This window comes from Talpa europaea (genome assembly GCF_964194135.1).
Source record: "Talpa europaea genome assembly, chromosome: 15".
NCBI classification, from domain to species: Eukaryota; Metazoa; Chordata; class Mammalia; order Eulipotyphla; family Talpidae; genus Talpa; species Talpa europaea.
Window position 1 is genome coordinate 81,002,324 of NC_140083.1, and position 125,892 is coordinate 81,128,215.

At 35.0% G+C, this 125,892-nt stretch overlaps 15 protein-coding genes across 15 annotated transcripts; 14 read left to right on the forward strand and 1 right to left on the reverse strand.

Annotated features, from left to right (window-relative positions):
- Positions 1–7,325: 7,325 nt before the first annotated feature.
- On the forward strand, positions 7,326–8,264 carry LOC311184957 (olfactory receptor 6C74-like; the record flags this gene model as incomplete). The annotated part of the gene is made up of 1 exon (XM_084255292.1): positions 7,326–8,264. The coding sequence occupies one exon, from the start codon at positions 7,326–7,328 to the stop codon at positions 8,262–8,264; it is 939 nt and encodes a 312-aa protein (XP_084111418.1).
- Positions 8,265–12,869: 4,605 nt separating this feature from the next.
- Positions 12,870–13,808, forward strand: LOC311185529 (olfactory receptor 6C74-like; the record flags this gene model as incomplete). The annotated part of the gene is made up of 1 exon (XM_084256154.1): positions 12,870–13,808. One exon carries the CDS (start codon positions 12,870–12,872, stop codon positions 13,806–13,808), a length of 939 nt encoding a protein of 312 aa, XP_084112280.1.
- Positions 13,809–20,096: 6,288 nt separating this feature from the next.
- Positions 20,097–21,023, forward strand: LOC311184983 (olfactory receptor 6C74-like; the record flags this gene model as incomplete). The annotated part of the gene is made up of 1 exon (XM_084255318.1): positions 20,097–21,023. One exon carries the CDS (start codon positions 20,097–20,099, stop codon positions 21,021–21,023), a length of 927 nt encoding a protein of 308 aa, XP_084111444.1.
- Positions 21,024–31,948: 10,925 nt separating this feature from the next.
- Positions 31,949–32,938, forward strand: LOC311184967 (olfactory receptor 6C74-like; the record flags this gene model as incomplete). Its single annotated transcript, XM_084255302.1, has 1 exon — positions 31,949–32,938. Exon 1 carries the CDS (start codon positions 32,000–32,002, stop codon positions 32,936–32,938), a length of 939 nt encoding a protein of 312 aa, XP_084111428.1. The 5' UTR covers positions 31,949–31,999.
- Positions 32,939–38,962: 6,024 nt separating this feature from the next.
- LOC311184939 (olfactory receptor 6C6-like) lies at positions 38,963–39,922 on the forward strand (the record flags this gene model as incomplete). Its single annotated transcript, XM_084255269.1, has 1 exon — positions 38,963–39,922. The coding sequence occupies one exon, from the start codon at positions 38,963–38,965 to the stop codon at positions 39,920–39,922; it is 960 nt and encodes a 319-aa protein (XP_084111395.1).
- Positions 39,923–46,086: 6,164 nt separating this feature from the next.
- LOC311185530 (olfactory receptor 6C6) lies at positions 46,087–66,376 on the reverse strand (the record flags this gene model as incomplete). The annotated part of the gene is made up of 3 exons (XM_084256155.1): positions 46,087–46,479; positions 62,844–63,420; positions 66,312–66,376. The coding sequence occupies 3 exons, from the start codon at positions 66,374–66,376 to the stop codon at positions 46,087–46,089; spliced, it is 1,035 nt and encodes a 344-aa protein (XP_084112281.1).
- LOC311184963 (olfactory receptor 6C74-like) lies at positions 49,893–50,908 on the forward strand (the record flags this gene model as incomplete). The annotated part of the gene is made up of 1 exon (XM_084255298.1): positions 49,893–50,908. The coding sequence occupies exon 1, from the start codon at positions 49,970–49,972 to the stop codon at positions 50,906–50,908; it is 939 nt and encodes a 312-aa protein (XP_084111424.1). The 5' UTR covers positions 49,893–49,969.
- LOC311184938 (olfactory receptor 6C6-like) lies at positions 55,722–56,703 on the forward strand (the record flags this gene model as incomplete). Its single annotated transcript, XM_084255268.1, has 1 exon — positions 55,722–56,703. The coding sequence occupies exon 1, from the start codon at positions 55,744–55,746 to the stop codon at positions 56,701–56,703; it is 960 nt and encodes a 319-aa protein (XP_084111394.1). The 5' UTR covers positions 55,722–55,743.
- Positions 66,377–68,345: 1,969 nt separating the features above from the next.
- On the forward strand, positions 68,346–69,671 carry LOC311184937 (olfactory receptor 6C6-like; the record flags this gene model as incomplete). The annotated part of the gene is made up of 1 exon (XM_084255267.1): positions 68,346–69,671. Exon 1 carries the CDS (start codon positions 68,622–68,624, stop codon positions 69,669–69,671), a length of 1,050 nt encoding a protein of 349 aa, XP_084111393.1. The 5' UTR covers positions 68,346–68,621.
- Positions 69,672–77,494: 7,823 nt separating this feature from the next.
- On the forward strand, positions 77,495–78,433 carry LOC311184962 (olfactory receptor 6C3-like; the record flags this gene model as incomplete). The annotated part of the gene is made up of 1 exon (XM_084255297.1): positions 77,495–78,433. The coding sequence occupies one exon, from the start codon at positions 77,495–77,497 to the stop codon at positions 78,431–78,433; it is 939 nt and encodes a 312-aa protein (XP_084111423.1).
- A 7,510-nt stretch (positions 78,434–85,943) lies between these two features.
- Positions 85,944–86,885, forward strand: LOC311184956 (olfactory receptor 6C1; the record flags this gene model as incomplete). The annotated part of the gene is made up of 1 exon (XM_084255291.1): positions 85,944–86,885. One exon carries the CDS (start codon positions 85,944–85,946, stop codon positions 86,883–86,885), a length of 942 nt encoding a protein of 313 aa, XP_084111417.1.
- An 8,698-nt stretch (positions 86,886–95,583) lies between these two features.
- On the forward strand, positions 95,584–96,519 carry LOC311184973 (olfactory receptor 6C3; the record flags this gene model as incomplete). Its single annotated transcript, XM_084255308.1, has 1 exon — positions 95,584–96,519. One exon carries the CDS (start codon positions 95,584–95,586, stop codon positions 96,517–96,519), a length of 936 nt encoding a protein of 311 aa, XP_084111434.1.
- Positions 96,520–101,985: 5,466 nt separating this feature from the next.
- LOC311184958 (olfactory receptor 6C75) lies at positions 101,986–102,924 on the forward strand (the record flags this gene model as incomplete). Its single annotated transcript, XM_084255293.1, has 1 exon — positions 101,986–102,924. The coding sequence occupies one exon, from the start codon at positions 101,986–101,988 to the stop codon at positions 102,922–102,924; it is 939 nt and encodes a 312-aa protein (XP_084111419.1).
- Positions 102,925–107,755: 4,831 nt separating this feature from the next.
- Positions 107,756–108,691, forward strand: LOC311184976 (olfactory receptor 6C76-like; the record flags this gene model as incomplete). Its single annotated transcript, XM_084255311.1, has 1 exon — positions 107,756–108,691. One exon carries the CDS (start codon positions 107,756–107,758, stop codon positions 108,689–108,691), a length of 936 nt encoding a protein of 311 aa, XP_084111437.1.
- Positions 108,692–118,383: 9,692 nt separating this feature from the next.
- LOC311184974 (olfactory receptor 6C76-like) lies at positions 118,384–119,319 on the forward strand (the record flags this gene model as incomplete). The annotated part of the gene is made up of 1 exon (XM_084255309.1): positions 118,384–119,319. One exon carries the CDS (start codon positions 118,384–118,386, stop codon positions 119,317–119,319), a length of 936 nt encoding a protein of 311 aa, XP_084111435.1.
- Between the last annotated feature and the right edge of the window lie 6,573 nt (positions 119,320–125,892).

A 125,892-nucleotide genomic window follows, 5' to 3' on the forward strand; every position in this document is an offset into this window, starting at 1 on the left:
CTATATATGTTCATCTTAATATTGATGAGAAATATTTATTGAATTATGCACAGATTAGAGTCTTTCAGTGAATCCTTAAATGAGGTAAAGAGGTTATTTAAGTTTAATATTATTTAGAACTATAATATTAACATTTTTATAAATATTTCATTATAGCGAATTTCATGCAATTTAATATTGTGCCTAGTCATTGATTTCATTTTTATTTCTAAGGATATGTAATACAACTGTCTTGATTCTATCCATGGTGTTTTTATTTTTTTCTTAATTTCATATGCTTAGACCATGTTCATTGTAGGTTTCATACCAAATTTAAAATGTTTATAATTTGTTATCACTTCTACATGGGTCTCCATCACAGATAAAAGTTACATTTTCTGAATAGTTCTTGTCCACATTCATTTGTAGATTAAATGGACTAAATTCAAGGCATGGGTAATTTTAAATTTTAAATAATATTTCTGCTCCAATATCTTAAATATACTGATAAACTTTTACTGAAATATATAATTAATTAGTGTTAATCCTGCATTCTTGAATTATTTACTCCTCCACTGACTGATAATATAGTACCTACTAGGTAGCAGAGATATTCAGTGTTCTAAGAAACCATGGAGAAAAAAGAGGATTGAAAAATAGAATTTGCCAGTTTCTACATAGCAACCCATAATTTCAATAAAAATTACATAAGCACCTAATGCATAATTTTATGTTAACAAGTGAGCTGATTTATTTCCTTGTTTTTTAGAGTTCCAGGTAATTGATTCAATAGTCCACTTATTTGTTTATTTTAAAAATCATCAATACATTAATCATAATCATCCAAAACATTATCTCACTGTATGCTGCTTGTTCAATTTCATGTGTTAGATTACAGAATGAAAGAAATTTAGAGATTATATTGATAATTTCTGTTAAACACAAACACACAAAATTTTATTTTATTTTTTTCATCTCATCTGAATTTCATTTTATTTTATTTTATTTTTATTTAAATTTTATTTTTATTCCACATATAATTACAACCCCCTTATTTCTCTGGTTCATAGTTGTTTGTTGATTTTGATATTTTCTTTCCTATAGTTATTCTTTTTTCTGGTCCCTTATTTAAGTTTTCTAGATTCCTGCTGTGACTGAGACCATCTGGTATTTTTCTTTTTTCTTTTTGGCTTATTTCGCTGAGCATGATCCCTTCCAGCTCCATTCATGTTGCTGCAAATTGCATGTGTTTATCTTTTTTGAATGCTGAGTAATATTCCACGGTGTATATGTACCACATATTCTTAATCCAGTCATCTATTTTTGGGCATTTGGGTTAAACACACAAAATTTTAAAAGCCAATTCAAAGTAGTAGTCTATTGAAACAGGCCGGATGTTTATCTGCAAGAAAACTGGCAGCTAATAAAAATTGCAGAAAAAGATGAATTAACATATACTCTATCAACTGAAATCCCCATTAACCAGAGATACTTTGAGTCACCAAAACATTGACAAATGATATTCAAAATTATACACGTTTCTTTTCAAATTCCAAATTATTCAGGAAAAGTTTTTTTAAAGTTGATTACAGATTTAATAATAGGGCCTCCCCGGTGGCGCAGCAGTTGAGCGCTGGGCTGCAAAGCTGCCCACAGCCTCTGCAGCGCTGGTTCGATCCCAGCCAACGGCAAGCATCCCACATGTCACGCTGCACCCACTGCTCCCCTCAGCAGTGTATACCCGTCCTTCTGCCTGTTCTGCTCCCCACTCTGGTTCTGGTGAATTCTCTAACCCTCCTGCGCTTCTGACTATACCCAGTACTTGTATAAATAAATTAATAAATCTTTAAAAAAAAGATTTACTAATAAGTTATTTCACTTTGGAGTCTTTGAAAACCAGTAATTTAGTATGAAGAGTCTAACCTTATTACTTGGAAGTTTGAATGACTAGTACTCTCCATTATGAGAATCTTCTCAGAGTTAATAATGATTTCAGTTTCCATTAATGTTTTTAACTTTGGTAATATCTTGCAATTTCACATACAAATCCTTCCTATTGGTACTCTGACATTGCTGTACATTCTGCACAAGTCCTTTCTGTTCTGTTGGGTTTGTAAGGTGTTAACTGCTACACCAAGGAGGTGGGTGTCTTAAACCATAGGGAGTGAAGGCTTCAAATAAGTCAAGGGGAGATTGGAATGTAAACAGTTGACAGTGGGACTGAACCTCCTAAGGTGTCAATATTTGTGTCGTTAAAAATTCACATGGGGCCTCCCTTGTGGCTAAGGGGTTAAGCACCGCACTATGAAGCAATTCGCAGCCTCTGACGCATGAGTTCCATCCCTCCTGGTCAGGAAAAAGCCCACATGGTACAGCAGACCTCTCCTGTGTCACCCGCTGCTCCCTTCAGCAGTGTATGTCAGTCAGTCTGCCTGTTCTGTTCTGCACTCTGTCTGGTGAATCTCTCATTCCCCCTTATCTCTGGCCTGTACCCCAGCTCTTGTATGCATAAATAAATCTTTAAAAATAAATAAAAATGATGCTATCTGCTCAAAGCTACGAAGACTATAAGGAGGTGGCAATATTACACCACTGAGCTTTTGTAGATTTGCTGCACTTGATAATAAAACTCTCCTGCTTAATCTAAAACATTAATTTATAAACATAATCTATTTCTCAACAGTAGAAAGTATTCTATTTTAAATTCTTAAATTCATATTTATTCAATTCCTATTTAGTGTCAGGAATAATCCACACACTAAGTTATAGGGAAGAATGACAAATAACATGTCTCTGCTCTGTGGCAGCTTAGAATTTTGTAGACTCCAGAGAGAAAACAAACAAACAAAAAAACATGTCCTGTAGATCCCACCTTTTGTGGAATATAAGTAACCCAAAACCTATACTGGTAAAACACAACAAAAATATCTTTACATTTAGTGAAAGACATGCTGGTTACCAGAGGGAAGGGGGAGGGACTCTGGGGATGGGGGTGGAAGGAACCGGGAGGCCTTGCGGGAAATGAATGAAGCCTTTGCACATATGGAGAATTAAAATTGTACCCTTAAAGTTACATAGAGCCGAAACGACTGGCATTTTAAAAAGAAAAAGAAAGAAAGAAAAACAAGTAAAAATATAACCATTGGTGTTCTTATAGAGAACAGGAGGCTCCTCCTAGAGGCGCCCTCTCAAAATGAATTACTCGAGGAGATGGTGCTTTATACAAAACTTGGAATTTTGATATAGAGAGTGCAAGATAGAGAGAGACATTAAAAAGGGCTTGAGAGGTGGAAAGAGAGTCAATGTTCCACGGGTAAAAACAAAATAAAGAGTTTGAGGAGCTGAGGTTGGGGAGAGTGGCGTGGATCTGGGTCCCGGACGCGTCCCTGTTCCTCATAAACTGCCATTCATTTTGGTCTCGTGATGTCATTTTAGTGGAATAATAACATGCTCAGAATTAGGTTTTAGAAAACATCATTTCATCTTCTCTATAGATACTGGATTGAATAGGAGAAGGAGGCAAGGCGTGTAAAGAAGTCTACAGCTACTCATCAGGGAGACCAGTGGGAGGCAGAGGGGGGACTGACCTAAAATGGAGGCCGTGGAGGACTGACCTAAGATGGCGGCTCTGAGAGCAGCCACCAGTCTCCTAATCAGAAAACATTTCCTGTTGAAGCACACCTAGAGAGCCCCAGCATTTTCACATGCTGCTGTGTCTCTACACTGTTCCTATCAATAAATTAAGAATAAAAGTGAAAATCCAGACCTAGCAGTGTAAAAACTCCCCTGTGATCCACTACTCTCCCCCTCCCTTCAGCTGCTGGCGGAGTGTGGGCTCAAGTGGAAGACTGAAGATCCTTCCTTAGTTCGAACGATTTGAAAAAAAATCATTTGATTTTTGAAGGCTTTGAAAAGCCCCTGAATGACTTCATACAGGGGACCAGCCCCATCGCACGCTCCAAACACACCTACAGATAGAAACAACGCCAGCCTTTGGGGCTGCATATTTTAACAGTAACTTTTAAGAAAATAACTATCTCTATTGTGCAAATAGGCAAACCTGATCTATTGGAATTAAGGGCAATAGTTAGCCCTGAAAGGGATAGTGAGCAGAAGGGAAAGGAGTGATGGTCAGGAGGACGGGGAACTGTTAGTCCATGTGGTGCTGCTCACCTGGGGAGCGCAGGTCTGGGAGGGGGAGGGAAGAATAGAAGAGAATATGGTGATGGTTCCTGGGTGATATGGTGGCAGGAGAGATATGGGGACTACAAGGACATAAAAATTAATTAATTAATTAATTAAAAGAGGGGAAAAAAAGATGACCAAGCTCTATAAATGTGATCTCTGTTCTGTATTTTATACTTCAATAATTTCTTTAAACTGTCTGCTGTGTAATGCCTCAATGATTATAACGCTTATCTGTAAGAGCAGATACTTGTCATTTAAGTACCTAGAATGGCAAGTGGATTTGAAATGCAACTTTATGTAAAATCAATCAAATTTTCCTATAGATTGGTTCTGGGAATTTAGACAGCAGGTACAAACATTTGATTCTCAATTGTCTGTCTGGAGGAACTCATTCCGCTTCACTTCAGAGCTCTCTAAATCTGATCTTAAATGGATGAGATACCGATTAACATTTTTTTAATCAGTGATGACATGAACTTTGACTCTAATTTTGTTACTCAAAAAGGATGAACCTCAGAGGCTTAAAAAATGCATGTTTAATTACTGAATACATGTGAATTCAACATTTTAGCAATTAACCTTAAGATTTTATCAGAACGTAGATTAGTGAATTGTATTTTTGTGATGTATCTTTTGTCACAGACATAGAAAATGACTTCGTTTTTCTTAAAAGTCATTATGGTTATCAACAAATTGCTGCCTCAATAAGGTCTTATCTTTTTAAACTTGAGTTTACGGAATACAGATTTTTCCACTGTGACTAGTTAGTTCATCCTGTATAGTGTTCTCTAGGGTAAAGTTTACTTGTTTTTCAAAAATATTAAATCAATCCTCTTGAGACTAGTGGCAGAACATATAAAAAGGAATTATTTTGCTACTTGTAATCATAAAAACTAAAAGCCAAGCAATTGGGTTTCTCAAGGAGGACAGAAACATCTTAAAAAACAGAATGACCTTGAAAACTTACTATTTTACTCCTTTTTAAAAAAATGTTTAAAAAAGATGTATATTTTATACATAATAAAATATGCTTTGATTAAACAAAATATAAATTGGAGAACATTGTTTTAGAAATTGAGAAGAAAGAAAACTAGATAAATATCTTGTCATGATAAAAATCTTTGAGCTTACATCCTTAGTGTGTTTTATTAGAACTAATGTACTTTTAAATGTGAACCCAAGATAAAGTAGGGATTAAAGAAAAAAAAAGTTGGATAAACTACCCTCAGAAATTGCTTCTCTTCTAGGATTCATATCAAAAGCAGAGTTGGAAATGAAATTAGTGCAAGAGACAGTAAAGTTTGAAAAATTTATGTTTTTATTTTAATCACAATAATTTATTTCATGAAGCTTGAATAATTGATTCCAGTAGAGTCTATTGGCAGAGTTTGGCATGAAATTCAAAACTTTTTGTTTTGCAAAGCAATTAAAAAAATTTTTTGTGAAGCAATTACTATTTTAAAAGTAATAATGAATTGATTGTTATCTTAGTAGGAAATCTTCATTTGGTAAGTGTCTAATTTTGAATAAATACCTGTTATAATAGCCAACAGAATTACAGCAATTTTTCTTTGTGAAATAAATGTGCTGTTTCCTCCACATAATTATACATAATAGCATATGATTTTACTCTACATTGTCCTTGTGAATTATGAAACTAGAACAATGAAATCATCCTGACCTTGGGAAATTATTGTTTTATATTTGTCAGTCATATTGAATTCAATAGAAATTAAATGGACTTTTCAACTAAAGAAATATCTTACTCTTTTCAAAGCCATAAATTGGCAAAGCAATTACAGAAGCCCTTGGGACTCTAAGAGTGGTTGGAAACAATAACTATTTTATTAACATTCAGTAAAATAATTACTGGAAAATTAGAAAGAAAAAATAATGTTGTCAAGTAGCTTGTTATATGTTTTTTATTTTCAGTAATTTTAAAATTTAAATTCTGGCTAAAGTCTACCCACATTGAGTCTACCTCTGATTTTGTGTTTAGACTCTATGTAACTCATTCTGTTGAATGAGGTTTTCCTTTTGTCATCTTAAATTTTTAAAATTTTTAAATATTTAAAATTTCTCTGATGAGTATTTTACTATATATGTCCAGAATATAGACAATTCTGAAAAATTATTAATTGATGACATAAGAAAGAAAAAAAATGTAGAAAGAAGCAAAAGAGGTAAGAAAAAAGAATTTTATTCTACTGAAATAATTTCTAATCACTAGAAATATTTGTCTAATGTTTTACCACCAGATCTGGGCTATATGAATTGTAATAAGTTAAAATACAACTTAACCTGGGACAATGTTTTTCTTAAAGAAAAGATCATAGTTTAGAAAAACTTGGTGATGTTTTGGGTGATCAATATGAGGACCGAGGCATGGTTGGAAAGAAGATTCTAAAAAATGGGAAACATGAAAACGTTAATATGAATTTAATTGTTGTGTGCGACCAAAAAGAAAAAAATATGGATATGATTAAGAGAGAGGAGCTTACTCTGGCAATAAGGACAGCCATACAGAGGGTGACACCAATACAAACCAACAGGCTTATCCAGTTGAAAGTTATTTTTTTAAATAGCTTGTTTTCTAGAAACTGCCAAAATCCCTAAAATACTCAAACATGCTACACACAATACAAATGTTGTGTGACAATATCCTTGTAATCTGCTTTGGTATCTATCTGAGAAAAGATACCATCCAGATGAGAGAGGAGTATATTTACGTGCTCAGGGAAAGCACAACTAAGTGTTCTGAGCATTTAAATATTGACGTCTTCTGAGTGTTGGTAAAGTGTTACATTTCCACTGGCTATGGTGGCAGATCTTTGGGCAAAGTTTATTATGATTTTAAAAGGTCCAGAGTCCGCAATGAAATTTGACTGAGAGAACTGAAAAATCTACTCTTAAGATTAATAAACCCAAAGATGTGTTTGACTCTTATCCCTCTGTAAAATTAAGATGATGAAATCTTCACAAACACTTTTCCAAAAAGTTATTGAAGCTCTGTAGTTTTAAGATCTATGACCAAGGAGATAGTTACATTAAAAATACATATTAACCATAAAGAATTTCAGATGAGTATCTCTTACCAACTTTCCTTCTGGATTCTCACTACACACTACTTTCTTTTTTGTTTCAAGTAACAGCCAACTATGAGAAACCACACCACAGTGACAACCTTTATTCTTCTTGGGCTGACAGATGATCCTCAATTACAGCTCGTCATTTTCCTTCTACTTCTCTTCACCTATGTGTTGAGTGCCACTGGGAACCTCACCATCATTGCACTCACCCTACTGGACTCACACCTCAAGACACCCATGTATTTCTTCCTCCGAAATTTCTCATTTTTAGAAATCTCATTCACGACTGTCTGCATCCCCAAATTTCTGGTCAGCATGGCCACAGGAGACAGGACCATTTCTTACAATGGCTGTGCGGCACAGCTGTTTTTTACTATTCTTTTGGGGGCAACTGAATTTTTTCTTCTGGCCGCCATGTCCTATGACCGCTACGTGGCCATCTGCAAGCCCCTGCACTACACCACCATCATGAGCAGCAGAGTCTGCAACTTGCTCATCTTTGCTTCTTGGTTGTCTGGCTTCATGATCATTTTCCCAGGAGTCATTATGGGTCTCCAAATTGACTTCTGTGCTGACAATGCTGTAGATCATTTCTTCTGTGATGTTTCTCCTATACTGCAACTGTCTTGCACAGATACAAAACCAATAGAGTTAATAGAGCTTCTGTCAGCCATTTTGACTCTCCTGGTTACCCTGGTGTTAGTGATTCTCTCTTACACAAACATCATCAGAACTATTCTCAAGATACCGTCTTCTCAACAGAGAAAGAAAGCCTTTTCTACTTGTTCTTCTCACATGGTGGTCGTGTCCATTTCTTATGGCAGTTGCATCTTCATGTATGTGAAACCTTCTACTAAGGAGAAAGTGTCTTTAAATAAAGGGATATCTCTGCTCATCACTTCTGTGGCTCCCATGTTGAATCCCTTCATTTATACCTTGAGGAACAAACAAGTGAAAGACGCTTTGAAGCACATGATCAAAAAGATGGAGATGTTGTCCATGAAATGAATCAATATGGTGGTATCACTAAGGGTATGAATAAAATCAAAATAAAATAAACAAGAAGGGTGGAGACTGTTGCAGAATTCTTCAATATTTATATTCAAATAATATGTCAATCTTTTTGAGTTGTAATTCTCATTGTGATCAGTCTAATCTCTAAAATTTTACCCTCATTGCTATTTTTCCCTTTAGCTGAGAACATGTATAAAATGTATTTCTTCTTTATGGTCCAATTCATTTAAATTTTTGTTGTTACCTAAAGATATGCTTTCAAAATTATCTGAGTGATTCAAAGTTAGATTTCTTTTTTTTATGTTCTTTTCCATTTTTCTAGAATTCTGATTTGTATTTGGTATACTGTACATCGTTTAATACACCACTTAGATTTGATCAGCTATGCAGCCTTTATTGGTTGATGAGGAATTTGAAGTCTGATTTCTGAGTGTGCTTAATGGAACTTTAATTGATGTAGCATATTTGTTTAATAGCATTTCTTAAAATACGTATTTTGATAATTTCAAATTTTTACTAGGTTTACAGTTGGAGTTTACCTTTACAAACAGATGAAAGGAACTCCAGAGAAGTTGAAACATTATTGCCCTTGCAGGACTCACAATGAAATTTTCACTAATGCTACTGATTATTTATAATGTCCAAGTTTTAGGAAATATATTAATTTCCATTGTCAAACCTAGATAAGACAGTTATTACTATGTTCAATTGATTAAAAATTTGAGGCATATTGAGAGCATGAAAGGCTTCCTGATGGGAAAAGTCATTGATGATAAAGTTCTTTAATGTGTGTTTTATACATATATTTTACATAATAGGGTTCTTAGCATACTTTAGACCTTGTTATCAAAATAAGTAGAAATCCTTCTTTCCATGTTATTTCAAAAGGAAATAAATAGAAATCTATTTATAGAACTCCATAGAATTTATGGAATGGCATCATTATACTATGAATTATAAAATCTAGTAAGAATTTATTTTCCAAATTTAGAGAACTGAGCATTAGAAATTAGATTTAATGACTGATGATGTGCAAAGCAAAACATTTTAGCTTTTTTTCTTTCAATTGCATCATCTCTCAATGTGACAAAGAGAAAATAATTTTTCCTAAGAAGACTAATTTTCTTTAAAAATTAATTTCTTTTGTGTATATTTAACTATCACCTAATTTTCATATATGATTAGTGATAGTATGGTTTCTTTTAAATGTTTCTCAGAGAAATAGAATTGAGGATTTTACCCTCAGCATATACACCTTCCAAGAAGTGTCTTAAAAAGTTGAGGACAAAAAAATAATGCAGGTCAAAAAAATCAGAGATTAGATAAAATTTGCATGCAAATGTATATAGATTTATACAGAATTGCCAAAAATGTAAACAATTCACAAGTGAGTCAAAAAACAAATGGGCATTGGGATACATCCATATGGGAGAGTACTCGAACTATGCAAAGATACAGATGAATATTAAGTGAACAGTGCTAAAAGTCAGCAGACTGTGTGTATGGGTTCACTTATGTGGCGTTTTGAACAAGCAAAATATTCGAGTTATACAAACTAGGGTTGCCAGACAGGTCACTGGGAGAGAGAGGGTAGAATCCTTGAAATACAGCTGACTTCACTCAAGGTAGTAAAACTATTCTAGATGACATTATAAAGTTGGGTATATAACACAAGAATTACTAAAACCAATTGAACATTGCAATACAAAGGCTATTCTAATGTGCAAATTAAAAACAACTTAAATCCAGGATGTTTGATGGGATGTAGGACAATTTAACTATATTACAAATATATGAAACAACCTTATAATGAGAGCAGGTGGAATAGGAGCTGACCAAAATAAGCACGTTGCTATGATCTTATTTTTAAAATATGTATTGCCTTGGGAAAACTGTTGCCTCACATAAATTTGTGATCCTTTGGGAATGGTGTTCTTGGATCTCATATCCCCCTGAGAACTCTTCATAAACTTGAGAGATTTTTCTTCGGGGCACAGAAAACCTAAATAGTCCATGGGTCAAGGATTGATTTCTTTTATATGTGATTGTGGCTAATCTCTACAACATACATTCAATACAAAAAGTATAACTTGTAGGAAGGGAAAATTTAAAGTACAACCTTAAAAAATATATGAAAAATAACTAAAACCATTTACAACATTGTCATTTATAGGTTTAAAAATAATCATCAATTTTTGGATAGGGTGAGATCTATTCAGAAAGAAATGACATTGCTATCCTCTTACTAGATGATGATAAAAGAGTTAAATTTGAACAGAGAAGATTATATGAAATACGGTGTGACTATAGCTTCTTAAGAAAATGTATATTTTTGTAAGTATTTTGATACATTAATTAGGATTCAAGAAAGTGAAAAGAACTATGAATGTCTAAAATTTAATGACTATACTTCCTGTTAGATATATTTTAATTCGCTTTTGTTCTATTTTCACCATTAATATATTAACTGTAATATATGTTATTTCATCTATAGGTCCGACTTCTCATCTTTTTATAATGCAAATTAAAAAAAACTGTGATGTGTTTTGGTGATAGTTAGCTCATGTTACTGTTGATATTGGGTAAAGATGTTATTTGACAAGGTAAAATCTGAGGTACGTGTTTTATGTATAAGCATTTCTGTCATTATGCCATTGCAATAACATGCAAATGAAGAAAAAATTATATAAATATTGTTTCACAATTATGTTAATCTGAAAGGAATACTGAGGTACTTAGAATAAAATTGTCCTTAGAGATAGCATTAATCTTTTGTTTTTAGAAATACACTATAATGGGGCCTCCCCTGGTGGCGCAGCGGTTGATCCCCGTGCAGTCCAGGAGGGTCCCACATGGAGCGATAGACCTCTCCTGCCGTGCCCACTGCTCCCCTCAGCAGTGTATTTCTTCGTCAGTCTGCCTGTTCTGTTCCCCACTCTGGCTCTGGTGAATTCTCTCACCCTCCTGTGCTTCTGACTGTACCCAGTGCTTGTATAAATAAATAAATAAATCTTTAAAAAGAAAAAAAAAAGAAATACACTATAATGTGTTCTATAATTATTAGTAGAGAAAGTTGTAGTTTAATGAGGAAAACTTTGGAAAAATCACTCCTTTAGGCTTAATCCTGCCATCTAATTTGCTAACTGTGCAAATCTGATCAACTATCTGATTTGATATAAGCCTGGTGTTGAGACAGTTATCTACCATTAATGTTTGTTTATTTAATTGCCTGTTAGCTGAATGTTTGAATATTCTGATGCTTGCAAAATACATGTCTCTGACAATTTTATGAACACTATCTGTGATTTATTATAAGTTGAAATTTACCAAACACTCCTCATCTGTTTTAAGCCATGCTGATATCAAAATTGTTCATCTTTTCAGTCTGTGTTTTAGACAAAGAATGAAATGGTAAATGTAAAGAATAGAAGTTGATGGAGAGAAATTTCATTATTTTCTTATAGTTTTTATTCTCTAAATTTTATTTACTATATTATACATTTTACCTTCACAACCCAGTGCTCAACCGCTGTGCCACCGGGGAGGCCCAATTTATATATTTTGATTTTTACATTTCACTTAATAATTTATATATTCTGAATTTTAATTTTTACTAATCAACATACTTTTCATATTTTTTAACTTTCCCCCCTCAAACTCACTATCTTATATCTAAAAATCCCTTCTTACTTCTCTAGTATTCCATAAAACCTTGACTTTCTCTCTTCTTTATATTTCTGTATTCATAAGATGTCATTAATCCATATTTATATATTCAGATATGCTTCTGTACTCTTTTATCTCAAGCTTTCATTTTCATTTTCATTTTTCAGAAAACTCATCTGCATGGAAAGCTGTGGTTTCTTTGTTATACGAATGGAAATTACCATGCTGTCCTTGTGGATTATGAATTAAGATACACTGCATGAAGAACAGAGGTGATAACAGAGCTTGAATGGATGGCACTACTTATAAGGAAAGAAAATACAATTATTTCTGATGCCTCCTATTTATTAGGAATTGGATCTCATTAGCCATGAAAGACCTTAACACCAGTGTCAAGCATTTGAGTTTGATTATTTGAGTAAAATGGTAAAGTTTAAGTAGACTGCTTATTGATCATGGCTACTTTTATGTGTGGGTGGGATTCATATTTATTTTAAAAATGGCCTGATGTGCTTGGTATGACAACTATAATTTAGATACTGGAATGCCAATTTACTTTATTAGATAGGAAATGGTATACCATCTCAACTCTACATTTAATCAAGAGGAAAAAGTATGTTTCCATGATTTAAATATCTCTATATTCCCTTTAATTGTTATATAATAACAATATCATTTATAGGCTATTCTGTTGTAGAATTGTTAAAAAGAAAAACAAGATAGAATTCTCTGTTCTGTTAGCTCGAAAATGCAAACTATGGTTCTTCCTATCATAATCATCTTTAAACTATGAATGAACATGATTACTCATCTTATTACTATATCTGAAATGTCAACTTGATAACTTTACCTTAAACACTATTTATCACTGCTCTTTTCCCATTGGGATCATTTAGTTTTTCTATTTAGACCTGGAAAAAGTAAAATACAATAATGGGAAACAATACAAGAGTGACAGTGTTTATCCTAGCAGGTCTGACTGATGACCCACAAATGAAAGTTATATTATTCATCTTCCTACTTCTCACCTACTTGCTAAGCGTCACTGGCAATCTCGTCATCATCACACTCACCCTGGTGGACATTCACCTCAAGACACCCATGTACTTTTTCCTTCGGAATTTTTCCTTCTTAGAAGTTTCCTATACTACTGCCTGCATCCCCAAGTTGCTAGTTACTATGGCAACTGGGGACAAAACCATTTCCTATAATTGTTGTGTAACTCAAGTGTTTTTTGTCTTTCTCCTTGGAGCATCTGAATTTTACTTGCTGGCTGCCATGTCATATGACCGCTACGTGGCCATCTGTAAGCCCCTGCACTATACCACCATCATGAGCAATAAAATCTGCACAATGCTTGTGTTCTGTTCTTGGCTGTCTGGGTTCTTCACCATCTTTGTACCTCTACTTTTAGGCTTACAACTTGATTTCTGTGCCACTAACATTATCGATCATTTCTACTGTGACACAACTCCTCTCATGCAGATTTCCTGCTCGGACACACATCTGATAGAGACAGTGGGGTTTATTTCTGCTGCAGTGACACTCTTGGTCACGTTGGTCATGGTGATAATATCATATACCTATATTGCATTAACAATTCTAAAGTTTCCTTCCGCTAGTCAAAAGAAAAAAGCTTTTTCAACATGTTCTTCTCACATGATTGTTATATCTCTCTCATATGGCAGCTGCATCTTCATGTATGTGAAACCATCAGTCAAACAAAGAATATCTTTTTCCAAGGGAGTTGCAGTGCTCAATACCTCTGTTGCTCCACTTTTGAATCCTTTCATCTACACCTTACGGAACCAACAAGTGAAAACAGCCTTTGTGAATATGATACAGAAGTTGGGCTCTTTCTCAAAAAGATGATATCATCACATTGTGTAGGAATAAAACTAGTGTATCCTGTACTGGCCATTTTGCTTCATAGAAGTGAATTTTCTTTACAGTCTTCAAAAGAGATTTTTTTTTCTCATCTCACATCCTTTTGCTCTGATTATATGAATGAAATTAAGCTAAGTTTTTCAATTTGTCTCTTTTGTCTTCAATTCTACTAAGTTAAGAATGTATGATTTTTTTCTTGGAAATCATATTTAAAACACATGTAATGTAAAAGTTATTACCATCCTTTTGTACCAATTTAGAAACTACTTAAAACTAATAATTACTATATTGTTGTTATACTACTAATTTACTAGTGAATATGTTATGTAATAAAATGGAAGGAAATTTCAGCAGAGATTAACCATTTGTTCAAATTATAAAATATTTACATATCAATAAAATGATGTTAAAGCATAATCTATGGAAACTGGTTGGTAATAGTGATACATATTTCATTTGCAGATAAACAATGTATTGCTTAATGTTTCTTTTAAAAATTAGTAGTGAAACAAAATAATTATATGGTTTTCCATACTCCAATGTCCTTCAATAACTAAGACATACTTTAGTTAGATAGATAGATAGATAGATAGATAGATAGATAGATAGATAGATAGATAGATAGAGATGGTTTTCAAATGATTTGAAATGTACATCATTATCTGGAATGTCAGGACTCAAATCACTTTCTCTTTCATGACAAAAACTGAAAAATATTACAAGTAATGAAAATGTTTTTAAAGATACTTATATTTCATGATTTCTTTTCCAGAAATGTGAATGCATTATTTTAACTGAGACTTCATTTGATGAAAATGCATTTGAAAAATACTAAAAGCAGAATAAAATATAACCAGGGAGAAAAATACCTCTAGTATATAATTGGCTGGACTTATTACAAGGTGTTTTTTTTTGCTATATTTCTTTATTATATGTTACTAAACAGGATCTTAAAAGATATTTGAGTGATGAATAAGATACCAGGTATAGTGTTTATTTAAATGATTGATTTCAGGGCCTCCCCGGTGGCGCTGCAGTTGAGCGCTGGGTTGCGAAGCTGCCCGCAGCCTCTGCAGTGCCGGTTCGATCCCCGGCTGCTCCCCGGCCACCGGAGGAGGGTCCCACATGGCGCACAGACCTCTCCTGCCGCCCGCTGCTCCCCTCAGCAGTGTACTTCGTCCTTCTGCCTGCTCTGCTCCCTGCCCTGGCTCTGGTGAATTCTCTCACCCTCCCGCGCTTCTGACTGTGCCCAGTGCTTGTATAAATAAATAAATCAATCTAAAAAAAATGCTAATAAAAATAAATAAATGATTGATTTCATTTTCCTTTGACCATTTATATATATACATGTATACAGTATATGTGTACACATATATGCATATACATATGCTTTCATATATAGTACATGTAAATTATATATCTTATGCTTCTATATAAATTGTTTATATATATATAAATTATATGTATGTAGATAAATATTCATTTTTTCCATTCTTGACCCTTCATTCTTGACACTTCACTGACCCTCATAAACTGCTATTCATTTAGGTCTCATGATATTATTTTAGTGAAATAGTGACATGATCAGAATTAGGTTTTAGGAGACATAATTTTATCTTCTCTACAGAAAATGCATTGAATAGGTGAAGGAGGCAGAGTGAGTTGAAAAGTATACAGCTGCTAATATGGAGACCAGGTGGAAGGCCGTAGGGGATTGACCTAAAATGGTGGCAATGACAGCAGACGCCAGTCTCCTAATCAGAAAACATTTCCTGCCAACGCGCATCTAGAGAGCCCCAGCATTTTCACATGCTTCTGTGTCTCTATATTATTCTTATCAATGGATTATGAATAGAAGTTGTGAAAATCCCCTGCACGCCCAGCAGTGAAAAACTCCCCTGTGATCCACTACTCTCCCCCTTCTTCAGCTGTTGCCTGAGTGTGGCCTAAAGTAGAAAATCCTTCCCCAGCTTGAATGATTTCAGAAAAATCACTTGATTTTTGAAGGTTTTGAAAACCCCCTGAATGACTTCATCCCACTCTCCAAATACACATACAAATAAACAACACTGACCTTTGGGGCTACATATTTTACCATAAACTTTTAAGAAAATAACCATTTCTATTGTGCAAATAGGCAGACCTGATCTATTGGAATTAAGGGCAATAGTTAGCCTTGAAGGGATAGTGAGCAGAGGGGAAAGGAGTGATGATTTTGGAGGATGGGGAACTGTGTCCTTGTCTGAGTGCTGCTGCTCACTTGGGGATGCACAGCTATCAAAAGTGGCCAAGCTCTAGACACGTGGTGATGTCTGTTCAGTGTATGCTTTATGCTTCAATAAAATATTTTTAAATGTCTCTTGTGTAATGACTATAAAGCTTATGTGTAATACCATCTACTCTTAATTTAAGTGCTTAGCAATGAAATGTAGAATTGCAAGTGGATACGAAATGCAATTTTATGTAGAATCAAATTTTCCTACAGATTGGATCTGGAAAATTAGAGAGCAGGTACAAATATTTGATTCTCATTTGTTATATTGAAGAACTCACTTTACTTCAAATCAAAACTCTATAAATCTGATCTGACATGTATGACTTATCAATTAACATTTTCTTTATCAATGATGACATATTTCTTTGAGACTCTAACTTTGCAACTCAAGATGGACCTCAGAGGCTTAAAAATGCATATGCAATATGCACCCCTTATTGAATCAATCTGCATTCAGAATTTTAGCAATTAGCTTAAGAAGTTAGGCTAAGATGATTAATTTTACTTTTCAAAAATGTATGTTTATTATGGAGATGTAAGTTGACTTACATTTCCTTAACAGGCCCTATGGCTGACAACATATAGCTGTCTCAGGAGTTTTTTTGTCTTGCTTTTAAACATGAACTTATGGAATACAGTTTTTTTCATTTATAAAATTTTCATATATTTATGGCATCTTGAACAATGGTCTCCAAGGTAAAGCATCTTCCTTTTTAAATTTTTAATCAGTTAATTCTCTTGAGAGAAGGTACAGAGTATATAAAAGGGATTATGTTTCTACTTGTAATCATAAAACTAAACACCAGGCAAGTGGGCTTCTCACAAAGAACAGAAACATCTCAAAATAGAGAATGAGTCTGAAATCTTAGCTTTTTGCCTCTCCTTTCTTAACTTAAAAAAAAGACATATTTATTTTATACATAATCCAGAAAATGACTTAATTTAAATATAACAAGTTGGAGAGCATTGTTTTAAAAAGATGAGAAGGAATGGAAACTAGGTAAGTTTCTCATCATGATAAAAATCTTTGAGTTTACATCCTGAATGTTTTACTAGAATTCATGTATTCATGCATGAGAATGCAATAAAAAATAAGGGCTAAAGCAAAATTTTTAAATGTTGGAGAAGCAACCTTCAGAAGTAGCTTCTGTTTTGGGATTCACATCAAAAGCAGAGTTAGAAATAAAATTGCTGCTAAAAACATTAAAGTCTGGAAAAAATGTTTTTATTTTAATCACAATATCTCTATTAAAACTGATTTTTATGTTACGCCATTGATATGACATGAGGTTGGAATTTTTTTTAACAAAGGCAATACTAAGCTGACCATTTTGAAAGTTATACTGAAGGAACTGATTGTATCTTACAAAAAAAAAAATCTTTGAACGCTTCATTTAGTAGGAACCAAGTTTTGAATAATTCTCCTTCCTTCATATCTCAAGCAGAATCTCAGGAATGCCCTTTATAAAATGAATGGCTTGTGTTCTTCAGATAATCATATATATAGTAGCGTGTGACTTTAACATATATGAACATTGTCAGTATTGGGAATAATCACACTGCAACAGCAAATTATTCCTGAACTGGGAACATTGTTCTTTATCTTTATCAAGCATTCATACTGAATTCAGTAGAATTTAAACCTGTCATGAAGTAGTCGACTACCATATCCTAAAGGAATCTCTTATCTCTTACCTAAGCTCTAAATTGCAAAAGCAGTTACAGAAACTCTTGGGACTCTAGGGCTGGCTGGAAACAATGATTGTTTTTCTTTCATTCAGCAAGGAATTTATTGTGAAATTACAAAGAAAAATAATGTTATCAAGTTGTTTGCAATAGTTTTTTTTATTTCTGTGTTATGATTTCAAAAGCTAATTTTAGACCAGAAACTACCCATCTATTAATCAATCTGCCTCTGGCTTTATTCTCAGGCACGCTATATAGCTCATTTTGTTGGCTGATATTTTCCTGTGCTTTCACCTTTAAAACAGACTAAATTTGAATCTAAAAGCTCTTCCTAATGAGTATTCATTTTACTTAAATGTCCAAAATATAGATTTTTTTTTAAATGGTCAACTGAAGAGATAAGAGAAAAAATAAATGTATGGACAAAATGAAATAAAACAGGAAGGAGATTTTTGTTGTATTGAAATTATTTACAGTCATTGAAAATATTTGTACATTATTTTAACAGCAGAACTGGGGTATATGAAGTGCAGTAAGTTAAAATACATTTAACCTGCAACAATATTCTTCTTAAGGAAAATATTGTACTGTAAAAATTTTGGTGATAGATTTTTGAGGTCACCAATGTGAGGACATAGGCATGGTCTGAAAGAAGACAGAAAAAAATGACAATGTTAGCAGAGTTTTGAACTGGTATTTGTGTGCACCAAAAAGAAAAAAGGTTGGATATGAAGACTCTACTGTGTCAAGAGGGGCAAATATGCAGAGAAAAGACCTACTGCAAACTATTTTTAAAATAGCTTGTTTTCTAGAATCATCTGTCACTGCAATTATCAGGAAAACATGCTACATAATAATACAAATGTCACACCTGTTATATCTGCTTGGGTGTATATCAGAGAAAAGACATCAAAGAGGATCAGAGAAGGAAGTAAAATTGTCATCATGATAAGTGGAGTAAGCAAAACTAAGCATCAGGAGGATTTAAATGTCAAAATTTACAGAATTTGGGGGAATGTTTAATTCCCCTTACAATATAGGCAAGAGATGTTGATATCAAGTTTATCATAATTTTTAAAAGTTGAGAGTTTGTGGGCCTCCCTGGTGGCATAGAGGTTGAGCACTGGGTTGCGAAGCTGCCCGCAGCCTCTGCAGCGCAGATTTGATCCCTGGCTGCTCCCCGGCCACCAGAGGAGGATCCCACATGGCGCACAGACCTCTCCTGCCACCTGCTGCTCCCCTTAGCAGTGTACTTCGGTCCTACTGCCTGCTCAGCTTCCCGCTCTGGCTCTGGTGAATTCTCTCACCCTCCCGCGCTTCTGACTGTACCCAGTGCTTGTATAAACAAACAAACAAACAAAAAAAAACAAACAAATAAATAAATCTTTAATAAAAAAAGTTGAGAGTTTGTAAAATTTTAATTAGAAATTTATAAAGCCTACTATAAAGAGTATTCAAAAGCAGAGGAAAAGAATATTGCCTCCCAAAAAAGAATCATTCACACATCTCTGTAAAATGCTGGTTACGAATTTTCAATTCACCCAAAGCAAGTGGCTTTTCTGAAGATCTTTTGAAGCTGTGTAGCTTTAAGATCTATGACTAAGATGACAGTTTCATTACTTTGCATTTTTATCAGTAAAAATATGATTATTTTAATTCAAAAAGAAGTCTGCAGGTGACTATATAGTATAAAAAATTTTAATGTAAACTAAAAAGATTGGCAAAAAATTGCCAATAGGAAGATTTAAGCTAGTTTTGTTTCTTTGCTACCATTTCATGACATTATCAAAACAGTAAAACTTTAAAAAATCTGAATTTATGACACTTGGGAAAAAGACTGAACTTGAGTAAAATTTATATGAGTGAGTTTTTATAGACTTACTCCTACATCAGAATAAAGAAGGAGGTTCAGGGCCTCTTTGGGGGGCACAGGAGTTAAAGTGTCAGCACTGCTATCAAGTAATTGCCCGCCTCTATGGCATGAGTTCAATACCAGTCCAGGGAGCTACCCACATGGCACTACAGACCTCTCCTGTCTTGCCTACTGCTCCCCTCAGCAGTATACTTTGGTCAGTCTGCCAGTTCTGCTCCCCACTCTGTCTCTGGTGAATCCTCTCACCCCTACATCTCTGGCCTACACCTCAGTTCTTGTATGCATAAATAAATAAAATAAAATTTAAATAAAAGGAAGTTCAGACTGCGCAACGATGAGTTTATGGAGAATCCCAGATAATGAGTATCTCTTACAGATTTCCCCACTGGATTTTCATTTCATACCTTTTTTTCTTTCAAATAACAGCCAACAGCCAACTATGAGAAACCACACCACAGTGACAACCTTTATTCTTCTTGGACTGACAGATGATCCTCAATTACAGCTCGTCATTTTCTTTCTACTTCTCTTCACCTACGTGTTGAGTGCCACTGGGAACCTCACCATCATTGCACTCACCCTGCTGGACTCACACCTCAAGACGCCCATGTATTTCTTCCTCCGAAATTTCTCATATTTAGAAATCTCATTCACAACTGTTTGCATCCCCAAATTTCTGGTCAGCATGGCCACAGGAGACAGGACCATTTCTTACAATGGCTGTGTAGCACAGCTGTTTTTTACTATTCTTTTGGGGGCAACTGAATTTTTTCTTCTGGCCGCCATGTCCTATGACCGCTACGTGGCCATCTGCAAGCCCCTGCACTACACCACCATCATGAGCAGCAGAGTCTGCAACTTGCTCATCTTTGCTTCTTGGTTGTCTGGCTTCATGATCATTTTCCCAGGAGTCATTATGGGTCTCCAGCTCGACTTCTGTGCTGACAATGCTGTAGATCATTTCTTCTGTGATGTTTCTCCTCTGCTGCAACTGTCTTGCACAGACACAAAACCAATAGAGTTAATAGAACTTCTGTCAGCCATTTTGACTCTCCTGGTTACCCTGGTGTTAGTGATTCTCTCTTACACGAACATCATCAGAACTATTCTCAAGATACCGTCTTCTCAACAGAGAAAGAAAGCCTTTTCTACTTGTTCTTCTCACATGGTGGTCGTGTCCATTTCTTATGGCAGTTGCATCTTCATGTATGTGAAACCTTCTACTAAGGAGAAAGTGTCTTTAAATAAAGGCATATCTCTGCTCATCACTTCTGTGGCTCCCATGTTGAATCCCTTCATTTACACCTTGAGGAACAAACAAGTGAAAGGCGCTTTGAAGCACATGATCAAAAAGGTGAAGGTGTAGCCAATGAAATGACCAGTGTAGTGGTATCACTGAGGTTGGAAATACAGTGAAACAAGAAGGATGGAGTGTGTCACAGAGTTCAATGTTTGTATTCAAATGACTATACCTTCTCTTGACTTATAATTCTCACTGTAACCTGCCTAATCCCTAAACTTTAGTCCTTATTAAACTTTTCCCCTCCTGCTGAGAGCATGTATAAAATACACTTTGATTTTGGTACAATTCACTTAAGTTTTAATTGGTACAGCTGTTAATGTCCTCTCAAATTTCTCTCAGAGTGATTCTCTCAGAGTCCATAAAATGAATATGCACTTCATTTTATCCATATTTCTTTCCAGTGTTCTAGAATTCAGAGATTGAATTTGCTATATACTCTCTGTATAGTTTAATACACTCCCTAGATTTGGTCACCTAACCAGCTCTTATTGGTGAATTCAGAATTTCAAGTCTAATTTCTTATTGTCCTTAATAGAACCTTATTTGATGGAATAAATTAAAGGCATTTCATTTTTTAGTAATATTTATCATAGTAACATTGGATTTCAGCATTATATAAGTTTCATATGTGCTCTACAGCAATATCTGCATATATTACATTAAATCCATCGCTAAAAAATAATTTTAACACTTCACTATATAATTTACCTTTTTTATCCAATTTACCCACACCTTTTCCCCCTATTCTTTTGGCAACCACTAATTTGTAGTTATAGTATAAAAGTTTATGTTTGTTTTATTTATTTCATTCATTTGCCTTTTTTTTTTCAGGTGCCAGATGTTACTCAATTGGCACTTCTTAATTGCACATCTTAATAGTCAAACATTTTTATTTGTGCTTAGGGTATTAGTGCTTTTACAGAAACTCCAGAGAGAATAAATCATTGTCTTTGCAGTATTCAATTAAAAATATTTGAAAATGATTATTAATTGCCTTGTAATGGCAAGGTTTTGCAATGGTTCCCATTTTCAAAACTGTATAAGTATCATGATGTTCATTTGTAAATAAAAATCTAAGACATACTTAGAGCTTAAACATATTTGTTGATGACAGAAGTAATCCTCACTGATGACAAAATGTCCACCTATCTTTTATACCTTGTTATCTAAATAAAGTGTAAACCCTCTGAATATGTCACTTAGATTATAAACAGTAGTATCTTTACAGAGTACTTGCCATAGTTTTTAAAAATGGCATAGACAAGATTAATATCTTATGAAGTATAGAAGTAATTGTTTTTCAATGATAACATACTGAGAAAAAAATTTTGACCCCTTTTCCTTCAATTAAATCATATGTCATTGTGACAAAACAAAAAATTTTCCCAAGAAAGATTAATCTAAATTTCCTTGATGGGTATTTATCCATCATTAGTTTCCACACACTGTAGTTGGTGTCCTTATGGGTAATTTCTGATGGTAAAATTATCACATTTTTGACCTTTCAAATTATTCATACAAATTATTCCAATATTTTTAGAAGGAAATATAACATTGCTATAGCTTCAGTTTAGAAATTTAATTTTAGGGACCTCCCTGGTGGCTCAGGCAGTTGAGAGCAGCACTGTGAAGCTGTCCACAGCCTCTGCAGTGTGGGTTCCATCCCCTGCCGGCCAGGGAGATACCCACATGGAGAGGCAGACCTCTCCTATATTGCCCGCTGCTCCCCTCAGCAGTGATTTCGGTCAGTCTTCCTATTCTGCTCCCCACTCTGTCTCTGGTGAATCCTCTCACCCTCTGCACATCTGGCCTATACTCTGGTTCTTGTATAAATAAACAAATCTTTTTTAAAAGGAGAAATTTAATTTTATATTAAATTTATGTGAATGCTTTAAATATATATCTAAATAAATATTAAATGGAGATAATCAGAAGAAACAAAGATTCAAATGTACATTTTAGGTAGGCACCATGTTAGTGTAAGTGGATTCCATAAAAGGATAATATTTTTATAATAATTTATTTGACAACAGAAGCATCCAACTTTTCTTTTCTGGTTTCATTTTACAGATGAATCTCTTTTTAAAAACATCATAACTTCAATCTAGGTGCATAAAATTTTCTTCCTTATGGATAACAACTGCACTCAAGAAAAGTCATCTCAAAATGCTTGGCATCTGGCATAAACCAGAATTTCTCAGATTTCCTTATAAACATTTATCTAAGTCTCAAGTTGTTATCAAATGCAATTGTGGGAAATATTTAATTTTGTATTTCTCAATATGATTTTGTGTATTATTAAACTTATTATCTAGATTGAAATGTTAAGCTTATTTAGCTTTTGTTAAAGTCCAATATATCAGTAAATCCATAAATAATTTAAAATAAATCTAATACTGAAACTTCCCTTCTTCCTTAATTTGATATTCAAAATAATTACGAATAACTGTGAAATTTAGAAATATACTAGGCTTACCTCATTAGAATGAATAGCACCCCCCCCATGTGTTGCTAGGCTACATGAAGGGGATAATGGAAAACACAAAAGAAATGAAGTCCCAGGCCTAAGACATGATGGGAAATTATTAGTGTTTTTTCAAGAATTTGTTTTTAATGATGAGTTTATAAACAAATATTTAGTTTTTGAAAAAACAAAATATGAGAGTGTATTATATCACCTTAACCCATTTGGCCTCTTGCAGATGGAAAGTCTGCTCAAAAGGCCCCAGTTTGTAAGATTGCTGATACCTGGGGTTCTAAACAGAAAGTGGAAGGTAGAGTTTCATGATGGACTGAAAGGAGGCTATAGTGTGAATTAAAACATTCCAAAATAAGCCTATTGCAAGGATTCCCAGGAATGACTAGATGCTGTTGTATCTCCATCCCGAATGATGACCTTAGTGCAAAACCACAGCAGGAGGCTCTCCAGAGATGAGACACTGAGCGCTTCTACTGGAACAAAGGTTGTCCGAATGTTTTCACTGAATTAGAGACCAAGTTATTATCTGCCCTGGCTTTGGACACCCCCAAATGGGAAAACCTTTTGAACTTATGTACATGATAAAACAGGTAAAGATCTGAATTGGGGAGTGATGACATCACAGGAGGCGTCACTGTGAAGGAGGGAGGAGCGTCGCCATGGCCACAAGAATGGCACCCTTTTCCTCTGTGTCTTCCTGGGTTCTTCTGACACCTGGGTTCTTGACTATGGTGTTAGAAGAATTCACTGCCATGTCTTTAGCACCTGTGGGGCCCTGGGGGTGGGGAGTGGGGGCTGGAGATACGGGCAGGCAAAACCAGAGTGTGTTTTCTACCCCATCCATGCGCTGCTTGGGCCTTTTACAGTCTTGTCCTTCCCCTGGTCTTGTTCTGGACTGTCTCTCAGCTCCACCCCTTCCCATGGGAGGGAGAGTGTTCGGTGGAAGTTGTCATGGTGTCCCCCTGCGCAGGGGAGAAGAGGTGCTTTGGGTGGTTTCAAGGAATGACTGTTTCTCCCAGAGAGTGGCCAATTTCAATTTCACTCCCCTGGGTGCTTCTTGCCTTTTCCCAGGTCCTCCCAGCCTTTTGTCAGTTCATAGGGGTGGGTTTTTGTGGTGCCTTCTATTGGGGCATGGGGTGTTTTCTTCTTTCTACAAGTTTTTATCAGAACAGAATTTCTATAAGCCTCTGGTGCCTGAGGGGGGAGACCAGGTACCATTTGATCCATTCCAGGCATCTCGACTTGCTTCTAACTGCCTAACACTTGTGTCCCTGCTGCCAACATCTCAGATGCCTTAGACTACAACTCAGGGTCTGGAAAGGGGGACACCTGGGAAGGAGCAAGGTGGACATTTACATATGAAGGTGGAACAAAAGACAATGGAGAGACATGTAGAGAGGCTGCTCCTGGGACTTTAACACTTTGACAGGCAGCATGGTGATGGAAGCTGCCATCTTGATCTCCTGGTGGTTTACATGACAGGGTGTGGATTTTGGGTCTCTCCTTCTGTCCCAGCTCTGTGGTTTCCTGCTGGAAGATGCCTTGGACTCCTGGCAAGTTTTGGGGCCTCAGCCACCCCACTCTGCCCAGGCTGTTTGGTTGGGCATTTGCTCACAAGGGGTTGGGTAATTTTTGGAGTTTGATTAGGAATGTGCTATTTGAAATCCTTTCTTCTCTCTATGTCCATTGAGCCTCTCACCAATTAAAGGACTTTGAGGACAGAGTCTGCTTTATTTTCCCTTGAGTGAAGAAATGGCTAAATCCTTTTAGATTGGACAAAATGCGTTTTTCCCCTTACCAGTTTGGAGCCCCTGGGTAACCTTCTGTTTTGCCTGGTTTCATTTAGGTAAAAAAAAAAAAGATTAAATGATATCTACTAGAATAAAACACCTAATCTTGTGAAAGTGGACGGAGAAAAAAACCTGGTATTTCTGGGGAAAATGGACTCAGGAGGCATGAAGTTTGTTTCTTTAGCATTATGAATTATCCCTGGAAGTGCCCGGCAGAAGTTAATCACTCCAGTGAAGATCTTCTGAGTCCTAAAGATCCTTAAGTTTACCAGATTGCTGGGTTGGCCACCCTTCACTAGATGGCTCTGTGAGGATGAGAGACCTTGGCAGCATGCCAGCACCTTCCAGTCACCTACCCTCCCACCCTTACCCTTAGGCGAGATGTCTCTCATTTTCCCCACCCCTGTTCTCAGTCTTTGAGTGGAGCAGGCAAGTGTCAAGGACTGATGGCTGTAACAAATAATTACCCTACTTACCCTTGTGATGGCTGTAACAAATAATTACCTTTGTGTCCTTCCAGACACAAGTCAACAAGTTGGGAGTTCCAAGACTTACCAGTGGCTGGAACACTATGTTGGCAGTATAGAGAAAGTAAGTATGCTGCCTCAATGTGGCTTGCCTCTCCACCTGCATGCCACCAAAGAGAGTGGTAAGGAGGAAGAAGGTAAACTTCTGATCAAAGGAGAGTTCTTGGACAATCCATTACACAAATGATCTCATTTATAGTCTTTGGACAGAATTTAATCACAGGACCACAGCAAGTGCAAGAAAGACTAACTATAGACATAGATAAACATTCTATTAATACAGAAGGAGTGGAGAATGCCCAGTTGTTATGAAATATCAGTTTAAGATCCAGTAGATAATATCACAATGACTACTTGGAGGAATGATTGTTTTCAGAATAGAAATGGAATGGCAAATAGGATATGAAAATTTAATTGTATCTGGAGAATTTATAACAATGCACTTAACCTGGGTTATAATTCCTTTTCTATGCCAAGTTATCCAACTTATATTATCATTTTTTATTACCATTTAACATCATCTTTTTTTTTTTACTCCAAATCCTTGTCTATGTATCTGATATTTCACGCCATGAGTGTGTAGGAGGGCAAAAATTACATATATCTATACTGAATTCCCTGAAGATATCATTAAAATATTTTTTTAATCTATAGTTTTAATTTTTTTCAAATACTGAGTGCCTGAAGAGAATTCATGTCTACCAAAATTTGTGATCCTTTGGGAATGGTGTTCCAGGATCTCATATCCTCCTGAGAATTTTTAATAATCTTGAGATGTTTCCTTCAGGGCACAGAAAACATAAATACTCCATGGGATCAAGTGTTGCTTTATTTTATTTGGTCTTGTGGGTTATACTTACAGAAACATGCAAAATGTGAGAAAGTAAATAGTAGAACTATGGACATTTAATACACCAGCTTAAAAATCTGTAAAAAGTAGCTTGTCAGATAATTTGCAAAACTGGCATTTATACACGAAAAAAATCACAGAAGTATAGAATGAGGTTAATTCTATTTTCAAATATAATTTGTGACAATGTTAAGATTGCTGTGCTCTATTCAGCATGATGATAGAAGAGCTAAATATTGAAGCAGAGAAAATTTTGTCTAAATAAATCTGTGCATATCATATTTTTAAAGAACGTATTTGAGTTTGTAAGTGTTTCTGGAAAACTGTTTGAAGACTCAAAGAGATGAAACAACTGGTAAGTTTAAAGATGTTGTTTCTTATTAAATATATTTTACACCTACTTTCCCCCCTACTTTTACCATTCGAGTATTAGCCTTAGTCTTTCTAACCTTGTCAGTTTAGGTTTAGGGAAAATGGTTTAAGTAGCCAAGTAAATTGAAACTAATGAAAATATTGTATTAAAGAACTTTTTCTTTTAAAATTTATCTCATATTCACAGTAACTAAAAAAGCTATCCATGAGGTATTCACACAACAGACTTATAATGTTTTACAATGTGCATTTTGTTAATTACGGTGTTTTGGGGATAAGGGAAACATGTAATTGTTGAAGTTATACAAAGCATCTTCATCATAATTTCACAAAAACTTCACCATCTGTGAGAAATTTTATAAAATTCTAATGTGTTTGCTATAGATATATGCATTCCCTATAATTGTTGCCATTATTGTAATTTGTGTAAATTACACTAATTTGTGTTAAAAAAAGAAAAATTACATAAAGATTGCTTTACAGTTACTAAGTCTGAAAGAATTTCTAGGAAAAGCCATTTTTTCCATCCACGCATGTCTACATTTTTGACATGATTTTAACAGCAGCTCATTCTTTTTCTTAGAATCCTCCTGAAAACTCCCTTAGATATTATTGGAAACTAAATTACATATTTTTACTCTTCTATGTACACATTTTAAAATTGTAAGTATTGAAATTATTGATTTACATATTTAAATTCTCCTTTAATTTTTAATTACTAATTTACATGTTTATCTTATTTTATTTTTTCATTAAAGTAATTATCTTGTATCTAAAAATTCTTCTTTTTTTTTTTATTTTTTTTTTTAAATAAATTTTATTGTTATATTCCCCATACAATTGCAGCCCCCCCATTCTGACCCCAATCCCTCCCCTCCCACCCCCGCCCCCCTAAAAGTGTCTCTGGTTCATAGTTTTTTGTTGATTTTGATTTTCACTTTCTTATAGTTATTCATTTTCCTGGTCCCTTATTTAAGTTTTCTAGATTCCTGCTATGAGTGAGACCATCCGGTATTTTTCTTTTTCTTTTTGGCTTATTTCGCTGAGCATGATCCCTTCCAGCGCCATCCATGTTGCTGCAAATTGCATGTGTTTATCTTTTTTGAATGCTGAGTAATATTCCATGGTATATATGTACCACATCTTCTTGATCCAGTCATCTATTTTTGGGCATTTGGGTTGTTTCCAAAGCTTAGCTATTGTAAACAATGCTGCTATAAACATAGGGGTGCAGGTGTTCTTTGGAATTGATGTTTCTGTGTCCTTTGGGTAAATACCTAGGAGTGGAATTGCTGGATCATATGGAAGCTCTATGTTTAGTAGGTCCAGAAATCTCCACACAGCTTTCCACAGTGGTTGGACCAGTTTGCACTCCCACCAACAGTGCAGAAGAGTTCCTTTTTCTCCACACCCTCGCCAACATTTGTTGTTGCTAGTTTTTTTAATATGTGCCATTCTCACTGGTGTAAGATGGTATCTCATGGTAGTTTTGATTTGCATTTCCTTGATGACAAGTGATGTTGAACATTTTTTCATATGCCTGTTGGCCATTTGCATTTCCTCTTCAGAGAAGTTTCTTTTTAGCTCTTCTGCCCATTTTTTGACTGGATTATTTTCTTTGTTGTTGTTGAGTCTCATCAGCTCTTTGCAGATTTTTGTGATCAGTCCTTTATCATTAGTGTTGGGTGCAAAAATGTTCTCCCAGTTGGTGGGGTTTCTCTTTGTTTTTGTTATTGTCTCTTTTGCTGTGCAGAAGCTCTTTAATTTGATGTAGTCCCAGCTGTTGATCTTTGCCTTCACTATCACTGCTTTGGGTGATGTGTCTGTAAAGATGTCTTTGATGTGCAAATCACGTAGTGTTTCGCCTATATTTCCTTCTATATATTTTATGGTTTCAGGTCTTATGTCTAGTTCTTTAATCCATTTTGAGTTGATTTTTGTGTATGGTGTGAGGTGGTGGTCAAGCTTCATTCTTTTGCATGTAGCGACCCAGTTTTCCCAGCACCATTTATTGAACAAACTTTCTTTGCTCCAATGCATAGTCTTTGCTCCTTTGTCAAAGATTAGTTGACCATAAATCTGTGGGTTTATTTCTGGATTTTCTATTCGATTCCATTGGTCTGTATGTCTGTTCTTGTTCCAATACCATGCAGTTTTGATGATTATGGCTTTGTAGTATAGTTTGAAGTCTGGGAGTGTGATGCCTCCATTCCCTTCTTTTTTTTTCAGGAGAGCTTTGGCTATTCGGGGTTTTTTGTGATTCCATATGAATTTCATCAATAATTGTTCTATTTCTTTGAAGAATGACATTGAAATTTTGATTGGAATAGCATTGAATCTGTATATTGCTTTTGGAAGGATGGGCATTTTAATAATGTTTATTCTTCCAATCCATGAGCAGGGGATGTCTCTCCATTTCTTTGTGTCTTCTTCTATTTCTTTTAACAGTGTTTTATAGTTTTCTTTGTATAGGTCCTTTACCTCTTTTGTTAGATTTATTCCCAAATATTTGATTTTTTTTGTTTCAATAACAAAAGGGATGGTCTTTTTGATTTCTTCTTCTTCAGATTTATTGTTTGTGTATAGGAAGGCTACTGACTTTTGCGTGTTGATTTTGTATCCTGCCACTTTACTGAACTGATTGATGAGTTGAATTAGCTTTTCTGTGGAGTTTTTGGGGTTCTCTATGTATAATATCATATCGTCTGCAAATAGTGATAGTTTGACTTCTTCTTTTCCTATTTGGATTCCTTGGATGTCTTTCTCTTGTCTTATTGCCCTGGCTAGGACTTCCAGTATTATATTGAAAAGCAGTGGTGAGAGTGGACATCCTTGTCTTGTTCCAGATCTTAATGGAATTGCTTTCAGCTTTTCACCATTGAGAATGATACTGGCTGTTGGCTTGTCATAGATGGCCTTTATGATGTTGAGGTATGTTCCTTGTATCCCAAGAATTTCAAGGGCTTTTATCATGAATGGGTGTTGCACTTTGTCGAAAGCTTTCTCAGCATCTATTGATATTATCATATGGTTTTTATATTTCTTTTTGTTGATGTGTTGGATAACGTTGATTGATTTTCGGATGTTAAACCATCCTTGTGCCCCTGGAATGAATCCAACTTGGTCGTGGTGAATTATCTTATGGATACATTGTTGGATTCTGATAGCTAAAATTTTATTGAGGATTTTTGCATCAGTGTTCATTAGGAAGATTGGCCTGTAGTTTTCCTTTTTTGTGTTGTCCTTGTTCAGTTTTGGTATTAGTGTAATGTTGGCTTCATAAAACGTGTTTGGTATTGTCCCTTCCTTCTCAATTTTTTGGAAGAGTTTGTGAAGGATAGGCACTAATTCGTCTCTGAATGTTTGGTAGAATTCATTTGTAAATCCATCAGGTCCTGGGCTTTTGTTTTTGGGGAGGTTTTTGATTACCATTTCAATTTCGCTAATTGTAATTGGTCTGTTTAGGTGTTCTATTTCTTCTTTATCTAGCTTTGGGTGATTGTAGAGTTGTAGGAATTTGTCCATCTCCTCTAGATTGTTAAACTTGTTTCCATATAACTGTTCATAGTAGTTACTGATTATTCTTTTGATTTCTGCTGTGTCCGTTGTGATTTCTCCTCTTTCATTGATGATCCTGTTTATTTGTGCTTTCTCCCTTTTTTCCTTTGTGAGCCTGGCTAGGGGTTTGTCTATTTTATTGATTTTTTCAAAGAACCAGCTCTTGGTTTCATTGATCTTTTGGATTGTTTTTTTAGTTTCAATTTCATTTATTTCTGCTTTGGTTTTTATTATTTCTTTTCTTCTACTGGTTTTGGGGTTTTTTTGTTGTTCTTTTTCTAGATCTTTGAGCTTCGAGATTAGGTTGTTTCTTTGCTCTAAAACTTCTTCTTAAGGCTCTTTACCATATCTATTCTCAACACTATAATCAACGGAGGAAAACTTCAGTTTCTTATTACACACATGAATTATCAGATTATTCCTGCTGATTTTGTTTTGAACTTAAAACCTGGGAAGAATGAGTGATAGTGAATAAAGGAATGAAAGTACTATAAAATTATTCTTGATGACTCATTTTCACTTATCTGAAATTGGATTTCATTAGCCATGAAAGTACATGACATGGAAATCAGCAATTTGGGTTTAAGTAAACTGGTGGTTATATTAGCCCTATTCATTGAGGGGTGTGTGTTAAAGGAAAAACAATAGCTGTAATGACACATATCACTTTGGTTCTAGTCTGCCGTCTTCAACTGAGCAGGAAAGGTCATTGCATACCAACTCTTGCATTTTATTAAGAGAGTAAAAGCATTTTCTATTCTTTAAAAATCCCTCTAATGCCCCTCTAATTTATTCACATAAAAATTATCAACAATGCTCCATCCATGTTGCTGCAAATGACATGAGTTTATCTTTTTTGATTGCTGAGTAATATTCCATTGTTTATATGGACCACACATCTTCTTGATCCAGTCATCTATTTTGGGGCATTTGGGTTGTTTCCATAGCTTACTTATTGTGAATAGTGCTGCAAAAAACATTGGGGTGCAGGTGTCCTTTTGAATTAATGTTTTTATCTCCTTTGTGTAGATACTTAGGAGTGGATCATATGGAAGCTCCATTTTTAGCAGATTGAGGAAACTCTACACAGTTTTCCATAGTGGTTGTATCAGTTTGTACTCCCACCAGTAGTGTAGTAGAGTTTCTTTAGCTCCATAATTAAAAATAAGTAAATAAGCAATCAATAATTGCTACAATTATAGAGGTTATTCTTTGGTAGAATTTCAAAGTAAAGATCAAATTCCCTGCCCAGATGCTCTGGAAATTCAAACTGTTGTTCTTCCTGGAGCAACCATCTTTCAAACTTGATTGAACATTGAATTACTCTCTCTGAAATGTCATTTTGCTAATTTGACCATAACCACAAGATATCACTGCTATTTTTCCACTGGAGTCATCATTTTCTTTTTCTTTCTTTCTTTTTTTTTCTTCCTGTGTAGACCTGGATAAATTAGAAGGTAGTAATGGGAAACCATACAAAAGTGACAGTGTTTATCCTAGCAGGTTTGACTGATAACCCACAATTGAATGTTGTATTATTCATCTTCCTGCTTCTCACCTACTTGCTGAGCATCACTGGCAACCTGGTCATCATCACACTCACCCTGGTGGACATTCACCTCAAGACACCCATGTACTTTTTCCTTCGGAATTTTTCCTTCTTAGAAATTTCCTATACTACTACCTGCATCCCTAAATTGCTTGCTACTATAGCAACTGGAGACAGAACAATATCTTATAATTGTTGTTACACTCAAGGGTTTTTTGCCTTTCTTCTTGGAGTATCTGAATTTTTCTTGCTGACCGCCATGTCCTATGACCGTTACGTGGCCATCTGCAAGCCCCTGCACTACACCACCATCATGAGCAGTAAAATCTGCATAATGCTTGTCTTCTGTTCTTGGTTAGCTGGCTTTTTGGTCATTTTTCCACCACTCACCATGGCACTAAGCCTTGACTTCTGTGCTTCCAACATTATCGATCATTTTTACTGTGATACAACCCCAGTCTTGCAGCTCTCCTGCTCAGACACAAGTCTCCTTGAGACCATGGGGTTCATCTCAGCTTTGGTAACACTTGTGTTCACATTGGTATTGGTGATCATATCATATGGCTGCATTGCTTTGACCATTATAAGAATCCCTTCAACTAGTCAGAGGAAGAAAGCTTTCTCGACATGTTCTTCCCACATGATTGTATTATCCATTTCTTATGGCAGCTGCATCTTCATGTATGTGAAACCATCAGTCAAACAAAGAGTATCTATTTCCAAGGGAATTTCAGTGCTCAATACTTCTGTTGCTCCACTTTTAAACCCTTTCATCTACACCTTACGGAACCAACAAGTGAAAACAGCGTTCACACATATGATACAGAGGATTGCTTCTTTCTCAAAAAAATGAATATCCTTTGAACAAAGGAACTGAACAAAGAAGTCCCTGATTATACCAATGTATTCAATAGTGGCTTCCAATAAATAATTTCTTCCATGTTCCCCTTTCATATCTATGATAATCATCTTTATTCAAGATTTATTCACAAAAATCTTTCTACAAAATTAATTTTCTCTAAATTATTCTCTAGAAAGTTTCTTTTTCTTTCATCTGATGTTCTTTTCCTCTGGATATATGTTTGAAATTGTGTGAAGTATTTCAACACATCCTTTTGTCTTTGATTTCTAATTAGTGAAGACTTTAAATCATTTAATTTGATTTGAATTTAATGTAGCATACAATTTGGTTCATGTTGTCTTTAGTTATAATCAGTCACAACCCACTTAAAACTAATAATCAGTTAATGTTTTGTAATACTACCAATTTATTGTTATAAATTCTATTTACAGTCATTGAATGAAAATTGTAGATTAGCCATTACTGTGATAGTTGTAATTGAAAATGTTCGTTAAAAGTGTGATTGGTTTGGTAAAATAATTTCAGTTTTCTGACCCTGCCTTTGATTTTGTTAATGTGCCAAGTACAATGAGTTTGGTTAAATCATATAGTCCAGGTAAAACCACTATTTTATCACTGAGCTATCGTGAAAAGCTTCACTTACATATTTACAAATGTCTGATATCTATTAGTAATTAACTATGTTCTGTAACACTTAAGAGAGTCCAGCATTTCTAAACTAAGACTTCCCCATTCTCACTTCTTCCCACTCCCAAGCTGATTAAAGTCACATCACCTGCCTTTTCTGTTATTTCAGTTAGTCTGTGACATATCACTTTATATTATATATACTAGAACTGTTGATCTCTGAATATTGAGTATCCAGACAGTCTACTACTGTGCTCTTGTTTTTAATTGACTCTTTAATGAGTAACACAACTTTTTAAATGCAGGTGGCACTCATTCCTTATAAGAACATCAACCTAAGTGCTGAAATGCTTTTACTGGAAGCGCCCTCAGCTTTTCTGCTATAATGAAGTAGTTTTCATTGTTATAGTTGAAGATCATTGTATCTTTTAAACATTTATCTGAAGCCTTCAAATTCCTGAGTTGTCTAGTAAAGGACATTTAATTGATTTCTTTACATTTTTAGTGCTCAAAGACTAAGAGAATTTATTGTATCACAATATTGTATCACAAATTTCTTTTTGAGGTACAATTAGTTACTCAATTATCTGGGTAACTTCATCTTTAATACATTCTTTTTGAGTAACTCAGTGGATTTCAATGCTACCGTCATTCTAACTTGTTAGTTGATATGTTCATAAAATTAACTGTTTTGAATTATTTTCAAAATGAATTCTAATAGATGTGTAATTCTCCATCTGACTTCTTTGGCTTTTTCATTAAATTAATCTTCAGAAATTTAAATAGCAACCCTTGATTAATAAAAGAAACTTATGAAAAATTCCATGCTATGTCCCAAATTTTGTTCACTTCAATAGTAACATAAAATTCCTTCTACTCAAATAAAAAATTTATTTGTATACTTTTGTTGTAAATATGCCACCAACATTTTCATTAACTTGAAAAATAAATTAAAGTTAAAACATCTTGCCATTACCTATGATTACAGTCTCATAGAAAATAAGTGTTAGACAGAAACCTCATCTGTTTCTGAAAATCTCAAATGTAAAATAGATGATATATTCAATGAAAACTGCAAGGCATTGCTAACAGAAGTAGAAGACACAACGAATTAGAAAGATAGTCCTTGCTAATAGATCTGAAAAATTAATATGTCCAAATATCTATCTTACCAAAAACAATTTATAGATTTGATGCAATCACTATCAAAGTTCAGTGGAATTCTTAAATGAAAAAGAACAAACATCACTGAAACATACATGGAATCACAAAAGAACCCCAATAATCAAAGGGGTTTTTGACAAAAAATGGAGTGGAGGTATCGTGCTCCCAGGCCTCAAAATGTACTATTTATATGGTAATCACAACAGTATTGCAGTGGCATAAAAATAGACACACAGACCAAGGAAATAGAATTGAGAGCTCAGAAAAAAAGCCACATTTCTATGCAGAATTAACGTGTGACAAGGGAGACAAGCTTATACAATGAAGAAAGGAAAGTACCTTCAACATGTGGTATTGAGGTGACTGAACAGCAAATTGTGGAAAAGTGGGAGAAAAAGAACACATTTGCCAATAGTTTTAATCTATTAAAACGATAAAATAAAATGTATAGTAGTATAAATGCATAGAGAGTATATGCACACACATATATGAAATACACATACATTATATACTGTGTGTACATATGTGTACTTACAGGAAGAACCTATACAGAACCCGAAAAATTTCTAGTGTTTCCCAAGACATGGATTACAGTTAGTTCTTCTCTTTTTCACATTTTTCTGTTTGTCTTTGTGAACACATGTATCATTTTTAAGATTAAAATAATTTAAAAAATCTCAAACAATATTCCAGTTACATACAATCAAAACCCTATTTTTTTCTTTAAAGATTTATTTATTTATTTATTTTTTGGGGAAGGAGACTTGGGTTTTTATTTTTATTTTTATTTTTTTAAATAAATTTTATTTTTATATTCCCCATACGATTGCAACCCCCTTATTTTGACCCCAATCCCTCCCCTCCCCACCCCCCAACCCCCATAGAGTGTCTGTGGTTCATAGTTGTTTGTTGATTTTGATTTTCACTTTCTTATAGTTATTCTTTTTCATGGTCCCTTATTTAAGTTTTCTAGATTCCTGCTATGAGTGAGACCATCAGGGATTTTTCTTTTTCTTTCTGGCTTATTTCGCTGAGCATGATCCCTTCCAGCGCCATCCATGTTGCTGCAAATGGCATGTGTTTATCTTTTTTGAATGCTGAGTAATATTCCATGGTGTATATGTACCACATCTTCTTGATCCAGTCATCTATTTTTGGGCATTTGGGTTGTTCCCAAATCTTAGCTATTGTAAACAGTGCTGCACCATACACAAAAATCAACTCAAAATGGATTAAAGAACTAGACATAAGACCTGAAACCATAAAATATATAGAAGGAAATATAGGCAAAACACTACGTGATTTGCACATCAAAGGCATCTTTACAGACACATCACCCAAAGCAGTGATAGTGAAGGCAAAGATAAACAGCTGGGACTACATCAAATTAAAGAGCTTCTGCCCAGCAAAAGAGACAATAACAAAAACAAAGAGAAACCCCACCGACTGGGAGAACATTTTTGCACCCAACACTAATGATAAAGGACTGATCACAAAAATCTGCAAAGAGCTGATGAGACTCAACAACAAAGAAAATAATCCTGTCAAAAAATGGGCAGAGGAGCTAAAAAGAAACTTCTCTGAAGAGGAAATGCAAATGGCCAACAGGCATATGAAAAAATGTTCAACATCAATTGTAATTAAGATTTATTTGTTTACACAAGCACTGGGTACAGTCAGAAGCGTGGGAGGGTGAGAGAATATACCAGAGCCAGAGCGGGGAGCAGAGCAGGCAGAAGGACGAAGTACACTGCTGAGGGGAGCAGCGGGCGGCAGGAGAGGTCTGCGCGCCATGTGGGACCCTCCTCCCATGGCCGGGGAGCAGCCGGGGATCGAACCGGTGCTGCAGAGGCTGCGGGCAGCTTCGCAACCCAACGATCAACAACTGCGCCACCAGGGAAGCCCAAAACCCTATTTTTTAAGATAGAATTTGTTTGCCACATTTAAGGCTTTTATGAATCTGTTTTATGTGATTATGATTTTTTCCTTATTAACGAGAAATTTTCTTATTGGAGAAAACTGGGCCAGCAATTTTTTTTTTGAGGACTATGGAAAAATTGATGCTTTTGTTGCAAATTTCCCAGATTTAAAAACAAAAACTGAATGAACATTATTTTGCACATAAATAATACTTTCTGAATACCAGTCTCTAAGGAAATATTTTGCCTACTTTTTCTGTTTCCCAATTTCAACAAAATCCCTTGTGTCTTTATTGAGCAAATAAATAAAGACCTTAGCCTAGTTAGGGCCATGGGATATATTAATTTACTGCACTTAAAACTGGTTCTTCTTCCACGATTCTCATCTTTGATATAAAACTTCCAGGTAAAGACTAAGGCAAACATTCTGAAAATGTAAACAAACTGGAAAGGATGATAAAAACACATGTGTTCTGTAGTATCTGATTGCTGAGAGGTATAGTAAATGTGAACTTAAGTGAAAAATAGAAAATGCTTTGAAAAATAGTACTCACTTTTTACCTTTTATTTACATTCCAATGAGAAAAGCATTGCGTTTTATATTCCTTTAATAATTGAATAACATTCAAAAGGATTGTCAGCCTTAGTTTAGGTGGTCTATACATTCTACTACATAGCACAACAAAAATAGAATCCTTATATATAAGGTACGTCAAATTTGATCTTGTCTATTTTTGATTCAGAACTTAGGGAAAAAATTAGAAGTACAATTAAGAACCTTCAATTTGTCTTCAAATTGTCTTATTAGGCCTATTTCTTTTGATTGAGAAGTAAAAGTGCCTATATAATTTACTATGAACATATAATTTACTATGTGTATCTATATAATATAAAATGTAACTTTTCAAATGCAAATGAATCTTCATTCATTTTCTTAATTTAATTTTATGGACTTGCAGTTGCATTGGATGAATCAACGAGGAAAAAAGGTAGCTATTCTGCACATCTTGAGGAAATCTAACAAACATATTTACATTCAGTTTAAAACTTGTTTATCAAAACTTGGAAGCATATGGAAATAGAAAATAATGAAGACATAATGTCTTAATTATGTTTAGTATACCACGTTATAAAAATTTCATAGATAATGAATAGAAAGCCAGATTCATATTTTAATATAATAAAAGGAAATCTTAAGGACAATCAAATATTTTTATGTTGGAATAAGACTTGCATATAGTTCATGGACAAAGCTGATGTCAAGCATTCAGGTATGTTGTAGACAAAAATCCTAGGAATTAAGTAGCTTTAAAAATTATATATGAATAAAAGAATAATATTGATTTACTAAGAAAAGTAGATAATTATATTTTAAATATTTTATTGGATATAAAAGGGAAATACTTGTGTGGCCTTGGTTTTTTTTCCGTTACACCTTATGTTTTTAAAAGGGGGAAAAACTTTTAGATTATTGCCTGGCAATTATGAAAATTGGTTAAGACAAATGTTTGTTACTCTGCCATAAAGAATATAATAATATAATTAGCATAAAACTGATTACAATTATTATAATGACAAGCAATATGATTGCTTGAAATAACTTTACATTGAAAAAAAGATACAGCTTCCTAGTGTAATCTGCATAACGACAAAGAAAGTAATATGAGATTATTATACATCGAATTAAGTTAAGGAAAGGTTAAGACATAGGAAGACTAATTTTTGCTCTTCTGCTTTATTTTTCTAAGTCATACAGAATTGAGGCATTGTTAATGATTCACTGGAAATTTTCGAAGTGTTGAATCTAAGGCCCTCTGATAAAGTATATGAATAGACAAACAGATGGAATTAAAAGCAAATTAAAAGGAAAGAACACTTCAATCAAGTAAGAAAGGAAAGATGAAATGGAACTTGAAAATGAATAAATGGAATAAATATTAGAGTTAGATTACCTAAATGCAGACGATAAGAAATATGAACTTAATAGTGTATTAGGGCAAAATCTTTGAAAGATGGGTAATAGATTAACACTGAGTTGTGGAGCTAAATTTCAAATTACTGATGAGCCATCTATACAGTGATAATTGGGACTTAACTTCTTGTCAAAAGAAAAATCTCCATTTCATGAAAAGGACTGACATAACAAGACACTGTTCACTTTGATGAACTCAAAGTAGATTTTTGAAATTATTTGAATGTAATAATAGGTTTCTGTATATAGAACATTCTATTGCTGAGAATGAAGAAAACTATTCTCTTTGGAGATAATTTTTGTTTTCTGTAACTTTGATAGGGAAGAAAAGAAATGAAGAACAAATCAACAGAAATAGAGTTTATTCTGCTTGGACTGACAGATGACCCTCTGTTGCAAATTGTGATTTTCCTTTTTCTATTTTTCAACTATGTCTTGAGCCTGATGGGCAACTTAGTCATCATTCTCCTTACCCTACTGGATCCTCATCTCAAGACTCCAATGTATTTCTTCCTACGTAACTTCTCCTTCTTAGAGATTTCATTCACAACTGTTTGCATTCCTCGATTTCTGATAAGCATTCTGACCGGAGACAAAACAATTTCCTACAATGATTGTGCAGCACAGTTATTCTTTTTTCTTTTATTAGGAGTTACAGAGTTCTACCTTCTGGCGGCCATGTCCTATGACCGCTATGTTGCCATCTGCAAACCCCTGCATTATCCAATCATTATGAACAGCAAAGTGTGCAATCAGCTTGTAGTCAGCTCTTGGGTGACTGGGTTCCTCATCATATTTCCCCCTTTGGCCTTAGGACTTAAACTGGATTTCTGTGCTTCCAAAACTATCGATCACTTCCTCTGTGACAGTTCTCCTATCCTGCAGATCTCTTGTGCAGACACACATCTCATAGAATTGATGGCCTTTGTCTTAGCGGTGGTGACACTTGTAGTCACTTTGCTCTTAGTGGTTCTCTCCTACATATACATCATCAAAACCGTTCTAAAATTCCCTTCTGTTCAACAGCGAACAAAGGCCTTTTCCACTTGTTCATCGCACATGGTTGTTGTCTCTATTACTTACGGGGGTTGTATCTTCATGTACATGAAGCCATCAGCAAGGGAAAGGGTGACTCTAAGTAAAGGGGTAGCAGTACTCAACACGTCTGTCGCCCCTTTACTAAATCCCTTTATTTACACCCTCAGGAACCAGCAGGTGAAGGACTCTCTCAAGGATATATTTCAAAGGTTCTGTTATTTTCAAAATAATGACACAAAATTTGGGCATAAATAATCTGTTGTTGAAACATGAATGGGAAATTTTAATACAATTTTCAACTCATGAGTTCAAGCTTGCTATTTCTTCCCTCTTTGTTTGTTTCATATTAGGTTATAAGGTCTTCTTGATCTCTGCAGTTTTCTTTCTTCTTGATCTCTGTACTTTTTTTTTTGCTTTGCTTTTCCTTCTGAGTTAAACTTCCCCACTTTAGTAGGAACTGCCTTCTCAGTCCAGAATATTGATTCTATCTTTAATTAGAAATATATCCTAGCATATATAATGCTTTCATGTGCTGATACTCTAAAAATGAACCTTACTAATATACTTAGTTTATTTCTTAATAAATGTGTGTTAATTGCTAAGCGTTTTGCTTTGCTTAAACCCTGAGAGACAAATTTAAAGGCTAATAATGTTATGTAGTGCAATTGCCACTGTAGTGAAAAAGAGAAATCTAATTATAAAGATCAAAATAATTTTCCAAGAGAAATAATCATTTATGCAGAAACTTGAAAGATAAATAAGGAAATATAAGTTCAAAGATATTATAACCAGAGTATAAAATATGCAAAGGACCTGAGATTCTACTAAGTAAGTTTCCCTTAGAGAGTGACAATGATGAAGAACATCTTTATAAACATTATTAGTTTTGTGTGGAAATAATTGAACCCCAGGCCTTGGTTAAAATTGTTTATATAGCTTTACAGTCCAGGATTACAAATGATATTAATCGATGAAAAAAATAACTCATGATGTAATTTATTTGTATCTGGATTTGGAGATCTTTCCATCTATTTCTAAACTGTTTATAAATTAAAAATGCCCAGATCTACTATGATTGTGTCAGTTTAATTAAATTCATTAGGTATACCTTATATGCAAGTGCATATAATCATTTTAAGCCAATGAATTTGGACAGATATTGACACCCACATGACAATAAGGATAGGGAACATTTGCATCATATTAAATTAAAGCCCCCTTTGTCTCTTTCCAGTCATCCCCAACCCTCTACCCACCAATCCTCTGACCCCATTAATTTCACATGCTTACTAGTCTTTCAGGACTATAGAATATTACCTTTTCTTTTTTTTTTTATTTTTTTTTTAATTTATTTATTTATAGAGGCATGTTTTTATTTATTTGTTTGTTTGTTTGTTTTGTTTATACATGCACTGGGTACAGTCAGAAGCGCGGGAGGGTGAGAGAATTCACCAGAGCCAGGGCGGGGAACAGATCAGGCAGAAGGACCGAAGTACACTGCTGAGGGGAGCAGTGGGTGGCAGGAGAGGTCTGCGCACCATGTGGGACCCTCCTCTGGTGGCCGGGGAGCAGCCGGGGATTGAACCGGTGCCGCTGAGGCTGCGGGCAGCTTCGCAACCCAGCGCTCAACCGCTGCGCCACCGGGGAGGCCCTAGAATATTACCTTTTCCAAGAATATTTCCACTATAGAATATTACCTTTTCCAATATTACCTTTCCTTTTCTTATAAGAGAAATCACAAAGCAGGAAATTTACATCTTCCTTCACTGTCTCAATATAAAATTTTTGAGGTTTATGCATCCCTATTTCATGGCTTTTTGCTGATGTGACCTGGCAGAATCAGTGGTGTCCCTTTGTCATGCCTTACATCTCTCCTTATCCTCACACTTTGGTATCCTCATTCTTGGAGTAATTCCTCCCAACACTGAGTCATTTACTTAGGCCAGTGCGAAAAGTCAGTATATATCATATTTTGAAGTGCCTGTCATGGAGAGCCTCTATTGTCCCATAACTCCTTTGCAATAAACAGTTTGTCCAAGAGAAACTGATTGAAAGAGCATTGCTCTTCTGAGTGACTTCACTCCCTACCTCCTATTCTCCCAGGCAGAGAGAACAACAGGAATCATCCCTACAGGAGAAGTACCTTTGACTATTTTGTTACTCATTTTAAGAGCCCTTCTCAATTCCAAATTAATATGCACTATTATTTTAAATCAACAAGTTCCAGGGCTCAACCCACTCTTGAAGAAGTAGGGGAAGCAAGTTTGGACACTGAACAGAATATTGAGGACAATACCAAAGACCTTAGGTTAAAGTCTTATAGAGAATGGTTCAAGAAATTGTGTAGGAAAATAAGAGTGACTCGGTAATTTCTGAAATGCACCTATTTAGTAGTATTAGCAGGAAAGCTGCCAGTTCTCACTTATCAAGAATTCACAAGGGATCTTGCCTCTGCTCATTAGTCTAACTACAAACGCCTCAGGAGAATAAAAGCCTTTGCTTCTCTTCCAACTTCCAAATTTTGCAAAGTTCTCTCATTGACAAAATGTGCATTAGAATCATATAGGAAACAAGACTCTGGAAATAGCATCCTAGTTTCTCTACTGCAGCAAGAGAACAACTAAAAATGTCATATGTGAAATGGAGCTGGCAATAGACTATTCATTACAGAAATTTTGAAAATAGCTAAAAACAAGATCGCCAGAATTGCACACTGTTTCTATCACTTACTCTGCATAGAGAGTGATGTCAGTATCCAGGCAAGTTTTACATCTTCTTGTTCATTGTACTTCCACCATTAGGACACTATTTGAAGGTCCTGGTGTTATGAATGTTTAAATCTACATAATCTACTTGTGTTATTTCAGACACCTGTGGCACCCAGGTCCAAAATTAAGCTTCTGTAGGTGACAGTATATGTGTTCCTGGTGGAGGAATGGATGAGGGAAAAGAGTGATGAAAGAAGGGAAATGAATTTTATTACTATTAAAATAATTAAATGTAACCATGAATTATAGCTATTAATCTATAAAATTGTTTCTCATGAATCTCCCCCACGGCGCAGTGAGTTGAGCACAGCGCTGTGAAGCTGTCCGCAGCCTCTGCAGCACTGGTTCGATTCCCATCTGGCCAGGGAGAGACCCACATGGTGCAGCAGACCTCTTCTGTCGCACCTGCTGCTCCCCTCAACAGTGTTTTCAGTCATCTGCCTGTTCTGCTCCCTGCTCTGTCTCTGATGATTTCTCTCAGGCCTCTGGCCTGTACCCCAGTTCTTCTATAAATAAATAAACCTTAAAAAATTTACTTAAAAAAATAAATAAATAAAGTAAAGTTGTTTCTCAGGGAGTACAGACCTCTGTTACAAGATCCTCTAGGATAAATTCTTTGGACAAAGAAAATTCCAGACAACTGTGTTCATTCATTCATTCATTCATTACCTCATCAAGAACTTGCAATAATTATAGAAGACAAGCCAGACATGCTTTTTGAAATAAAATATTTATAGTTTCATTGATTAATGAGAAAGAGGTCCACAGAATAAAAGTGTCTTAATAAAAATATTATATTATGGGGTGGGGGCAGGTGGAAGCAAAGGGGAGAGAGGTCTCAGAAGCCTGTGGTAGAGGACTATGGGTGTGTTGGTGGTGATTGTGTTGTGATTACCTGCGTGTGAAGAGGTGTGAACCTATGCCTCTGAATAATCATTCACAGTGCTGTAAGCCATAGTTATCACAATAAGAACATTAAATAAGTTAAAATAACTTAAAAAATGCCCCATATGGGGCCTCCCTGTTGGTACAGGTGGTTGAACGCCGCGCTGTGATGCTGTCTGCAGCCTCTGTAGCACCGGTTCGATCCTGACCAGCCGGCGAGGTTCCCACATGGTGCTCACACCACTCCTGGCTCACCCACTGCTCCCCTCATCAGTTTATTTCGTCAGTCTGCCTGTTCTGTTCCCTGCTCTGTCTCTGGTGTATCCTCTCACCCTCCCACGTATCTGGCTTGTACCTCGGTTCTTGTATAAATAAATAAATCTTAAAAAAAAATGAACTCTTGCCATTTATGGCAACAAGCTGGAGGCAATTATGTTCAAAGAAATAAGTCAGATGGATAAAGATAAGCTACAAATGGTTTCACTCATCTGTGAAATGTAAAGAAACAAATGTAGACAAAACCCAACCTATCACAAATCCGGGAAGTCTGACTGTAGAATTGAGCCTACAAGAGGAAGAGGGGAGGGTAGAGAGCAGGGTGGAGGAGATTCACTGGACTAGGGGTGTCTGGGGGTGGGGTAAGGATGGTAACACTCATCTAAGGAGGCATGAACCTGTGGGTGTGCTAAACTTAAGCAGCCTGTTCAGCTGCCATTATGGTTACCTGCAGTTCTGCATCCTATACAGTCAGAACTGCCCTTCAGAACCAGTCAATCAGCCATAGGAGCCACACTTACAAGACACCTTTCATATCGCTCAAGAGCAGAAAGCTTGATCACTCTGGGAAGGGTATGCATCAAAAGGTATGACTGGGAATGCCCGGGGGGGCCGAGGACCGATGTAGATGTATGACAAGGGACCCCAGAAGCTCATCAGTGAATGCCTTGTTGATAAGATTAGGACCATGGCCAGGGATCTGGCCTCGGGTTTCCATTACAACACTTGATCATCAAGCTGATAACATGGTCAGCAGACTCATGTCCCCCAAACCCCTAGATGACAATCCTAAGTTTCACCCACCCTTTTGTCCTTGTCCTCTTAATGCACGTAGGTGATGCTGTATGATTATTCTATCAATAAAAATAAATGGCCCGGATCTTGCTCTCAAGCCGCACCCTGCATCATGTACCCTGTTCCACGACTCCCGTGTGCTTCTCAGTGTGATGTTGCCCGACGCAGCATGAACCTATACCTCTGAGTCAAATACACTATGGAAACCAATATTATCAGATAAAGAAATAATAAAGTTTACAACTTAAATGCACTTTCATTAAGTCTCTCTGTTAGAAGTATTAGGCAAATAATGACACATCAAAATAATGGGCACTACTGTGGATGGATAAATGGATATTAAACAAGGAATATATTGATGGTATCCCAGATATAATAACTCAAACACAATAAGAGCAACTTGAAATTGTGTTTATAAGACTAACTTGGTGATTCCTAGACACAAAACCTTTCAAAAGTACTGATACATCAAATTCATTTTTTTCTACTTTTAATTTTTTTAATTTTCTTACATTGTTGTTCAATTTTGTACAGTATTTGGTTTCTCCCCTCAGGTGTAATTCCTGTAAATCCCCCACAACCACATCACCCAGGAACATCGCCAGGGTCCCTTGTGCTCTTCCCTCCCCTATTTTAATCCCTGTCCCCACCCCTCCCCTACTTTAAGCCTCGGATTATAGAGCAAATTTAAATCCAAAATACTGTTCTGGCACACAGGCCCTTCATGGTTTTACCTTTATCTTCTTAAAAGCACACCATGGATTAGTTGCAATATGTCTTTGAATTATTCAAAATAAGCATTACCTTTACTGAGTGTTCACAGTTCTTCCACATCTACTGAACTATCAGGTGCATGTTATATTTCTCCTGGTTTACATAAAAAGCCTACATGTTCTGTGCAGCATCCTGCACTGTGTATGTGGGGAAGCCTTAGTGAATGGACAGAATATCTCAAAATCCTGCTGTAAGCACTAGATACACTAATTCCTCAAATGCATATGGTTTTCTAGCTCCTTTGTTATATTGCATGTATTTATATTTCAGTCTATTTTCTATGTGTGTCTTTATTATCAGCATAATCATTACTGTCTCCTGAAATCCCTCCCAGATCTCCAAAATCACTTAGATATCATGGCCTCGCTGGTGGTGCAAGGGTTTAAGACACAATGTGTGGGGCTGTCTGCAGCCACTGCAGCACGAGTTTGATCCCCAGCCAGGGAGATACACTCATGGCACAGCAGACCTCTCCTGGCTCACCTACTGCTCCTCCCAGCAGTGCAGTTCAGTAGATCTACTTGTTCTGTTCCCCACTCTGTCTCTGGTGAATCCTCTCACCCCCACACCTCTGGCCTGTACCTCAGTTCTTGTGTGCATAAATAAATAAATCATTTAAAAAATCACTGAGATGTCATACAATTTGCAAATTATAAGGCTATGGTTTTAAAAACTAATACGCACTAAGGAGATGCTATTTTGAAATTGTATTACAGATTCCAGGGAAAGCTCCGATAGCAGGGTGAAATTCTTTTTCATAGGAAGAATAAAATGTGAGGACAGAACTGAACTACAACATTCTCCTACAAATGAATCTCCTATATGACATAAGTAATGACAGAAGAGATAAAAATAAATGCATGAAACATATTTTCTATTATTTTATTTTATAATAGAAAAGCTGTGATTGGTAGCAATTTTTTACAATTGCTTTTTTGAAAACCATGTCATCTTTTGTAACATATCCCTAAAGTCTTCCTTTACCTGCTGGTTCCTTAGGGTGTAAATAAAGGGATTTAGTAAAGGGGCAATGGAGGTATATAGCAAAGCCACATCTTTGGATAGAGTCACTCTTTCCTTTGCAGTTGACTTAATGTACATAAATATACAGCTGCCATAGGTCATGGAGACAACAATCATGTGGGAAGAACAGGTGGAAAAAGCTTTGGTTCTTTGCTGTGCAGACGGGAATTTCAGAATGGTTCTAATGATGCAGGTGTAAGAGAGAATCACTAACACCAATGTGACCGCAAGTGTCACCACAGCTAAGATTAAAGACATCAATTCTAGGTCATGCGTATCAGTGCAGGATATCTGCAGGATAGGAGAAGTTTCACACATGAAGTGATCAATTACTTTGGAAGCACAGAATTCCCTGAAGATATCCTTAAAATAATTTTTAAAAAATCTATAGTTTTAATTTTTTCAAATACTGAGTGCCTGAAGAGAATTCATGTCTACCAAAGTTTGTGATCCTTTGGGAATGGTGTTCCAGGATCTCATATCCTCCTGAGAATTTTCAATAATCTTGAGATGTTTCCTTCAGGGCACAGAAAACATAAATACTCCATGGGATCAAGTGTTGCTTTATTTTATTTGGTCTGTGGGTTATACTTACAGAAATATGCAAAATGTGAGAAAGTAAATAGTAGAACTATAGAAATTTAATACACCAGTTTAAAAATCTGTAAAAAGTAGCTTGTCAAATAATTTGCAAATTGGCATTTATACATGAAAAAAATCACAGAAGTATAGAATGAGGTTAATTCTGTTCTCAAATATAATTTGAGACAATGTTAAGATTGCTGTGCTCTGTTCAGCATGATGATAGAAGAGCTAAATATTGAAGCAGAGAAAATTTTGTCTAAATAAATCTGTGCATATAATATTTTTAAAGAACGTATTTGAGTTTGTATGTGTTTCTGGAAAACTGTTTGAAGACTCAAAGAGATGAAACAACTGGTAAGTTTAAAGATGCTGTTTCCTATTAAATATATTTTACACCTACTTTCCCCCCTACTTTTACCATTAGAGTATTAGCCTTAGTCTTTCTAACCTTGTCAGTTTAGGTTTAGGGAAAATGGTTTAAGTAGCCAAGTAAATTGAAACTAATGAAAATATTGTATTAAAGAACTTTTTCTTTTAAAATTTATCTCATATTCACAGTAACTAAAAAAGCTATCTATGAGGTATTCACACAACAGACTTATAATGTTTTACAATGTGCATTTTGTTCATTACGGTGTTTTGGGGATAAGGGGAACATGTAATTGTTGAAGTTATACAAAGTATCCTCATCATAATTTCACAAAAACTTCATCATCTGTTAGAAATTTTATAAAATTCTAATGTGTTTGCTATAGATATATGTGTTCCTATAATTGTTGCCATTATTGTAATTTGTGTAAATTACACTAATTTGTGTTAAAAAAAGAAAAATTACATAAAGATTGCTTTACAGTTACTAAGTCTGAAAGAATGTTTAGGAAAAAAGTCATTTTTTCCACCCATGCATGTCTACAATTTTGACATGATTTAAACAGCAGCTCATTTTTTTTTTCTGTAAAATATTTTATTTTATTTTTTTAAATAATAAATTTTATTTTTATATTCCCCATACAATTGCAGCCCCCCCATTCTGACCCCAATCCCTCCCCTCCCACCCCCACCCCCCAAAAAGTGTCTCTGGTTCATAGTTTTTTGTTGATTTTGATTTTCACTTTCTTATAGTTATTCATTTTCCTGGTCCCTTATTTAAGTTTTCTAGATTCCTGCTATGAGTGAGACCATCCGGTATTTTTCTTTTCTTTCTGGCTTATTTCACTGAGCATGATCCCTTCCAGCGCCATCCATGTTGCTGCAAATTGCATGTGTTTATCTTTTTTGAATGCTGAGTAATATTCCATGGTGTATATGGACCACATCTTCTTGATCCAGTCATCTATTTTGGGGCATTTGGGTTGTTTCCAAAGCTTAGCTATTGTAAACAGTGCTGCTATAAACATAGGGGTGCAGGTGTTCTTTGGAATGGATGTTTCTGTGTCCTTTGGGTAAATACCTAGGAGTGGAATTGCTGGATCCTATGGAAGCTCTATGTTTAGTAGGTCCAGAAATCTCCACACAGCTCTCCATAGTGGTTGGACCAGTTTGCACTCCCACCAACAGTGCAGGAGAGTTCCTTTTTCTCCACACCCTCGCCAACATTTGTTGTTGCTAGTTTTTTTAATACGTGCCATTCTCACTGGTGTAAGATGGTATCTCATGGTAGTTTTGATTTGCATTTCCCTGATGACAAGTGATGTTGAACATTTTTTCATATGCCTGTTGGCCATTTGCATTTCCTCTTCAGAGAAGTTTCTTTTTAGCTCTTCTGCCCATTTTTTGACTGGATTATTTTCTTTGTTGTTGTTGAGTCTCATCAGCTCTTTGCAGATTTTTGTGATCAGTCCTTTATCATTAGTGTTGGGTGCAATCCTCCTGAAAATTCCCTTAGATATTATTGGAAACTAAATTACATATTTTTACTCATCTATGTACATATTTTAAAATTTTAAGTATTGAAATTATTGATTTACATATTTTAATTCTCCTTCAATTTTTAATTACTAAATTACATGTTTATCTTATTTTATTTTTTCATAAAAGTAATTAACTTGTCTCTAAAACTTCTTCTTAAGGCTCTTTTCTTTACCATATCCATTCTCAACACTATAATCAACAGAGGAAAACTTCAGTTTCTTACTACACACATGATTTATCAGATTATTCCTGCTGATTTTGTTTTGAACTTAAAACCTGGGAAGAATGAGTAATAGTGAATGAAGGAATGAAAGTTCTATAAAATTATTCTTGACTCATTTTCACTTATCTGAAATTGGATTTCATTAACCATGAAAGTACATGACATGGTAATCAGCAATTTGAGGTTAAGTAAACTGATGGTTATATTAGCCCTATTCATTGAGGGGTGTGTGTTAAAGGAAAAACAATGGCTGTAATGACACATACCACTATGGTTCTAGTCTGCCGTCTTCAACTGAGCAGGAAAGGTCATTGCATACCAACTCTTGCATTTTATTAAGAGAGTAAAAGCATTTTCTATTCTTCAAAAGTCCCTCTAATGCCCCTCTAATTTATTCAAATAAAAACAATCAACAATTGCTCCATCCATGTTGCTGCAAATGGCATGCGTTTATCTTTTTGATTGCTGAGTAATATTCCATTGTGTATATGAACTACATCATCTTGATCCAGTCATCTATTTTGGGGCATTTGGGTTGTTTCCATAGCTTACCTATTGTAAATAGTGCTGCAATAAACATTGGGGTGCAGGTGTCCTTTTGAATTAATGTTTTTATCTCCTTTGTGTAGATACTTAGGAATGGATCATATGGAAGCTCCATTTTTAGCAGATTGAGGAAACTCTACACAGTTTTCCATAGTGGTTACACCAGTTTGTACTCCCACCAGTAGTGTAGTAGAGTTTCTTTAGCTCCATAATTAAAAATAAGTAAATAAGCAATCAATAATTGCTACAATTATAGAGGTTATTCTTTGGTAGAATTTCAAAGTAAAGATCAAATTCCCTGCCCAGATGCTCTGGAAATTCAAACTGTTGTTCTTCCTGGATCAACCATCTTTCAAACTCGATTGAACATTGAATTACTCTCTCTGAAATGTCATTTTGCTAATTTGACCATAACCACAAGATATCACTGCTATTTTTCCACTGGAGTCATCATTTTCTTTTTCTTTCTTTCTTTTTTTTCTTCCTGTGTAGACCTGGATAAATTAGAAGGTAGTAATGGGAAACCATACAAAAGTGACAGTGTTTATCCTAGCAGGTTTGACTGATAACCCACAATTGAATGTTGTATTATTCATCTTCCTGCTTCTCACCTACTTGCTGAGCATCACTGGCAACCTGGTCATCATCACACTCACCCTGGTGGACATTCACCTCAAGACACCCATGTACTTTTTCCTTCGGAATTTTTCCTTCTTAGAAATTTCCTATACTACTACCTGCATCCCTAAATTGCTCGCTACTATAGCAACCGGAGACAGAACAATATCTTATAATTGTTGTTTCACTCAAGTGTTTTTTGCCTTTCTTCTTGGAGTATCTGAATTTTTCTTGCTGACCGCCATGTCCTATGACCGTTACGTGGCCATCTGCAAGCCCCTGCACTACACCACCATCATGAGCAGTAAAATCTGCACAGTGCTCGTCTTCTGTTCTTGGTTAGCTGGCTTTTTGGTCATCTTTCCACCACTCACTTTGGGACTAAGCCTTGACTTCTGTGCTTCCAACATCATCGATCATTTTTACTGTGATACAACCCCAGTCTTGCAGCTCTCCTGCTCAGACACAAGTCTCCTTGAGACCATGGGGTTCATCTCAGCTTTGGTAACACTTGTGTTCACATTGGTATTGGTGATCATATCATATGGCTGCATTGCTTTGACCATTATAAGAATCCCTTCAACTAGTCAGAGGAAGAAAGCTTTCTCGACATGTTCTTCCCACATGATTGTATTATCCATTTCTTATGGCAGCTGCATCTTCATGTATGTGAAACCATCAGTCAAACAAAGAGTATCTATTTCCAAGGGAATTTCAGTGCTCAATACTTCTGTTGCTCCACTTTTAAACCCTTTCATCTACACCTTACGGAACCAACAAGTGAAAACAGCCTTCACACATATGATACAGAGGATTGCTTCTTTCTCAAAAAAATGAATATCCTTTGAACAAAGGAACTGAACAAAGAAGTCCCTGATTATACCAATGTATTCAATAGTGGCTTCCAATAAATAATTTCTTCCATGTTCCCCTTTCATATCTATGATAATCATCTTTATTCAAGATTTATTCACAAAAATCTTTCTACAAAATTAATTTTCTCTAAATTATTCTCTAGAAAGTTTCTTTTTCTTTCATCTGATGTTCTTTTCCTCTGGATATATGTTTGAAATTGGGTGAAGTATTTCAACACATCCTTTTGTCTTTGATTTCTAATTAGTCAAGACTTTAAATCATTTAATTTGATTTGAATTTAATGTAGCATACAATTTGGTTCATGTTGTCTTTAGTTATAATCAGTCACAACCCACTTAAAACTAATAATCAGTTAATGTTTTGTAATACTACCAATTTATTGTTATAAATTCTATTTACAGTCATTGAATGAAAATTGTAGATTAGCCATTACTGTGATAGTTGTAATTGAAAATGTTCGTTAAAAGTGTGATTGGTTTGGTAAAATAATTTCAGTTTTCTGACCCTGCCTTTGATTTTGTTAATGTGCCAAGTACAATGAGTTTGGTTAAATCATATAGTCCAGGTAAAACCACTATTTTATCACTGAGCTATCGTGAAAAGCTTCACTTACATATTTACAAATGTCTGATATCTATTAGTAATTAACTATGTTCTGTAACACTTAAGAGAGTCCAGCATTTCTAAACTAAGACTTCCCCATTCTCATTTCTTCCCACTCCCAAGCTGATTAAAGTCACATCACCTGCCTTTTCTGTTATTTCAGTTAGTCTGTGACATATCACTTTATATTATATATACTAGAACTGTTGATCTCTGAATATTGAGTATCCAGACAGTCTACTACTGTGCTCTTGTTTTAAATTGACTCTTTAATGAGTAATACAACTTTTTAAATGCAGGTGGCACTCATTCCTTATAAGAGCATCAACCTAAGTGCTGAAATGCTTTTACTGGAAGTGCCCTCAGCTTTTCTGCTATAATGAAGTAGTTTTCATTGTTATAGGTGAAGATCATTGTATCTTTTAAACATTTATCTGAAGCCTTCAGATTCCTGAGTTGTCTTAAAGGACATTTAATTGATTTCTTTACATTTTTAGTGCTCAAAGACTAAGAGAATTTATTGTATCACAATATTATATCACAAATTTCTTTTTGAGGTACAATTAGTTACTCAATTATCTGGGTAACTTCATCTTTAATACATTCTTTTTGAGTAACTCAGTGGATTTCAATGCTACCATCATTCTAACTTGTTAGTTGATATGTTCATAAAATTAACTGTTTTGAATTATTTCCAAAATGAATTCTAATAGATGTGTAATTCTCCATCTGACTTCTTTGGCTTTTTCATTAAATTAATCTTCAGAAATTTAAGTAGCAACCCTTGATTAATAAAAGAAACTTATGAAAAATTCCATGATATGTCCCAAATTTTGTTCACTTCAATAGTAACATAAAATTCCTACTCATAAAAAAATATTTGTATACTTTTATTGTAAATACACCATCAACATTTTCATTAACTTGAAAAATAAATTAAGGTTAAATTATCTCGCCATTACCTATGATTACAGTCTCATAGAAAATAATTGTTACACAGAAATCTCATCTGTTTCTGAAAATCTCAAATGTAAAATAGACGCTATATTCAATGAAAACTGCAAGGCATTGCTAACAGAAATAGAAGACACAACGAATTAGATAGTCCTTGCTAATAGACTTGGAAAATTAATATGTCCAAATATCTATCTTACCAAAAACAATTTATAGATTTGATACAATCACTATCAAAGTTTCAGTGGAATTCTTAAATAAAAAAGAGCAAACATCACTGAAACATACATGGAATCACAAAAGAACCCCAATAATCAAAGGGATTTTTGACAAAAAATGGAGTGGAGGTATCATGCTCCCAGGCCTCAAAATGTACTATGTATATGGTAATCACAACATTATTGCAGTGGGATAAAAATAGACTCACAGACCAAGGGAATAGAATTGAGAGCTCAGAAAAAAAGCCACATTTCTATGCAGAATTAACGTGTGACAAGGGAGACAAGTGTATACAACAAAGAAAGGAAAGTACCTTCAGCATATGGTATTGGGGTGACTGAACAGCAAATTGTGAAAAAGTGGGAGAAAAAGAACACATTTGCCAATAGTTTTAATCTATTAAAACTATAAAATAAAATGCATCGTAGTATAAATGCATAGAGTGTATATGCACACACATATATGAAAAACCACAGACATTATATACTGTGTGTACATATGTGTACTTACAAGAAGAACCTATACAGAAACTGAAAAAATTCTAGTATTTTCCAAATCATGGATTACAGTTATTTCTTCTCTTTTTCAAATTTTTCTGTTTGTCTTTGTGAACACATGTATCACTTTTAAGATTAAAATAATTTAAAAAATCTCAAACAATATTCCAGTTACATACAATCAAAACCCTATTTTTTAAGAAAGAATTTGTTTGCAACATTTAAGGCTTTTCTGAATCTGTTTTATGTGATTATGATTTTTTCCCTATTAAAAAGAGAAATTTTCTTGTTGGAGAAAACTGGGCCAGCAATTTTTTTTTTTGTTGAGGACTATGGAACAATTGATGCTTTTGTTGCAAATTTCCCAGATTTAAAAACAAAAACTGAATGAACATTATTTTGCACATAAATAATACTTTCCGAAAACCAATCTCTAGGGAAAAATTTTGCCTACTTTTTCTGTTTCCCAGTTTCAATAAAATCCCTTGTGTCTTTATTGAGCAAGTAAATAAAGACCTTAGCCTAGTTAGGGCCATGGGATATATTAATTTACTGCACTTAAAACTGGTACTTCTTCCACGATTCTCATCTTTGATATAAAACTTCCAGGTAAAGACTAAGGCAAACATTCTGAAAATGTAAACAAACTGGAAAGGATGATAAAAACACATGTGTTCTGTAGTATCTGAATGCTGAGAGGTATAGTAAATGTGAACTTAAGTGAAAAATGGAAAATGCTTTGAAAAAGAAATAGTACTCACTTTTTACCTTTTATTTAAATTCCAATGAGAAAAGCATTGCTTTTTATATTCCTTTAATAATTGAATAACATTCAAAAGGATTGTCAGCCTTAGTTTAGGTGGTCTATACATTCTACTACATAGCACAACAAAAATAGAATCCTTATATATAAGGTACGTCAAATTTGAACTTGTCTATTTTTGATTCAGAACTTAGGGAAAAAATTAGAAGTACAATTAAGAACCTTCAATTTGTCTTCAAATTGTCTTATTAGGCCTATTTCTTTTGATTGAGAAGTAAAAAGTGCCTATATAATTTACTATGAACATATAATTTACTATGTGTATCTATATAATATAAAATGTAACTTTTCAAATGCAAATGAATCTTCATTCATTTTCTTAATTTAATTTTATGGACTTGCAGTTGCATTGGATGAATCAACGAGGAAAAAAGGTAGCTATTCTGCACATCTTGAGGAAATCTAACAAACATATTTACATTCAGTTTAAAACTTGTTTATCAAAACTTGGAAGCATATGGAAATAGAAAATAATGAAGACATAATGTCTTAATTATGTATAGTATACCACATTATAAAAATTTCATAGATAATGAATAAAAAGCCAGATTCATATTTTAATATAATAAAAGGAAAATCTTAAGGACAATCAAATATTTTTATGTTGGAATAAGACTTGCATATAGTTCATGGACAAAACTGATGTCAAGCATTCAGGTATGTTTTAGACAAAAATCCTAGGAATTAAGTAGCTTTAAAAATTATGCATGAATAAAAGAATAATATTGATTTACTAAGAAAAGTAGATAATTATATTTTAAATATTTAATTGGATATAAAAGGGAAATACTTGTGTGGCCTTTGTTTTTTTTTTCCATTACACCTTATGTTTTTTAAAGGGGGAAAAACTTTTAGATTATTGCCTGGCAATTATGAAAATTGGTTAAGACAAAAGTTTGTTACTCTGTCATAAAGAATATAAAAATAATATTAGCAAAAAACTGATTATAAATATTATAATGACAAGCAATATGATTGCTTGAAATAACTTTACATTGAAAAACAGATACAGCTTCCTCTGTAATCTGCATAACGACAAAGAAAGTAATATGAGATTATTATACACTGAAGAAAATTAAGGAAAGGGTAAGACATAGGAAGACTAATTTTTGCTCTTCTGTTTTATTTTTCTAAGTCATACAGAATTGAGGCATTGTTAATGATTCACTGGAAATTTTCAAAATGTTGAATCTAAGGCCCTCTGATAAAGTATATGAATAGACAAACAGATGGAATTAAAAGCAAATTAAAAGGAAAGAATACTTCAATCAAGTAAGAAAGGAAAGATGAAATGGAACTTGAATATGAATAAATGGAGTAAATATTAGAGAGTTAGATTAGCTAAGTGCAGAAGATAAGAAATATGAACTTAATAGTGTATGAGGGCAAAATCTTTGAAAGATGGGCAATAGATTAACACTAACTGAGTTGTGGAGTTAAATTTCAAATTACTGATGAGCCATCTATAAAGTGATAATTGGGACTTCTTCAAATCTTGTCAAAAGAAAAATCTCCATTTCATGAAAATGACTGACATAACAGACACTGTTCACTTTGATGAACTCAAAGTAGATTTTTGAAATTATTTGAATGTAATAATCGGTTTCTGTATATAGAACATTCTATTGCTGAGAATGAAGAAAACTATTCTCTTTGGGGATAATTTTTGTTTTCTGTAACTTTGATAGGGAAGAAAAGAAATGAAGAACAAATCAACAGAAATAGAGTTTATTCTGCTTGGACTGACAGATGACCCTCTGTTGCAAATTGTGATTTTCCTTTTTCTATTTTTCAACTATGTCTTGAGCCTGATGGGCAACTTAGTCATCATTCTCCTTACCCTACTGGATCCTCATCTCAAGACTCCAATGTATTTCTTCCTACGTAACTTCTCCTTCTTAGAGATTTCATTCACAACTGTTTGCATTCCTCGATTTCTGATAAGCATTCTGACTGGAGACAAAACAATTTCCTACAATGGTTGTGCAGCACAGTTATTCTTTTTTCTTTTATTAGGAGTTACAGAGTTCTACCTTCTGGCGGCCATGTCCTATGACCGCTATGTTGCCATCTGCAAACCCCTGCATTATCCAATCATTATGAACAGCAAAGTGTGCAATCAGCTTGTAGTCAGCTCTTGGGTGACTGGATTCCTCATCATATTTCCTCCTTTGGTCTTAGGACTTAAACTGGATTTCTGTGCTTCCAAAACTATCGATCACTTCCTCTGTGACAGTTCTCCTATCCTGCAGATCTCTTGCACAGACACACATCTCATAGAATTGATGGCCTTTGTCTTAGCGGTGGTGACACTTGTAGTCACTTTGCTCTTAGTGGTTCTCTCCTACATATACATCATCAAAACTATCCTAAAATTCCCTTCTCGTCAACAGCGAACAAAGGCCTTTTCCACTTGTTCATCGCACATGGTTGTTGTCTCTATTACTTACGGGAGTTGTATCTTCATGTACATGAAGCCATCAGCAAGGGAAAGAGTGACTCTAAGTAAAGGGGTAGCAGTACTCAACACGTCTGTCGCCCCTTTACTAAATCCCTTTATTTACACCCTCAGGAACCAGCAGGTGAAGGACTCTCTCAAGGATATATTTCAAAGGTTCTGTTATTTTCAAAATAATGACACAAAATTTGGGCATAAATAATCTGTTGTTGAAACATGAATGGGAAATTTTAATACAATTTTCAACTCATGAGTTCAAGCTTGCTATTTCTTCCCTCCTTGTTTGTATCATATTAGGTTATAAGGTCTTCTTGATCTCTGTATTTTTCTTTGCTTTTCCTTCTGAGTTAATCTTCCCCACTCTAGTAGGAACTGCCTTCTCAGTCCAAAATATTGATTCTGTCCTTAATTAGAAATATATCCTGCATATATAATGCTTTCATGTGCTGATACTCTAAAAATGAACCTTACTAATATACTTAGTTTATTTCTTAATAAATGTGTGTTAATTGCTTTGCTTAAACCCTGAGAGACAAATTTAAAGGCTAATAATGTTATGTAGTGCAATTGCCACTGTAGTGAAAAAGAGAAATCTAATTATAAAGATCAAAATAATTTTCCAAGAGAAATAATCATTTATGCAGAAACTTGAAAGATAAATAAGGAAATATAAGTTCAAAGATATTATAACCAGAGTAAAAAATATGCAAAGGAACTGAGATTCTACTAAGTAAGTTTCCCTCAGAGAGTTTCAATGACAAAGAATATCTTTATAAACATTATTAGTTTTGTGTGGAAATAATTGAACCCCAGGCCTTGGTTAAAATTGTTTATATAGCTTTACTGTCCAGGATTACAAATGATATTAATCAATGAAAAAAAAATCATGATGCAATTTATTTGTATCTGGATTGGGAGATCTTTCCATCTTTTTTTAAACTGTTTATAAATTAAAAATGCCCAGATCTACAATGATTGTGTCAGTTTAATTAAATTCATTAGGTATACCTTATATGCAAGTGCATATAATCATTTTAAGCCAATGAATTTGGACAGATATTGATACCCACATGACAATAAGGATAGGGAACATTTGCATCATATTAAATACCTTTGTCTCTTTCCAGTCATCCCCAACCCTCTACCCACCAATCCTCTCACCCCATTAATTCCACATGCTTACTAGTCTTTCAGTCACTATAGAATATTACCTTTTTCAAGAATATTTCCACTATAGAATATTACCTTTTCCAATATTACCTTTCCTTTTCTTATAAGAGAAATCACAAAGCAGGAAATTTACATCTTCCTTCACTGTCTCAATATAAAATTTTTGAGGTTTATGCATCCCTATTTCATGGCTTTTTGCTGATGTGACCTGGCAGAATCAGTGGTGTCCCTTTGTCATGCCTTACATCTCTCCTTATCCTCACACTTTGGTATCCTCATTCTTGGAGTAATTCCTCCCAGAACTGAGTCATTTACTTAGGCCAGTGAGAAAAGTCAGTATATATCATATTTTGAAGTGCCTGTCATGGAGAGCCTCTATTGTCCCATAACTCCTTTGCAATAAACAGTCTGTCCAAGAGAAAGTGATTGAAAGAGCATTGCTCTTCTGGGTGACTTCACTCCTTACCTCCTATTCTCCCAGGCAGAGAGAACATCAGGAATCATCCCTACAGGAGAAGTACCTTTGACTATTTTGTTACTCATTTTAAGAGCCCTTCTCAATTCCAAATTAATGTGCACTATTATTTTAAATGCAACAAGTTCCAAGGCTCAACCCACTCTTGAAGAGGTAGGGGAAGCAAGTTTGGACACTGAACAGAATATTGAGGGCATAATAGGTTAAAGTCTTATAGAGAATGGTTCAAGAAATTGTGTAGGAAAATAAGAGTGACTCAGTAATTTCTGAAATGCGCCTATTTAGTAGTATTAGCAGGAAAGCTGCCAGTTCTCACTTATCAAGAATTCACAAGGGATCTTGCCTCTGCTCATTAGTCTAACTACAAACGCCTCAGGAGAATAAAAGCCTCTGCTTCTCTTCCAACTTCCAAATTTTGCAAAGTTCTCTCATTGACAAAATGTGCATTAGAATCAAATAGGAAACAAAACTCTGGGAAATAGCATCTGGTTTCTCCACTGCACTTAGAGAACAACCAAAAATGTCATATGGGAAATGGAGCTGGCAATAGACTATTCATTACAGAAATTTTGAAAATAGCTAAAAACAAGATCTCCAGAATTGCGCACTGTTTCTATCACTTACTCTGCATAGAGAGTGATGTCAGTATCCAGGCAAGTTTTACATCTTCTTGTTCATTTTACTTCCACCATTAGGACACTGTTTGAAGGTCCTGGTGTTATGAATGTTAAAATCTGCATAATCTACTTGTGTTATTTCAGACACCTGTGGCACCCAGGTCCAAAATTAAGCTTCTATAGGTGACAGTATATGTGTTCCTGGTGGAGGAATGGATGAGGGAAAAGAGTGATGAAAGAAGGGAAATGAATTTTATTACTATTAAAATAATTAAATGTAACCATGAATTATAGCTATTAATCTATAAAATTGTTTCTCATGAGTCTCCACCACGGTGCAGTGTGTTGAGCGCAGCGCTGTGAAGCTGTCTGCAGCCTCTGCAGCACTGGTTCGATTCCCATCTGGCCAGGGAGAAACCCACATGGTGCAGCAGACCTCTTCTGTCGCGCCTGCTGCTCCCCTCAACAGTGTTTTCAGTCATCTGCCTGTTCTGCTCCCTGCTCTGTCTCTGATGATTTCTCTCAGGCCTCTGGCCTGTACCCCAGTTCTTCTATAAATAAATAAACCTTAAAAAATTTACTTAAAAAATAAATAAATAAAGTAAAATTGTTTCTCAGGGAGTACAGACCTCTGTTACAAGATCCTCAAGGATAAATTCTTTGGACAAGAAAATTCCAGACCCTGGAAAGACAACTGTGTTTGTTCATTCATTCATTCATTACCTCATCAAGAACTTGCAATAATTATATAAGACATGCCAGACATGCTTCTTGAAATAAAATATTTATAGTTTCATTGATTAATGAGAAACAGGTCCATAGAATAAAAATGTCTTAATAAAAATATTATATTATGGGGTGGGGGCAGGTGGATGCAAAGGGGAAAGAGGTCTCAGAAGCCTGTGGTAGATGACTATGGGTGTGTTGGTGGTGATTGTGTTGTGATTACCTGCATGTGAAGAGGTGTGAACCTATGCCTCTGAATAATCATTCACAGTGCTGTAAACCATAGTTATCACAATAAGAAAATTAAATAAGTTAAAATAATTTTAAAAATGTCCCAGAGTGCCTCCCTGTTGGTGCAGGCGATTGAACACCACTCTATGATGCTGTCTGCAGCCTCTGTAGCACCGGTTCGATCCCGACCAGCCGGCGAGGGTCCCACATGGTGCTCAGACAGCTCCTGTCTCACCCACTGCTCCCCTCATCAGTGTATTCCATCAGTCTGCCTGTTATGTTCCCTGCTCTGTCTCTGGTGAATCCTCTCACCCTCCCATGTATCTGGCTTGTACCCCAGTTCTTGTATAAATAAATAAATCTTTTAAACAAATGAACTCTTGCCATATATGGCAACAAGCTGGAGGCAATTATGTTCAGAGAAATAAGTCAGATGGATAAAGATAAGCTACAAATGGTTTCACTCATCTGTGAAATGTAAAGAAACAAATGTAGACAAAACCCAACCTATCACAAACCCTGCAAGTCTGACTATAGAATTGAGCCTACAAGAGGAAGAGGGTAGGGTAGAGAGCAGGGTGGAGGAGATACACTGGACTAGGAGTGTCTGGGGGTGGGGTAAGGATGGTAACACTCATCTAAAGAGGCATGAACCTGTTGGTCTGCTAAACTTAAGCAACCTGTTCAGCTGCCATTATGGTTACCTGCAGTTCTGCATCCTATACAGTCAGAACTGCCCTTCAGAACCGGTCAATCAGCCATAGGAGCCACACTTACAAGACACCTTTCATATCGCTCAAGAGCAGAAAGCTTGATCACTCTGGGAAGGGTATGCATCAAGAGGTGTGACTGGGAATGCCCGGGGGGGCTAGGACCGATGTATGACAAGGGACCCCAGAAGCTGTTCAGTGAACGCCTTGTTGATAAGATTAGGACCATGGCCGGGGATCTGGGGTCGGGTTTTGATTACAACACTTGGTCATCAAGCTGATAACATGGTCAGCAGACTCATGTCCCCCAAAGCCCTAGATGACGTTCCTAAGTTTCCCCCCCTTTTGTCCTTGTCCTCTTAATGCACGTAGGTGATGCTGTATGATTATTCTATCAATAAAAATGGCCCGGATCTTGCTCTCAAGCAGCACCCTGCATCATGTAGCCTGCTCCACGACTCCCATGTGTTTGTCAGTGTGATGTTGCCCGATGCAGCATGAACCTATACCTCTGAGTCAAATACACTATGGAAACCAATATTATCAGCTAACGAAATAATAAAGCTTACAACTTAAATGCACTTTCATTAAGTCTCTCTGTCAGAAGTGTTAGGCAAATAATGACACATCAAAATAATGGGCACTACTGTGGATGGATAAATAGATATTAAACATGGAATATATTGATGGTATCCCAGATATAATGACTCAAACACAATAAGAGCAACTTGAAATTGTGTTTATAAGACTAACTTGGTGATTCCTAGACACAAAACCTTTCAAAAGTACTGATACATCAAATTCATTTTTTTCTATTTTTAATTCTTTTTAATTTTCTTACATTGTTGTTCATTTTGTACAGTATTTGATTTCTCCCCTCAGGTGTAATCCCTGTAATCCCCCACAACCACATCACCCAGGAACATCACCATGGTCCCTTGTGCTCTTCCCTCCCTTATTTTAATCCCTGTCCCCACCCCTCCCCTACTTTAAGCCTCAGATTATAGAGCAAATTTAAATCCAAAATACTGTTCTGGCACACAGGCCCTTCATGGTTTTACCTTTATCTTCTTAAAAGCACACCATGGATTAGTTGCAATATGTCTTTGAATTATTCAAAATAAGCATTACCTTTACTGAGTGTTCACAGTTCTTCATACATCTACTGAACTATCAGGTGCATGTTATATTTCTTTTGCTTTACATAAAAAGCTTACATGTTCTGTGCAGCGTCCCGCACTGTGTATGTGGGGAAGCCTTAGTGAATGGGCAGAATATCTCAAAATCCTGCTGTAAGCACTAGATACACTAATTCCTCAAATGCATATGGTTTTCTAGCTCCTTTGTTATATTGCATGTATTTATATTTCAGTCTATTTTCTATGTGTGTCTTTATTATCAGCATAATCATTACTGTCTCCTGAAATCCCTCCCAGATCTCCAAAATCACTTAGAAGTCAGGGCCTCCCTGGTGGTTCAAGGGTTTAAGACACAATGTGTGGGGCTGTCTGCAGCCACTGCAGCACGAGTTTGATCCGCAGCCAGGGAGATATACTCATGGCACAGCAGACCTGTCCTGGCTCACCTGCTGCTCCTCTTAGCAGTGCAGTTCAGTAGATCTATCTATTCTGTTCCCCACTCTGTCTCTGGTGAATCCTCTCACCCCCACACCTCTGGCCTGTACCTCAGTTCTTGTGTGCATAAATAAATAAATCATTTAAAAAAAATCACTGAGATGTCATATAATTTGCCAATTATAAAGCCATGGTTTTAAAAACTAATAACCACTAAGGAGATGCTATTTTGAAATTGTATTACAGATTCCAGGGAAAGCTCCGATAGCAGGGTGAAATTCTTTTTCATAGGAAGAATAAAATGTGAGGACAGAACTGAACTACAACATTCTCCTACAAATGAATCTCCTATATGACATAAGTAATGACAGAAGAGATAAAAATAAATGCATGAAACATATTTTCTATTATTTTATAATAGAAAAGCTGTGATTGGTAGCACTTTTTTACATTTGCTTTTTTGAAAGCCATGACATCTTTTGTAACATATCCCTAAAGACTTCCTTTACCTGCTGGTTCCTTAGGGTGTAAATAAAGGGATTTAGTAAAGGGGCAATGGAGGTATATAGCAAAGCCACATCTTTGGATAGAGTCACTCTTTCCTTTGCAGTTGGCTTAATGTACATAAATATACAGCTGCCATAGGTCATGGAGACAACAATCATGTGGGAAGAACAGGTGGAAAAAGCTTTGGTTCTTTGCTGTGCAGACGGGAATTTCAGAATGGTTCTAATGATACAGGTGTAAGAGAGAATCACTAACACCAATGTGACCGCAAGCGTCACCACAGCTAAGATTAAAGACATCAATTCTAGGTCATGCGTATCAGTGCAGGATATCTGCAGGATAGGAGAAGTTTCACACATGAAGTGATCAATTACTTTGGAAGCACAGAACTCCAACTTGAGTCCCATGGCCAAAGGAGGGAAGATGATTAGAAACCCCGTCACCCAGGAGCTAATAACCAGCTGATAGCACACTCTGTTGTTCATAATGATTGGGTAGTGCAGGGGTTTGCAGATGGCAACATAGCGGTCGTAGGACATGGCCGTCAGAAGGTAGAACTCTGTGACTCCCAGTAAAAGAATAAAAAATAGTTGAGCTACACAGTTATTGTATGAAATTGTTTTGTCTTTAGTCACAATGGTTACCAGGAATCTGGGAATACATACTGTTGTGAATAGAATTTCCAAAAATGAGAAATTACGGAGGAAAAAATACATTGGTGTCTTGAGGCGAGGATCCAGCAGGGTAAGTAGGATGATGATTAGGTTTCCCATCAGGCTCAGTGTGTAATTAAGAAATAGAAATAGGAAAGTCACAACTTGCAATTGTGGGTCATCTGTCAATCCGAGAAGAATGAACTCTATTTCTACTGACTGGTTCTTCATTTCTCTTTTGTGAGCTTTAGCAGATCTATATAAGAAGAACAAAAATTGAACACATAATTAAAAAGAACATGAATTAACCTAGATATTAACCTGTAAACATTAGTCATATAAAAATATGTATAAACTTAAATATACACAATTTAGCTTAAATACATCTATATAAACTAAATATGTAGTGAATATATATGCTAGTGTATATATTTATTTCACTTAAAGCAGATTTGGCGACTGCAGCAGGACTAAATCTGTTACAGGGCAGGGAGAGGTGCACCCAAGAACCCCCGAACCTGCCCGCTCTAAATAGGTTCTGCCATCTACTTCATCAAGACAAAACATATAAGACCTTTAAAGGAAAGGAACTATAATACAATTAGTGTGCAATACAGAAAAGACAGAAAATGCAGTTTTTAAATCAAGCACCCAAAATTACCCATCCCCTCGTGGGTAAATGTCCAACCAAACAGTATTGGCCCAAAGCAAAGCCTGCTACACGTCTAAAGAACCTTCCGGTGGGGTCCCACAGAAAGGGGTCTTAAGCAGTCAAACAAGTCTGGGAGGAAAAGAGCAAAATCAAAACTGAGATAAAAGCTGCCATTGTTGGGCCTCCCCGGTGGCACAGCAGGTTGAGTGCCATGCTGTGAAGCTGTCCACAGCCTCTACAGTGCCGGTTCAATTCCCTGCCAACCAGGGAGATACCCACATGTTGCGGCAGACCTCTCCTGCCTTGCCTGCTGCTCCCCTCAGCAGTGTCTTGGGTCTCTCTGCCTGCTCTGCTCCCCCTCTGTCTCTGGTGAATTCTCTCACCCTCCCGCACCTCTGGCCTGTACCCCAGTTCTTGTATAAATAAACAAATCTTAAAAAAAAAAAACCAACTTAAAAAAAAGCTGCCATTGTTAACCTCCCCATGCGTTTCTCACCCACATTTGTTTCAACCAGTCCAGAGCCAAGAAGCAAGAACAGTTTCTTTACATGTCACTCTGCTCCTTGTGCCTCCTCCAGGTCACCTTCTGGCTCTCCATCCTGCTTCCTCCCACTCCAGTCTCCTCTCCTGCTTCTTCTTTCAGCTCAGCTCCACCCTCCCTTGGTTGGGGCAGGGAATCTGGAACCTCCCCTTTTTGTGGGGGTTACTCTGTTACATATCTACTGTTCCCCTATGCGTGCATGGTGAATATGTATTTTAACATAATGACTATAATTTTACTCGTTTCTCAGACAGATTATATTATCTAATCTAGATAAAAAGATTTTGGTGGGAAGAGGCAATGTATACACACCATATTTCTGTAAAGAATGCCCACTTTCCCTCAAATTCATACTCACTTTGAAGTCTTGAACTCAGATAGCTTTATTGGACATCCACCTTCTATTCCAGATAAGTTATATTTTGTGAAATTTTGTTGTTATGGTTGTTGTCATTCAAAATTTCAAATAGGTAGTTATTCTTTAAAAAAAAAAAAAAGCAGCAACTGAAAATAACTCAGAACATCATCAGATGAAAGACAGGCCACTGTTCCAAGAAAGAGAGTCCACATTACCATGCACACACTTATAAAATGTGGCATTTTTATCATTCTTTACTTACTACAGACTCAAGTGATGTATTGAAACAATACAGAAAATAAAGTATTTTCTCTGGGGATCAGCGCTCCAAAAGGAGTAATTATTACAAATTATAATGGCAACCTACCTGAAATAAAAGAAGAGATGGAAGTATCCCAGAGGAGTATCACAAAAGCTTTAGAATTATCAATGAAATATTGAACAAGTTCATCAGTGGTTTGCTGTCCTGGGACAACACTGGAAAAATCCCCAGATGGTTTACACCAACACAAGATTGCCATGCTTCCAATAATCAACAGAAGAAATTACAGGCTTTGTTATAAATAATTTTATACTTTGGCACCAAGGGGTGTATATATTATTTATAATAATAGTTTATTATTGGACTAAAAATAATATGACGTTTGAGATGAAATTTTGATAAAAACAATTCTGATCCTCAAGCCTGGAGACATTTTACTGTCCATCAGCTGGTGAGTGGTTTAACATATTGTGGCAATGCACAAAATGGAAAACATTAATGGCACATCAAAAACACGAATCTCAGAAGTGGCATGCTAAATGAAAGCTCCAGATATAATATTCTATGACTCTTTTCCTATAGTTCTGGAAAACACTAAATTATAGGGACAAAAATGTGATCAGTGGTTTAGAGGCTGAGGACAAGCAGGTGTCACTGACTATAGATGTATTTTATGGGAACTTTTTGGGAGGATGGAAACATTTTTTGTCTTGATTGTAGTGATGGTAGCATAAATATAAATGCAGGAAAAGGTCAGAAATTTTCACCTGTGCCGATGGAGAGTGGACAGTTCTACCAACACCTTGATTTAGTCCCAGTGGAACTGATTTTAGACTTCTGGCCACCAGAACTGTGAAAGAATAATTTTTCATGGTTTTAAGTAATCCATTTTGCCATAACTTTTTACAATATCCACAGAAAGTTAATACATTATCCAATAAAATATATATCAATAAAATATATATCAATATATACATATTTATTGTATTAATGATAAAGAAAATCAAACTTTCAGAACATAAGTCATTTCCTAAAATATGTCTTTAAAAAATTTGTATGTAAGTCAGATGTCTCAGAAAAAGTTTCCTGGTACAACAAAGCCTGAAAGTTCTTAAATAAAATTTAAAAGAAAATGAAAATAAGAATGTCTGAGCTGGCGGAAATGTAAGTGCAATCTGCAATATCTAGACAGTGAGTTAACGAATCCTGAAATAGGTCATCGCAGGTAAGAGACCGGAAAGTGTTGGACCAGGTAATGGACTTCACTACACCTTATAAAGTGAGGTAATGAAGTGAAGTGTGGGTTCCATATGTAGGGATGAGTAATATATTACTTCCTGACCCATTCATCTGTTTTCCAGCATTTAGGCTGTTTCCGTATCTTCGCTGCAATGGCCATGGTAGTGCAAGTTTGCCAAGCGGACACTTTTGAAGGGACCTACATTAACCAGATGGGATAATTAAGCATCAAAATGAATAATGATAATAGTGAATAAAATCAGAAACCATAAATTCATAATAATATAACTAATCTATAAATCGGAAGATTTCCAGCATTAATATTTGAAGTGTTTATACAAAATAATTGTTAATTTCAATGATAAAACAATATCTTTATGGTGGATAACCCTATAAATAGCCGAACAGTCATATCAATCAAATTTTGAAAAGCATCATCAATAAAAAAATAAAAAGTATACCTAATAGTATCCAATGAGAAAACACATTTTGATGACAATCATTCTTGCCAAAGGTTAATAATTGAATATAATCAAGCATCAAAATCAGTTAACAATTGAAGATCATAAAATTTCCAATCAACATTCCTGAAAGTTAAGGAGAGACTAAGGAACTATTTCAAATTAAAGAAGCTAAAATATGTGAAAATTAAATTAAATATATAATTCTAAACTATGTTATTTTATAAAGGACTTTTTCAGTCAACTGGTGAAATTTGATTAGGATTGGAGAATTAGATGTAAATAATACAAATGTTAATACCCAGACAATGATGGTTGTATTGAGTTTATCCAGTAGACTATCCCCTTTTTGTTATCAATACCTTTACTATATTGAGGAGCAGATGGAACATCAAATGGTTCAGTAATAAAAGACCCTCGTATATGTACCTTTGTGTTTTATATTGCTTCAAAGCAGAAATAAATAAGTAACCATTCCAGTACTGCTTCCCCCAGTTTGGGGGTGGAGGGGGGGTTGCAATCAAGCTAATTGAATCCTGACATATTTCCTAAATGGAATCAATTTTCCTGTTTGGAGTAAAAACTCTTACCAGTAGAATTGGTCATATTATTCCAGGACAGTAGACTATCTGAAATTCTTAGTGTCATTAAGCAGATCATTTAAATCATTACTGTTCTCTTTCAGGAGACTTTTGTTTATTTGCTCTCTCCTTTTCCCTCTTAATCTGTAAATCCTTACCCAGTCTCTAGAGGGCATTTTTTTCCTCTGCTCTTTTTATTTCAATGAATTCCCTTGTGTCTCTTAGCAAAATGATAAAACTGTGGCTTTCGTCAGTATACAACTGGAAGCAACGATTTGTTACACGTTTTGGGTTCCTTTAGCTGAGACTTTTCTTAAATTATCTTTTCAGATAATTCATTTAGAATTGTTATGAAGATATTTTTCTCCATCTAACTATATGAGGAAAACAAACAGAAAATGAACTTTATCTGGTATGGAAAAGTGATTAGATTCTCATTGAATTATCTGTCATATCTGAATCCTGTGATTTTAGTGAGCATGAGTAACAGTGGAAGATATTAGCAGATGCATATAATTTCCACATTGCATATTTCTTTTGAATCTTTCTTCAGAAATACATTGGAATTAAACTTTCTATTGAAGTAATTGATTATATTATGAAACGGAATATTAATCATTCATGTTTGACTTTTGTTTCTGTCATATTCACAATGGAGGGGAAACAATATCAATGAATTCTGGATATGGTAAGTCACTTATGTGAAGTAAATATGTAGATCATAAATGAATGAATGGATTAAATACTGAGATAAAAAATGAAAGTAACTCTGCAAGTACAAATCAGGAAATCCACTTTTTAATTGTTACAAATTTTCTGTTTTTACTTAGATATTCAATACTTCCTGATTAAATGAATTGCTTCTGAGAAGACTAATGCATTTGAAACAAGAAAAATAATAATTAAATGAAATAAGGGAACAATGAAGAAGTATTGCATTGGGTAAGATAATTAATGGTATAGAGTATTTCAATTATAAAGTATATAATTATCTCCATATGCTTCATATATTTAAAAAATATTTTGAACAACCAAGATTTTTTTTTATCAACATTGCACATTTAAGCTGGTATAATTGTCTGGATGATTTAAGAACTTTTAATTTGATTTTGGAAATATAAACAGAAAACTCTTCAAGGAAGAGTTATGTTCCCTTTGTTTAAATGCTTAGGATTTAAACAGCTCATTTGGAAATGATCAAGTAAAATTTAAATTATCTTTCAGGTTGAAATGGGGAAAAGAAATAAACATACTGTTGTAAACTTAACTGTGACTGAAATGGGAACAATTAGAGATGCTTAGATTGATGTAGGCTATAATTTTAGGTGTTATTTGTTTTGTCAAATTGGACACCCTTTTAAACATGCTCACATTTCAGAATATGTTTTTCCCATGTTTTTTTTTTTATTTTTGTTTGTTATTTTCAATTATAGAGTTGGTTTCCTCTGTCTATTTACTCGAACTCAAACCTGAAATGAAGAACCAGTCGAAAGAGATAGAATTTATTCTCCTGGGACTGACTGATGACCCACAATTGCAAATTGTCATTTTTACATTTCTTTTCCTAAATTATATGTTAAGTGTCATGGGGAACTTAACCATCATCCTTCTTACCTTGCTGGATCCCCGCCTCAAGACACCAATGTATTTTTTTCTCAGAAATTTTTCCTTCTTGGAAGTTTCATTGACCACAGTCTGTATTCCCAGATTTCTGATAACCATCGTGACTAAAAACAAAATCATTTCCTATAATGGTTGTGCATCTCAGCTGTTCTTTTTCCTCTTATTAGGAGTTACTGAGTTTTACCTACTGGCGGCCATGTCTTTTGACCGTTATGTAGCCATCTGCAAACCCTTGCACTACCCGACCATCATGAGCAGCAGGGTGTGCTACCAACTCGTCCTGAGCTCATGGACAGCTGGCTTTTTGATAACCTTTCCCCCGTTGGTCATGGGCCTGAAACTGGAATTCTGTGCTTCCAAAGTAATCGATCATTTCATATGTGACACTTCCCCTGTGCTGCAGATTTCTTGCACAGACACTCATTTCCTAGAATTAATTTCATTTGTAGCGGCTGTGGTAACACTGGTGCTCACATTGCTGTTAGTGATTCTTTCCTATGTATATATCATCAAGACTATTCTAAAAATTCCCTCCTCTCAGAAAAGAACAAAGGCATTTTCTACTTGTTCTTCACATATGATTGTAGTCTCCCTTACTTACGGGAGCTGTATCTTCATTTACATGAAGCCATCAGCCAAGGAAAGAGTGACTTTATCCAAAGGTGTAGCTGTTATCTATACCTCGGTTGCCCCATTATTAAACCCTTTCATTTACACGTTAAGGAACCAGCAAGTGAAACAAGCCTTCAAGGATATAATGCAAAAGATTTTTATGTTTTCCAAAAAATGAGAAAAAAATATTTTAAAATCTTTGGAGAATAAAAGCAAACAAATTTTTTACTCATTTAAAGGTTTATTTAGTCTGCTTCAATTAGCCTCTGTGTGTGTGTGTGTATATTGTTTTAGTTGTATTTTATTTTGATGTAATTGGTTTAGGACACTGTGTATGATTTGGGGGGTGTAGGTTCATAACACTTCACCACTAAATCAACAATAATCCTCCATCAGGGAGGAAGGAGCACAGGGGACAGTGGTGATGGTGCATGGGTGCATTGGCGAAGGAAATTCTGTGGGGGCTACACCTGAGGGGGGGCGGTGAAAGCAAACATTGTTTAAAAATGAATAATGATGTAAAAAAAAAAAAAGATAATTAAAAAAATAAAAGTCTCCATACAACAACAACAAAACAATAATCCTCCATCATAGTCCATTGGGTTCCCTACCCTTATATCGGTCTTTCCCACCTGCCTGTCTATTAATCTCAATTATGCAGTCAGATTCTAGGGTTTGTTTTGTTTTGTTTTTGCCTATTCCTTTGTCTTGTTACTCTTTGTTCCACATATGAAAGAAATTGTCCAGTATTTTTCTCCCTCTGACTTTGTTTAGCACATGTATCTACAAAATCACAAGTGTTATTAATGTATGTCGAAATTGGGACTTTCATACATTTGCTAGTGAGATGTAAAATGGTTATTGGTAAAATAGTTTGGCAGTTCCTCAAAAAGTTTAATATGGACATACCATATCAGAAATACTTCTCCTAAGTATTAAAAACATATTAACACAGAAATGTGACCACCTGTATAACAATGTACACAGAAATATATGCATAAGAGTGAAAAAGTAGAACCAACACAAATATCTTCCAGATTGTGAATGAATAAATAAAATGTAGTATATCCTTACAATGGATATTATTTGGCCATAGAAAAGAATGAAGTTACAACAACAATACATTCTACAGCATGGATAGACCGTGACAACATATTGTACCAGTGAAGAAATTCAGACACAAAAATCCACATATTGTGGGAATCCATTTATGTGAAATGTTCTGAATAGTCAAGTCCACAGAAACAGAAAACAGATTAGTGGTTCTCTAGGTCTGGGGAGAGAGGAGATAAGGGAATGGACTTTAATGAGTTCTGGATTTCTTCTTGGAATGATGAAAAGTTCTAGAATTATATAATGATGATGGCTTTGCATAGCATTGTGGCTATACTGAATACTATTTTAAGTGAGTGGAAAAGTGAATTTCATGTTACATGATTCTTATCTGAATTAAAAAAATAGTACTGCCAAAGGGAAAGATGTTTTTCTCTTCATGTCTTCAGGGAATTGTTCTTTACCGTACATTTACCATGAAAATATCTCAGGATACATAAGAGAAAAAGTGGGATATGAATGAATCTGTTAGATTTTTCTTGCCTTGCTTTGATCAGGGATGTTTTTCAGCTTTATTTTTATTTTTTTTTTTTTAAGATTTATTTATTTATTTATTTATACAAGCACTGGGTACAGTCAGAAGCGTGGGAGGGTGAGAGAATTCACCAGAGCCAGAGCGGGGAGCAGAGCAGGCAGAAGGACCGAAGTACACTGCTGAGGGGAGCAGCGGGCGGCAGGAGAGGTCTGCACGCCATATGGGACCCTCCTCCGGTGGCCGGGGAGCAGCCGGGGATCGAACCGGTGCTGCAGAGGCTGCGGGCAGCTTCGCAACCCAGCGCTCAACCGCTGCGCCACCGGGGAGGCCCCTGTTTTTCAGCTTTAATGTGTGTCATTTGTTCAGTACATTCTGCAATACTCATATCATTCTCTCTTTTTTGATAGGAACCACTGATCATTAAAACACTTATTCTTTTCCTCACTAAGCATTACTGTGGGTAAGACATGGGATATCAGCTGTTTCCTTGCTAAATACAAGGGGAGAAAAAAACTAACCTTGATTAACTTTTGAGAATTGTAATCATCAAAGTAAAATTATAGGATGTTAAATACATTGGACAGTACAGTGAACTTAAGAGAACTATGTGTGAAATCACCCTGAATTTATCAATTCAGAACCCTTGTAATTCTGAAAACAATTCTTTAAACTTTCTGTGTCTCCTTTTCTTCATCTGTGCAATGGAAATAAGTGATAAAATATAATTGCAGCATTCACAACGCTCTGGCATATTGTGAGTGGTTACTACATGGGAGAAGTTATGTTGCAATTTATCTCTCTTGAAATCAATGTAGTTCTTAAAATGTCCTTGAGGACTGTGAAAATAATTTTTATATTACTATTCTCAATTTCTTCTCTGTGATGCAATCATTCCCTATAATAATTGCATGTATGAAAACACTACTGCAAAGCTTTCTTGTTGAAAATAGCATTCAGAAGAGATTGTTTTTAGCTGGAATATAATTTTCCATGTTTTCACTCTGGGAAATACTTATTCTTCTTCTAAACCTGCTATGACACTTTCATACAGTAGCAAAATCTTTCCCCTTCGTTTTTCTCAATTTATATATTTATAATATATATATATATATAAATCAAATTCCAGAGCATCCCTAGTGGCCTGTGGGTTAAGTCTCAGCACTATCATCACTATAGCTTGAGTTCAATCCCAGCCAGGAAGGTGACCCACATGGCGCAGCAGACCTCTTCTGTCTCACGGCTGCTCCCCTCAGCAGCGTATTTCAGTAGATCTGCCTGTTCTGCTCCCCACTCTGGTGAATCCTCTCACTCTCCCCCCACCTTTGGCCTACACTCCAGTTATTCTGCACATAAAAAGGTCAAATTCTAATTATTTTTATTCTATAAAACTAGTCAATAAAATTATTGAAGTACTGGATTGTATTGTCTTTGTGTGTTACTTCATTGTACACCTGGGCAAACAGCAGGTATAGCTATTCGTTGTAATTAAGTGCAGTTTATTATCAAATTAAGTAATAAAAACATTGGTATGACACTATATTCTTTTCAAACCTATCACCATTAACAGCAACAAAAGCCGTTAGCATTATCTGATGTCCATTCATCTAGTGCAAACATGCTTGCTCGTGTGTTTTTATGTATTGACTGAATATTTGTCCATCAGAATATCCCCCCTTCTAAGTTTGATCTAACACTTCCTCTTTATGTAATTCCTAGTGCATTATAAATCAAGGGACATACCTAGTACTGCCATGATTGTCGCTGGTTTTCATGTGGGCTGAGTCCATATCCCCTAGTTAGATAATTTTGCAATTCTTTTACCAATGTTGCCATTAACTTTTTCTTTAGGTGTTTTGTTACTTCACCAGGTACTGAAAAAAAGTCAGTTTTTCCATTTTATCTTTTATTTTCTTTATATTAGAATTATTCTATAATTAGAACTTCCATCATTTATTTCACTACTTTGAAAGTGTTTGTATAAGAAACAATAAGTGTTTCTTTGGATTGGTCTACTTTCAGAGGTATCCTAGTAATCACAAATGTTTATAGTAGGCTCTTTTATTTCATGAATTTGTGGATTTCCAGTCATGGATATTTCAGTCATGACAAACTATGGCTTATCAGCTAAATTGGGCCTGCTACCTGTTTTAATAAAAAAAAATAAGAAAAAAGAACATGTTTTACGGAACACAGTCACACCTATTTATTACCTGTTCTCCAAGTATTGCTGCTTTCATGTTATAGGAGCAGAACTGATCAGTTGCAACAAAGATCTGCAAATCCAGTATACTCTCCCGCCACTTATTACAAAGGTTTTCTGACCACTGAATTTGATGTGTTGTAAGTCACTAGTGTCTTTATATGTTTGATGTTTTCAGATTATCTCTTATTAGACAAGAGGCATTAACTCCAGTTCTACTTATGAAACAATCAATCCCTTTAAATTTTGATTATTTTCTTGCTTTCTGCTACCTTTAAACCCATCCTGAACACTTCCTGCCCTGCCCCTGAATGAGTAATTTCTCCCAAACACTTTGGTTTATTTTAATGACAACTGGATTGAAAGTTTCTCTTTTGGGCACTGGAGATGCATTACTACTAGGCTGACATCAACTACAGTTTTATCTGCAGACAGAACTATAAAATATTGATTTCTTTTTTTTTTAATCACAAATTTATATTCTTCTAACTTCTGTGAATACAGGATTTTTTACTTTATGTTTAGTTTTTAAATTTGATTCTTACATTTCTTTTACATTGTGTCACATATATTGATGTTTGAAATTATTTTCTAAGTACCTTCTATGATAAATGACAGCTTGAAACTAGCAATATCAATATTTATATTTAAAATACACTGGCAATGCAGCAGAGTTCCAGCCCTGCAGTCCAACCTACACTTTTGTATGGGCAGTCTTTTAACTTTTAACACTTATAATATATGTGGGATGATGCTTCATTATCATTTTAATTTGTATTAATCTAATGACAGTGTTGTTTCTCATAACTTACATAGTAAGTTCATATTTTCTGGTGAAGTGTTTGTTCAAGTTTTTCACTGAATTTTTCCTATTTTTGAGATTTGAAATTTCTTTTTATATAGACACAAGTTCTTTATTAGATATATGATTTGCAAATGTTTATCCCATTTTGTAAATTTTATGGTATTATTTTTTATTGAAATCACTTTGGTATACAACACTGTATATAATACTGAGGTACAAGTTCACACCTCTTCAGATGTATCTTAGATCTTTATACCAATAACCAAGAAACTCGTAGAAGTATCAAACACAAACTAATATTAACATAATTTTAAACTAGCTATGAAAGGATGTCCTAAGAATAGGTCCCGAAGAATTCCTGATAGACTATACAATCTTTTTCTAGTTGAACAACACCATCAAAAGTTAAAAACTCAAAGTAGGTTCTGAAAATATGGTGCAACAGAAAAACCAGGAGTTTATATCCATAATACAGAAATATCTCCTAAAAATAAATAAGATGAAATAAATCAATGAAAAGTGAACGCAAGTTATTAGCAGGAAATTCTTGGATGAGAAATACAAATATCAGAAAGTTCAATCTCTATTAATTTGAGAATATTAAATTTATAATATACAACATTTATATGTCTCTTCTAGTATTTAGTACACAACTGTAAGAAAAGAATGAGTCCCATCTAGATAATTTGACAAGTATTCAGATCCATTAGATATCATTAACTGATAGATCAAAAAAATGTTGCAGAAAATTTTGTGCACGATTGAGTATGTGCATGTGATGTCAAATGAAGATGTAGAAAAAAAAAGTGTCTGGTAGCACATACTATACATATTTAAAGTATGCTTAAAGATGAGGACACACAGAGCATTATTTGAAAACATATTTTATACTTGATTCTCATAACATTAGGCATATATTACTCTTGAAATATAAAAAATGAAAAAATGAAGTTTCAAGTGTTCTCTAATTTCTTAAAGATATTAAAATGCTTTCTCTGTTCATTCTGTTTTGTGCTGGTGGAGATGTGTCAATGACTAAAGCATGGGCAGTGCCCTCAAGGACGGGTCCACTGTGGGATGACTCAGGCCTGGGTTTAACCATCCCTAAAGGAATTGAGAATAATGATCTCCTGAGTGTAGGCCAAGTGCCATTAGGAAAATGAAGTGTAGCCAAAAGGAAATTAGGCTGATTGTATAAGTTGGTCCATTTTTTGCCTTTATCTCCCTATTTTACTTAGCTTTCAGGAAAGGTTTATGGCATAACACCACTCCATCTTTCCTTTCTTTCTTCCTTTCTTCACTCTGGTCCCTCAGGTGTTTTTAAAAGTGACCAGAGATGGTGAAATTGCTTTTTTCTTTAGATAATGTTCACTCTTCCTTTATCCAGGGAGCTTTGCAATGTTTTAACTTCCAGACATTAAGCACTAATCAGTAAGCAGCAATCTGTGGGAACTGACTTGAAGTCTCAGGATTACAATTGTAGCTTCTGGAAACTCAGGTCAGAACAATGTTTATGTTTAAATGAAAAGATGAAAGATATAAAGATAAATTTATTTGATTTACAGTGAAAGCTGTAGAACATTTGCATACCAAAAAGCCCATATTTTCTCTATGTGAGTTTTTTATATAATAGACAAAAGGCAAAATAATAAATAATGGCTAAAACCTCTCCTAAAGTATAACATGAACACATGGCAACTCAGATGTAAGTAAATTAAGGAAAACCTGGATTATATTTCTGACTGGAATCATTAGGTGAATAGGAAAGTAAGTATTTATTTACACTTATTTGTCACTAATTTTATCTTTGTCTTTGTTCCATTCAAAATTTCTTCTTGTCGGAATAAAATTGTGGGGACCCCCAGATTATTGCTTTAATAAATTTTCTATTACTAATTTTATATTTTAACGTTTCAGTCACTGTTCAAAACGTAGTAACTGTATGCATTTTATTCTGCTAATTTTACTGATAAGTTATAAAAAAAAAAAGTGCCCATTCCTAAAAGTAGAGAATGCTGGATTGTCAGGGAAAAAAATTAAAAGAAAAGTGATATAATACAGGTTTTAATGCTTACTACCTACTAATATTTCCAGTTTTTGCTATAGAAAGAAAATAAAACAAGAAGAATTTAAAATCTGTATCACAGAAAAAAAATGCTGGTTACTAAGAATAAAGAGAGAACAAGACAGATAAAGTCATACTATTACATTTCAGCAATTTGAAATTTCTTTAAAATAAATCATAAAGAGATTTTCATTTATTCTAATTGTTTAGTCTTTTAGAAAGAAGGCAGTAAGATTTTTGTCATCAAAACCTCCCTATAAGTTGCTTATTATTTTCAGGCAAGTTTAAGATTAAAAAAGCAAAGTGAATATAGTTTTTATTTTTAAAGCCAATTGTTAATTTAAATAAGAAACACAAAAATAATAAAAACAAAACATTTATTGCAGATCTACATTGGTTTAGTTCTACTTATGTGAGAATTCATATCTCTGGATTCTTCTTTCTTTCCCATAAATCAAGATTTTTACACCTATTTGTAACCAGGGGACTTCTTCTCTTATGTTTCCGTGATTGCAAACATATTTTTTTAAGATTTACTTATTTATACAAGAACTGGGGTACAGGTCAGAGGCATGGGGCGGGGGGTGAGAGAATTCACCAGAGAGCTGGGAGCAGAACAGGCAGAAGAACAGAAGACACTGCTGAGGGGAGGAGCAGGTGAGGCAGGAGAGGTCTGCCGCGCCATGTGGGTAGTTCCCTGGCCGGCCGGGAATTGAACCCGTGCTGCAGAGGCTGCCCACAGCTTCACAGAACAGCTCACATCCTGCTGTGCAACTGGGGAGGCCCTGCAAACACATTTTTGTGGGTCATATTTAAAAGTATACATAATTAATAAAAATGATCATATTTATTCAGCTCAGGAAATGTAATGTGGTCATCAGTTTCCACTAGAGTCTAAGATAATAAAGTTTGTAAATAACATCAGACATCAGAATTAAATCAATATTATATATATTTCAGTTCTAAAAGCACACAAACTTGGAAAATGGAAAACACATCTAAATTACAGACATAACAAGTATCATTGTAGAAAAATATTTAAAGGATGTACTGCAGATATAGAATATTTTGTTGTATGTAGAGATGTTACGTAAAGTCACTAATGATAGGACTTTTAACTGATCTGTAAATACAAGTTTCCTTTTCAACAGAGGATATATACAATTTTTCTGCTAAAGTAGATACTGTCAAACTGCTTATAGGTTAAAAAAGTCCATTGCTTCATTTTATTAGCACTATTAATACCAATATCTAAATATTCAACTTCTATACAATTTACTTATTTTTTCCCTTTGTTTTGTTTTTCACCAATAGATTTTGCTTAAAGAAAGTAAAAAATCAATATGAGAAACCATACCATAGTTACAGAGTTTGTACTCTTGGGCATAACAGACAACCCAGAGCATCAAGCTGTCATGTTTGCCTTTTTATTCCTGGCTTATATATTAAGTATCACTGGTAACCTAACCATCATCATTCTAACCTCAATAGACAATCATCTAAAGACACCTATGTATTTCTTTCTCCAGAATTTCTCCTTCTTAGAAATTTCATTCACCAGTGTTTCTATCCCCAGATTTTTGGCATCAATCATTACTAAAGTCAAGACCATTTCTTACAATAATTGTTTAGCTCAATTATTTTTCTTTATCTTCATGGGTGTGACTGAATTTTTTCTTCTCACTGCCATGTCTTATGATCGTTACGTGGCCATCTGCAAGCCTCTTCATTACACCACCATCATGAACAAGAAAATCTGTATTCTGCTCGTCTGTAGTTCCTGGGTAGCAGGATTTCTTACCATTTTCCCACCTCTCATGCTTATCGTCCAATTGGATTTCTGTGCTGCCAATGTCATTGACCACTTCTCTTGTGACTATTTCCCCATTTTACAGCTCTCCTGCTCAGACACATGGCTTTTAGAGACGATTGGTTTTTACTTTGCTTTTGTTACTCTGCTCTTCACACTGGCATTAGTGATTCTGTCCTACATTTTCATCATTAGCACCATTTTGAGATTCCCATCTGCCAATCAGAGGAAAAAGGCCTTCTCCACATGTTCTTCTCACATGATTGTCATTTCCATCTCTTATGGAAGCTGCATATTCATGTACGTCAAGCCGTCAGCCAACGAGCGAGCATCATTAACCAAAGGGATAGCCCTCCTCAATACTTCCATTGCCCCCATGTTGAACCCATTTATTTATACCTTGAGGAACCAGCAGGTAAAGCAAGCTTTCAAAAACCTTGTTCATAAACTAGTGTTTTCCAGAAGCCAATGAAAGTTATTATGAACAAATGTCATCTTGGAAGATTCAATAAAAGAAAAATGAAATTTTACCTTCTACAGCATCCTTCTATATCTATCTCACAGATACCTGAGCTCAGTGCTAAAGCTTTGCTTTCCACCCAAAAGTGACAATGCTGTGTCTTTCCTTCAAATTATCTGAGGCTCCATGTAATCACTGTTTATTATTCTAAATGAAAAAGAAATAGTGATGATAGAACATGAATCATTTGTTGATTATGCTGAATAATAACCATATTTTGTATGTAATGGCTGCTTAACATTTTATATGTAAAATATTACGTATGTAAATACTGTTATATTCAACATACTCTTGTTTTCTTGTCTGTTACTAATGTAACTGTTTCTTAAAGTTTTATGAAGTATGGAATAAATATATGTAGCAAGTCATATTATTTGTCTCTTCTCTGGAGTACTAATTCAGTCATTCATCTAATGTAACTTGATATTTATTTTTCCACTTAAAAATAATTTCAAGTTTATCATATCCCATATTTTTAGTTTAGTTAAAGATGTATTATGTTTGGCTTTATATATTCTCCTTTTTTATTTGTATTAAAAACATGAAAACTATGAATATTTAGGCATATGCTTTTATTCTTATATAACCTGGAAATCTGATTGAATTTCATAAATAATAATAACTAACTTCTCAGTGTCATGCTGAATTAGGTCTATTTTATACCATTTTTTATTTAATCTGACAACTAGACATGCTCATCTCTTTTTTACTATCATGTAAAGTCTCAGGAAAATTGAGTAATTTGCCTGAGCTCATTGAACTACAGTAGTCAATATAATAGCCTCATTAAAAAAGTAAATGAAAGCTAAGCTATGGAAGCAACCCAAATGCCCAAAAATAGATGGCTGGATCAAGAAGATGTGGTATGTATACACAATGGAATATTACTCAGCAATCAAAAAAGATAAACACATGCAGTTTGCAGCAACATGGATGGAGCTGGAAGGGATCATGCTCAGCAAAATAAGCCAGAAAGAAAAAGAAAAATACCGGATGGTCTCACTCATAGCAGGAATCTAGAAAACCTAAATAAGGGACCAGGAAAAAGACTAATCAATACAAAGTAAAAATCAAAATCAACAAGCAAATATAAACCAGAGACACACTATGGAGGGGGGCGGGGAGAGAAGGAAGGACTAGAGTCAAAATAAGGGGGGGTGCAATTGTATGGGGAATATAACCAAAATGAAAATGCATACATTGTGCAAAGATGAAAAAGATGTAAGAATTATATAAAATAAAATATTTAAATAAAAAATAAAAAGTAACTAAAATTGTCTTTGCTCTATTTTATGCATGTTTGAAACTCTATAATAACCTGTAAATTTTGCACAGATTTTACTTAAGATTTGCACAATTGTATTGGCTTTTTTTCATTCATATTATCTCATTTGGACATGATTTTATATTATAGTCAGTCTGAGATGGCACTAACACCTAGTATTTATTGTAAGTACAATATGATTTTTAGCATTAATCTATAAAAACAAGAAACTTTTCAGCTCCCATTGCTAGTGAGCAATAGTATGAGTAAGGGAAAGTATAAAGTGTAAACAAAATTATGTACTGTAACTTTTTTATTAGAGTTAATAAATACATTTAGCACAACATAGTAGATACCAAATTTATAAAATAGCATGAATTATTGGATAGATATTTGCATTAGGGATTAAAATATTTGGTTGCTAATACCTGAAAAACAATGTCAAGGGAAACTCACTTCATCTTTAGTGTTATTGTTTGTTTGTTGTTATTTTTTTCTGTCTCCTTGGACACTGTCCCTCAAGCTTCCTTTTCTAATTTCAATACTAATGCGCATTGTTTTATATTCCTTAGTGTTTTGTTTATATTCCTGTTCTGGCAATTTCGATTCACTGAATTAGGCCCCTTGAGCCAACAGCAGAGAGAATAAACAAAACATTAAGTAGCTTATGCTGGGTAAAATCTAAGTAGAAACTCTATCAGAGAGTTTTAAAACATCTAATACTCTTTGAACTTTTGTATATTTGCTCCCTTCTCCCTATAGTGAAAGAAATATACCCATTCTAAAGTAAACAGAAAATTTAAGATGAAAACATTGGAAATAGAAAGCAAATTTGTTTAATGGGAAAGAGAACAAATATTTTCAGAAATGTTGGTTTCTCTGGATTATATCATGGCAGTTGCTAATATTTTTTGTATTCCCCCCATTCTGAGTGTTAATGAGCCTATGGGAAAATCAGAGGTAAGTTCACATATAAGGGTTTATTGAAATCCCCCATATTTTATCATTCATTCATTATTCATTACCTAACTGCTTAATATTTAATCAAATGAAATGGGATATACCGTCATTGTATTTTGAAACAGGATATATTCAAAAGTGTAAAAAGAGGTTACTATATTTTAATATTTTTAATTTACTCATTCTTAATTAAGTAAGACAGGGATTATTCTCTCTGTGTCTGAGTATTTCCAACTGCACATAGGCTATGTCATACTTTGTTCAGATACTAGACTTTAATTGCAGGTAGTCCGAGATTATATTTGACATTTGCTAACTTTATGAATATATCTAAGGTATATAATCTTTTGAAACTTACTTCTTTATTGGGGAGTAAAGATACATGTTTTATAGTGTATGAGAAGTGCCAGTTGAGGTAAAATATAGAAATCCTCAGTATTTCACCAGACTTAAAAAATGCTTTTGCTAGGTCACATTTCTCCAGGACAACCACCACCAAAATAATTTCATTCTGATGAAAGAATTTTCCAAACACTCCATGTGTTCTCCAGACATGTCTTTGTTTCAGAGTTCTTAAAGGAATCTCATGTCATGGCCCAAAAGTTGGAATAATTGAGCAGTGCCAAAGTAAATTTAAAGAATTGTGAAATTGAACCTGTTATCCACAACATTAAATTAAATGATTTTTCTTTTCTCTAATGTATTAACTTTAACCCTGAACCTCTCTTTAAACCCTAAGTTAGAAGGAAAGAGAATGGTAGGATCAATGAAGCAGTTGGCTTTGGAGATGACTTGTGAAATTTTTATTTTGATCTCTAATGAGATTTAACTAGAAGAGAGAATTAAGTAAACACAGAAAATACTGGGGAAATGGACTCTAAAATTCATTGCATTACTAAGGAATATTTCCACCCAGTTCAACATAAAACACGACTAAAAGCCACAACTGTATCAGAAATAAAATGGAAAAGCTCTAAGTTTCTTATCTCAGCTCCTGAAGAGATACTCTTTGGTTCTCTAACTGAATGTATTCTTTATTAGAGTGTTTTTCATCTTGAGAGTCAAAGAAGTTTTCAGTTATCTACTTTATCTAAAGGCTTATTGTTAATATGAACTTGATGCAATGGATTTTGAAGGGCAGGACAGAGGGACATTTTCAGAAGATGCCTGAAAATATTTTGTAGCTACATTATTCCATAAATATGAAGTATTTTTGTTAATTTTCATTTTGAATTGCACATAAGGACTTGTCTCAGGGAGACTTAGAAGGCAAGAATTAATTTTAGTGAAATGGGAGAAGAAAAAAAAAAAACAGCTTAAAACAGTAACCAAATTTTTCCAGGGAAAAATATGAATCTGTATTTAGAATAAAAAGCTGAGATGAGGTCAATGCTAGGAAACATACTTTATACCCTAATGAATATATCCTTAAGACTCTAGCAATCATATGCACCTCGTTAAACATTGAAATTTATTTTTCTGAAAAAGCTGATGAATAAAATGTATGAATGAATGGAAAAAAATAATTCTTAAGCTTAATTGATATTAAATTAATACAATTCATTGAATTTTCAAAAACATTTTCATGTCTATAAACAGTGTAGCACACTACCCTCAACTCGATATGAGATTATTTCCTGAGAGTTTTTTAAGCCTGCTTCTCTGATCCTAGAAAACTGACTACAAGTGTCCATGTTCAGTATTGCTCACATGAGCGCATGCGCTATCTATTAATATCTCTTCATGTGCTCATAGTCTTTGTTCATATCATTCATGTCTCTTCATGTGTTCTTTGGCAATTTTAATCAGTAGCCAAAAATAGTAAATACTGGTATTATTATTCAGAAAAGTGTTAAAATTAACCAAAAACTTAGAGGAAAATTATGAAAAAAAAAGTTGAATTAAGGCTCAACATACACTACAATGATACATTATAGAACAGTAAAGATATAAAATATATTTTTTAAATTTGATTTCCTGTGTAAGCGACTGTCATAATTTCATTCTTGAGATTGAGTACAAATCTTGTCTATTTGATGAGCATACATTTTGTGACTTCCAGGTGTTATTAAAAACTAATACCTTCAGTGAAATGCATTCAATGAAATAATAAAGGTTGTTATTACTAATGAGGAACAGAGAAAACAAAGTGACCCTTAGTAGCAATGTTGGCAGACAACAAATATCCAACATGCCTCAAATGTGGGGATGAAATTCTACCTGAGACTTAACCCCTAGGCCACCAGGGTCGCCCTAGAACTAACTTTTCATATGGTTCTATATTCTGCTAATTTTCTTAACTCTCATATACTCAAATTTTTTTTTTTCCCCTCTTCACTTTCTAGTGTAACTTTCTAATTAGGAAAATTTTTTAATAAGGAAAAGTGAGAGTATGATTGCAATGAACATTCATTTACTTACCATCTACGTTCAACATTGTTAACAATTTAACCTGTTTATCTACCCACCTCACACTTACTCTTTATGTTTTTAGGCTGATTTTTTTTTCCAACCACCATCCTTTAAACTTCTTCAGCCCTTTCTTCTTCCCTCCCCGCTCTTAACATCAGGAGCCTCATTTCTTACTGTCCACTAGTTTTTATAAATATTTTGCTTTGTCAGATCATATGTTATGTAAACATCTAACATTTGTCATTTTAATTTGCTTTACTAATGGTAAATTTATCACAAGCGGTAGCAGTGGGTATCCTTGCTTTATTCCTGATAATAAAGAGACTTTAACCATTAAGTATGTGACTAGTTTTGAACCACTAAGTATTTAACCAGTTTTGAACCATTAAGTATTTTCTTGACTGAAGGTTTGTGATATATGGCCTTTACCATATTAAGGAAGTTTCCTTCAATTCCCACATTGCGTAGTTTTTAATCATAAATGGATGCTGAATCTTTTCAAATGTTTTCTCTGTTTTGATTAAAAGTATCATGTTTTTTAACTTTTTTTGTTGATGTATTACATTGATTGATTTACTTATATTAAACTATCCTTCCATCCCTGGGATAAAGTTCACTGGGTCAGGATGTATATACCTTATTGTTGAATTAGATTTGCTAATATTTTGTGAAGATTTTTGCATTCATATTTATCAGGGACATTGGTCTATAATTTTGTTTTCTATCTTTGTCTGGCTTTGGTATTAGGGTAATATTGGCATCACAAAACACAGTAGGGACATTCTTTTTTCTTGGATATTTAGAAATGATTTGAGCAATATAGGAGAAAATTCATCTTTAAATATTTTCTAGAAATTGTTTATAAAGTTGTCTGGCCCTAGCTTTTTGTTTTAGGAGGATTTTTGATTATTGTTTCAATTTCTGTGTCTATGACCAGTTTATTCAACTCTTAAGTTTCTTCCTGGTTTAGTTTCAATAAACTTTATTGTTTCAGGAATTTGCCAATTCTTTGGGGTTATCAAATTTGTTGGTGTATAGTTGGTTATAGAAATTTCATGATTCTTTTCATATCTAAGCTATCCAGGGTAATTGCTCCTCTTTCATTTCTAATTCCGTTTATTAAATTTTTTTCCAAGAAGCTTTTCTTTGTTAGCCTTGTTTTCTTTGTCAGCTAGAAGTTTATCAATTTTGTCTTCTTGATGAAACAATTCATCATTAGGCTTCTATATGGTCATTTTGATATGTATTTCATTTATTTCTGCTCTTATTTTTATTATTTCCTTGTTTCTGGTAACAGTGGGTCTTGTTTGTTTCTCTTTTTCAAGTTGCTTTAGGTATTCAATAGTTTATTTGGGATTTTTCTTTTTCCTCTATATTTAAATTGAGGTAACATTGATATACAATACTGGATATGATCCAAAGGTACAGCCCATACCTCTTCAGGTGTCTGTTGCAAACAAACATTGCTTCTTAATGTGGGCCTGTAATATAGTTATCTTCCCTTTTAAGAGTGATTGCTAAGATTCAGGTGATTCAAATTTTAGTGAGTGAGGACATTTAGTTTATGTCTAGTTTTTGGTTTTGGGTGTGCATAAGGCAGGTATTTCACATATCATAGCTTCAGACTCTTAAATAATAGCCTCTTTATGACGAGACACAGGTGATCCAATCTGGCTCTTCTTGATGGTTTGGGCTCTAATGTTCTAGTTTTGTCTCATTATACTTTCTCCCCAGTAGTGCACATTGACTCTCTGTCCTGTACATTGAACTCTGTTTACCCCTTCTTCAGTGTAGTGCCCCCTTTTTAAAATCCCCAATTCGAGTATGCTCCTTAGAGTTAACAACAGAGAGAGAGGTCCATACAACAGCTCTCATGCCCTCTCATGGCATGTACATCCTTACTATCACTCTAAACACAGTCCAGTTACTATTTTTTCTATAGCTTTCTGCATTGCTTATTTCTTCTTTTCTTATTGTGTGTGACTGTAGTCTATTTATTGTTCAGGGATTCTTTGTTTTATCGTTACTTGGTCGTGAATTTTCAAGATAGGCTACCCCAGAGTCTTCACTCTGCTATCATCTCGCTGGATCACTGGACACTCACTTATCATCCCTTTAACAGAGGGAAGTGCTTCAGTATAATAATATTGACTATTAAATTAATTATATTAAATTACTATTATTTTATATAGAAAGGGAAATCAGTTGTATAGGAATAAAGTTCAGAAAAATGATATCTAGATCATCTGAAACATCATGAAGTATTGCCAGGAATTCAAATGTATTCAACCTCACTTCGAAGCCATCCCAGCCTATATTAATTTCTACCTCTTGCTTCCCTCTATTCCTGAGTTGCTGCTGACAATGATTTTAGTGTTTTGAATTTCAGTGAAGTAGTAGTAGCAGAAATTGAAAGGTATTAGCAAAAGTGGATAGATAGATGGCTAGGGACAAAAGTCACTTAAAAATAGAGTATCTTTCCCTTTTTTTGAGGGTTCTCCATGTAACTAAACTTTTAATTTATACAGAATGGGAAACTTGCATAGGTCTTGAAACAATAACACAAAGATGGTTCTGATTGGGAAGATATCTTGTGGGCACATCTTTGAAAGTTCACAGGTAGTATCTGGAGCAGAGAATTCTGGGAACAAACCCAGCCCCACCACTTCCAGTTTTTAAACCCGTCTTGACCAGAGTTTTCACCTGTTAAATATTAATTCAGGCAAGTTCTGGCTCCACATTTGAATATTAGTAATCCACTCTTCAAGTGTCTTCTTTGTGTTTTCTCCTATAGGTCCAGTAGGAAAAAAATTAAGCAACTGAAGAATGATAAACCATACAGAAATAACAGAGTTTATCCTCTTAGGACTGTCAGATGACCCAAAGTTTCAGGCTGTGATCTTTATCTTTCTGTTCATCACCTACATGCTTAGCATCACTGGAAACCTGACCATTATCACACTCACCCTGCTGGACTCCCACCTGCAGACCCCTATGTATTTCTTCCTCAGAAATTTCTCCTTATTAGAAGTTTCATTCACAACTGTCAGTATCCCTAAGTTCCTGTGCACCATTATTTCTGGAGATAAAACCATTTCTTTTAATGATTGTATTGCTCAGTTATTTTTCTTCATTCTCTTAGGAGTTACTGAATTTTACCTTCTGGCCGCCATGTCCTATGACCGTTATATCGCCATCTGCAAACCCCTGCACTACATGACAATCATGAGCCGTAAAGTCTGTATATTACTTGTCTTCTCTTCCTGGCTAATTTCGTTCTTAATCATATTTCCTGCACTCATGTTGCTCTTAAATCTTGATTACTGTAAGTCTAATATTATTGACCATTTTACCTGTGATTATTTCCCTCTACTACAACTTTCTTGCTCAGACACAAAATTCCTAGAAATGATGGGATTCTCCTGTGCTGTCTTTACTCTAATGTTCACTTTGGCACTGATAATCCTGTCCTACATATATATTATCAGGACAATTTTAAGAATTCCTTCTACCAGTCAGAGGACAAAGGCATTCTCCACATGTTCCTCCCACATGATTGTCATCTCTATCTCTTATGGCAGCTGCATTTTTATGTACATCAAGCCCTCAGCACAAGAAAGGATGTCTTTGAGCAAGGGGGTTGCTGTGCTAAACACCTCAGTAGCTCCCATGCTGAACCCCTTTATTTATAGCTTAAGAAATCAGCAAGTGAAGCGAGCCTTCATGGACATGGCAAGGAAGACTTTCTTCCACAAGCAAATGAAATGATGTGGCCTAATTAATGGGAGACATTACAGAGCAGTTTTTTAACATAGGAACATGGGCTTTTAGCACCTATTTAAAATAAGAATGGGGCCTCCCTGGTGGCACAGGTGGTTGAGAACTGGGCTGTGAAGCTGTCCACAGCCTCTGAAGTGCCGATTGGATCCCTGGCCAGCTGGCGAGAATCCCACATGGCAAGCAGACCTCTCCTGCCTCATCCGCTGCTCCCCTCAACAGTGTACTTAGTCAGTCTGCCTGTTCTGGTCCCTGCTCTGTCTCCGGTGAATCCTCTCCCCCTCCAGCACATCTGGCCTGTACCCCAGTTCGTGTATAAAAATAAATAAATTTTTAAAACTATATAAAAAAAATAAGAATGATCTCATTATTTCATTCTCTTTCTAGAGTGTACAGAAACACTTTGTTTAACACAATGTTCATTTTAAATTAATTTTCTCTTGTGTTTCTAATGTTTCTGTCAACATTTTATTCACTGCTACTTCTCAAACAATAATTCTGTTAAAAAGTAAAACAGTGTTTTGCGTTTTGTGTAAAAATATCACCAGGTTGGAGAAACTATAAATTTTTATATATTTTTGTTGCTATACACAAAATGTATAATTTTATGAGTTTGATTTGTTTGATAGAAATTCTTTTCATATTCTTGCAGCTCCTCTAGAAAAAAATTAAATGGCATAACTTATTGAGAGATGTGTATGTGTTCATTTAAAAAACAAAGAACATTACTTGCTGCTCACTTTCATAGGATATGTCTATATAAGTTATCTATTGGTATAATGCATAGAACATTAATAATATATAATTTTGTTGGCATACATGCTAAATAAACTTCCATATTTCCATATCCCGTAATAATTCTGTTTCTCTCTCTCTCTCTCTAGTTCTCTCTCTCCACACACACACATACGCACACACACACAGAAATGTGCACATGAACATACTTTAAAATGTACTAATTTACTTTCCTTAATTCCATAGTAGGTAAGCTCTGCTTTCTGATTACACTAAAATATCTATATTTATTTGTATATCTTTTTTTTTATTTTTATAAATTTTTTTAAGATTTATTTATTTATTTATACAAGCACTGGGTACAGTCAGAAGTGCGGGAGGGTGAGAGAATTCACCAGAGCCAGAGCGGGGAGCAGAACAGGCAGACTGACGAAGTACACTGCTGAGGGGAGCAGCAGGCGGCAGGAGAGGTCTGCGTGACATGTGGGACCCTCTCCCCACGGCCGGGGATCGAATCGGCGCTACAGAGGCTGTGGGCAGCTTCGCAGCCCAGCGCTCAACCACTGCGCCACCAGGGAGGCCCCTATATTTATCTGTATATCTATATAAATTATCTATCTACCTATCTTCCTCTCTTCCTTTCTATCTATACAGAGAGATGTCGGTAGATGATACATAGATACATATGATGGAGGACAAGAATTAAAAAAAAACTGAAAAGGAGGTGCACACAAGACCAGAAACCTCACAAAATGCCAAGAGCTGGAGGTGGGGGTAGACGGGATTAGCGGGCCATGGACCCAGCTATAGAAACCAAGATCCTTAGAAACCCAAGCCTAGATTACAAAGCAAAAGACCCAAGCAGGTATCAGATGCTGCAGGGAGTGTCTAGAACCCAGGCCCAAGGGTAAGCTATGGAGATTGAGCCCAACAGACCCCAAAGGTAAAGATATGGAGATTGAGCCCATTGTGGACTCTTTCAGATTCTGCAGGGTTATCCCAAATCAGCAACTAACCAAAAGGCTCACAAGGAGTGACCCCTCCCAAACAGAACAAGACTATTTCAGTGCAGTCTCTGCACAGCCCTGCGGCAGCAATCGCTCTGCCCACCTGTGTCTATGCAGGTGCCTCTTTTCACCCACTCTCTCCTCTGCTGGGCAGCAGCCCCCCTGCCTGCCGGTGACCTGTGCCTGCCGCGGCTTCTCCTCACTGACCTCCCTCAGCAGTGGCCGCTCTTCTCAAGGCCGCCCACCTGCTACCCTGCAGGCCCCTCTCAGCAAACCTGGACCTTTCTGGGCAGCTCTTCCTGCCCGCTTGTGTCTATACAAGTGTCCTTTACTCTTTTGCTCCTTTTCCTAATAAATTTGTTCTTTAAATACAGCAGCTGTCTCTGTCTCGTGGAGAAACTCGCCGGGGAAGCTCACCGCGTGCCACTGAAAGGGAAGCTCTGGTAAAACCTTTCCCAGAGTGAACCCAAGGACCCTGCACCCCAAATCCACTGACTCCAAAAAACGACAACACATACGTACATACACACACATTTGGATTCACACCCCGTTTCAAGCTATATATGTATATATTTTAGAACATAACAAATCATTTAAGTTTTGTAAAAAACAAAAGCTTCGTAACAAAGTGAAAGAAATGCTGCTTGTTCAGTTTTCTATTTTCAGGTAAAATGAGAAGCTACTAACCACTGCCCCCTCCAGCCACGAACTGCAGGTGTGATGACCACAGGAGCGCAGACCCCAGGGTGTAACTGATATTTCTAAGTAAAATGGAATTTCAAAGCCAAGCAAAGCTGCACTGAGATTGCACAAAACAGGCCACATGACCCCAAAAGAAACAAAAGGGTTTTAATGCATATTACCAATTATGGGAAGGAATTTAGGTGACCAGTGGGGAAGATGCTAAGCCCCTCGGTACTCAGCCAATGAAAGAGGCAGGGACTTGCACACTAGGGTATATAAACTGAATAAAAACGTGTATTAGTATGTCTGCCAATTCGCAGACACTGTCTTGCAGGGTGTAAAGTTTCACTTCCTTTGGACTTCAAGTGTCTGCATCAGTTTTGGGGTTTCAGACAGGTGACGTTATTTCTCATACAAAGCAAAATTTTACATTGTCTATACAATTGGGATTACATCTTTTAAAACTCTTCCACTTATTCTGCTTAACGCTTTAATATTTTGGGAAAAAAATGTGTCTGTGTGCCTGCATGTATGCGTATGCATGTATGTGTAAATCTGAAATAGGAATCATGAACACAAAAGACAAATCATATAATGATTTTTTGCAATAGAAAATATATTATAATTTAATTAATGGCACAACATGTCTAATGCTCATTATGTTACATTCAATTATTTACTGAGTGTTATTTAAAAAGTGATAAAAAAGTAAAGAATATTCAGAATGTTAGAGAAAAGTTGTGAATGTTTCCCTAAGTCACCAACACACACATCTGGTCCCTCTATATCCCTGCCTGCCCTATGCTACCACAAAGCAGATCTGAGTCCATGCAGAAGCCAGCAACAGCCTACTTAAATAGATAAAATAAAATGCTAAAGATATTTATCTTTAATCACAGTGTTATTGAATTTGAAATCATCACCAAAAGAAAGCAGGAAAAAACCTCTAATATGTGGAGATTGAATAGCAAACAACAGGTTACCAAATAGCTACAGAGTTAATGAAGAAATCAAAGAAGAAATTAAAATATACCTGAATACATGAATATATCATGAAGACATGACCTAAATTAACTTCTGGGATACAACAAAAGCATACTTAGAGGAAATATAAAGGATGGGCTACAAAATCAATACACAAAATTATTATTTGCATTCGAATATGCAAATAATGAACCAAAGAGAAAGAAATCAAGAAAATAATCTCTTTTATAGGACAACAAAAAAGCATTAAATACCTAGGAATAAACCTACCAAAGGTGAAAGACTATTCAGTGGAAAAGATAAGTTATTGTTATAAGGAATAGAAGAAAACACAAGAAAATCAAAAGATAGTGCATGTTTATGGACTGGAAGAATTGACATTGCTAAAGTGTCTATATTACCCAAAGCAACACATAGTTTCAATGTAAGCCCATCAAAGTTTCAAACAGAATTCTTCAAAGAAATAGAGCAACATTATTAAAATTTATACAGAACCACAAAAGACCCCAAATAGACAAAGCAATCTTGACCAAAAAAAAAAGCGCAGGACTTCACAATCCCAGACTTCAAACTCTAGTAGACAACTGTCATAATAATAAAAACAGTATGGTATTAGGGTAAAAATAGACACACAGACAAATGGAATAGAACTGAGAACCCAGAAATACACCCACATTTATATGGACAATTCATACACAACATAGTGAAAAAAGAAAAGTCTCTTTAATAAATGGTGCTGGCAAATTGTACAACCACATGCAGAAAAATGACACCATACACAGAAACTAACTCAAAATATGTCAAAGTTGGGCGTCCTTGGTGGCCTAGTGGTTGTCTCATAGAGGTTGTCCTATCACCTCTATGGCCTGAGTTCTATCCCTGGGCAGGGAGCTGATCGACATGGCACAGCAGACCTCTCCTGAATCGTAAGCTGCTCCCCTCAGCAGTGTATTTCAGTAGATCCACCTGTTCTCCTCCCCTGGTGAATCCTCTCACCTATCACCTCTGGCCTATACCCCAGTTCTTCTATGCAAAAATAAATAATAATAAAAAATCTTTTTTAAAAAAGTGCAAAGTTGGATGTAAGACCTAAAACCATAAAATACATAGATGAAAACATAGGCAAAATTATGCTACAGCATTGGTTGCAGGGACATCTTTGGGGACTTGATCCCAATGGCAAGGAAACCAATATACACAGAAGATATACACAGAATGGAATAGAACTCAGCAATTAAAACAAAAATGAACTCTTGCCATTTCAACATGGAATGAACTAGAGGCGATTATGTTACGTGAAATAAGTCAGAAGAAAAACGACAAAACCAGATTATTTCACTCATATGTGGAATACAGGGGGAGAAAAAAAAACAAAGAAACTGACAAAACTGAATCCAAACAAACCCTAGATATACTGTTGCTGGAGTGTGAGGAGAATGGGGGTGAGAACACACAGGGGAGGGGTCCCTTTGGCTTCGGGTGAGGGAGTGTGTGCTTTGATTGTGAGTTAGTGTGGTAAAATATGTCTGAAAAGATGTGAACCTATTCCCCTAAATCACACACAGTGTTGTAAATTAATTTTATATCAATAAAGAAAAAACATTTTTTTCATACCGGCTGCCTCTATTTGCCCAGTACCCACTATTTTTTTTAATTTATTTATTCATTTTACACAAGCACTGAGTACAGTCAGAAGTGCGGGAGGGTGAGAGGATTCACCAGAGACAGAGTGGGGAGAAGAACAGGCAGATCCACTGAAATCCACTGCCGAGGGGAGCAGTGGGTGAGTCAGGAGAGGTCTGTTGCGTCATGTGGGTTGCTCACTGGCTGGATGGGGATCCAGGGATCAAACTCATGCTGCAGAGGCTGCAGATTGCTTCATAGTGCTGTGCTCAACCCCTTGGGCCACCAGGGAAGCCCCACTATTTTTTTTATTTATCTTACTTCATTTTATTTTATATATATTTTTACATCATTTTTCATTTTTGCACAATGCATGCGTTTTCATCTTGGTTATATTCCCCATACAATTCCACCCCCCCCCTTATTTTGACCCTAATCCCTCCTCCCCTCCCCTAAATTCCTGCTATGAGTGAGACCATCCAGCATTTTTCTTTTTCTTTCTGGCTTATTTTGCTAAGCATGATACTTTCCAGCTCGATCCATGTAGCTGCAAATTGCATGAGTTTATCTTTTTTGATTGCTGAGTAATATTCCATTGTGTATATGTACCACATCTTCTTGACCCAGTCATCTATTGTTGGGCATTTGGGTTGTTTCCAAAGCTTAGCTATTGTAAATAGTGCTGCTATAAACATAGGGGTGCAGGTGCCCTTTGGAATTAATGTTTCTGTGCCCTTTGGTTAAATACCTAGGAGTGGAATTGCTGGATCATATGGAAGCTCCATCTTTAGCAGGTTGAGGAATCTCCACACAGCTCTCCATAGTTGTTGGACCAGTTTTTACTCCCACCAGCAGTGCAGGAGAGTTCCTTTCTCTCCACATCCTCACCAACATTTGTTGTAGCTAGTTTTTTTAATATGTGCCATTCTCACTGGTGTAAGATGGTATCTCATTGTACTTTTGATTTGCATTTCCTTTTTGGAGAAGTTCCTTTTTAGCTCTTCTGCCCATTTTTTAACTGGATTATTTAATTTCTTTTTATTGAGTCTCTTCAGCTCTTTGTAGATTTTTGTGATCAGTCCTTTATCATTAGTGTTGTGTGCAAAAATTTTCTTCCAGTCGGTGGGGTGTCTCTTTGTTTTGGTTACTGTCTCTTTTGCTGTACAGAGCTCTTTAATTGATGAATTCCCAGCAGTTTATCTTTGCCTTTTCTATCACTGCTGTGGGTGATGAGTCTTTAAAGATGTTGCTGAGGTGTATGTCATTTAGTGTTTCGCCTATATTTCCTTCTATATATTATATATTTTATGGTTTCAGGTCTTATGTCTAGTTCATTAATCCATTTTGAGTTGGTTTATGTGCATAGTGTGAGGTAGTGGTCAAGCTTCTTTCTTCTGCATGTAGCAACCCAGTAAGAAAAAACATTTTTGGAAAAGATAACATCAATAAAGAAAATTAATAATATTTCACTCAACAAAATTTCAAAAACAAAAGAATTGAATTTTTTGTGTTTCTAATTAGAATGCTAAATATGATAAATGGAAGTCCAAGATAAACAATAAGATGGACAAAATTGACACTGCCATTAAATACAATATTTGTAATATGTATTAAATTAGATAATATTAGTAATAACAGTTTTTGAAATTGTGAAAGAAACACATCCATTATTATATCATTTAAAATTTTCAGTCTTCTTTTGTAATGACATGACACTAACAAAGCTGAATGATAAGTAACAAAATGAGTGTGTATATATATATAAAACTTTCAAGTTGATTAAATATAAATTAAATTACAAATTTTACTTTTATAAGAAAGTAGCCTTCATAATTTTTTGATTACTTATGAAATATTAAGTAATTTTCATTAATGGAAGTAATTCTTTGTAGAAGTCAACATTTCAAGTCCTCTGTGGGAAACAGAATTATAAACATTCTCAGGGGAGATTCATTGTAGGCAAGACAGTGGTGGCTACTGAGAATCAAGGATGGTTCCATATTCCCTCATGGTCTCTAATATAGCAGAGATGTGGCCTGGACTTTGCCTTGTTCCCAGGAAATCAACATACAACTCTCTTCTTAAGACAAAACAAGTAGACTTCAAAAATTTGAGCTGTGAAAGCAACAAGAGGGAACCCAGATTCTAGTTTAAAAATTAATACTCAGAATACCAAATATGGCCATGTCCCTCTCAGTTCACTCTTAAAATACTACTTTTTTAAGCTCTTAGATCAATATTCTTGAAAAGGATTATAGTATATTTCTAAATCTTATTAAGGCTTCGGCATTCCATTTTTGTTTCCTGAACTATTTCCTTTGAACAATCATAAAATAAGAGAAAAAATAAAATCAAACTTGATTAGTGTGAATTTTGTTATCATCTGGCCAAGAGGAAGTGATTTTACATGTTATCCTTCACAACAGAAATCTGATATGTAAAACAACTGTCACAAGGTAACAGGTATGTGTGGATAAAAACTGGAAAGGAATAAAACAATTTTTTCATATAATGAAATAGCACAAAAGAAGGACGTGCAGATGGAAAAGGCACCGGGCGACTGACTCACTGGGAGACAGAGCTGCTAAGCTCCGAGGCAAGTAGTTACTTTCCAACTTGGGCGTCAGTACACAATGAAAACAGATAAATACTGTATGTTCCTTTCAAACTCAAAAATAAAAAAAGTTTCTACATTTCTAGCAAATCATAGATGTCAAGTATTACTGATTTCAATGGAATTATAAGACAAACCAATAAGTTAATGAATGTTTTCTATTTGTGAAATAAGGTAATCAGGTTGCATATTCTATATTAAACTAAAGATATACTACTATATAACATATACTATGAAATATGTATAGTATGCTGTCATGAGTTTGATATTTTACCCATCATATTAATATAAATTATTAAATTTAATTTTGTATGTGAGTTTTAAATTTATAGCTATAAATTTATATATAAACTTAAAAGTTACATAACTTTAAAAGCAAAATTGAAAATGTATAAGCTAAAAATTATAAATTTATTGATCTAATTTTAATAAGTAAAGAAAAGAATGCAAAGTGGTCATAAACTGAAGTCTATTACAAAAAGCATAATGGATTACTTTAGTCGTCTATGTTTCACTTTTTACCTTTCGATGAAATTAAAATCATCCATTTCTGTTTTCAGGTGGTCGTATTCTCTAATAAATACATGGTTGAAAAGAAAAAAAAATCCAATTTCTTCTTATTGTTTCACCAAAAAAATCAGACAAAGAAGAAGTACTGATTTTACTTATCATCTCTCAGGGATGTGGCCTATTGTATGAAGATTTTCTAAATTCTCCTCCTAGATTTTAAATATGAAACCAGTAAATAAAGCACTCACAAATATGTATTGAAACATAACGCAGACAAGAAGTATCAAAAGAAGATACAATGGGCATGGATTACAGAACACGCCTTAGAATGGTGGCAGTGGTCATGATGAATGAATCCTTCCATGTCCTCCCTTTAATACTTTTTCTACCTAAGTATCTTTAAGAAGAAAACAGAAGGGAAGAGGGGAGAGAAGAGAGAGGGAGGGAGAGAGAGAGAGACAGAGAGAGAGAGAGAGACAGAGAGGGAGGGAAGGAGGGAAGGAGGGAGGGAGGGAGGGAGGGAGGGAGGGAGATGAACCACACAGTGATCACAGAGTTTGTCCTCCTAGGCCTTTCTGATGACCCTCACCTTCAAGTTGTGATTTTCCTCTTCTTAATTATCACTTACATATTAAGTGTCGCTGGAAACATGACCATCATCACCCTAACCTTGCTGGACCCCCATCTTCAGACACCCATGTATTTCTTCCTACGCAACTTCTCTTTCTTAGAAATCGCATTCACAACCGTCTGCATCCCTAGATTTCTTGGGGCAATTATCACGAGGGATAAGACTATCTCCTACAACAACTGTGCAGCCCAATTATTTTTCTTTATCTTCATGGGGGTGACTGAGTTCTACCTCCTGACAGCCATGTCCTACGACCGCTACGTGGCCATCTGCAAGCCCCTGCACTACACCACCATCATGAGCAGGAGGCTGTGCACGCTGCTGGTGGCCTGCGCCTGGGTGGGCGCCTTCCTGACAGTGTTCCCCCCCATCGTGCGTCTCCTGCAGCTGGATTACTGTGCTTCCAATGTCATCGACCACTTTTCGTGTGACTTTTTCCCCATTTTACAACTGTCTTGCTCAGATACGTGGCTCCTCGAAGTGATTGTGTTTTACCTTGCTTTGGTAACTTTACTGTCCACTTTGGCATTAGTCATTTTATCTTATATCTTTATCATCAGAACTATTTTGAGATTCCCATCTGCCAGTCAGAGAAAAAAGGCTTTCTCCACCTGTTCCTCTCACATGATTGTCATTTCCATCTCTTATGGAAGCTGCATATTCATGTATGCTAACCCCTCTGCAAAAGAAAAGGCATCACTGACCAAAGGGGTGGCTGTTCTCAACACCTCCGTTGCCCCCATGCTGAACCCCTTCATTTACAGCCTGAGAAACCAGCAAGTCAAACAAGCCTTCAGAGATGTGATCCGTAAAGTAGTGTTTTCCGCAAGTAAATGAAATTGTTTTGACCAAAGCAAGCACTTTAAAGAATAACTAAGTAACATCTTGAAATTCCTAGATATCTAGATAACTATGCTTGTTCTCAATAGCTTCTTTATTTGCCACATTATGATGCACTTCATATTTCCCAGTAAGTTTCTTTTTTTTTTTAATTTAAAGAGCAGGTTTACTGCACCCCTCTGTTTATAGCAGCACTGTTTACAATAGCTAAGCTTTGGAAACAACCCAAAAATAGATGACTGGATCAAGAAGATGTGGTACATATACACCAGGGAATATTACTCAGCATTCAAAAAAGATAAACACATGCCATTTGCAGCAACATGGATGGCGCTGGAGGGGATCATGCTCAGCGAAATAAGTCAGAAAGAAAAAGAAAAATACCGGATGGTCTCACTCATAGCAGGAATCTAGAAAACTTAAATAAGGGACCAGGAAAATGAATAACTATAAGAAAGTGAAAATCAAAATCAACAAAAAACTATGAACCAGAGATACTCTAAGGGGGGAGGGGGAGGGGGAGGGGAGGGATTGGGGTCAAAATAAGGGGGTTGCAATTGTAAGGTGGGAATATAAAAATAAAATTTGTTAAAAAAAAAAAAGAGCAGGTTTAGTAGCACAGTGACAGAAAAGTAAAAAGACACTTGCATAGACTCCAGCGGGCAGGTTTTCCAGTCCATTTCTCCCATTTCCATATCCTAGTTGTTCCAATGACTTTTTATTGAGTCATTGAAAAATAAAGTTTATTTCTGCTGCAGAATTTTCTGGAAATAAAATGAATTTCTTTAAGATGTATTCTATAATACAATGTAAAGAGCAGCTTTGTTTCTATTACATCAGTCCCTAGAAGGCATGTCACTTTATGCTTCAAGTGTAGAGTTTCAAATTTAGTCTAACATCTCTTGTGTATTTTTCAGGTGAACATTGATGATTTCTTGACATCTCAAGAATTTGTGTTCTGTATTATTGTATATTAAAGTTAGTCCTTAGAGGTAATATGTACTAATGCTTTGAACTTATATATGTAGAATTATATCATTTGTAAAATTTAATGCTTATTTTCAAGATAAATACTGATCATGGTATTAAGTATTATTTATAGAATTCCCATGTTCTTTAAACTTTTTAAGGAAATATTTGTATTTCTGGAGAGGATTTTTGGATGTACATACGTTACTGTCTTCAGCAACCAAACTGGTTTGTACAGGGGAAGACCATTGCCATTCACCCCACCTAGAGATTCCAGAGGCTTCTCAAACCTTTTTTGGGATTGTATTTTTCTCAGACTTATGTTTGGGGACACCTAAATAGAAAATGTTTCCCAACCCCTTTTTTTTTTCTGATGAAACTAATGATCTCTTGTTCCCTATTGCATCTGGGATAACTCAGATTCTCGAAGCTGTAGGATCTCACCCAGTTCTTTTTTTCTTCTCAGCAGTACCCAAACAGCTACAATATGTCAGGTCCCACAATAAATCCAAGATTGGCTAGACTAATATGTGTATTTATTGCTTGCTTTTCTCTCTGGTTGTTTCTTTGGATTTCCAACTCTCCCTTATTTTTCCCAAGTGCTTTACAATCTGTGTACCTTATCACTACAATAAGTAACAAAAAATTTATTACTGTGGGCCTCCCTGGTGGCACAAGGTGTTAAGACACAGCATTATGAAGCAATCTGCAACTACTGCAGCACGAGTTTAACCCCTGGCCAGGGAGCTACCCACATGGTGCAGCAGACCTCTCCTGTCTCACCCGCTGTTCCCCTCAGCAGTGGATTTCAGTAGATCTGCCTGTTCTGCTCCCTCCTCTGTCTAGTGAATCCTCTCACTCCCCCCATCTGTGGCCTACACCCCAGCTCTTGTATGCATAATTTAATAAATCTTTAAAAAATTTATTACTGAATGAATAAATGATAGTAATTTTAATCATAACAGGTTTTTTATGTCTTCATTGAGTGAAAGGTGTAAAATTTTAAAGACAAGCCTGGCATCTCTTATGCAGCAAAATAATGAAGGACTCAGTCCCTGTCCAAAACATCACAATGAATGAATGCTTATTTTTAATTCATTAATTTATTGTTTAATTGAGGCAATATTTGGGTACCACCATTACAACCACAGTGTACCCACCACCAAATCCCCCATAATCCATTGTGATTCCTTCCTCTTTGTTCTTAGCCCTCCCACCCCACCCAGGCTTGGCGTTTTATTCTGTAGTCAACTAGCAAGTGTTATTTTTTAAATGTTTCTTTATCTGACTGTTAGTTTAGTTATTTTATCTTCCACATATTAGTGACAATGTATGAATTTTTCATATTTTCTCTAGAATCTCGCTTGTTCACAACAGCTTGTTGTCATTTAGAACAGGCTAATCTCTATTACTCCATCAATAAATAACTTCCATTTGTGACATTATGGATTATGATGAAATTGCAAATCCTTCAACATAGTTTTCAATCCTCATTTCAGACTACTAGCACCTAAATAGTCTGTTCTAAATTGTATAATAATTCACACTATATTTTTTTTGGGGGGGGGTATTTTAGTTAGACACAGAGTCTTTATTCATTTATTCTTTTTCCTGATTCTCTTTTTGTTCATTTTAATATTTTTTTTTCTTATGTTTACTTTTCTGGACCATTCTGCTCAGAGTTTCCAGATACACATTTTTTTCCTAGTGCAGGGATGAATCTTCAGGCTCTCCCTGTCTTAAGAGACTTCCCAATTCCAATAAAGTGGTGTTTCTATGCTAATTTCTATTTTCTCTTCACAACATTAGCATGACTATCCAAAGTTGACTCAGACTGAACAAATACTGCTCTTTATCAATAGTCAAGATCTGTGTTGGTTCAGCAACTAGGTATAATTTATGAAGCTTGTCTGATATTTAGAAAAATGTTGAAAATAAGTTGAGTAAACAGTAAGCTAAGTTAGTAAAAGAACAATAAGACCTTAACCCATTCACACTTCAACAGTCCAGATTTGAATGCTGCTAGCTTTATGCAATGCCATAGAATAATTGGAAATTACGCTAGTAAGTAACTAAGTAGGTAGATGATGCACACTATTTTTTTTAACGCTTGGTATCTTGAGAACACCGATCTCTGTGGTGTCTTTTGTTTATTCGTTCAGCGAATCCCCCAGAGCTATCATAGTGGAGTAGATAAAATGATGGCTAGCTTGAATACAGCAACATCTCTTCACAAAAAGGCATATCATCTTCACATTATATTAATCTTCATTTCAGCTACAGCTTATTTCAAATATCAAGATACTTCTTTTTGTGGCAACAGGTACAATATCCTGGTAACTCAAATCCTGAGAGAAATTTAGTTGATAGATGCCCTTTTTGTAAACACTGTGGAAGACCTAGAATCATTCTTCATTATCAACATTTTGAACATTTGTTACAAATATAGAAGGACAGAGGAAAAACAAACACTTTCAAAGAATCACAAAGAAATTCTGTTTAAACAAATTAAAGATACTATAAGAAATGACAGTGACTAAAACTGTCATCTTTACCATAAAAGTAAGTATGTCTTTGATAGCTTATTTCAGAAAATATCTTGAATAGTGCTAATGTATGTTATATAGATACATTTATAACACAATGTAAATAATATCAAACCAAGTAAGTTATATGGGAAACATATATGAAGAAAATTTTTAACTACTGTAATTTAATAGTTAAATGAGTTTTTTCATTTAAACATATATTTCGTTGATAAGACTAATTTTGTGTTCTTGTGTAGATAGTGCTTAATAAACATTTTGATATAATCAATATGAGGCCTTTCGTTGTAATTTTTGTATAAGATTCAACACAATTTATTTGATGTGCCTTCTTTATTACTGATGTAATTTTTGTTTCCATTTTGCAAAATATGGGTTCTATACATATTGAAAGTTTTCACCCATCATTTATAAGAAAAAAAAACAGATTAAATAAACACAAAGACAACAGGTAATGGAAAGGAAAATACATTCCTCACAGTAATTTTCGAAGTTAAATATTTTGAGTAAATTCATAACATATTAAATTAGCTGGCTAATCCAAGAAAATATTATTCTTTTTGAAAGCTCTGAAGAATGTTGAAAATAAATGTAACAGACTTAGGCATGTTACCTGGAAATTTAAGTACATAACATTGGTATCAGACGCCAGCACATCTAAAGTTTTGTGGAAAATAATATCTTTAAACAATGAAACAAATTCTATATAACATCAAATTTAAAGCCCAAAAAGAGAAAATAATGAAAGTAACCCTTACCTCTTGAAAACTTATTTTGAATGATGAACTATTCCATTTTATCATCCTTAAGAAAATTACATGCAATATTGTAGAAAGCTTAATTCCATTTGGAATTATATAAGAAAGCTACATTTCACAAAAATTTATGTTGCTTAAGAAAAATCCTACTGTACATATGATAGAGTAGCTTCATGATAGACAGCACATTTATAATCTTGTATAAAATTATTATAACATGTTAGTAATTGCAACTAGAATCTATTGTATTTCAGTCACTGGAATCGGATTGAGGATATCCTGCTACATTAAACACCTCTGCAAACTATTATCAGGACACATTAGTTGACTAAAATGGACAACTGGATTGTCTTTAGAGATTGTGAAAGTATGAATGGAGAAGGAAAAAAAAAGTATTTATTACAAAAAATTATATAATAAAAAGATATATATGTATATAAATATATTTATATATTAGATAAAACACATTTTATATATTTGAAGAAGAAAGCAAGAAAATAACAGTCTTGAAAGAGTATTTTGTATATAGGAGGTATATACAGATAAAAATAAAAAGGTATGTCTCAGATAAAATTCTGAAATCTTATTTTATTAATCTCAGGGGTTTTAATCTTTTTTAAAAAAAAATTTATTTATTCATTTTACACAAGCACTGGGTACAGTCATAAGCGGGAGAGGGTGAGAGGATTCACCAGAGACAGAGTGGGGAGCAGAACAGGCAGACTGACGAAATACACTGCTGAGGGGAGCAGCGGGCAAGGCGGGAGAGGTCTGTCGAGCCATGTGGGGCCCTCACCGCTCGGCTGGGGATCAAACTGGCGCTGCAGAGGCTGCGGGCAGCTTCCCAGAGTGGCGCTCACCCTCCTGTGCCACCAGGGGAGGCCCGGTTTTAATCTTTTTCTTTGTTCTCTGGAATGCATTAAGACAAATATTATCCTAAAATATGAGAGAATACAATAAAGGAAATATAGAAATAATGAATTAATATATGACATAGTAAATAACATTATTTTAAAGTATTTTGTTTTAATGTACAAGAAAATCATTTTTCTCTAAAAGCAAAATTTAAAGTTTTTTTAATGTATGTATTTGCATATGCATGTTTGAGTTTCTTTGCCGGTATTATAGCTTTCCTATTTCTTCCTCTTTTATAGCTAAAACAAAGAATATTCTCATAAAGAAGGAAAATAATGGTAAATCACACAGAAGTAAAAGAGTTTATTCTTCTTGGACTGACAGATGACCCCCAGTGGCAGATTGTACTTTTCGTATTTCTTCTTGTTACCTACCTGCTGAGTGTGACTGGGAACCTGATTATTATCACCCTCACCCTCTCAGATCCCCATCTGCAGACACCAATGTATTTCTTCCTTAGGAACTTCTCCTTCCTAGAAATCTCATTTACCTCGGTCTGCATTCCCAGATTCCTTGTCACCATTGTGACAGGGGACAGAACCATTTCCTATAATGGGTGTGTGGCTCAGTTATTTTTTTTCATCTTCTTGGGGGTGACAGAATTTTACCTGCTGGCAGCCATGTCCTACGACCGCTATGTGGCCATCTGCAAGCCGCTGCACTACACCACCATCATGAGCAGCAGAGTGTGCTTCCTTCTTGTGTTCAACTCCTGGCTTGCAGGATTCTTGATCATCTTTCCACCCATAATCCTGCTGCTGCATTTGGAGTTCTGTGCCTCCAATGTAATTGATCATTTCATCTGTGACTCTTCTCCAATTCTGCAGCTTTCCTGCACAGACACTCACTTTCTAGAACTTATGGCATTTTTTTTAGCTGTGGTAACACTCATGGTTACTTTAAGCCTGGTTATTCTCTCTTATACGTATATCATACGCACAATTCTGAAAATTCCTTCCACAAATCAAAGGAAAAAAGCCTTTTCCACGTGTTCCTCCCATATGATAGTCGTCTCCCTCTCTTATGGAAGCTGCATCTTCATGTACATTAAGCCTTCTGCAAGGGAAAGAGTGACTTTAAGCAAAGGAGTAGCTGTGCTCAATACTTCAGTGGCTCCTCTCTTGAATCCTTTCATCTATACCCTAAGAAATCAGCAGGTGAAGCAAGCCTTCAGGAATATGGTCCAAAAGATTATCTTTTCTTCAAATAAGTGAATGTGATTATGCGAACAATGTCCTGAAAACAATAATGAATGAAAAAGTCACTACCCTTCTCTACATAAATTCTTAAAAAACCTCATTTCACTCATGCAGTTAGGCACATTGAAATGTCAATATCATCAATGTTTCTTTTTTATTAGCCCAAAGTAAACAATTATCACAAAATGAAAAGTAAAAGATGATTTTGTTTGATTTTAAATCATTGTTGGGGGATCTGAAAAAATATATGAAGCAATACACGTTTTATTTTGTAAAATTATAACAAATAAGCAGGAACATGTAAGTGAAATTCAGGAGTGTGGAAAAACAACATGCAAATGTTAAGTAATATATACTATGTAAAGTATATAGTTTATAGGTCTCAGGTAAAAAGGAGAAAGATGAAAATAAGAGGATAAGGGAAAATTGATTACATTGATTGACAGAAGTTATCTGAAAAAGTGAGTCTAGCAGTCTAATGATCAGTCAGTACAATTAATGATCAGTCAGTACAATTATATGAATTATATTGTACTATTATACAATAGTATTATGTTTTAAGATGAAATACTATTTATAAATATTGTGAAACAATGAATATTTGATTGGAGATGTGAAGATTGGTGACAAATGTATCTGTTATATTTTTGGAGGTCATGGTTTTAAGATTTCAAAATATATTTATATTCATTTAAAGTTCACACAGTAATCTTTCAAAAATACATTTCCACTAACAATAGGAAAATTGTATATACGTAGTACATGCAACATCACAAACATATTTACTTTCATTGGTGAATAATAATCTTGAAAGTTGATTCTGATAAATATAAAGTTAAATGTTTGCTTAGTAGAAAAGTTTCTTAACATTTTTGCAAATTGGAACTTCCTTAATTCACGCTCCCACACAGCATTCCTCAAATTATGGCTATTACGAAGTATTCTCAACAGAATAACAGTTATTCATGGACCCTTGAATCCCTGGGGCTCATAATAATAAATGGTGATTATCGAAGAAAGTATAATCATTAGGGTATAATGATGACAAAATCTAAGAAAATAATCACACAATTGGACAATTGTGGAAAACCCTTTTTGCCTTACAGACAAAAATGCTTGTTAGAAGAATTTGAAAGAAATTAATTGTAACAATTAGAATAAAAAAGTTAGATATCAGTTATTTTCTACCTCCATTTCTGCCCTAATTTAACCAGATTTCCTGCATTTAAATTCCTCTAGGAATAGGCTAAATATTATAATATTTTCTAAGATATTCTACTTATTTGGATTTCTTTAAAGACAAACCACATTTTTATTTTCTTGAAAAGCAACATTCTGATTCAGAACTAGTGGTGGCATTTTCCAGTTCTGCATAGCCACTTTTTTGTATTATCTATTTTCTATCAAAAATATCCAGGGTTTTTATCAATTCATTTCCAATTCACACAATGTTAAGGAAACCTTTAAACACAGGACAATATCCAATTCCATAAATGTATAAAAGGCAGTTTTGTTCAAGCAATAGCATTTCAAAAAGTTCTGTTTTTAGATTAATATCAAAAACCAAGAAAACATTATGCTGAAGTTTGAGGTACTAATTCAAACTCTGTTTTAGTATCAATTACAGTGAGTTCCATATATTGAACATTAACAATGCAAAAAACATTTAAAATTGTTTGCTTATAGTGTGGGTGTTATCACATTTAATTCCCAAACCCTCTTATTATCATTGCTTTATTTCAGGTAAGCAAAATATAATATATTTGAAAATACATTATGTGATTAATTGAAAAGTTTAACATTTTTGATATAAACAAACATCCAAAATTAGGTAAGTTGGCAATGAGGAAATACTGACATCTTCAAATAAAACATTTACATCACTATTTTTTATTGCAAAATATTTTTTATTTTATTGCAAATATATCCTACCTACAGCAAAGCACATGAAGTAAAAGATGTCAATTTATTACCACATCTTCTTGATCCAATCATCTATTTTTGGGCATTTGGGTTGTTTCTATAGCTACATTGCACAAAAATAAAAAATGATATAAAAATGATATAAAAATATATAAAATAAAATAATTTTTTAATTGGGAATGGTGGAGACTTCCTTAAGTCTATCAGCCACATCTTGGAAGAAGACACATTACTGAAAACTTGGTGATGACATTATTTAAGTGGTTGAAGCACTTTGTTATGCTGACTGTAACATTTGAAAAAAATAGAATAAGAAATACAATGTGGATTTTGGTTAAAAAAAATTCTATCATTTAAATGTCTTTTGAAATAAAATGATCAGCCTCAGTCACCGATAGTCCTTCCCTAGTCTCACAGGCTGCTATGACAAGTCCAACAGACAGATAGTTCTAAGTTCAAAAAGAATTAAAAGTTGGCATTATAATAAAATGCTGTACAAAAAAAAACAAAAATGAGAATTGAATAATTCAGTAGCTAAAAACAATGTACCAGAGTCGAACTGGTCTAATAGGAAAATAAGACAAACATAACGAAATGGTGCACAGCTGTACTTGTCTCACTTTCTAAGTTGAAAGAAAAAATACTTAAGGGTGTTCTTAGAAAATCAATTTCATGATTAGATGTCAGTCTCAAAATTTTTATTTTATCTTGATGTGCCAAACGATTTCTAAAAATAGATGCTCAAGTCAATTTGTTAATAAATAAAATTTTGAATGACATATTTTAGGTCCTGTGATCTTTTCCCTTTTCTATTTTCTGCTTCTTCACAAGATCATGCAATTGGGTTATATTACCTTGATAGTTATTTATCTCAGGTAAAAATAAAACAAGCATTATAAATCCATAATAAATCTAAGGCTGCTATTTTCTTACTATTATTCTTTGCATTAACAACTCTCTGATGTTTGTTTGGTAAAAATTCTTTTCCAAGGACACTTAATTAAAATTATTCCACTGAACTTGAGTGTGCACGCATCATCACTCTCCAGGGGGTGTTTAATTGCTTTCCTGCAAGAATTCCCTGTGACTCTGTTGAGGCGGGGGCGGAAAAAGAAGCAAACAGATAAAACCTGTCTGTCTGTTTTGGGAATATTAGAAACCCAAGTTTTCTGGCTGAAAGGTAAAGAAAGTTTAAAAAAATAAAAAAACAGCAACTTTCCCAGAAGTTACTACAGGGCAAGTAAAATATTAATAGATTTTCTTAACATCTAAGGTTATTTTTATGGATGTTGTTATTTTATGGATTGGGGGGGGGGGGATATTGAATGCCTGACCTTGAATGATGCCACTTGGAACAGTTCTTGGAAAACAGTTCTTTCAAGGGTTTTCTACCTCACAAATTTTTACTTATTTCCATGCAACTCAAGTCTTTCTTATAGCTATAATTTCTCTTTTCTCACTCATGCATCAACTCATCATTTTATCAACTAACCACTGCACTTAACCAGTCAAATATATGACTTTGTCACCTCTGTTTGCCTGCTGTAGAGTTACTAATGCCTAGATTCCACATCTTTCTTCTGTAACTTAATTTTATATTTTGAAAATCTTGCTCCATACCAAAAAAGTTTAGTCTCTGATTCTACCATAGAACCACTTAAAATCAGAGGATAAATACATATTTTCTGGTTTGTGCTCCCATTTTCATGGCTTCTAGCTTTACTTCTAAACAGAAGATTAATACCAGAGACTGTTACTCACTGATCAATTTTGCAACAGTACTTGTGTCTTAGCCTTTCAGACTTAACAGGGGTTGACAACTTGGGACTTTCCAGCGAGCTCTGGCAAGGCCCTATGTCATCCACCCTTTTCAGGATCCCAAATTGCAGGACCTTTTCAAGGCTTTGCTTGCAGTCTGTATGCAGCCACTGGGAGTGTGTCACCTCACAACCAAGACATCTCCAACCTGGGAAATAAAGTTTCTTTTGGATGTATTCTTCAATAAGTTCTATTTCCCCTTATGAAACCTGGATCATCCCGCTAATTCCACCTCTGTACCATGTGAGTATGTGATTCTTAAGAAAATCAAAATCAGCGACTAGCTGTGAATTCTATGCAATGCTTCAAAAATAACATAACAAATACTGTCACCCAAAAGAAGCAAGACTACAGAGTGCTTGGGTTTGAGCAAATTGTTTCCACATGGGATTATATAATTGTAAATATATTTTTCATTTCTCAACTCATTTATTTTCCCTTTTGTTAATAACTTTACTACTTAGATCAGTTAACCTTGGTTGTTAGAGTCTCTTCTGAAAAGCAATAGGTTATTATATAACTCAGAAAGGAAAAACTCTAAATTTATTTTTCTTGTTCATGATTATAGAAAAATTGTTTTTGGTGGTCAAATCTTCTTTGTCATTATTAATGCTTTCTATAGGCAGAAATGAGTTTAAATGCCTTAAAAATTATGGAGAATAACTGAAAAGAAAAAACTTCATGCTCATTCATCTTTAGGTGATCATTAGAACTTATGGTTATTGGTAAGATATCTTAATAAAAATGAAATATGTTACATTCTAGAGTGTTCTTCCTAATTTTAAGCGTATGATGAAATTTCAAAACCTTTAAATATCAAACTACATTTGAGAAGTTTTTCTTATACAGATGTGTTTAGTAGACATTTCAGGTGCCTCAATATAAATGGCTAATTATCTACAAGATAAAGGATAATAAATATCTTTGTCCATATATATATATTTATTCAGAGTTCATTACAAATTGGTGGCTGATTGATTGGTTCATTAAAGGTCTTATATATTTGTCTAAAGCTGCAAAAATCATTTTAAAAAGTAACCTTAGACTCACTAAATCATTTTTTTCTTGTTGGCATTTCCAGACCTGAAAGAGTCAGAAGAAAGAAATGAAAAATCATACATCTGTGACAGAGTTCATTCTTCTTGGGTTGACCGATGACCCAAAACTAAATATTCTGATTTTTCTCTTTCTCTTTGTCACATATATACTGAGTATAACTGGAAACCTGACAATTATCACCCTTACCCTGGTGGATGTACACCTCAAAACTCCTATGTATTTCTTCCTTAGGAATTTCTCTTTCCTGGAAATCTCATTCACAACAGTGACTATTCCGAGATTTCTGGTCAGCCTTGTAACAGGGGATAAGACCATTTCCTACAATTCATGCATGACCCAGGTATTTTTATTCATACTCCTTGGTTCAACAGAATTTTTCCTCTTGACAGTTATGTCCTATGATCGATACGTAGCTATCTGTAAACCGTTGCATTATACAACAATAATGAACAGCAAAGTCTGCAACCAGCTTGTGATCAGTTGCTGGCTGATTGGATTTATCATTATCTTTCCAGCTCTAGTACTGGCTCTTCAACTGGATTTCTGTGACTCCAATATCATTGACCACTTTACTTGTGACTCTTCTCCTTTATTTTTGATCTCCTGCACAGACACAGCCTTACTGGAGCTCATGGGGTTTTTCCTGGCAGTATTAATAATCGTGGTAACCTTAATACTAGTGATCATTTCCTATGCATTCATCCTTAAGACCATTCTGAGAATCCCTTCTGCTGAGCAAAGGAAAAAAGCCTTTTCCACTTGTTCCTCACACATGATTGTCGTCTCCATTTCTTACGGAAGTTGCATTTTCATGTATGTCAAAACTTCAGCAAAGGAAGGAGTGGCTTGGACCAAGCGGATAGCCGTGCTCAATACCTCTGTGGCCCCAATGCTGAATCCTTTCATTTATTCCTTGAGGAACCAGCAAGTAAAGCAATCCTTTAAGAAATTAGTCAAAAAATGTTGCTCAAATAAATTATAATCATAAAGAAATGTATGGCCTGAACTTTACCTGGAACCGATGACAAACACAAAATGATCATTACTAGATTTCTCTATTAACTACTGTTCAATTTGTTTTCTTTCATTCTTTGCTCTCTGTTGTTCCTATTTGACCTAACTTGGTTCAACTAATTTTTTTTATTATATTTGTATGCCCTAATCGTTTGATAAGCCTGAATGCTTTGATATCACATAGATGAGACTGACATTTCACAAGAATGCCAGAATTCAGTTTGAACATGTACTGAAGAACTTTCACCATAGGCACAAATCCAAAGCTAAAGAAAAGTAATTATCAAGAAGTTTTAAAAATAATATCAAAGTCCAGGCCTCACCAGTGGCGCAGAAGATTAAGTGCAGCACCGTGAAGCTGTCTGCAGCCTCTGCAGTGCCAGTTTGATTCCTGGCCGGCCAGGGACTTACCCACATGGTGCAGCAGACCTCACCTGTCCCACCTGCTGCTCCCCTCAGCAGTGTTTTCAGTCTGTCTGCCTGGTCTGCTCCCCATTCTGTCTCTGGTGAAACCTCTCACCCTCTCGTGCCTCTGACCTGTACCCCAGTTCTTGTATAAATAAATCAATCTTTTTAAAAAAAATCTAAGTCCATAAGCACAGAGTATTAACAGTAGCTCCACTGTAAGGTTCAGTCCCCATTTTCCAGTGTGTCACTTTTAGTCCTTGAATCTCTTTGGTTTTACTTTATACATGTTTGTGTTTTTTGATGCATAGGTGTTGTATCTTCATATTCCATTTCATCCTCTAAAATTACAACATTTGGGTCTCCCCGGTGGTGCAGTGGGTTTTGCGCAGTGCTGTGGAGCTGTCCACAGCCTCTGCAGTGCGGGTCTGATTCCGGGCCAGCCAGGGAGATACCCACATGGCGTGGCAGACCTCTCCTGTCTTGCCCGCTGCTCCCCTCAGCAGTGTTTTTTGGTCGTCTGCCTGTTCTGCCTCCCACTCTGTCTCTGGTGAATCCTCTCAACCTCCCACGCCTCTGGCCTGTACCTCAGCCCTTGTATAAATAAACAAATGTTTTTAAAAAATAAAATAAAATAAAATAAAATAAAATTACAACCTTTTCATTTATTGTTTTATAAAGAAAAGTCCAAAGTTACTACAAGCATGGATTTGATATTTGTGTGTTGGACACTGCTACCCTCGCCATGAACCATTTTTTCTGAAATACACTGGTGGTTGCTATATAACCCGCTGCTTTCTTTTATTTTACGGATGCTGGACCTGGAGCTCATCTGAAGCTACTTTGGAAAGAAACTGTCTTGTCCTATGTTTCATTAGATCCAATTTCTGCTCTTTTGATAGTTTTAGCAATTGAAACCATAAACCTTCCAACTTCCAGGTTGTTCTCAAATGGTACAGGATGCTGATGATACAGCGGCTAGGCGCTGTTGCCATGGTTACAGCTGCCGCAGCTGCTGCTTTCACCCTGTCTGGCTTTGAAACACCAGGAATTTAATCCTCGAACCATCATGGGATCTTGTCTCACGAAGCCATAGAAAGGAATTCGTAGACAGACTCTCAGATAAATCAGCGGAGAGAAGCAAATCTTTATTTGGAGAACAAAGAGGTTTATTTAGAGGGAAAAGGAATAAAAGCGAAGACTCCAGTGCAGGGATCCAGGGAGGGGTAACAGACACGCCCAGGCCCGTGTCTAGGAGATATTTAAACCTTTTTTCTCTATTCTAAAGTCTGGTCGCCTCTCTGTGTTAGCTCTCTCTGCACTTCCCTGAGCAGCGTGTCCAGCTTACAGCTCTTACCTTAGCCTTCTGTCACTGCCCCATCCAAGGTCTCTTAAAATGTCCTGATCTTATTAGCCTTAAAATATACTGTCCTCATTAGCCCTCCTGGATTTCTCTGCCCTTATCTCAGAAGCCTCTCTCACTCTCCAAAGACCTTGCCTGCAGTGTCCTTGAAGCTGCCATACTTTGGTAAATCATTTCATTGAAAATGAAAGTCCTTGGGCCTCCCTGGTGGTGCAAGGGGTTAAGTCTCAGCACTATGAAGCTATCTGCAGCCTCTGCAGCATGATATCGATTCCCCAGGTGTGGGGTTACCCACATGGCATAGCAGACCTCCCTGTCTGGCCTGTTGCTCCCCTCAGCAGTGTGTTTCAGTCAGTCTGCCTATTCCGCTCTCCATTCTGTCTCTGGTGAATCCTCTCACCCCCGCACCTCTGGCCTGCACCCCAGCTCTTGTGTGCATAAATAAATAAATCTTTAAAAAAGAAAAGAAAAGAAAATGAATGTCCTTCCCTAACTGCCGAGAACTTAAACCATACTCACAAAACTACTTCTTCATCCCAATGTCCTTTAGAATCACCTCATTTCATCTTCATCCCAACTAAATTCTGACCTCAAAATGTATGTTTGCCCACCAAAATCTCCATGAGAACCAAGGATAATTTGAAAGATAATCAAACAAGAGACTATTTTTTCCATCAGTTTTTCCCATTGCTTTATACAAAGTTTAATATTAATTAATATAAATTTTAATATTCTGTTTTCCTCAACTCCCATTTTGCCCATAGGGACACAATTGAAAAGTTACCAGAATAATTCCACTGTAAATTGACCAGTTTTTTGTCTCTGAAGAGGGTTCTGTTTCCCACACAAATGCTCCTGTAGTATGTTCAAAAACACATGAAATTTTTATGTCTGTTTCTTTTGCAAGAAACTTCTTTGAAAAACCTGTCTCTGAGAAATGTCAGGAAAATCAAGATATTTAAATTCTAAAACAAAATATTTCTCAGAATATGTTCATTGGATTGTCTCATACTCACAGACTGAGTTTTAGGTTGAGAATGGGGTGGTTTATGACAAAGGATAATCTAAACAAAATAATTAAATTTTGAATTTTGAACATATAAAAGTGAATTCCTTTTATAAATTATGTAAAAATCACACCTCTCTAACAATCTCTTTGAAATGCATGTAACATGATATATATGTTTACACACATGTATATGCATTAGATTAGCGGAAAACAGAGGTGAGAAATCATGAAATTCAGTCCATGAAATTACTGACAATCATTGCTAGATTTCTATGCACCTAGTCAACATACATATGAGGAGCAATTATCACAATTTTGTAGGTATTCAAATAATCAAGGAAAGACTATACGACTTTGCATATACCGGCATAGATTATATGCCATTGATATTTGAACAATCACTATAAGTGGCTCAAACTATTTAATTAGTTGAAATGAATATATTGGAATTAAATGTGAAATTCAGAACCCTAAGAATTAAACAAAAATCAATTAGAGTAAAACCAAAGAAAATAAAGATAATGTGAAAATTAACAAAAAGTAAAGCAGTTTGATTAAAAAGTTAATTACAAAAAATTTTGCCATTTTAATATAACATATAACAAATGTAAGACAAATATAAATATTGCTATAACATTTTTAACACTAACAGACAAAATTATATGTATAGTTATGTGATAGTAATGTAATTGTGGTACTGTGTACTATGTATAAAAACACTTAAAACTTAAAAAATTATTAATTAGCAAATATTCATAAGGCAATAGGTTACCTGAATGTATTTTTAACTATGAAAGGAATTACTGAAAATATGCAACTCTTTAAAACTATGCATCCAGACATTAAAAGATTTTATTTTAGTAATATTTTTGTATGTATAAACCATTAATTTAGTGTGTGTGTGTTTGTGTGTGTAATTCCATACATAGCTTATTAGTATATGGAAGAGTTTACTTTCCAGAACACACAGTGGAAGGGACTGACAACATAAGCAAATCAAATGGCGAAGCTTTGTGCTTTATTAATATTTCCCTCACCTGTAAACAAACCCTGTGTTATTAAGATTACCAGAGGAGGGTGAGGGCTAGTGACAAAGCAGGGAAGGAGAATAATGTACAATGTTGGAGGATTATGAGTGCTTTGGTTGTAGGTGTGATGTGGCAACACACATTTGAAGAAGTTTGAACTCATATCCCTAAATATCACACAGTGTTATAAACTAAACTAAAAATTAAAAATAATACAATTTGAATATTAATTAAACAAGCCTTCAAATTTATAATTTCAATTTGACATCTTTGTCTTTAAACTGGTATATTCACCATTAATTTTTTTGTGAAAATAAATATAGTTAAGTTTACTTTTAAAAATTTTTAGAACTAAGCAATACATCACCAAATGAGGATAAATATTCCACAGAAAGGTACATACACACCATTTTTTCTGTATCACACAAGATTAAAAATATCTGTCTTTTTAAAGTTAAATTTATGTTAAAATATTCATTCTTATTAAAGTATAAGATGCAAACAAATCTGAAAATATGTAGGAATAATTTATTCATAAAATCACAACCTTGCAGCAATTTTTGTAGAAACTTACTCTGATTTCCCTGATGATAAGGGATGTTGAACATTTGTTCATATGCCTGTTGGCCATTTGCATCTCCTCTTTGGAGAAATGTCTTTTAAGTTCTTCTGCCCATTTCTTTACTGGATTGTTTACTTTGTTTTATTGAGTCATGTGAGTTCTTTGTATATCTTTGTGATCAGTCCCTTATCAGTTGTATGGAGTAAAAAAATTTTTCCCACTAATAGGTTATCTCTTTGTTTTGGTTAATGTCTCTTGTGCTGTGCAGAAGCTTTTCAGTTTCATGTAATCCCAGGTGTTTATCTTTTCCTTGACTTTCTTTGCTTTGTGTGATGACTCTTTAAAGATGTTACTGAGATGTATGTCATATAGTGTTTTTCCTATTTTTTCTTCTATATATTTTATAGTTTCTAGTATTATGTCCAGTTCTTTTATCCATTTTGAGTTGATTTTTGTGCACAGTGAGAGGCAGTGGTCTAGTTTCATTATTTGCATGTGGTGGTCCAGTTTTCCCAGCACCATTTATTGAACAAACTGTCCATGTTCCATTGCATATTCTTTGCTCCTTTGTCAAAGGTTTTGTCCATATAAGTGTGGCTTTACTTCTGGGCTCTCTATTTGGTTCCATTGGTCTGTGTGTCTTTTTTTGTTTCAATACTAAACTGTTTTAATTATTACAGCTTTGTAGTATAGCATGAAGTTTGGAAGTGTGATACCTCCATTCTCCTTTGTTTTCATCAGCAGGGCTTTGGTTATTCATGTTTTTTTGTGGTTCCATATGAATTTCATGAGTATTGGTTCTATTTCTTTGAAGACTGTCATTGAGGTTTTTATTGGAATAGCATTGAATCTGTAAATTGCTTTTGGTAGGAAGGCCATTCACCTGGTCGTTCACCTGGAAACAACCAGGTCGTTCACCTGGAAACAACCCAAAAGCCCCAAAATAGTTGATTGGATCAAGAAGATGTGGCACATATACACAATGGAATATTATTCAGCAACCAAAAAGATAAACTCATGCCATTCACACCAACATGGAGGGAGTAGAAGGAATTATGCTCGGTGAAATAGTCAGAAGGAAAAAGAAAAATATCAGCTTGTTTCACCTATAGCAGGAATATAGGGGAGCCAAATAGACATCAGTGTAAAAAAATAATAACAATACAAAGCACAACAAAGCAAAAACAGACTATTATAAATCAGGGGAGGGGGAGAGGGATCAGAGGGAGGGAGGGAGGAACACAGGGGACTGAGGTGATGGTGCACGGGTGCACTGGTGAAGGAAATTCTATGGGGACTACACCTGAGGGGGTGGGGGAAAGCAAACATTGTTTAAAATGAACAATGATATAAAAAATAAAAAATTTAATAAAAAAGTATAAGTTTATTCAAGAAAATTTGTGATTAAATATATTAATAAAGTATGACAACAATAGATGTATATATTCAATAGATAGCATAATTTTAGACTTTACATGTATCTATTTAGAAAAACATAATTGAATATCACTCTGCTCCACAAGGCCATCAGAAAAATATCAAGACCAAAAAATTGGAGAAAATAGAGCCTCCCTAGGGTGCAAGGGTTATGCACAGTACTATGAAGCTATCCACAGCCTCTGCAGCACTAGTCAATCACTGGTGAGGGAGCTGGCCTTTATGGCCCAGCAGACCTCTTGGTCTCCCCGCTGCTCCCATCAGTAATGTACTTCAGTAGATCTTCCAGGTCCTCCTGTTCTGTTCCCCCCTTTGTCTCTGGTGAATCCTTTTAAGGCCCTGCAACCCTGGCCTACTGTGCATAAATAAATATATCTTTTTTTAAAAAGTTGTTTTGTAACAAAACATAATCATGAAACAAGCCTCCAATCATGTCTGTCATATTGTCTTCATTAAAAGGATATCACAGGCCCTGCCTCAAGGCTACAAGCAGCAAGAATTGTGAATGGTGGAGACTTCCTAAAGTCTACCAGCCTCGAGGATGTGGAGAAAAAGGAACTCTCCTGCACTGCTGGTGGGAGTGCAAAATGGTCCAACCACTATGGAAAGCTGTGTGGAGATTCCTCAACCTGCTAAAGATGGAGCTTCCATATGATCCAGCAATTCCACTCCTAGGTATTTACCCAAAGGACACAGAAACATTAATTCAAAAGGGTGCATGCACCCCTATGTTTATAGCAGCACTGTTTACAATAGCTAAGCTTTGGAAACAGCCCAAATGCCCAAAAATAGATGACTGGATCAAGAAGATGTTGTCCATATACACCATGGAAGATGACTCAGCATTCAAAAAAGATAAACACATGCAATTTGCAGCAACATGGATGGCGCTGGAAGGGATCATGCTCAGTGAAATAAACCAGAAAGAAAAATATCAGATGATCTCACTTATGGCAAGAATGTAGAGGATCCAAATAAGGCATCAGGAAAAAAAAGACTAATTATAATAAAGTAAAAATCAAAATCAATAGGCAACTATAAATCAGAGACACACTACAGGCGGGGAGAAGGAGGTAGGATCAAAACAAGGGTGGGAAGAGCACAAGGGACCATGTTGATAGCTCATGGGTGAATGGGTGGTAGGAATTTTACAGAGACTATAACCAAGATGAAAATGCATTCATTGTGCAAAAATGAAAAATGATTTAAAAATATGTAAATAATTAAAATAAATAAAGGTAATAAAAAAGAAATACAATGTGGATTTTGGTTTCAAAAAATTCTATCATAAATGTCTTTCAAAATAAAACAATCAGCCTCAACCACCAATAGTCCTTCCCCAGTCTCACAGGCTGCTCTGACAAGTTCAACAGACAGATGCTTCAAAGGTCAAAAAGAATTAAAATTTGGCATTGTAATAAAATACTGTACAAAAACACAAAAATGAGAATTAAATAATTCAGTAGCTAAAAACAATGTACCAGAGTCCAACCGGTCTAATAGGAAAATGAGACGAACATAAAGAAATGGTGCACAGCTGTGCTTGTCTCACTTTCTAAGTTGAAAGAAAAAATGCTTAAGGGTGTTTTCAGAAAATCATTTCATGAGTTCATGTTTAGATGTCAGTCTCCCAATTTTTATTTTATCTTGATGTGCCAAAAGACTTATCTAAAATAGACATTCAATGTCAATTTGTTAATAAATAAAATTTTGAATGACATATTTTAGGTCCTGTGATCTTTTCCCTTTTCTATTTTCTGCTTCTTCACAAGAGCATGCAATTGGGTTATATTATCTTGATAGTTATTTATCTGAGGTAAAAATAAAACAAGCATTATAAATCCATAATTAATCTAAGACTGCAATTTTCTTACTATTATTCTTTCCATTAACAACTCTCTGATGTTTGTTTGGTAAAAATTCTTTTCCAAGGACACTTAATTAAAATTATTCCACTGAACTTGAGTGTGCACGCATCATCACTCTCCAGGGGGTGTTTAATTGCTTTCCTGCAAGAATTCCCTGTGACTTTGTTGAGGAGAAAAAAGAAGCAAACAGATAAAACCTGTCTGTTTAGGGAATAATAGAAACCCGAGTTTTCTGGCTGAAAGGTAAGGAAAGTTAAAAAAAAAAAATTCCCAGAAGTTGCTATGGGTCAAGTAAAATATTAATAGATTTTCTTAACATGTAAGGTTATTTTTATGGATGTTGTTTTTTTATGGATATTGGGGGGGGGGGAAATATTAAATGCCTGACTTTCAATGATGCCACTTGGAATAGTTCTTGCACAAACAGTTCTTACAAGGATTTTCTGCCTCACAAATTTTTACTTATTTCCATGCAACTCAAGTCTTTCTTATAGCTATAATTTCTCTTTTCCCACTCATTCATCAACTCGTCATTTATAAACTAACTACTGCACTTAACCAATCAAATATATGACTTTGTCACCTCTGTTTGCCTGCTGTAGAGTTACTAATGCCTAGATTCCACATCTTTCTTCTGTAACTTAATTTTATATTTTGAAAATCTTACTCCATACCAGAAAAGTTTAGTCTCTGATTCTACCATAGAACCAATTAAAATCATAGGACAAATACATATTTTCTGGTGTGTGCTCCCATTTCCATGGCTTCCAGCTTTCCTTCTAAACAGTAAATTAATGCCAGAGACTGTTACTCACTGAACAATTTTGCAACAGTATTTGTGTCTTAGCCTTTCAGACTTAACGGGGGTTGACAACTTGGAACTTCCCAGCGAGCTCTGGCAAGGCCCTATGTCATCCACCCTTTTCAGGATCCCAAATTGCAGGACCTTTTCAAGGCTTGCTTGCAGCCACTGGGGGTGTGTCGCCTCACAACAAGACGTCTCCAGCCTCGGAAATAAAGTTTCTCTTGGATGTATTGGTCAATAAGTTCTATCTCCCCTTATGAAACGTGGATCATCCCACTAATTCCACCTCTGTACCATGTGAGTATGTGATTCTTAAGAAAATCAAAATCAGTGACTAGCTGCGAATCCTATGCAATGCTTCAAAAATAATACAATACTGTCACCCAAAAGAAGCAAGACTACAGAGTGCTTGGGTTTGAACAAATTGTTTCCACATGGGATTATATAATTGTAAATATATTTTTCATTCTCAACTCATTTATTTTTCCTTTTATTAATAACTTTACTACTTATATCAGTCAACCATGGTTGTTAGAGTCTCTTCTGAAAAGCAATAGGTTATTATATAACTCAGAAAGGAAAAACTTTAAATTTGTTTTTCTTGTTTATGGTTATAGAAAAATTGCTTTTGATAGTCAGGACACTTTTGTTATTATTAATGCTCTCTATAGGATGGAATGTGTTTAAACACATTTAAAAATCATGGAGAATAACTGAAAAGAAAAGACTTCATACTCATTCATCTTTAGGTGATCATTAGAACTTATGGTTATTTAAGATATTTTAATAAAAATGAAATATGTTACATTCTAGAGTGTTCTTCCTAATTTTAAGCATATGATAAAATTTCAAAACCTTTAAATATCAAACCACATTTGAGAAGTTTTCTTACACAGATGTGTTTAGTAGACGTCTCAGGTGTCTCAATATAAATGGCTAACTATATACAAGATAAAGGATAATAAATATTTTTGTTCACACACATGCGCACACATATATATATGTATGTATATATATATATATATATATTTAGAGTTCAGTACAAATTGGTGGCTGATTTATTGGCTCATTAAAGGTCATATACTGTCTAAAGCTGCAAAAGTGATTTTAAAAGTAACCTTAGACTCACTAAATCATTTTTTCTTGTTGGCATTTTCAGACCTGAAAGAGTCAGAAGAAAGAAATGAAAAATCATACATCTGTGACAGAGTTCATTCTTCTTGGGTTGACCGATGACCCAAAACTAAATATTTTGATTTTTCTCTTTCTCTTTGTCACATATATACTGAGTATAACTGGAAACCTGACAATTATCACCCTTACCCTGGTGGATGTACACCTCAAAACTCCTATGTATTTCTTCCTTAGGAATTTCTCTTTCCTGGAAATCTCATTCACAACAGTGACTATTCCGAGATTTCTGGTCAGCCTTGTAACAGGGGATAAGACCATTTCCTACAATTCTTGCATGACACAGGTATTTTTCTTCCTACTCCTCGGCTCAACAGAATTTTTTCTCTTGACAGTTATGTCCTATGATCGATACGTAGCTATCTGTAAACCGTTGCATTATACAACAATAATGAACAGCAGAGTCTGCAACCAGCTTGTGATCAGTTGCTGGCTGACTGGCTTTATCATTATTTTTCCACCTATAATACTGGCACTTGACCTGGATTTCTGTGACTCCAATATCATTGACCACTTTACCTGTGACTCTTCTCCTTTGTTGATGATCTCCTGCACAGACACTTCCTTACTGGAGCTCATGGGGTTTTTCATGGCAGTATTAATAATCGTGGTAACCTTAATACTAGTGATCATTTCCTATGCATTCATCCTTAAGACCATTCTGAGAATCCCTTCTGCTGAGCAAAGGAAAAAAGCCTTTTCCACTTGTTCCTCACACATGATTGTCGTCTCCATTTCTTACGGAAGTTGCATTTTCATGTATGTCAAAACTTCAGCAAAGGAAGGAGTGGCTTGGACCAAGCGGATAGCCGTGCTCAATACCTCTGTGGCCCCAATGCTGAATCCTTTCATTTATTCCTTGAGGAACCAGCAAGTAAAGCAATCCTTTAAGAACTTAGTCAAAAAATGTTGCTCAAATAAATTATAATCATAAAGAAATGTATGGCCTGAACTTTACCTGGAACCGATGACAAACACAAAATGATCATTACTAGATTTCTCTATTAACTACTGTTCAACTTGTTTTCTTTCATTCTTTGCTCTCTGTTGTTCCTATTTGACCTAACTTGGTTCAACTAATTTTTTTTTTATATTTGTATGCCCTGATCGTTTGTTAAGCCTGAATGTTTTGATGTCACATAGATGAGACTGACATTTCACAAGAATGCCAGAATTCAGTTTGAACATGTACTGAAGAACTATCACTACAGGCACAAATCCAAAGCTAAAGAAAAGTAATCATCAAGAAATTCCGAAAAAAATATTTAAGTCATAAACACAGAGTATTAAAAGAAGCTTCCCTGGGAGGTTAAGTTCCCATTTTCCAGTGTCTCTTTTTGTCCCTGTGTCTCCTATAGTTTTTGTGTTTTTCGATGCATAGGTGTTATATCTTCATATTCAATTTCATACTCTAAAATTGCAACATTTTCATTTATTGTTTTATAAAGAAACGTCCAAAGTTACTACAAGTATGGATTGGATATTTGTGTTAGATCCTGCTACCCTCTCCAGTTGCTGCATAACCCGCTGCTTTCTTTTAATTTACTGACGCTGAACCTGTAGCTCATCTGAAGCTGCTTTGGAAAGAAACTATCTTGTCCCATGTTTCATTAGTTCGAATTTCTGCTCTTTTGGTAGTTTTTGTAATTGAAACCATATACTCTCTAACTTTCAGGTAGTCTCAAATTGAATGGGACGCCAACGATACAGTGGTGTGCGCTGTTACCGTGATTACAGCCACAGCCACTGCTGCTTTCACCCCAATGTAGATTTGAAAAGCCGGGAATTTAGTCCTTGAACTATTGGGGGTTTTGTATCACGAAGCCATAGAAAGGAATTCATATACAGGCTCTCAGATAAATCAGTGGAGAGAAGCAAATCTTTATTTAGAGAACAAAGAGGTTTATTTAGAGGGAAAAGGAACAGAAGCGAAGACTCCAGTGCAGGGATGCCAGGGAGGGGTAACAGACACGCCCAGGCCCGTGTCTAGGAGATATGTAAACCTTTTTTCTCTATTCTAAAGTCTGGTCACCTCTCTGTGTTAGCCCTCTCTGCACTTCCTTGAGCAGCGTGTCCAGCTTTACAGCTCTTACCTTACCTTCTGTCACTGCCCCTGTCCAAGGTCTCTTAAAATTTACTGTTCTTATTACCCTTAAAATGTACTGTCCTCATTAGCCCTCCTGGATTTCTCTGCCCTTATCTCAGAAGTCTATTTAACTCTTCCAAAGTCCCTTCCAGCACGTCCCTGAAGTTGCCAGCTTATAACCCTAATTTACTATGGGAGTCAATACCCTAAAATGTTTTCCAGGTGTTCATATGTTTACATTCTTTACACACACACACACACACACACACAATCTTTCAGAGTTTTTGTGGCTATTGAACGGTGTGATTTTTAACCATGTTGGCACTATGCAAAGTGTGACATAAATCTTTTCTATAAGAAGCAAGAAGTTTTTTTAAAAAATTAAAAATTTAAATTCCATAAGATCCAGTTATCTCACTTCTGGATATTTACCTGGAAAAATACAACACCACCAATTTAGAGAGATAAATGTACTCCCATGTTTATTGCAGCACTATTTACAACAGCTAAGAACTGGAAACAACTTAAGTGCTCATCAATTGACAGTGGATAGGGAAGGTGTCACATATATACACAATGGAATACTATGCAGCTCTAAAAAATTAAATCCTGCCCTTTGAAAAAAACATAGACAAACCTGAGGAAATTATACTTAGTGAAATGTGATTCAGAGAAAAGATAACCCAATATGATTTCACCTATAAGTGGTATATAGAGAAAACAAAAAAATAAATGAGTTAAATAAAGTAAAAATAGATTTTTGGACTATAAAAATGTTGTAATATATGTATATATACATATATTCGTATATATACACATATATATACACATACACAATAGAATAGTACTCCTCTATAAAAAAGATTAAATTTTCCCTTTGAAACTACAGGGATGAACTTGAGATACTCATGCTAAAGGAAATAAGCCAGAAAGAGAAAGACAGATACTGCATGATTTCACTGTACTTTGCATACAGAGAAATTAAACAAAGGAAGTGACAGTACTAAACCAAAACAAACCCTAGCAGTAACGGCAGAGTTGAGGCTACTGGATGGGACTTGCAGTGTGGGGAAGGGAACTCAGTAGAGAGGGCTCCAGTGGCCTGTGCAGGGGGCTTTGGGCTCTTTGGCGTCCGCTGTCGTGTGGCAACTTACATCTCAGGAAGTATGAACACACACATTTTGTAAACCAATGACACCTCAATCTAAAAAAAAAGAAAAAACTCTGTCGTACTTTATTAAATCATTCAACTGAAAATGAAGGTCCTTCCCTAACTGCAGAGAACATACACTGTACACACAAAACTACTTCTTCATCCTGATTGTGCTATAGAATCAGCTCAGTTGATCTAGGTCCCAATGAAATTCTGACCTCATAATGTGTGTTTGCCCACCAAAATCTACATGAGAACCAAAGTAAGACTCTCTTCTTTCAAAATAATTATCAAAAGGATAATTTGAAAGATAATCAAAGAAGAGACTATTTTTCCCATTGCTTTATACAAAGTTTAATATTAATTACTACAAAGTTTAATATTCTATATTCCTCAAACACCCAATTATGCCCAAAGGGATACAGTTAAAGAGTTAACAGAATAATCCCACAAAAACACTCCTGTAACATATTCAAAAACACATGAAATTTTAATGTCTGTTTCTTTTGCAGGAAACTTCTTTGAAAAACCTCTGTCTCCGAGAAATACCAGGAAAATCAAGATATTTAAATTCTAAAACAAAATATTTTTCAGAATACATTCATTGGATTTTCTCATTTTTTAGTTGTAAGCACCAAGTATTTAGAATAACAGAATTTTTCATCTCATTTAAGGATAGCAAAAAAAAGTAGATATGCCACTAACCTTCCTTCCCCATAGCTATAACATATAATGCTAATAAGTTTCAAAATTTTTTCTTGAACAATGAGGATATGACCTCAGAATCCTCCCTAATATAATGCTAACCCTAAGAGCTGAGCTATGTTTGGCTTCAAAATTTTCAAATTATTAATGTTGGCCTCACATAATGACTTAGCAATTTTTCCTTCTTCATTTTTTGAAGAGTTTGAGAAAGATGGATTTGCACCCTATAACTGCTTACTATAAGATCTGAGGGTGGGGACAGGTAACAGCTATCATATTATTGACTGAAATCAACTAATAATAACCACTAACTTTTCGCATGGGAACTGCAAGAAATCAATTTCCAAAATACTTTAGATCATTTCTTCCAGCATGATTTGTCTAAGGGGAAATACAGATTCCTATTTTTTCCAAGTTCACCATCTTTTCTCTAATGCTTCTTTCTTTTTTCCTATTTCAGTGTATGCACACTCACACATACACACTCAAACACACACACACACACCTGCATGCACATCTTTAATAAACTCCTTAACTCATATAATGATTAGATTATGCTACATTCAATAAAATGACTGTTTCAGATTCATATTATGAGATTTATAGCTGAAGTTGATGAAATAAAATTTGTGTTTAATATTACAAAAGGACATAATGATTTTTCTGCCCTTATATTTCAAGTAAATAATTATTCTCATTATTCATCCAGATAGGGAAATCAGCAATAACTCTTATTTGTTAGTATAGTATATAAGGCTAGATTGTTATGGAACAATAAGTGCCCAATCACATATAAGTGAATAAATAAGATGAGGTACATATGCAAAATGGAATATTACTCAGCTATAAAAAAGATGACATTTGTCATTTGCAACAACTTAGGTGGAACTGGAGAAGATTATGGCAAGCAAAACAAGTATCACATGATTTCCCTCACCTGGGAACAGTCAAAACAAACCCTGAAAATCTTTACAAGATTACCAGAGGCAGGTGAGTGCTAGTGACAAAGCAGGGAAGGAGAATAATGTACAATGTTGGAGGATTATGAGTGTTTTGATTGTAGGTGTGATATGGCAACATACATTTGAAGAAGTTTGAATTTATATCCTTAAATACCACACAGTGTTATAAACTAACTTTACCTCATAAAAAATAATACAATTTGAATATTAAAGAAACAAATAACATATGGCTGCAAATTATAAATTCAATTTGACATCTTTGTCTTTAAACTGGTATATTTACCATTAAATTTTTTGTGAAAATAAATATATTTAAGTTTACTTCTAAAAATTTTTAGAACTAAGCAATACATCACCACATTTGGATAAATATTCCACAGGTAGATGCACACCATTTATTCTGTATCATACACAATTAAAAATATCTGTCTTTTTAAAGCTAAATTTGCATTAAAATATTCATTCTCATTAAAGCATAAGAGGCAAACAAATGTGAAAATATATATGAATAATTTATTCATAAAATTACAACCCTGTAGCTATTTTTGTAGAAAAACTTACTCTCAAAAGGTAATAGTCACATCACATAAAGGCAACCTTCTTAAAACAAAAGATACATGATGTGATTTTTCTTAAATGAAATATCTCTACATTACTGATAAAGTCTATAACAATGCAATTATAGATTAAAAATCTATATTTGAAGTACCGGTATTGGTTACACAAAAGTAATTTTCATATCCTAGCTTTCACTTATACAATATATTCAACAAGAATATATTATTTCTAAAGTTTTTTTTTTATAATGCATTTATTCACTATGGAATAAGCTCTATTTGCTCATTAATACATTATTACAATGAATCTTTACTTTCATGCTAATGTGTTGGAAATAATATAGAAGTGTAAAGGTGAAATTTGAGTTGCTTCTAAATTTAGATATACACCAGTTACTTAGCTGAGTTGATAAAATAAGAAGTACTTTCTAAAGGAAAGGTTAGCTGACATATCTCAAAGTTCTAATAATCATAAAATTGTGGCATCAACTGTGGAACCAGATGTTTTTTTAAAACTGATTCCCCTCAGTGCTATGAATGATAATACATTGATCATATGAAAATGACCACCTGAAAATGTTGGGGTTTTTTTATTGCTAAGCAGCCCCATCTCCAAATACCCATTCATTACCCCGCTGGATCATCGCCTCAAACTTCTCCTGGGACACAGGACTCATAATAAACCAATTAAAATATATTTATCAAAGTTGCTCTAGTGTATAATTCATTAGTGTCCTATTACTATTTTCCCAAAAGTCATTAGGAATTTGTCTCAAAGAATATTTCTGCAGCACGACTATATTCCCCTAACAAAACACATCAAAAGTCTTAGGTTTGTTTTTTTCCTAAGGAAAATAAATGAAAATGGTTGTGTGTGAAATATTGGAAGAGCCGACCAAAAATAAGTCTAGATTGTTTTTCTTCCATAAAAATGAAACTTTCATCTGAGGTTTTCATGTTAAGATATCAGGTGCGATATTTCAGGATTCAGATTGGAAGCAATGGTGGGGAAAACAAGAGGAAACTATTCCATTGAGTTTAGGGAGAAGAATACCAAGGTCTTTATTGAAGGAAGCAAGGGGAAAGATATTTCTCCACATAGCATTAACCTATTGCTTGTTTTCCGATTTAAGGTAATTGAGTATCTTAGTTTGGATCCAATATTAAGCTCTACCCATCCATCTTTTGACAAAATGTAAGTATTCTCAGTCTATTCCTAGTTGAAGTTTCAGCTTCTTTTTATTATCACAATGGATTACTATTGTTTATCCTCTCTCTCTCTTCATTTTCTCTTTCTTTTTCACAAAATGTATATTAACGTATTACATACATGTATTTTACTTAATATATGTAATGTATGTATACATATATGTCCTGCATTTATATTTTTATTTTATTTTTTTAAAGATTTATTTATTTATACAAGAGCTGGGGTACAGGCCAGAGGTGTGGAAGGGTGAGAGAACTCACCAGAGACAGAGCACGGAGCAGAACAGGCAGACAGACTGAAAACACTGCTGAGGGGAGCAGCAAGACACAAGTGGTCTGTTGCGCCATGTGGGTATCTCCCTGGCCAGCTGGGAATCAAACCTGCACTGCAGAGACTGCGGACAGCTTCACAGCTCTGTGCTCAACACGCTGCACCACCAAGGAGGCCCGCATTTATATTTTAAATGGGGACATAATGAAGCATGGATCCTACGAAAATGAATGTCAGAATATGTCGGTTTAATATTGGTACATTTAGACATTAGAAAGACATAAAGCATGTACCTGTCATAAGTTTCCAAGATAATTCTAAATAACATATGTAAAATAAATGTATGTTTTATATTTAAATTCTATGTTTAAATTCTATGTATGAATATCCCTGTACTTCATTAACATATCTTGTGAGCATAATTTCTGATGCTCAACTATTAAGTAGGATTTTTAAAAATGTATTTTATTAGGAATTTTGAAACAAGAAAATTTTACTAATTCCACTTTCATGGAAAGAAACTTTTTTAAAAAAGTCAAAATAGAGACAGTGGTTCAG